At 44.5% G+C, this 144,179-nt stretch overlaps 2 protein-coding genes across 2 annotated transcripts; one reads left to right on the top strand and one right to left on the bottom strand.

Moving 5' to 3' along the window:
• Positions 1 to 42,600: 42,600 nt before the first annotated feature.
• On the bottom strand, positions 42,601 to 46,858 carry EGR1 (early growth response 1). The gene is made up of 2 exons (XM_085618408.1): positions 46,388 to 46,858; positions 42,601 to 44,906 (listed from the first exon to the last, which is right to left on the bottom strand). Exons 1-2 carry the CDS (start codon positions 46,602 to 46,604, stop codon positions 43,606 to 43,608), a joined length of 1,518 nt encoding a protein of 505 aa, XP_085474534.1. The 5' UTR covers positions 46,605 to 46,858; the 3' UTR covers positions 42,601 to 43,605.
• Positions 46,859 to 58,926: 12,068 nt separating this feature from the next.
• Positions 58,927 to 130,464, top strand: LOC146811321 (uncharacterized). The gene is made up of 9 exons (XM_085615058.1): positions 58,927 to 59,039; positions 61,293 to 61,356; positions 62,275 to 62,291; positions 106,097 to 106,196; positions 113,488 to 113,600; positions 117,684 to 117,797; positions 123,229 to 123,569; positions 124,279 to 124,392; positions 129,936 to 130,464. The coding sequence occupies exons 1-7, from the start codon at positions 58,927 to 58,929 to the stop codon at positions 123,263 to 123,265; spliced, it is 558 nt and encodes a 185-aa protein (XP_085471184.1). The 3' UTR covers positions 123,266 to 123,569; positions 124,279 to 124,392; positions 129,936 to 130,464.
• Positions 130,465 to 144,179: the final 13,715 nt, after the last annotated feature.

Raw genomic sequence — 144,179 nt, 5'->3', positions numbered from 1 at the left:
CTTATATGGACGCCAGGAAGGGCCATATCGGGAGCGGCGGCCCCGCCTGACATTTCCGCCCAGCCCTGGCTCTGATCCCTGGCAGCCCCGGGCAGGGAGCGCTGCACGAACACACCTCGGCGCTGGGAGGGCCAGGAGTGCCGCGGAGACACACCTCGACCCGGCGGGGACACACCTTACTCGGCAGGGACACACCTCGCCGTGCACAGGGACCGCACTGTTGCAGGGACGCGCCCCGCCGCGGGGAGGATTGTGAGGTGCAGACGAGAGACCCACATCACTCTGGAGTACGAATTGATCATATTGTAGCGCACCGAGGATGTCACCGTCCTGGTGGGTAATAAAATACAGCACCTATCAGGGCTCAATAGGTCCCTTATAGCTCTGGGCCTCGGTGCCACTGCACCTGCTGCACCAATGATACCTATGCCTCTGATCATGTCTGATGCTCTTCTGTGGAAGGTTGCAACCAAGCAGCATTTTAGTGTCAGGAGACCCTCACTGCAGCTATACCGTGTATCGATGCAATATAAGACACACCCCTAGACACCTCTAGCCTTCGAGGTTCTCAATCAGCCCGTGTCAGGTGTAGTTCACCTTCTCCTGTGCCTTTTCCGTTGCATTATGGAACTTGCAGTTCTGCTTGTCCTAGCACGGGAGGTGCAGCTCACACCTGCCACTAAACGTTTTTTTTTTTTTACACCTGGACGATGCATTGAGTGAGATAAATGAATGCGCTCGCGTGGGGCTGAGAGGGCACATACACCCTCTATTGCTACATAGTGTGTGCATTTATATGTATATACCCAACAGGAGGGGGAGGGGGGCTGTGGGAACGGAGGGCTCCCGCCTAGGAGAGTGAGCCGCCCTGGCCGCGATCCAGCCCTGATGTCAGGGTTTTCCTGTCCCAGCGCAGCCTCGGCTTTAAATTACAAACAGCTGCTGCTCACTGCGGCCAACATGATTCTTTCTCACCGAGCGGCCGATCAGCAGGCACGGATTTACACTCCCCAAAAATCCCCGAGCAGCGAGCCCCATGCGAAGCAGGATGAGCGCCCCCGGCCCCCGCAGACCCCACCACATGGAGCCACTTAGCGCCCCCACCCGGAGCTCCTGCGTTCCCACCGCTTGCAGAGCAGGAAACTGACCATGCTATAAAAATCAGAACTTGTCAGTGCTTTAAATGGTCTGGTAGTGCCAGAACCTGAATACCAGAACTTCTTTAATTTGACAGAGAGAGTCCCGCGACTTTTCAGAAAGGGTGCAGTACCTGTACTGAGAGAGCACTGGGGCCCTTCTCAGCCTCTCTATTTCCATTTCGAGTGCTGAGTATGGCACAGGGTTATTGATACAGGTGTTATGGCAACGTTGAATATAGGGCCGTCTCTATCGGGGTCCGACGGGCATTTTCCCGGTGGGCAGGACCCATTGGAGCTCAGTTTTGGAAGCTCCAGGTGCCTCTGTACCTTTCTCCTCCTCAGCAAGGTGTATTACTGTGGGCATAGGGAGGCTTCAAGAGAGAAAGGGAGGGGGGAGGTAGAAAGAAAGTGATGAGAGAGGAGGAAGAGAGGGGAGAAAAATGGATGGGAGCACGCATGCATGGAAAGAGAGAGATTGCACGAGGAGGCAAAAGGAGGGGCTGGTTTGCGCATTTTTGGCTGGGCTGATTATGGTTCCTCGAGCCGGCCCTGCCTGGAAAGAGCGGTTTGCAGACACCGCTAGACCACAGACCTGCAAAGTTGCCCAACATCCTGTGCGACACATGTTGCAGGCCCAGACTTTATAATCAGCTATACTGCGTTCTGGGGTTTATGGTTTTGCTTTTATCACTGCATATAGGCTAAAAAAATTCAAGCATGCAACTTTCTGTTGAATAAAAAGCCAGAACAGGCTGAAGGTGTCACACATGGGAAAAATAACAAGCATTTGCAATGCAATAGGCCTCGCATTTGCGAGACTTCAAGCTATTGGCACTGCAAATTAAAAAACCATGTGCGAAAACATTAGTGTTCGAAATGTGATTTAAGGACATTTTATCATTGGAAGGACTGTCACAACCCCATTGAGCACTCCCTTTACAGTCCGAGATGAGGTACAAATGTAGAAGATTGTATTATAAATGCAAGTAAATATACGATTTACAGGGTTTATTTTTATGTGTAGATCATATGCAGGGATATCCGAGGTTTATGATAGTTTTGTTTCTGTTGGTGCCTTGAACAGGCCATCTGACTTTTCGAGCGCTGTACAAAAAAATAAGCAGATTCTCTCCCAAATGGAAATGTCTAAGAACAGTTAGATTATTTTACCTATTGTAAGTTACATGCATATTTTCCACTTATTGAGGAGTTGACTGAATGAATCGAAATTACGTTTTAAAACCATGGGTTATATTTGCTTGATGCATTTAAATAGGGCAACTTTGTTCTGCTTTCAATGTTATAATGCTTGGGTGCAGACAGTCTGAGAAATGAGAGACTGCTTGGAACTGCAGTCTTGCCTCTGGCATCCCACCTCTGTGCTAGTGGAAATGCTGATAACTCTTATATACTGTGTCTTAAAAGAAAGCAGGTACCCGGCAATACATGGGCCCCATTATTTCTGGCCAGTAGACAATGTGAAGGGTCCTGGCCCAGTTCTGGGGCACTTTTAAATTGTTGGTGGGACCTGATCCCCACAAGCCCCTTTAAACTGGTGCCCGTGGTTTGGGGGTGGTGGGCGTCTCTGATGTGGTTACAAGGGATTATGGGACATGAGGCGTATTTGAGTTGTCAGGGGTGGTTTGTGAGTTCCCACTGTGCATCTCGAAATAGACTCCAAAATGCAGACTGCCAGAAGAACTTGATCCTTGCATAAATTATTCCCCAGGAAAAATAGAAAAGAGACTTCAAATAAAAGCTGCTAAAGGCCCGAATAATTATTTCCCCAGAAATATAGAAACAGACTTCCAAATACCGATAGCCGGCTGCGATGAGATTGCATAAATTATTCCCATACAAAAACAGAAAACGGGACCCGGAAGTCAGGCAACCTTGCCTGGGACATGGGCGGGGCATGGAGCGCGCGTCCGGAAGTGTCCTGGGCTCCCGCGAGCTGAGGGAGCCCGCATGTTGTAGCCCGCGTGGAGGAGAAGCGAGGTGGGAGCCTACCCCACACTGGCAAGCCGTAGAGGGAAGTCCGGCAGGAGCCCACCCCACCTACGTGAAAGCCGCATGGTGCGGCCGGAGCAGGATTTCAGGTGGGGCTCCTGTGAGCAAGACGGAGCCCTGCGTGTTGCTGCGCCACAAAGAGTGACCGGGTGAAGAGGCGAGTCCCTCCTGCCATCGAGGAGACCAGCCGGGGAGCAGTGCAGAGTCCCCACAAGAGCCGGTGTGTGGGGTTGAGCGGGAGCCTGCAGGTGGTTAAAGAGGCATGCTGTACACGGCCAAAGGCTGATAATGCATGCAGCTGACGTAAGCGCGCCGCTCCTGGACAGGAGATGTGCACATGTATGGTGCGAGCAGGCGTTGTGATAACGCCGCGAGCCGTACGCGTGCACATCCCCTGTCTGTTAAGCTTCGGCACAGACAGTTGATGTGCACGCGTACGGCTTGCGGCGTTATTACAACTCCTGCTCGCACCATACGCGTGCACATCTCTTCTCCAGGCCTTGCCGTATGCGTGCACATGTCCTGTCCCCCTTCCGACCCAAGTCGACAACAATAGATCTCGCATAGCGAGCAGCGCTTTGCGCTGCATCGCTAGGCGAGACCTAAAAACGGGATAGTGGGGTCACTTGGATTAATCTCAAGCACTGGTAATTACAATGGAACTGTATTCCTGGGCACCATTTCTTTCATCACTGTGCCACTCCAGATAGGGGCCAGCCTTATGTAAACAGTTCAGCACTTGCAGCAAGGCTATTCTATCTAAGCACTAGCTGCAAGGCCATATTATCTAGTCTCAGTGGCTGTGAAAAGAATTGGCTCTGGTATCAGTCCAGCCATGTTGGGCCTCTTCGGAGAGGTGCAACTCGAGGCATCTGCGTAGTAGGCACAGAACCATCTGTGGGCAAGCATATCCTCACACATAGGGAACCCTACTGAGAAAACCAAAATATCTATTGTTTCAATGTTTTAATTAATCCCTGCCATTAGTAATTGCTCAGAGCAGCATCCCAGTTTATATTTATTTTCCCTTCCCTACCCTGTTCCAGTCAGGAACCAAACTTGTGCCAAATAGGCCTTGGTAATGCTATAATTGGAACAGTCCAAGCCGAACTGTAAGGCAGCCTCACCTCTTGGCGCGTACGTGTGCAGCACCCTCATTCACAGCACATGGCGAAAAAGTTGTAAAATAGCCTGATATGCTAATAAAGGCAGGGATGTAATGCAGGCCTCTGCAGCCCTTACAGCACAGGGGAGCCCAAACCTTCAAGAGGCCCCATTGAGACCAAGACCACTAAATATCTGTGATATATGGGAGACTCAGTGGCCCCTCATCACATTTTTCAGGGGGCCCATCATTTGAGCTACTGCATAAAGGTCCTTCCACACAGTGGAGATGACCTTTAACCTTGTACTTATCAATTGGCACAGAAACTGAACTAAATTACCCAGTCAAATTAAGACAAAAATGTAGGGGACTGGTCTATAAACTACTCATGTTCAACCCATCTACAAAACTTAGCTTGCCCCCCTTTGATGAAACTTCTATTGTGTTTTAGCACTTAAAATGTGAAATGTCCAGTTTCCTCCATCTTCCAGTCCTCTGCCTTCTATACTCCAGAGGAAGGCCCGCCCCTTAGTCTTAAGGGCATTTTAGGGGTGGCATCATACGTTGCTGAGATTGAGCCGCACAAACGAACACATCACATGATAATGATTTGTAAAGGGAAATGCCAGCACCGGATACATGATATTTGGTGTAGGGGGATCTAGCAACCAGTGGACCACTTGTTATCAACAGTATTGCTGCAAGACTTTCCTTCATTATGAGGAATAACGATAGTGCTTCCTGCAGGACGCGGGCCTATAATTCTGTACACAGCAGTTCAATGCACGACAAACAGTGCTTAATTTGTGTAGGGGTCCAAGATTTTGTTCAGAATCCAGCTGCCAGTGATACCAAAGGTGAGCATGCCGAATATCAAAGCTGCATAGTCTTGCTTCCTTCTTATGTCTTTCTTCCACCACGAGCCACTCCACAACCCTTTATCAGACTCTTGCAGGTTGTTTTTCCCTACTACTGTCTCTGTTTGTCCAGTTCTCAGTCTTTCTTCTCCCCTTTCTTTGTGTTTTTCTCTCTTTTGCTGTGGATCAAAGTTTGTGGAGGAAAAATAAGTGCTTGTCCCCCAAAATGAGTGTTGGTCGGCCCCATCTGCAACCACTGCTCAAATTAAGCACTAACAAAATATTCCTAGAAATGCCCCATGGACCCTTAAAATATTGAACGATGGAACAAGGGTTTTGATTCTCCAAAATGTCAAAAGTAGTCGAAGTGCGATATTATACTTCCTTTGAACCCCCGTTACATTACCAGGGGCAGCTCCTCAGCTAAGGCGGAGGAGCGTTGCCCCACTGTTCTGTGAGCAGGTCAAAAAGAAAAAAAAGAAAATAAATGTTAAAGCATTGTTATTATCATTTTATTTTTACGTCCTTGCTCAGCTGGTATGGGGAGGGGCGGAGCTGTCACAAAGGAGCAGGGGGAGGAGTGTTGAGCACTCTCTTAAGTGTGTATGACTGTTTAGCCAGCCGTCTCAGGCCGGCTAAACAGTCGTGTGCAACTTTGCATGTTCTCCACCAGACTGTATCATACAGCCTGGGTGTAGAACATGCCCAGGCTCCCAGTCCCTGTCTGAGCGCCGAACCACGGCGCTCAGACCAAACACAATGCTGCTCTCAGGAGCATCGTGATTGGCTAGTGGAGTCTGGGAGCCTGGGTGATTCCTGTTCCTGCTTCATGCCCCTCGAGTATTGGAAGCGGGCGAAGAGGACCGAGAGGCAATGGCTGTCTGGCAGGTAAGTGATTTACATATTTTTTTTCCCCTTTTTTTCCTTCCCCCCGCGCCTCCGGCCTCCCACCGCTGATAAGTAGCAGCAGCCGCAGCCTGACATTACAGGGTAGACCCCCTTACCACACCTTCAGTCTCCCAACAGCCTTCTGTTTGCTGCTGGGGCAGGGTTGGCACCAAGACTCCAAACTGAAAGTTCTATGGTTCTTAGAGCCCGTCTTACTTTCTCTTCCAACAACAGCCTTCATACCCCTAATAAACAGTAACAAGGGCAGTTGAGGGCCTTTGTTATCACTTCTGTGAAGTTAACTGGATGACATTAGTATTAATGTTGACAATGCATGTGTTCCTTTGTGGCCAAGAGGCTGGGGACTTGGTATGTGGCAGAAAGCTGGAACTTCAAACCACCTTGACTCCTTGGTCTAGTTTTTCGAGCAGTGAAATCCTTCCTCGTGGGAGGTGGTCAGGAGGCCGAGGCAAGATACAGTTTAACACAGCCACAGGGAAGATGCAATGGCGACCCAGGGTTATCAGTTTGAAAAATGAATAATGCAGTAATAGCACCTTAACATTGGCAAACAATAAACTTTAGGACCAACAATGATAGTTTGGTGAATGTAGCACACACCAATCCAAAGTTATGACTCAGGTCAGTGCAGCTTTGGTTCAGTCCAGTGTTTGCAAATTGGCTAGAGTCAGTGAACACTATAATGGTGAGTGTGGCTGCTGAACTGTGGAAATCCCTCTCCTGGTACTTTCTTACAGGAAACAATGGCTAATGTCAGTTTCAGTACCATGGGTAGCACCGGAAGTGTCCAAACCGTTGAAGGAATTTAACAGGAGAGCCCATGGAGGTGCCTCTAGGACACCTTGAAAGAACATTCGGTTGTCAGCTTTGAGTAGAGAAGCTGGAGGGACCCATGTCGCAGCCCGAATCCGCCAACGACAACGTCAACTCCTTACAGTCTTTTTTCCACGAAACAAGTCCTACTCCAAACCAATGTCTCAAATGGAATGGCGTAGCAAGAGTGCCTTGGGCCCTAATACAAATAAGAAATATGGGCCCCACACAACCTTTTTTGGGAGTAAATGTTATCCATAGCTGGGATTCTGCGGGTGGATCAAACCCCTAGCCCTCCAACCACAGCATCTGCGGCACTAGCAGTAGTCATCCTTCTGCTCGAAGGCGCAATGAAGGTGAAAAAGAAGTTAATAAAAATACTTTTTAAAAGTCTTTGGATCTCTCTTCCCGATGGTTGTGCTTAACTTTTAATGATGATCTTGGGTACCTGACAATCCAGGATCGATGTCACAGAATTTCAGTCATGAAAGTCGGACAGTGTTAGCCTCTGTGTGTGTGTGTGTGTATTTCTAGTCAGTGAATCAGATTTAGTCGGCAAACATTATAAACAGCTATATCTCTAGCCGATGGTTGTGCTCAAGAAAATCCAGTGATGGACTGCTCAGAAAGACCTGGACTGGCTTTGATTTAGAGTTAGGCCCACCCAAATATTTAGAATAATGTTACCACAGGCCCAAGTGATAGCAAAAACTCCATCAGACCCACAGGAAGGCAATTCTTGAAGGCAGCATGATGTGCGGAGATCCTTGGATCACTTATGGTTTTCCTAAGGTATTCAAAAGTCGCACGAGGGCACATCATGGTCCATGTACACGATCCCAGGATCTGACTAGAACTCAGGACCCAAGAATTGCAAGGCAGGTTCAGAGGAGCACTAAATGTGGCCAGGGAACACTTTCTGAGCAACCAGGCCACAAAGCTCACAAGGGGCCCACACTCATACCATTCCTGGTGGTAGCTAGTGAGTGCATGGGCTAGAGCAGGAGCCGGGGTCCACTCAATGAAAAACCCATCAACATTAGTGCAGGGGAAGCATTCAAGAGGTCTGTATAGTTAGTTGTGTGACTCACACATTTTCAATTTTTGTAAACTTGGCATGCTTAGCAAATGCAACCCTTGCAAAGTGTAAAAAAAAAACTGCCAATATACATGGGCGCCAGGGAAGAATTCCAAAGAGAGCTTGCTGTACTTGTATGTTCTACACACTGGTGAGACAGATCCGACATAAAGGAGCGAGACAAGTCGCACTGCAACTTTGAAAATTGCAATTAGAAATACTTCACCACTATCTACAGAGGATTTACAATCCTGCCTGACTCACCAAAGGCCTCATCAAACTCTAAACACATTTAGGAGAAGATATCTCCAAAACTAAGAGAAATGCATAGTCTGGGACTGAGAATAGATGCCACAGAACACATTTTACAGTCCCTATCAGAAGCTAGCCAGGTAGCGACCACCTCCATAATCTCCTCGAAAACCCAGGTCAAAAGCTCTCAGAGAAGTGCGAAGATCTAGAAAACAGATCCAGGAGGGAGGATGTGACAATCACAAACATGAAAGAAGGCGAGGAGGGACGAGAGTTGGAAGAATATGTTTACAGCCTGTTCCAGAAAGTAGTGCAAAAAGAAATCGGTTTCCCATTGAGATAGAGAGAATTCCTTGTGAGTAGAACCTTTGGAGAATCAGGAGGGTGATCGAGAGACATTGTGTAAAAATGATCTTCTTATCAGTTGAAAGAACAGATCATTTAGGCCACTTGCTCTATGAGAGAGATTAAATGCGGAAGCATTGCAATTGGGATCTTCCATGACATAGGCCTGATTTGTACTTGGACCACGTTAGTACAGTTGCCATGGGTAAGTACTTTACTCCAGCCATGGCGAGGGTACTTCACTTGCCAAATTTTGATAAAGCAGACATCTCTTGCATTTACAGGATCTGCTTTCAGGGCTTTATCTATAAATGCATTGAAAGTGTGCAGTGCGGGTCCATCAACATGACGATGCCACACTGCACTCTTTAATTTTGTTTTTTATTTTTAAAAACAATAAATATCATAAAATGGGATTTTGGTTTTGAAAATAAAAGAAGCAACGACCCCCCCCCCCCCCCCCCCCCCCCGCCATTGGAATTTTCTCCCATGTCATGGAGTTAATTGAAAAGTTTTTACTTCTACCTACCACCACGTTTTAGGTGGCAGTTTGTAGAAGTAAAAACTGACCATGTGTTGCCCACTCTAAATCAGGTGGGTGGACACATGGTCAACTCTCTGATGGCCCTTACTCTGTCTGGCCATCAAATTGGTATGTAGGCAGCAGATATGGAGTAGTCTCCAGACCACCATGTCAGTGACTTGTTTTAAATAAAGCAATCATTTTTTTTTATGCATCCCGTTTTACTTAAAGGAAAACAGGATGCATTAAACAAATGAAATGTTTCATTTTTGTTTTTTAAGAGTAGACAGTAGTCTGTGGGGCCACCACCTGCTCTTACATTAAAAAAAAACATTCTCAAAGGGGAAAGTGGCCTAAGGGGACCATTTCCCATTTGTGAAAGAGTTACCACCATCTTTAAGTTGGCGGTAAAGTATGAATGCTTTTTGACCACATTTTAGTCTCAAAACCTTAGTGCAAACCATTCATATTCCTATATGGAAAGGACGCCCTGAACATGCCCCTTTCAAATAGCGATTCTGTGGTCGCAAACCCAAACTGCGATTCAGTAGAATCTCAATTTGGTGTTTGTACATTTGAAAAAGCATTTTTTGCAGTCGCAAACAACTCGATTCTGTGAATTGCGCCATTTGCGAGCGAACAAAAGCTTTGTACGTCTGGCCCAAGCAGTGAGAGCAGAAGCTTTGGGAGGACAAAGAGTGAAACTACAAACCTGTCATACCCCGTGAACTATAATACAAATCCATGTACGACTGGTATCCCACACCGCACCAACTAACAGAAATGTACCCCAACACACAAAGAGAATGGTGGCGATATGGGGATGTGGAGGGCTCCACCTTGCAACTTGGTGGACATGTGAAATTGATGCATTTTTGGAAGGAGGTGCTTTGTAGAATCATTTAACCCACAGACAAAAGGTAAGAGAGTTTGAGCTTAATCTCTATGCAACTCTATACAATCACTATACAACTCACTGCTCGAGAAGGACTTGTAACTAAAGGTAACCTATGGACAAATTATCTATGCATATTACCTGCTAGGACGTGGGACAACCGGTCCCCTCCTGATTCCAAAAAATGTTTTCAAATAAAAATGTAGGAAAACCATTCTTCACCTTCACAAATGAGAGATGTAAAAACTGAAAAATGAATAATGAATGACCCAATCTGGTAATCCCAAAATGGTGTAAATACTGCCCTCACCCACTCAATGAGTGGCATGCTTCATCATAGGGCCGCTGCGACTCCCTGGTGCAGGCCAACATCCAGGGAGGAGCGCTGAGAAAACAGAATACAGGAAAGAAAGCAATCCTACAGTAGGGATCCCTGACGCAGAGAAAAAATATGAAAACTGTCTAAGTGGGTATCCGCTCTCTTTATTATGGATCCCATCTTGCAGGATTCAAATCTCAAAAACAGGGTGTATGGGCAAGCAACGACACCATTACCCTATCTGCCGTATCAACATTTTCTTCCATAGATTGCCACCCTTACGGTTCGATAGCATTCGTCAGGGTACGGATCCCTAAGAAAATTTGTATATACATACCCTCCTAGCTTTTTCACTATGTGGTAGGCAACTCCTAGGGGGCTTTAATTGCCTTTATTGTAGACACACCGTTCGTGTACCCAAGTTTCATCAATGATGATCCAAACTCAGGGACAGAGTGGGAATCCCCTGCTGTAGTCACACCTACTTCAAGGTACAGGAGTCCCCTATTAGGCCACTCTGATTCCTCTGACGGTGTTCCTGCTTTGTAGAATCAAACAAATAATAGGCCTTCACTTTCCCACAAATAATTCACCCAAGGTGGTGATATTGGGGTTGAGAGAGAAGAGGGCAGCATGCATGTCGAGGTCAGCAATGGTAATAGAAAGACCCTTGTTGACCGTGGGTAAAGAATTAATAGCAACAGACCGGAAAAAAAACTGATTCCCCCCCACACTATTGAGATAACATTCCAAATTGTAGATGACATCATCAATGGAGAAAATAATGTATGACAAAAATAGGCAACTTAAGACGTTCAAGCAGATATGGCAACCAGTTAGAGACCACTTGACATGGGTTGAAAGGAGCACAACAAGACCACAGAAACTGCGAGCTTTGGGATAGACTTATTCAAGGGAATGGTCTTCCAGAAATATCAATTGGGGGAGTAAAGGTAATCTAGGCCATCACTAGAACTTGCATGTTGATCTGCATTGAGGGAGGCTGTAGTGTTAAAAGGAGGGGTGGGGCCACTGTCAGTTGTCCATGAGTAGGACGGTTCACATGTATGTGTAAATCATTCCAGACTGTATTGCGAAGTGTAATGTAGGAAATATCTTGATTCAATAAAATCGTTTTCACCCAAAAAGAGGGACATCTTCTGTGGCCCATCGCTGTAGTGTGAAATTGTTCCCTCTGGGGCAACGTGCCATGCAGGGGAGTCAGTGGACTACCACCACTCAGCAGCAGCCCCCTGTCCCCAACTCCAGCCCCCATCTGTGAATGAAGCCCTTTGAGCCCCACCCTGCTACCAATGTCCCTCCAGTCCCACCATCTGATCACCCTCCATTCACGTCTTACCTTCAGTGGCTGCTTCCAGCATTTCTTGCTACACCATGTCCTGGTCAAATCCGTTCTGTGGAAGGGAATCTGGTGCTCCTGGGGGCTGAGCAGGGTTGACCAGGCCTCACCCAGGTTGGAAAATGTTGTGCCCATTATGATAAAGTAAATGTTACCCACTGTTTTCGACTTCACACGGCTTCACAAGCATAGCCAAAACTGGGGACAAAAATGTGTAATTAGGAAAAAAAAACATTACAAAAACAGAAGGGAGGCCTGCTCCATCTACAATCCCCGGACACCAAATAGCATACCCACTAACATCAGAACTGATCCAACCCTTCTGAATTTCAGGGAGAAGCGAAGCTGAAGACTCATGCCCCTTGACGTCTTGGAGTACCCCTATTACCAGGGCTTTAGGCGAAATGAAAAAACTGGGGGGGGGGGGGGAGGGTCTCTCAAAGGGGCGTGGCCAATGTCATTTAGGGCGTTGCTTAAAAACACGGAAGCTAAAAATCTGTGCTTAGCAGTGTGCCGCCCGACTGGTATTTTGCTGCTTGTGTCATTGCATCCAGATATATAATATAAGTAACATTACACCTACAAGAAACCAGGGCTATTGGCTTTGTCAATGGTTGTTAGTTGCATAAAATAAATAAGCAACGACTATGGCTTGTTGTATATAGTATTGAAAATGCTTCCGTTCTGAAATGATGAGGCTATGAAAGAACTAAAACGAGGCTCTTTGAAGTTGCATCAAAGTCTTTGAGCAGTGGTGCTGCTGTAGAGTTCATTTTTTCTTTTCCAACCTGAGGGTGAGGGCAGCAATGGAGAGCCCGATAGGGACCCGCCTCGGCACCTGCTTTTAAGAACTGCCGGTGCTCAACAGCGGAAAGACCCGGCCCACTTAAAACCCTGCCTGCTACAACTTTAATGTTACTTGAGCTCCACCATTGTTCAGCACTCCGTTGCTTCCTAGTTGGGCACAGAAAACCTCACTCATATCCACCTACTTTGTAGTAAAGGTGTGTCACGTGCTCAGCACTGAGAGGACAAATCCTTTTACAGCAGGTGTGAATAGCTGAGGTAAAATACATGAGCCAATGACCTACTTATTAGTGAAAAGGGCCCAGCCCAAAGTCACATGAGGGTCCAAAATGTAATACAAATGTAAAAAAGTTAAGAAAATGCTTCATATACGTATTGGTTGACATGGCGTCAGATGTTTCTCCTTCAAAGCTCCTCCATGGGACACCCCACTCTGGTGGTAGGAGGGTGCTTATGGTGGAAACTGTAGCAAAGCTGGTGCAGTATGGTGGGATTGTATCCTCAAAGTAGGGCTACATTGTTGGTAACGGTATATTTTGTCTACATTACATGAATGGGGTCTGTTCCTGCATAGTAGGGACAACAAAGTCACCATTTGCCGAAGCAGTCTTTCAAGTAGCTCCACCACCACTTTGAGAAAATCTTTGATCCTTGCTGGACTTGATGGCTGAGAAGACGGTGCCTTTGTTACCGGAGGCTCTGAAATGAGTGGCTAGAGAAATGGAAGCGTAGACGGAGGATCCAATGCTAGAAGATTCTCTTTTCCATCCTTTTTCCAAATCAGGCCTTTATGCCCTCATTACAAGTTAAGGGCTAAATTCCGATCCCCAGGCAAACAAGTTTGCTGAGGAATCGGAATTACAAGATGTGAGATAATTACCACATCCTCAGAGTTTTTCTCTGATAGATTCCGGCAGGTAAAACCTGCTAAAATATATGGTTGTACGATGGAACCACGACTGCTTAAACAATGCCATGCCTTTACAATGACGTCTTTACAACAAATGTCTTTACAATGAAAATGTAAGTATTTTAAAGGTAATTATAAACCCTTATTATATTATATTTATATCTACACACATATAAATACAGAGTGCTAGAGGAGTAGGAAAGTGTGTGCAAGGCAGTCCTCATGACGTTGGTTGGTGGTAGTACATTGGTCAGTGGGCCGTTGCTCAGTGGCACCATATACTGTGAGAAAGTGGCTCTGCCCACTTTCTTACATATACCCACTGCCTTACACATCCCTTTGCAAAACTGGGAATGGTTTTCCCACCGCACAATATGGTAGTTGAAGATGCCTTTCTTTTGACTCTTGACATGCTTCGCTTTTCACACAACTGCCTCGGCCTAAAAAACAGAGCAGGTTGTATGACTTTATATCACTACATATCACAACTGCCACACCTTGCCAGTGCCTGCACTGCCTCAAAGCAGCATCCCTTACGTGGGCAGGTTTTTCCAGGCTGTAACTACATACAAACTGTGAAACTAAGTATGTAGAAGGTTTAATGTGTGGATTACCTAAGAGGTGTCCAGGCCAGAAGTCTGCCCGGCATCCCCACAGAAGTAGAAACGGAAGCTACCAGGGGTGTTCCTATGATGCAGCAGGTGCAGTGGCATCAGGGCCCAGTGAACGCTGGGTATTGTTATAATGAAGTAACTGAATGGCCACACGCAGACTTAAGTAATTTATGATTTTTAGTTGAAGAGCATAGAGCCAATTGTGAGGCATCCAGGAACAGAGCTCAGCTCAACTGTCCGCTAAAGTATAATAAGTATGTAACCGAGAACTTACACACATTCTGATTTCTAAGGATAAACAACAAACATTGGTAACAGAAATGTATTTATTCAAGCTAGTCTGGCTGATGAGGGGTGTTACCCCGAAAACGGTCCCAGGATGCTTGTTTCCGGTTAAGGGAAGACCTGGCTTGGCAGTTCAAGCTGGACTGTTCCAATGAGGCACAGGGTCAAGACTGATTTGCATATAGCTGTGTCTGAACTGGGGTGGCAAAGTGAGCTAAAGAATAATGATGGATTCAACCCAGATCTGTGACTGGGAGTGAGTGTTTGAAAAGTTTCAGCGCTCCATCCATCATCTCCTTGTGTTTGAACAGAAATGTAAAAGCAGGAAACAAATGTGATCTTGAATACTACATATCCTCTGCTCTAATAAAATAAAGCAAGGAAATATAGATCACTGTGTACATAAATGACAAATTAATTCCCCAAAACAGTAGTAATAAATAAAAGGCGCATATTATATATCAGATCAAAACAGTTCATAATCATCTAAATGAGATGGAATTCTGGCAATCCTTCCTGATCTGAACATAACCACTTGCTCAAACATCTCTATGCATAGTATCACTTTCTTAATTATGTATGCAACTAGATTGGTATGGTCATTTAATTAAGTATTCTCATAAAAAATGTCATTGTCTACTCTGTGGTGATCACTCTCACCAAAACTGGTATTTTGTCTTTTCACCTCATCATTTTTGCCATCCATCAAATGCACTATTTGTCAAATCTATTCATCCGCTCCCAAATAGATGCATGGAATCAACGCAACTTTCTTGAAATATCTTAGCCTGTGCTTTAGACAGCACAATGATGTCACTGTTCCAGAAAGAACACCCATCCTCAAGTTCCACAGAACCGTTTTTCACACATTTTACTTTGCACGGTTCAGAGATTTGGAAATCCGTGTTTTCTTTTTAATTCTCCCTTCCTCTTAACAATTTAAATGGAGTCTCCCTTGTTGCACTGTATGGTGGCGAAGTGAGCTAAAAAACAATGGATGGATTCAACCCAGATCTGTCACTGGGGCTTTGTGTCTGAAAAGATTCATCCCTCCGTCCATCATCTCCTTGTGTTTGCTTTGTTCGCCCTTAGTTGTCAGGGCATGCCCAGACGTGGGTCCCTTGCTCACTTTGCCACTGGATTCAAGCTAGCCTGGCTGATGAGGGGTGTTACTCCGAAACAGGTCCCAGGATGCTTGTTTTTGGTTCAGGGAAGACCTGGCTTGGCAGTTCGGGCTGGACTGTTCCCATGAGGCATAGGGTCAAGACTGATTTGCATATAGCTGGGTCTGAACTGAGCTGGTGAAGTGAGCTAAAGAACGAGGATGGATTAAACCCAGATCTGTGACTGGGGGTGAGTGTCTGAAAAGATTCAGCACTCCGTCCATCATCTCCTTGTGTTTGCTTTGTTCGCCCTAAGTTAGCAGGGTATGCCCAGACGTGGGTGCCTTGCTCACTTTGCCACTGAATTCAATCTAGCTTGGCTGATGAGGGGTGTTACCCCGAAACCTGTCCCAGGATGCTTGTTTCCTGTTCAGGGAAGACCTGGCTTGGCTGATCGGGCTGGACTGTTCCCATGAGGCACAGGGTCAAGACTGATTTGCATATAGCTGAGTCTGAACTGAGGTGGCGAAGTGAGCTAAAGAACGATGATGGATTTAACCCAGATCTGTTACTGGGGGTGAGTGTCTGAAAAGTTTCAGCACTCCGTCCATCATCTCCTTGTGTTTCCACTGTATGGTGCACCATGATATTGCCACATTTTCCCTCCTACCATGAATTCCACATCTTTGCCAGGGGCAATTGCAAGTTTAACTGCTTCCTTTATAATTCTGCTTGACCTTTCAACTAGACCATTTGATTGTGCACTAAACAATGCCAGAGTATAGTGTTTCATATCACATGTTTTGAAAAATCCACAATTTTCCCACTATAAATTGGACAACAATGTCTGAAATTAGTTCAATAGGTGCTCCTTCAAATCTACCAAGTTCTCAAAAAAACGCATAGCAGTTTCTGCATTCGCATCACGGACAAACTCATAGTAGATTCATTTTGAATAATAATTAGCAACAACTATTTTATATTGTTTCTCTTCAAGCAAATTCATTATTGGTCCAGCAAAATCTATAGCTATCTTTTCCCATGGTCCTTTGGGAAAAGGAACAGGCACCAGAGGTGTCTTGCTTAGATCTCAAACATTCTCCATTAACATTCACAAAACCATCAACTTGACTTTCCTTTCTTGGCCACCAAATATTCTTTCTAAAGGTTTACTTTGTGGTAGTACACTTTAAGTGTCTAGACTGAGAAAGTGAAATCAAATTATAGCGCAGATTTTCAGGTGAAAATTATTTTTCACTCTTTAGTAAAACTGCTGGATTAACTCTCGATTCCACAGAAATTTGATCCAAATCGCCTTGCATGTTTTTAATTTTAGGCCAGCCTATTCACATATCCTCACAGACATTCTGCAAGACAGATTCACCTTACATGTTTAGAATCCAATTTTCTTCTGATACAGTACCTGTACACAACTACAAAATATCAACTTTTGTTATATGACATTCACAAAATTATAATTTTTTACTCAAACTGTACAGTTATCATTTAAAGGCAACCTTGACAGACATTCAGCTCGTACATTCAATTTACCTGCACTGTGTTCTGCACGGAAGTTCTATTCCTAACATTTACAGATTAATTTTACAAGCCTTGCAGATGCTCTTCCAGAGCCATGTTCACCCATCCTGTATATAAGAGAGCTGTGGTCAGAATTTAAGATAAAGTGATTATCTCACAAATATGTCTCAAATATTTCAACTGTCCAACAGAAGGTAACTGTTTCTTTATCTTTCTTGCTGTATTTTTTTTATCTCTGCCTCACTTAATGTTTTAGACTCAAAATCGATTTAGCATTTTCACCATCAGAATTCTGACCCAAAACTGCTCCAATACCCACGTTACTGGCATCTGCTGTAACTGAGTTCTCATGACCTTGTGTAAACGATTTCAATGTAAGAGCACTGGCCATCTGTGTTTTGTCATAATAAATAATTTTCCAATTTCCTTGTTCCATGTGAATTGTACATTCTTACTCAACATTTTCTTTAAAGATTTCATAACATTAGCATAACTTTTGATGAACCATGAATAGTAATCACACAATTCTGTGAAAAGTCTTAATTGATTGTTGTCCATGGGTTTTGCGGTCCATTAGTACTGCATCAGCCAAATGTGGAATCCATATGACCTAATTATTCAACTTCTTCTCTTGCCTCTTAATACTGTCATACCTTCGTGTCTTTAAAAAGACAAAACAGTGTGCTGGATGTAATTGTGTGTAACAATGTCTTCATCATGAATTAAAATGCTGTCGTAAAAATGCCAAGACTCCTTTAACATTCTTAAACAATGAACTCACTAACTTTTTAAAGACACTATCAACAGATGCCAATACAAGAGATATACTCAAATATTTGAATGTCCCAAATGGAGAAATAAATGTTGTTAAACTTGAGATTATCCGACCAAAATATTTTGCCTTACTTCACATTGCCAACATTTAATTAATTTATAGCAAAGGAAAGCATTCCAGAACAATATTTTTATTAAAGTCGTCACTTAAGCTTACTTGCCCTCCTTTTCTTCAAACGATAACAATTGCAGAAATCCATTCCGCTGCATCAACTGTTGTAATAATTCTCTGTTTGCATAATTCATCTAATTCCAATCTCAATTCGTCTCTCACACTCAATGCCACATTTCTAACTTGTCTAAACAACGACACAATTGCCAGTACTGATAGCTATTCAACAAATCACTCTTTTCAATCACACGTGACACTCATAGTGACTGGAAAAATAATTTTTTTTTTTTTTAATTTTTCTTGTTTTATTAAATAAAGATTTGATTTCAAATATAGTCTGTTCATGTAATTATTTCAATGAACGTTTTCAAAAATAATCAAACCACATAAAAAATGTACAAACAACAACACATCACTTTTTGAATGCAAAGAAAACATTACATTACATTTCACATTTAAAGACAATTAAGAGATATAAGAAAGCTCAAGTTCCAAAGAAAGTATAGAATAGAATGAGTGGAAAGTAAAAGGAAACTCAGAAAAAGAAAAAGTGAACCGCGGGTAAGGTTGAAACGTAATGTATGTGTGTACATTTTTTATGTGGTTCGATGTCTCTTGAAAACATTCATTGACATAATACCATGAACTGACTATATTTGAAATCAAATCTTTATTTAATAAAACAAGAAAAATTAAAATGTATTTTTCCAGTCACTATGAGTGTCACGTATGATTGAAAAGAGTGATTTGTTGAATAGCTATCAGTACTGGCAATTGTGTTGTTGTTTAGACTATTGTACAGGCCTACCCTTGCTGATTATGGGCCAGAACCCTTTATTGATCTAAACATTTCTAACTTGTGGCACCTTTTATAAATTATTTTGTGTTTATTTCTTTAACTTTCAAATTTGTTTGAAAAGGCATTTTGGAATTATATTAGAAAACTATTTAATTTATCTTCTAGATCTTCAGCTAACAAAACTGGAGTTTGTGGTCACGTTTAGGGTAATGCTTAGGGCCGTATTACGAGTTTGGCGGTTCTTCTGCAGCACCAACACGGTTGCACTTGCAGGAAGACTGTCTAGCCCATGGTGCGCTCGCCTGCCGGATTCTGAGTTGAATTCAGGGAGGGCCGATGATGGTGCAGCGGTCACAAGGCAGCTGCTGTGTTAGGCTCATAGGAGAGCCGTAACAGCATCCCACTGCCATGCCCATGCCTACAGCATGTTCCTGCACAGTGTGGCATGCACCATGTTGTGCATGCCACACAGTGCTGGAACGGGGGTGCAATTCCAGGGGGGCCCAACATGTGCCTCCTGCATGCACCCACAGGCCCAGATGTGGCAGGGGGCCCTAACAGGGCCCCCATAGTTGCCTCTCTGCCACCCTTTTCATGGCGGGCTCACGGCCATGAAATGGGCGGTAGAAAGGCAACTCGAAATATGCTCAGCAGTGGCACCTCGAGCATATTCCTGCCACTTTCTGCTGCGCGACCACTGCGGGATCCTGGCTCCCAGTGGAGGCGGCAGTCCTGTGGCGGTCCAACCGCCATACTCAGAATATTGCAGGTGGACCCACAGTGGAGGTGGTTGTCGGATCGCCACCACAAGAACGGTGGTATTGAGGACAGCCATACTCGTAATAAGACCCTTAATCTTTTATGATCTACCCATCCCAAAATGTGTCTCTCTTCCTTTGCCGTGTAGATCTCAGTATAAATAGAATATTTTCTAAATTGTAGAATAGCCTCAAATTAACCAATCGTTTGTATGCTATGTCCTCCATACGCTACTGCTTTAATGTCAAAATTGAAATTCTCCCATTACTGTTTAAATGTGTTTTTGTCTAAAATAGTCATGGGAGGACTTGAATCTGTCAAAACATCCACGTTTTGCCCACCAATGCTTATTTTACAATATGGTCATTGTTTCTTTTCTATTTTACCAGAAAAATTTCCCACATTTACCATTAATACCACATTAGACACACGCTATCACTAACTTGGTCAACATTACTTTCCTCAGATTTTACTTTCCAATTTTTTTCAGTACTATTGCAAACATTTGACACTTCTTCCCAATCGCAGGACATTCAGTATTGTTTCTTACACGTGTATGAGAACCACATCTACAAGAAATCATATTACTCCTATCCCTTAGCTTAATAAAATCTTGTTTATTTTCTTTCCTCACACTAATAACTGGAGTATGAACAAATGCTTCACCTTCTGCTGCTAAAGCTTTTGTAGATGCTTGAGACCTTTCAAGACCTTTTGCAATTTTTATTGTTTCCTGCAAGGTCGATTCCTACCACATAGGGAACTCTTCTGCACATTCTTACATAAGAGTATGTAACAATTTGATCTTGTAAGTATTGGTCAACTGTACTTTCAAATTCACAAGAAAGGGCTAGAATTTTTGATTCAGCAGCATATTCATCAATTATTTCATGGGAATATTGCTTCCTGGAATAGATATTGCACTGCTCCACTACGGTATTTGGTTTCTCATAAAACTGTTGGTCTAATGGTTTCACTGCTTCCTTGTGCACATCCCATGTACCAAATTCTTCCAGCATATGTTCAATATCTGGTAGATGATCAAAAATGTTTGCCCCTCTGATCCTAAAGCAGTGAAGAAATGTACAAATGACCTCTCATAATCCACCTGTCAAGCGCTATAGCAACAATATAATTTCCAAACCATTGCTTCCACCTGACAAGTGGTTTCCAAGGATTCTGGAGAAATGCTATAGGGGGTTGAAACGCCATGTGCTGATGCCATGACTCATCCGGCACGCGATAAAATAAAACAATAGCAAATTTCCTGTGAGTGGAGATGCAAATTACTCTGTGGCCATAAATTAATGTAAATCTCCACATTAAAATATTTGGGCTTTTCCACACCTCTTTCTGAGGAGATTCTATGAAGGGACAAAGTATATGAATATTAACCTTCTTCCATATTACAGGTACCTACTTGTTGCTCGACGAGACATCAAACAGATGTTAAATTCTTCCAAAACAGTAATAACAAACTTTCTGAAACAACTCCACTCACTTCCTAAACAAGTTATAGGATGGACCCAAAATGGTCAGGCTGGCCAAGTAGTATAAGGATGTACACATGCATGCATGCACACACTATTGTACTGTCTATCTTGTCCTGTTCCAAGAAGGCTTCCACGTTGCAAAACGAAACCACATACATGGGCCAACAAGGCAAACGACGTCAACTTGCTGCGGCCTAAAGTCAATGCTTGACTAGCAGAACTGGCACTTCCAGCAGTCCTTACGAAGAATGTTGAAATGGACCACGTTGAATGCCGGAGTTTGTCAGCGCCAATTCTCCTCCTCCAAACACCGTCAATGTCTTATGTTTTCGAAGACTTATTCTTTGTAGATTTGCTCCAGCATGGGCTCTTCTCTTTCCGATAACAGTTATCCCATCAACGCATTTCCAATTTCATGTTTTATTGAAATTTATTTATGAATTTTAGTTGCAGAGCACATATCCCATCCAGAAGCATCCAGGAACAGAGCTCAACTGAACAAAGTGTCAGCTAAAGAATAATAAGTATGTAATAAAGAACTTGCATGCATTCTAAATTCTTGGGATAAAAACAAGCATTGGTAACAGAAATGTAATAACATTAAACAAACGTACTCTTGAGTAATACATTGCTGTTGTATAGTACTACCCATCCAGCGGCCAGAGGACCATTTTCCTTTCTAGCATTAGGAACCAAGGCACCTTTGCTATGCCACTGGAAGTGATGAAGAGAAGTGCGGGCTGCTATCCAAACCATCACTGGGTCCCGAGGAGCTTGCGCTCGGTACCGGATTGGTCCTGCAAGTCCAGGTGCATGCACCTGAAGCCCTTGTACCCCTTACAGCCCATTCATCTGTAAGTAGGAGGAGGATAAGGGGACAAGGTTTGAGATCAGTAGTAAGCAAGAAAATATCCTTGTATCGAAACAGGATTATATATATAATGGAAAATGTGTTTTTGGCTTGAGAGTGGTCCTGAAGATACCTGGGCAATGTGGATTCTTGCATAACGATGGTGCCGTCAACGCCGGGCATTGTGTATAGAAATTATGCTTTCTATACCAAAGAATTGTGAAATCTAGCATGACAATGAGACTTTACATGTTCCAGCAATATGGGTTAATGACAGTAGTGCTCTATTTACTTCCACATCCCTCCATGGGCAAGAGGGACATTTCTATAGCAATGCCTGCTTTTCATACTAGGACAATGTGGACTCTGGCCCCATGGCAGTGCCTCTAACATAGCAGATGCCAGTAGTGTTTGAGGTACCAGCATGTTTGATTGGCAACTGGCAGCAGTCCTGGCACTCTTAACAGCTCATTGGCATAGCAGGGTGGCTCCTTTCACAGTGAGCAACTCTGGCCTTTGTCAGTATTACTGATGGCCCCTGACATACTGGCATTTTGATAGGCTGGCACATTTTGTATTATATTAACAGCAGTCCCACAAATCATTGTTGGATGTTTAGTTGACCCAGGAACTGCAGTGAGCCTGACATCCTGGCACACAAATTAAAACTGGTGGCATTCCTTTGTATGGTCACGTACAGAGCAGGGCACACTGCAGCAGAGAAGTGCTGCATCTTACGTGGCACAGATGTTTGCCTGCTTTACAGCGAGTTGTTTTGTATCTGTAGTACCAAAAGCAAGGCGGTGAGGACAAAAAAAGTGTGCACTATAGTCACTGTTCAGTACTTTTCTTCAAAGTTTCCAAAGAAGACACTCAACTCTCCGTAGCCCACCGCTCCTGGCCACGATCCTCAAAATGAAATCACAAAAATGGAAAGGAACGTCTTATAGTAATGTCCATATCAACAATCTATTATTGTATTTCTTCAGCAAACAGTCAGCAGGGCAAGTGCCAATAAAATATTTCAATTTTTATTCCAAAATTGTTGCAGATCTATCAATATGTCACATATTCATGATGTCTTTTCAGCCTACACGTTTCGTCCTATACCAAACATCATCAGGGCTCTTTACAGCTCCTTTTACTTTGTTGGAGATAGAAGCTGATAAATAATTCTGTAAGAGACAAGTTAATGCAGCTGTGGGGTGAGGGGAAATGGGCCAAGAGTGCACAAAAGAAAACAATGGAGGGAGGAAAGGAGGATGGTAGGGATGATGGATGGATGGATGATTGATGGATGGATTTTGAGCAGAATAGAGAGGATGGATGGAGAGATGGATGCAGAGATGAATGGATGAAAGCCAACTGTCTCAAGTGCAACAGTGACAAGGCAGAAGTAGCGACCTTCGGCAAGAACACCTCGCCATGGGACTCCAACGTGTGGTTGGCCGAACTCAGACCGCACCCACACACAGCATCCACATCAGCTCCTGAAGCGTTGAATGACAACCCACTCCACATCAAAGACTTCTCCTCTCTTCTTAAATTCCGAATGAAGCAGAAGACCTGGTTTTACAATGAATCAACTTGCCCTAGGCAGGGGGTTAGGCACCCACACCTGCTCAATGCCAGGATACCCTTGCAGGTGACAGTGCACTTTAAAATACGCATAACATAAATTAACATGGATGGAAGGATAGATGGATTTAGAGAAGAATAGAGTGTGGATGGATGAGGAGATGGATGAATGGAAGGATGGATGGATGTACAGAAGGATGGAGAGAGGACAGACAGGGACATGGATGACTGGAAGCATGGGTGCATGGCTAGAGTAAAGAACAAATGGACAGATGAAAAAAAAGGAAGGAAGAGAAGCTAGATGGAAAAAAGCATGGATGGAGATGATGACCGATGGATGAAGGAAAGAAAAGAGGATGGAGAAATAGAAGGATGGATGAAGACGCAACAGAAAGAAGGATGCAAAGAAGGAAGAAGGGAAAAATGATGGAAAAAAGACTAACAAAGAATGGAAAAAAGAAGGAACTTCAGAGTTCCCTCAGGGAGCACAATCTGCGGAATGACTGTGAGGCTCACTTGCCTCACTGTTCACTCAGCGCCACTTGTGATATGGTTGAAAGTGGGGACTATTTTATTTTTCTGGCTATGCTATTTATTGAGAAAGCCAGTATCGCAAATGGTGACGACCTGGGAGGCAAAGGGATCTCGATGGAATTTTACAAAGAACTCTTTGATGTCCCAGATTCAGGGCTGCTGGACAGATATAAAGGCAGCTGTTACCAAAGGTAGACTACCTCTGTCAATGGTAGAGACCATAATTACTCTACACCTGAAGCCAGGCCCGATCCCTGCCAGTGTCCCTCGTATAGGTCACTTTCGCTATTAAATGTTGATAATATAATTCTTGCTAAAATCCTGGCACAGAGATTACAAACACAGATGAGCAATTGGGTTTATACCCCAAGGTAAACTGCCTTTAATTCACATACATTGATTGACGGGCATCCTACACCGGATAGATCAAAGTTTATCAGCTGAGGCCATCTACTTGACGCTGAAAAAGTGTTTGACTCACTGAAATGGGCATTCATGCAGGAACTTATCACTCTTATGGGCCTGTGTAAGTATTTTGTTAGCCTAATAGAATTGCATTGGCTCACATGAAAGGTAAATATCTCTTTTCATATGCTTTTGCTCTGGCTATCAGGCTTCTTGCATGCTAACTCCATGAGTGTCACTCTCAGCATTACCTCTACATTAGGGGGAGGCCCCTTTTGATATTCGTCTATGCAGATGGCGTTGTATTATATGTCCAAAACCCAGATACTAATGTGACCCAAGTCATCAGGGATGCCTTTAAGTCTGGAGGATATTGGTCTAAAAATTAACAGAGACAAATTGGAATTATTCCCATGTATAGGTAACACTAAGATCATTAATGGAGAGCACATACTTTGATAGAGGGCCTATGGGATTAAATATCTGGTTATACATGTGACCAGGAATGCAGTGGAGCTGCTGAGGCAGAACTTTGGGACTTAAAGTACAAATAGATATTGCTAAAAAAACTTCATGTTTAAACCTTTTTGCAAGAAGTACAAATTGAGCTCTGGATACTACTTCCATTATCTTTGCTAGGGTGGATTTCGCTCGTTAAGATGGTAATATTACTAACATGTCTATATTATTTCACCATCGTCCCCACCCACATATAATAATGATTTGTAGATTTATATAGCACGGCTTATCACCCGGGAGAATATCCATGCGGTGTACACGAGCACGTTGGAGATTAACTGATTTGTTCAGGATTATGAGATGTTGAGCCGACGCTGAGATGCGAACTCGGATCCCCAGCTCCAGACTCAGCAACTCTGGCCACAGTGCCACATCCTCTCGAATGGAACTCGTTCTACTGCCAGCTTAGACAGGTCTTTCTGAGGCTGACATTTTGCGGCAAGCAGCCACATATTAAAAGGCGATGTCCTGATACAACCAATGGCGAGAGGTGGCCTGCCAGTGCCAGCTCCTTTTCTTTATTATTGAACAGCGCAAGCGCATTATGTTAAAAACTCAGGCCTCACTTATGCACGTGAGGATAGAAAGTCACTTTGCTGAACATTGTTCGCTGTTATCAGTATTATGTAAAAAGCCAGCAGCTCGAAGGGACGATGCACATGTTATCGGAGTAACTATTTGGGCCTCGTGGGAAATAGCGGGACAGGTTGAAAACAGTGTGATCTACTCACACTCATTGGATATGACATGCAACACTTTTCTCCCACCCCCAGTTGAAAGTTATGGAAATTGCAGCTTTGGGTGACTTCATCACAAGTAGGGGCTTTAGGGATCTGCAAAAGTACAAGGCCAGGAGTGGTAATACTGGTTTGACGGTTCTACTGTATCATAGAACACGTTTGACTAGGAAGTCTATCTCACCACAATTTCCTCAACCCCTCCAGAGCTCTCTATACTTTAGTAAGATGATTCAGGGAAGTGATGCATGGAAGACAATCTCCTTTATGTTTGCAGCAATAGTGGGCAATGGAAAAAATCCAAGAGTATAAATCCAGGCAGGCCTGGGAGGCTGATTTGGGTCATCCACCATACTGGTTCAAGTTTAAAGTATTTCTGTCTTCAGGTTAAAGAAATTCTTTATACCTATAGACATAAATTAATTCAATTCACCTAACTAGATATAGCCGAAAATAGGAATAGTGATTATGTAATTGTGATTTTTTTTGTGTGAATGTATGAAACTCATTGAGTTTCATTTAGCTATTTTGAGAGGGTCGCAAATAGACTACCTCATGCATATTAATGAGGTAGGTCGCGAACCACTGCGATTCACTGCCATCAAAGGGATGGTGGCCTGCTGGGGTCAGCTGACTAACATGTCTGTGATTGCTTTTAAATAAAGCAACTTTTTTTAAAACACAGCCTGTTTTCGCTGGGACCAATACCTGCTCTTAAAAAATAGTTTTCCAACCATTCTCAGAGGGGAAGAGGTCCCTTGGAGACACCTTCCAAGTTGCAAATGGGTTACCTGCAACTTTGGGTTAGGGGTAAATTGTCAAACTGTCGATGTTTTGCAAACGCATTTTGGCCGCAAAACATTTGTACATATCAATGCGATTCAGTGTTAGGAAGGGACACCTTCAACACACACCCCTTCAACATACCAGATCGCAAAACCCAAATTGTGATTCGGTATCAAAATACTGAATCGCAATGTGTGCTTTGTATATCAGAAAAAGCATTTTTGCTGATGAAAATGGCCCTGCGAATTGGCCCATTTGCGAATGCAAAAATGCTCTGTAGATCTAGTCCCAAATGTCTAATTTTTTTCCTAGGGGCATTGTGAAACATAAAAAATGTAGAGTGAAAAATCTAGCCTTCATTTTGCATGGTCTTGACGCCTGATGCTAGAATTGTGGAAGGAGATATTTGACTACCTAAGTGAATTGTTCAGGATGAAATTGCTCCAGACCTCATGCTGGCCCTCCTGAGATCTACAGAGGTCATACCTAAAAAGGGCACGTATTCATGTCCATGGTACGCCTGCTGGCTAAGAGACGAGTGGGGATGCACTGGGTGAGCACTGAGTCACTCAGACATATAGCCTGGGTTCAAGATTTGGTGTATGCAATGAACTGATGGACAACTGTAACACTATCATGCACCCCAAAGACTTTTGGAAGCTGCTACAGAGCTTGAGCTACTTTGTAAATTTGTTATGTGTTGTATATTTAACTGAGACCTCAGTAAGCGTAAATCCAGATTTTGGAAATGCTGCATTATCCTGCTTATGTAGCTTTGGCCAGTGTGCTGTAGATATATTTCTGAGTTGTGATGTATTACCTTATTAGCTGCACATTGATTAAGAATGAACTATGCTTTCTGGTGTCAAGATTTGATGTTTTATTATATCAACAATTTAAATAAAATGATTTAAAACACATAGCCAATAGCTCAGCATTGTAGAGCGAGACCTATTGGCTTTGGCAATGCTTGTTTGAGGTTGACTTTTTCTGGTGCGTGCTCCACTGTTGACACACTTATTGTATTCTTTACATACTCTAAGGGGATCTGGTTAAGCTGCCTTCTGCCGTTGACTACTTTGTCTCAGGATCCTTTAGACGTTGGCTTGAGGCACTGTCATTATCATCTTGGATCAGTTATAGGAATATTTAGTCTCAGCTTCTTTCTAGTGGATATTTGGGTGTATCCTTTTCACTCCACTGGAAAGCAAGATGGACTATTTTACATATTAAAAGTACACTCTGTCATCACACATTAAATTCTTTATCTCATCCATGTGTTGTACACCCAAAGCAATAATTTTTTTTATTCTTTTGTACTTGAAATGTTTTTTAATTGCTTTTGTCAACGATTGAGTGCGAACAACAAACCTATTAGTTTTGCCACTGCTTGTCATTGTTCATTCTCCATTCCACTGTCACCTAGCCTCCAAACAGTTGTCCTTCTACTGCCCTGGTCTCCCACTCAGACTCCGTCCACTGTTCTCCACCACACACAGGAAACCTCCACCTGTTGTGGCCTCATTCTACTGACACTCTAGTCTTCACCAGGAGGGTGTTCTGTCAGCCGCAGCCCGTGCAGGTAAGAGTGGTGGGGCGGGGTGTGGAATTTCGAGAGACGACCATGAGAGAAAATTACTTATTTATTTAATTTTCCCTTGTGGTCATCTCTCGGAAAAAAACACACGGCTCACCGCTCTTAGCTGCACGGACCGCCGCTGTGTTCTGTATCAGTTCGACAGCACGTTAGATACAAAAGACCCTGATCTATCACTCTCACGAAAGGCCCAGATCCTAGAGTCCGCACATTTTGGTGCTCTTTAGTGACAAGGGAGGCCACTTTCCATCACATCTACAGCAAATGGACACATAGTTGCTGGCATTGTAAGTGACACCTGCTGCTGGTCCACCACTTTGTTGGTGTACCACCACCATTTGTCCAGTGAAATTCCAAGTCCAAGTTGCAGACACAGCAGGCAAGCACCTGAAGCTGTCCACAGAAGTCCAACAAGGCATGGTCCTTCAGCAGGGCACCAGTCTCGAGAAAGGCTCTTTTGAATGGTTGAATGGGAAGAAGTGAAGGTGGAAGAAAGAGATGCAAGGCATTCTACAGGAGGTTTGTGGTTGTTTTCTTTTTTACAGCAAGTGCAAGGTGTCCCACACTCAATTAATACTAAATGGTTTGACCCACTCTGATAAAACACTGTACCATATCTGCGGCCTGCATTAAACACAAATTGCTACAAACATATACACAAAGCATTACCCTATCTTGGACATTTAAAAACTAATGAAGGGACCATGGCCATCTGCAATGCCAGAGTCACTACTTATGCAGTCGGAGGTACAGCCAAAGACATGGAAATAGACATAGTTCACTGCTCTAACTGGGCTCTTAAGGCTGGGCTTGGAGGCACCTTTTCTGTCTCACAGCTGCTCTTGCTCAAGATTCTGGTCATTTGAAACATACGGCCAGATGTTCGTGGCACTGGTCGCAAAATACTGGTCACAATTTTAGACAAGTACTTCTCAACCAGTATGATACTTTGAGAACCAACCTATATGGTGAAAAGTCTGTTTGCAAAATATCAAATAAAGGTGGGTTGCAATTTAACCTAGCTCATGAATATGAACGAGGTAGGTCGCAAATTGCTTCCCACTAGGAATCGCTGTCATCACCGGGTGAGGTCCGCAGACCACCATGTCTGTGATTAATTTTAAACAAAGCATGTTTAATGCAGCCCATGTTCCCTAAAGGAAAACAGGATGCATTTTTTTTTAAATTACAATTTCACTAACATTTTTTAAGAGTAGGCAGCAGTCCCTGGAGCCACTGCCTACTCTTAAAAATAATCCTTCCGACATTCAGAAAGGGGATGCGGTCCCTTGAGAATGTCTTACCACTACCTATCAGTAGTTGGCAAAGTATTGATATTTTGCTACCAACATCCTGTCACATACCAACCTGATTCAGTATTTGGAAGGGAAGCCCTAAACGCATGCCTTTCAAATACCAAATCGGTATTTAGTCGCAAACCCAAATTACAATTTTTCAACATGTTACCAAATCGCAAATTGGGATTTATCCATCAAAGTCTTTTTGCTGTTACAAATGGCCCAGATGCAACAATACTTCAAACACCTGGCCCTTAGCATCTAGGCAGAAAGTTTCACCAATTACAGGCTAACAGGCACATGCATCAAGGTAGGATTTTGCGAGTCCTTAATTGCGATTATTAAGGAATCACAATTAAGGACTCGCAAAAGCCGATGCATGTAGGAATCACTATAAAAATAGCGATTCCTACACATTCCTTATTTGTGACTTGCAAATTGTGAGTCGTAAATAGGGAATGGCTTCCCATTAATTCCTATGGGCCTATAGGCCCATAGGAATGAATGGGAAATTGCATGCGCAATTTGCGAGTACCAATAGGTCCTCGCAAATTGCGCATGCAATTTCAGGGTGCAAGGGTGTCAAAAGGACACCCTGTTGCACCCCTGAAATTGATCTGTGCACATATGTTGCGCACACACATGCCCTAAGGGCATGTGTGTGTGGAACATGAAACGTTGAAAAATGCACTTAAGTGCATTTTTCTAAGTTGTTGCAAATTACCATGAAGTTCAACTTCATGGTAATTTGCGTCCCCAGTAGCGAAATCGCTATTCTCAAGTGGTTTTTGCATTGCATTTAAGGAATCGCAAATTGTGATTCCTTAAATGCAATCACAATTTGAAAAATCACAATTAATTGCGATTTTTTAAAGTGCGAGTGGCAAGTTGTTTCATGCATCGCAAAAGCTAATTTTGCAATCGCAAACGGCTAATTTTTGCGATTCGCACCGTTTGCAATCGCAAAAAGCTTTGATGCATGTGCCTGTAGAAGCCTTGTCTTTGGAATTTGTGTGTTTTGTTTTTGCTGCAAGACGGTTAGGCCCAAATCGTTGGAGTGCTGCTACCAAAACCCCCCACCAGAACTCAAAACATTCTTAGGGTGAGACCCAAATCCACCAGCATCGCGTAGGTTGGTCTCAGCAAGGAGTCACCCTGCCTAGCTCCAAGCAAGGGTGGTAGACAAGCAGCAGTTTCCCTCCTAATGAGTCCAAACTGTTTTGACAAACAATGCCTCTTCCACACTACCAGACAGGATGAAGCATTCACCCCTTGGTTTGGACGGTTCCACTACAGACTGCTTTATAAGAAACACATCCAGCCTTTTAATGCCTATTGGACTAAATGTTAGCATTTCTTATGTATGTTAAAGATAATGTAATCAGCATAGAGCAGGAAAATAATCTTTTCATGTACATTATGTACTAAAAGCAACAGTTCATAACCCTTTGAATTCTGTAGACCCCTACTGAATCATTACTGGAATCCGGGAACCCCCACTGAGATGTTAGTGAAAGCCGGGGACCCCAGGCCCAAGCTATTTCTATGATTTGCACCTCAAAGCAATATATAAAATTTAAAACCAAGTATAAACCCAACAAATGCTCAAATATTTAAATATTTTTTGCAATTCACAAACAAATTAAGAAAAAGTTTTCACATTTTTAAGCTTGCTTCTATGTATATAATTTATTAATGTTAACATACTAAGTTGAATGTTATTTCATTCTGTAAAACACTTGAAGGCCTCCTTAGTAGGTCTTGCGGACCCCCTGGGGGTCCTCAGAACCATTGGTTATGAACCACTGTACTAAAGCATGCAGAATGCTTATGCGGCATCTTTACGCAAGCAGAAATAATGGTATTATTTTTTCTTCCAAACATGTATCACTGTATTCCAGGTACCTTCTGTGAAGTTACCATCACATTCAACGTTGCAGAGTTTTCCGAGAGTTGGATGTGAACCTTCGCTTTTCTCCGTGGTGTTGCTGGTTTATTGTCTGGGTGCGTCATGCGTCTCCTTTTACTTTTTCAAAGGTTGTGTAGTGTTCCTAAGTAGTAAGCTGGAACTGAAAACAACACCACAATGAAAGAGTTCATTCAAACTTTTATTTACATGTCCAGACTTTTTCTTTTCCTCTTTATTAAAGTTAGCTTTGGCAAAAGCAACAGGCCTGGATTTAATGTGCAGATGTACACACATGTCCTATGCATGAGTTAGCACTTTAAAGTCTGAACTGTTGGTTTTGCCAATGCTTGTTATGATGCTCACTTTATGATGTACTTAAGTGCGAGGTATTTTTGGACTCTAGGCGTCTTTAGGATTTGTCCAAAGCTTGCACGCCCTCCTGAAATGACTGCAGCTTGGAGAACCCTGTGATGTACGCATGATACTGTGCAATAGTCAAACAAAACTATTTTGTGTTGAAGGTGGATCAATTTTTCAAAATTATATTAGACTGCTTTAGGTTTGTGTTTCATGCTGCAGGCAAAAAAACACTTCAAAATGAAAACGTTTGGCATCTAAATGCTTGAATACACCAGTTTCCTTCTGCGATGTATCGACTGGTATGCTGCACCCTGCGTGCAACAATTTTAATAACTTTTGATCTGTTTGAGTTAGAAACGTATTTGTCAAAATCTGGGAAATTATTCATAAGAGGATGCACTATATGGATACTGCTGAAAATGTATTATAGCCTGATAGCCCGCCGTAGCTGGCTATACCGGCTATTAAAGGCCTGCTCCAGCGTTAAAGGCTGAGCCGAAGGTGAGGGCCTTTAACAAGGGAGCGGAACTTTAATAGCCGGTATAGCCCAGCTACGAAGTAGAACATTCTTCCACTAGAGGGCAGAACGTTCTAACAAATAAAACAAAGGCTTCAGGGAGCGCTAGGGGATTGAAATCCCCTGAGTATCCCTGAAGCCTTTGTTCACAGCCAGAACAAAGACACATTGGAATGTTGGTGCTCCGGGCTTATACCAGCCATTATAAGCCCGGAGCACTCCATTGTTTTCAATGGAGCTCCCAACATTCCAATGTTCTAATTATGTTTATGCTAATAACAACGGTGGCATCTGAGTCCTGTTTTTAACAGTAGTTTTGATTACTGGCTACTTCCATCTCTGGGCCTATGGTCAGTGAGCCAGCCCCAAGAAACATCAGTAAAACTCAAGCTACCACGCGGTACACTGCTTGCGGTGGTCTAGATGATCAGTGACATATCAAACATCAACAGTTGAAAAGATTTACAGTCACAGGCTTGAGGCCAAGGATGGATTCTCTCAACTCTGGGATCAGAGTCACTGGGAAAGCTGAACAGACAGAGGCCTGTGCAAGACTATAGACTGAAAAGGGCTCCAGCACTTTGCGGCTTAAGCTCAGGGCCACTGGAATTATGCTATTGTGCGGCCGCGGGGATTTTCGCATATTTATAGATGTGCCGATTTTGCCACATATTCCATCTGCTGCATAATCTGCCGATTTTAAACCCCCAAACATTTTATTTCTAACTCAAACAGTTCAAAAGTTACAAAAAATGCGACACCATGTGTTGCAGCACAGTGGAAGGACCTTTGCAAGGCTAGACAGGTCACCTTTCTGTTGCTTATTGATATTTTTGAGTTTTAAATTGGTACTAATGTAATGCAACCAAGGCCCTAAAGTGTTACCAAGTTTAAAAATGATGAAATAATGAAGTAAAATGTGACACATAATTTGCCTTTTCTTGCCTCATAATATACTGAACCCTGCTGCATAATTTAGCCCTCTCCTGCAGCATAATTCCAGCGGCCCTGCTTATACTTATGCATCCCTCTGCTCTTTCTCGCTATTGCATGGCTGCTTTTTTAGAGCTTCCCATGGTCCATTCCTGATAACTTGTCATTTGGGACAACCAATGAAATTCATTGACAGATAGTTCTTCTTTACAAAATATTATTCCTCTATGTGATAATGAAACCTCACTCTTGGAATCTATCTCACAATACACGGAAGCCTGCGGTGTCTGTATGCAAAACTGTAATTAATGCTATTAAGAAAGGCACGTTGTGATATCACTACTCATCTGTAATCAAATTAATTACATCACGAATCTACATCAATAGATTATTTACAGTGCAGTGGGACTAAGAAAAATAGAAATTTAAATTTCCCCCTTAAAGTTTTGAGAAGATTGCAGTCTTTCAACTTCACAAAGGTTGCAAAGTGTAAATATATTTTTATGAAATATCTTGTAAAACACGTTTTTGTATAAGAATTTTTTTTGAACAATTTTTGAAGTCTTCCACTGTAGGCGAACTATTTTTCGCAAAATCTAGTTTTGCAGAACTTTTTTCTCAAAATGTAATCTAGCACACATCACCCAGTTTGTGGAGCATGCAAAACGCCGAAAAAAACACTTCATAACGTTTAGTGGAGAAAAAACATTGCAACGTGACACAGCGTTAGCGGCTGGTTCTAGCAGACAGAACAGAATTAAAAACTGCTGCGAAAACAATACATGGGATAGCTAGCTTTTCAGATCCCTTTCTTCTCATCTTTTACACTTTTTAACAGTATAGATTTCATATTTATTCTGCATCCTGGAGATTTCTTTCATGAGATGGTGCAAGTCACTGAAGATTTAAAAAGCACTCAGTGTAAAAAAATGTTTTTCTCTTTATTGAATCTTGGGATTGCTAACAATCGCCAACAATAAGAATTCCAGAACATTATTTTGTTTGATGACGTATGCTTGGGTTTTGATTCTGATTGTGACATCATTGACCAGAAAGCCCCTTCATCAGAGGCTTAAGGCAAGATTGATGGTGTGACCATGTGTTAGAAGGAATAAAATACTCCCCGGGGTCTGCAAATAGAATAATACAAGTCACCTCGCAGGTCCACAACCTTGTAAAAGAAATTGCCCTTCAACTTCCTTCTTGTATGGTCGCAAAACGCTAGTGACCTGCAACATCACCATAACACAAGGCGGGGGTACTATAACGAGTTTGAGTGCCAACTCTGACTCTGTGGATTCTAGCTCGGTGTTTACTTTTACATGACACATGTCTGTGTGATACCTAAAAGACCACATATGCCCTTTATGTATATTCTAAGCTCTTTCATGCTGCCTTAATTTGACACTATTTTTAGCTGCTGACTTGCACTTTTGATCTCACTGTGGAAAGGACAGCCCCAACTTCCTCTTACTTTACCTAGTTACTGGACATCTCTGACACTAAGGGCCAGATGTACAATGCCTTCTTCTGGCCGCAAACGGCCCGATTTGCAGAATTGGTCAGTTTGCGACTGGAAAAATGCTTTTTCAAATGTACAAAATGTGAATTGGTAACAAGTTGTGATTCGGTATTTGGAAGGGGCGTGTTTAGTGCGTCCCTTCCAAATACAGAATCAGTATGGTATGTATTACTGTTTTGCGACCAAATTCTGGTCGCAAAACAGTAATACTTTACCACCACTTTAAAACTGGTGGTAACCCATTCGCAAAGGGTAAGGGGTCCCAAAGGGTTCCCTTCTCCTTTGAGAATGTAAATAATAGTATTTTTTTAGAGCAGGCAGTGGTTCCACGGACCACTTCCTACTCTTAAAAAATTAAACTTCAAGGTTTCGTTTTTTTATACGCATCCCATTTTCCTTTAAGGAAAACGGGCTGCATTTAAAAAACAAATAAAGATTGTTTTAATAAAAAGCAATCACAGACATGGTGGCCTGCTGGCCTCAGCAGGCCTCCATCCCTGTGATGGCTGTGATTCCTAAAGGGTTACAAACTGTGACCTACCTCATTAGTATTCATAAGTTCAATCGATTTGCAACCCACAAGGCATCCCTTCATGAAACTCAATGAGTCTCATACATTAGGAATACCAATTTCCTAATTGCGATATAGAGAGAATCGCAGTTAGGACATCGGTATTCCTAATGTTTATACATCTGGCCCTCAATGTATGTATGCATAGCACAACTGTATACATGGCATGCGTCACCCCATGTATATTGCCCCTGTATACAGGATATCCATCTGCTTCCCCCTTATATACTATACCGATAGACCAGACACCACCCACACCCCTTTAAATACCATACGTGTATACACAGCACCCACTGTGTTTCTCCCACACCTACATATATGGCATACGCTTACATCACACCTTTTTATTTAACCTGTGTGCAGGACACCATGTCCATCCTCCCATTTGCTAAATTTATATGTCGGAAACTCTCTTCACTGCACTCATCTTGTACGCATCCCACGGCTGTACATATCCACCGGCCCCCGCGACATCCTTGTATACAGCAGACTAGCAGGCACCACCTGAACACAGTATCCATTATGTGACACCTGTATACATAAAATACAACAGACGTGTGCTCCTACCAGAGGCAAGTCAAATACGTACAGTATTGCAAATAACATCTAACATCAATTCATAGTGTATACCACTTTAGAAAGGGACAAACAAAGATAGGGGGTTAAAAAACTTCTATAATTCCTTTCAAATAATAGTATTAAAAAATATTCAAATTCAAGGAAGTAGCTCAGGGCCATTGGAATTTTGAATTTTTTCATAGGTTTTGTCGGTTTCCGCATAATTATAGATTTACTGCATTTGCACATAATCCATCATCTGCTGCATAATCTCCAGATTTTAACAAAAAACAACATTTTGTGTCCAGCTCAAACAGCTCAAAAATTACAAAACAATGTGGTGGCACGTGAGGACGCGCGGTGCAAGGCCGTTTGCAGAGGTTGACTGGTCACCTTTCTGTTGCTTCTTGCTATCTTTGGGTGCCAAACAGGTACTAATGAGGGGAAACCTTTGCCCAGATAGTATTAACACATGCAATAACATTACAAAATAGTGAGGTTATACTATGACAGAATGTGCTGCATTATGCTACATAATTCGCCTTTTTAGACACATAATTTAGACAATCCTGCCGCATAATTTGGTCCTCTCTGCTGCATAATTCCAGTGGCCCTGGCGTAGATGCAAACCTTCTATAGACAAAATATAAACAGTGAGGAAGGAGTTACAACTTGACAAAATCACAACAAAACATTTTTTGATGTGAATAGACACAGATAAAAAAGACTGATCCCATAACAAAAAGCTGTATAACAAAGTGAACACTTCACTTTATGCTTTTTTGTTATAGGATCAGTCTTTGTTATGTATGCCTATTCATATTGAAAATGTTTTGGTGTGATTGCCTGGAAACGGTTTACGACTCCTTCCTCACGTGTTTATACTCTGCATTGTCTGTATGAAATTGAATGCTTTTTTATGCGAATTTTTCTAAGCAATAATGAAAAGTGTATATTTTTTTTTAACCCCTTTCTTTGTTTATGCTTTTCTTATTTCATATACATCACAAATTGATGCCAGATGTTAATTATTATGTTGTATGCATTTGAACTGCCTCTGCTTGGAGCACATGTCTTTGTGTTTATTGTATATTCTTGGGGGTTATAAGATTGTTCTGTTACGTTGAACGACTGCATACATGCCATTGTTGCCTTTCTATCACATATGTGTCGGATAACTATTCACTGGACACGTTAACCTATAGCACCTCCATATCACATTCTTTGGTACCACACCTGTGTTGATGGCACCAGTTCCTTTGTAAATGGCACCCTTAAAACCTTCTTTGATATGACGTCTGTAGCCAGTGTATGCTATGTTTGTACTTCGACTGTCCATTGGGCAGGCTTGCACCTTCCATCCATGCCATGCAGTATCCGCCTGCTATACCGCTTCATAGCACGGCCGCGTATAGGCTAACCCCTGCACTCTCCCTTATCACACCTGTAACTTGCCTTTACACTTGGCACATTCCTACCCCCCCCCCTTCACAGAGGACCTGCACCCGTCCATCATACCACACATGTGTAGAGGGCAGCCCCTGCACTCCCTCTTCAAGCCACGCGTATATACAGGGCACCCCTAAACATACTCTTCATATAACATCTGCACCCCTCCATCAAACAATGACTGTATACAGGGCACCCCTGAATCCGCTCTTTATGTAACACCTGCACCCTTCCATCACTCCACATGTGTAGAGGGTAGCCCCTGCAATCCCTCTTCAAGCCGTGCGTATATACAGGGCACCCCTAAACATACTCTTCATATAACATCTGCACCCCTCCATCAAACAATGACTGTATACAGGGCACCCCTGAATCCGCTCTTTATGTAACACCTGCACCCTTCCATCACTCCACATGTGTAGAGGGTAACCTCTGCACTCCCTCTTCAAGCCGCGCGTATATACAGGGCACCCCTAAACATACTCTTCATATAACACCTGCACCCCTCCATCAAACAAAGACTGTATACAGGGCACCCCTGAACTCACTCTCCATATAACACCTGCACCCTTCCATCATTCCACATGTGTAGAGGGCAGCCCCTGCGCTCCCTCTTCAAGCCACGCCTGTATACAGTGTACCCCTGAACCCACTCTTCCTATAGCACCTACACCCTTCCATCATACAACATGTGTGTACAGGGCAGCCCCTGAACGGTGCCTTCAAACCATGCCTGTATACAGTGTACCCCTGAACCCACTCTTCTTGTAACACCTATACCCTTCCATCATACCACATATGTGTCGAGGGCAGAAACTGCATTCTTTCTTCAAACCACGCCTGTACACAGGGAACCCCTGACCCCACTCTTCATGTAACACCTGCACACTTTCATCATACCACATATGTGTAGAGGGCAGACACTGCATTCTTTCTTCAAACCACGCCTGTACACAGGGCACCCCTGACCCCACTCTTCAAGTAACACCTGCACACTTTCATCATACCACATATGTGTAGAGGGCAGACATTGCATTCTTTCTTCAAACCACGCCTGTACACAGGGCACCCCTGACCCCACTCTTCATATAACACCTGCACCCTTCCATCATTCCACATGTGTAGAGGGCAGACCCTGCGCTCCCTCTTCAAGCCACGCCTGTATACAGTTTACCCCTGAACCCACTCTTCCTATAGCACCTACACCCTTCCATCATACAACATGGGTGTACAGGGCAGCCCCTGAACGGTGCCTTCAAACCATGCCTGTATACAGTGTACCCCTGAACCCACTCTTCTTGTAACACCTGCACCCTTCCATCATACCACATATGTGTAGAGGGCAGCCACTGCATTCTTTCTTCAAACCACGCCTGTACACAGGGCACCCCTGACCCCACTCTTCATGTAACACCTGCACACTTTCATCATACCACATATGTGTAGAGGGCAGCCCCTGCACTCTCTCTTCAAGCCACGCCGTATACAGGGCTCCCCTGAACTCTTCCTTCGTAGTACCATCTGAAACCATTCATTTATACATACACAGAGCCCCCTCCCCCCAGACCCTCCCTTCATAATCCACCCACATACTCTTGTCATACCACATACACCCCTGCAATCTAACTTTATGTAATACCTGCAAGCAGGATACCTCCTTCGCACTTCCTCCAGATCACATCAACATTCTTCATTCAAACCGTGTCTGTACACAGGGCACCCACTGCCCCCTACATTCATGCCACCCTTATATGCTTCTTTCCACCACTGTGTACTCGGCATGCAAGCCCACATCGTATTAGGCTGTGTTCATGCCACCCGTCCATCATCCCATACCTGTATAAAAGACTCCAGTGCACTCTCCCTTCCGATGATTCCTGAACCTTCCCATTTGCGTTCTGGGTACCCCTGCATCCTTCCATCACACCGGCACTCATACCCCATACAACATCTACACATACCACACCACTTCAGTATTCCCTCCATACCATACCAGGAACTACAAGCAACTTTCCTCTCTGCCCCCTATATACAGGGTGCCCGTTGCACCCCTACTTCAAAGCACTCCTACACATTTCCTTCACACCACATACATATACAGAGTACCCCTTTCAACCTCCTTTCATACAGCTCCTGTGTACTCTTTCACACCACACACCTATACAGAGCACCCGTTTCAACCTACCTTCCTATAGCTCCTGTGCGCTCGGAGCACATACTTATACAGAGCACCCCTTGCAAGCCCCCTTCCTATAGCTCCTGTGTGCTCGGAGCACATACTTATACAGAGCACCCCTTGCAACCCCCCTTCCTATAGCTCCTGTGTGCGCCTTCGGAATACATACATATTCAGAGCACCCCTTGCAACCTCCCTTCCTACTGCTCCTGTGTCCTACTTTCATATCCATCCTGTTCAGTATGACATCCCATGAGCTCTTCCCCCATACCACACAGGTGCACATGGCACTCCATGCAACCTGCCTTCATTTCACACAAGCACCTCCCATTCATTTCACGGACACAGCCTTACATCATACCACACACATCCATGGGCCACCTGTCTCTTGCCTTTACAACACACCTGTGCACATGGCACCGTCCCTTCACACCAGGCATGTATGTAGTGCACCCCCTACACCCCTCTACCTGTCTTCAGGTCATCCCAGTACTATTCCTTCTAACCAGACACCCCTTCACCCTCAGGACACGTGCCTGTTGCGCCCTCCCTAACGGATAACACCTGTACACATGAGACTCATCCTTCCTAACACACATGTATGTAGTGCACCCCCTGCGCTTACCTCTACCTGTCTTCAGGTCACCCATGCACTATTCCTTCTTACAAGACACCCCTTCACCCTCAGGACTCGTGCCTGTTGCACCCTCCCTAACGGATAACACATGTATACATGACACCCATCCTTCCTAACACACATGTATGTAGTGCACTCCCTGTGCACGCCTCTACCTGTGTTCAGGTCACCCCTCTACACTTCCTCTTACATGGCACACCTGCACCCTCCCATCAGATCACACCTGCATCCTTCATTACTACAGGGCACACATCTCCTGTACGCTCCCGGCATGCCACACCTGTATACAGTGCACAAAATACTGATGTCACGCCTGCATAAAAACTAACTCCCTGCACCCTTCCTTCCTGCAGGGCACTCACCTCCGGTACCCTTCCCTTTAAACCTGTATACAGTGCATCAGCTAACCTGCCTTGATGCTACAGCTGTTTATAAGGTACCCTCGCGTCCTATTACACCTGCAGCCTGCCTTCACACAGGACACGTACCTCATTTATACCACACCAACCTGGCTTTATACCTCGCACTATATTGGCCACCGTCATTCCTTTCCTTCGTACCACACCTCTAAATACCCCCTGCTTTTTTCCCCACACCTGCACAGTAGGGTGACCAACTGGCATGGGTGCAAATTCAGGACGGTGAGTGTAAAAATTTAGGACAAAGGGGTCAAAATTCAGGACAAAAATTCAGGACAGGAGGTCAAAATTCAGGCCAAAACTTCGGGACAGGAGGTCGCGCAATAGAATATAATTAAGCCCATCCATATTCAATCATTTGCAAACCTATCCCTCATGTATCCTTCCATCCATCATTTGACTCATCCATCCATTATCCATCCATCCACTCTTCCACCCATCCATCCATTCCCTCATCCATCCAGCCTTTTACCCATCCAGCCAGCCTTTCACTTACTCATCCATCCACCCAGTCACTCATTCTTCCACCCATTCACCCTTTCAGTCATCCATCCATCCTCCCTTTCTCTCTCCATCGGCCCTTTCACTTCCTTCCACCCATCCATCTACTCATCCACTCATGAATCTATCCATTGACCCTATCACTCATCCATCCACCCTTTCACTCATCTATCCATCCTTTTGTCCATCTACCCTCCCTTTCACTCACTCACTCATCCATCCTTACAGCCACCCTTTCACTCATCCGTCCATCCATTCACCCTTTCACTTATCAATTCATAAATCCATCCATCATTTCACTCATCCATCCACCCATTCACTTGCCCATCATACACTCTTTCACTTATCCATCAATCCTTTCACTCATCCATCCACCCTTTTACCCATCCATCTACCTTTCCACCCAAACATCCATCTTTTTACCTCATCCATCCTTCCACTCTCATCCATCCATTCTTTCTCTCATTATCCATCCATTCACCCTTTCGCTAATCTATGCAGCCATCCACACATCCCTTCGCTTACTCACTCACCCACCTTTTCATATTAATTATGGGCTGAGCCTTTGACTGCAGAGTTGCAGACAGAAGAGGCTCATCAAGAACTTCACCCTTGCTGTGGGCCCTAAAGCAAGGGGTGGGGTGGGGGTAGGGTTCACTATGCCCTTGCACATAGGCAATCTAGTCATGACTCGTGCATGATGCACAGTGCCAGGCCATGAGGTGCATGTGAAATGGTGTTGTTTTCAGGGATTTAAGTGGGATGAAAAAACAGGGGGGGTCTCTCCAAAGGGGGTGTTCGATGTAATTAAGGTCATGGCTTAAAACACGTAAGCTAAAAATCTGTACTTTGTATAGTATACCGCCTGACTTGTATTTTGCCTCTTCTGTCATTGTATCAAGATATAAAACAACAAATAATGTTACACCTGCAACAGCCAGAACTATTGGCTTGGTCAATGGTTGTCAGTTGCATAAAGTAAAAGAAGTAGCAATCATGGCTTCCTTGAATATAATAATGAAAATGCAGCAGTTCTAAAACGGCGAGACTGTGAAAGAACTCTAGCCCCTTCTTTTTAATTTCTTTCACCAGCTTCTTTTCTTGAACTGGATTCTCATGTAGCACCATTGGCGCTTTTTGCACATTTCTTCTGTCTGACAGAATGCCCTGCCCTAGACAGAGGCTGGGGGAGGCCCACCACATGCTTTGCAGCCCAGACTGGCCCATTGTCATTCTGTATGTGGCGGCAATCAGCCGCATACAGAATGGCAAAGGACGGGTGGGCTACTCTGTGCTCAGAGGAGGAGTGCAAGGAGGCCCCATCAGGGAGTTGAGGCTTCATGCAGGGAACAGTCTCGTTCCCTGCAATGCCCAAAATTACGGACAAAAGGCGTCCGTAAAAAGGATCCTCACGGACAACAAACATGAGTTCCAAATTATGGACAGCCGTTGAAATTTACGTACGGTTGGTCACCCTACTGCACAGAGACCCCCTCTGCGTCTGCCTAATGGACCCATGTATGGGATGATAACAGTGTGGGCCGTACTCTTTGCAAATATCATTTTTGAAGCCTGTAAAACAAAATGAGTGCCAAATAAATGGTGTACTGGCGGCAAGACTCATGGCGGAGTAATTCAGAAGTATGCGTACTCAGGCGGTTTAGTGGGGGGGGGGGGGGTGTGATACTTCAGAGACAGTTTACACGAGTTGCTGTTGTCCTTCTTTGCTTTTCACGGGACAGCAGTCGTCTTCTTCTCTTCATGGGCCAGTGTTTCGAATCAGTCAGGCCTGGAAACATGTATTTGTATCGTGAGGAAGTCACATTATTGGGCAACAAAGAAACTGTGCATACGGAAAAGAAATATAGCCCAGGGCAAAAAAGATGATTTTCAGTTTTTTTAATTTTAGGATATGTTGTACACCAAATATCCTCTTGGCAGAAAAGCGCATTCAATGTGTTCATAAGCCAAACAGTCACTTTGTTTAAACAAAACACAATTACAAAATTAAAATAAACCACAAAATAATAAACTGCATGTTCATAACATACAAAATCCATGCCTACTCAGTAGGTAACTACAACATTCCAACTCCTGAATATATATATATTTATATAATATGTATAAATTTACATTTCAGTTACAAAAATATACTTTGAGAGGTTTTTTTTGCTTACATTCTAAACAAATGAAGCTGTGCTTCAGCTCTCACTGTCCCTTACGCTAGCGTTTTCTTTCGGTTTCAGTACATTCTTTGAGCAGATTCCCTTTGACCTTAAGGCTAGATGCGCGCGCATCTAAATCACACTAATGCATGTGTCAAGACATCAGCAAGGCTTCACGAAAAGGCACCAAGACTTCGAACGGGACTGGTTGTCGCAGGCGAGAGGGCCATTGGTGATATTACAGAGTCAACAGAACACCACTCTTACACATGCTTTTACAAAAGCGCGGCAAAACCTGTCGCGGGCCGCCTTCACAAGAGAGCATATTTACCAAATGTAGCCCTGCCAACTCCAAATAATACAATATGAATATGCCAGGGGGGTTTTCACATCAATACGTTTCAGAAGGGGGAAATAAAAGCATGGCACGTGTACAATATACATATTCTATGTATATATAGAATTAAAGTCCATTAAATTGCAATCAAAACGCTGATTTGCAAAGGGGCCTGTACTGAAATGATATATACGGTCCATGCAAATTAAAGTCCCATGGTGGATGAGCAGGAGGATGGCAGTTTTTTTTCAGGCAGTTGAAAATAAAAGTTATGATGGCCACGCTTGTAGCATGTAGGCCATTGATAGCCGACAGTCACAGACCATTTGCCTTTGGAAGTGGCCTGAAAGTACCAGTAGGGTGAGGTGGCATCCACACGTTCAGTTTTTAGCAGATCTCGATTGTCCTTGGAGAGAAGGTGGATGCCATCTCTGAAAATGTGGTCGTCACCGGGGAGCTGAAGGAATTGGTGACGATGGACGAAGGGAAACTGGTGGCGAGATGGGATTGGAAGCTGGAAGCGATGGAGGTGTATGTTGATGCTATTGAAGGGGAAGGGAACGAGTTGTGCACTGGAGAACTGTATGATGACGACACAGGGGATGAGGAGTAGGTAGTAGGCACTGGAGAGGGGTAGGATGTGTCCATGGGGGAGGAATAAGAGGTTGTCACCGGTGGTGAGAACGTAGAGATAGGAGAAGCAGAAGACACTGGGGCCAACTTTTCAGTTTTTTTGTCCTTTTGTCTGAGATGAATTTTAGTGTGCCTCTTCCTCTCGTCGCTTCTGGCAAACTTCCTACCACAAATGTCACAGGCAAAGGGCTTCTCGCCCGTGTGGGTTCGGATGTGGGTTGTCAAATGGTCGCTCCGGCTGAAATTCCTCATGCAAATCCGGCACTGGAAGGGCTTCTGACCAGTGTGGATGCGGATGTGCCGGGTCAGTTCGTCAGACCGGGAGAACCGCCGGTCACAAGACTCCACAGGGCAAGCGTATGGTCGTTCGTGAGGAGGGGTCTTGCTAGGGCGGTTGGGGTATTTCCTCATTCGGCCTGGTTTCATGAGCTGGGACTGGTAGGAGGTGTTGATGGCCTTCAGATCCTGGGAACCAGTCTGGGTTGCAAAGGCTTTGATGGTTGACAACGGTGTCAGAGAAGGCGGGTGAGCCCTGCCCTCCAGTGACTGAAATGGTTTCTGGTCTGGTGGGGACAAGTTCAGTTCCCCTTGCTGCTGAGGGAACAAATAGTCTGGGATCATTGAAACTTGGAAGTTGGCTTTGGAAGATGGGTAGGCTGGTGGTGGATACTGAATGGAGGTACCAGAAGCAGTTGAGAAAGACTGGGTTTGATGTTCAGGGAAGATTTCAGAGGCAGAACTGGGGAAGGTCGGTGCAGCAGAATAGATCGGGCTGCTATCGCTGGACTGAACTGAGCAGCTCAAAGAAGGGCTCTGCGATGTCGAAGAAGACGGTGATGATGAAGGTGTGGAGGTGGAGGGCAGGTTGGCCATGCCCACCAGACCACTCACAATGCTGAAGAGGGGCTCTGGCCACAAGGTGTTGGTGCTGTTGGAAGCCGGCTCCAGGGAGAAGCGGCCAGTGTAAGCCAACGGTGGCAGTCTGCTGGTCACATTGGAGAAACTGGTTTCCACAAAAGACTTCTCGTTGCTCAAAGACATCTCAGAGAAGTTATCTGGAAGGCAAAGGAATTCCATGGTTAGATCTCAGCATGTATGCACTACATATCACAGTTAAAAACAAGCACAGAAAAGATGCACGTTTCAGTGGGGCTACTTTTTTAGAACAAAAATGAAAAACGGCTCCGACTCTGCCATGATACAATGCAGTCCAGCAGAAGGGATTCCTTAGCTGCTTGGTGTGCAGAGAAGACTGCACCATCATAAGTGACGCACAGAGATTCCCTTCACTGCAAGCAGCTCGAATTAAGACGCGAGGACCGCGAGCATCAAATACGCCCACCCAGTCCAGTGCATGTGTTCAACCAACAGCTGCGCCACAAGCTGCGATCGCCAATACATTCTAACGTGCATTATACACCGCCTGTTTCTAACCGGCTCTAGCATTATAAATCTCATCATGACAACATTAAAATAAATGCAATCTCCCCCTTATGTAGCCTGCAATAGCCGGTTGCTTTCTAAAGGTTATTTGCACAGTAAAAACACCAAACATGCCCATTACCCGAAAAATATCTCTATGCGTGTACATTTTGCGTGTTTAGTGATATTTAGGATGGGTGATCAGCTGAAGGGATCCCCGTGGATTTAGCAGCGCGTGGGCGGTCATTTGTGAAAGCGTGTGTGACACAGACTGGTGCAGTACTGACTGATCACAGACTTGGAAACCGTCTAATCCGGAAAGGTGGTGCAATGTGAGATCATTATAGAGCTGTGAATTCTGTGCACAGGCGGTGGATGGCAGGCAGCATTTGGGCTGTGCAATGCATACGGCAGCGGGTGGGTGAATACATAGCACACACGGGTGCAAACCTTATAGCAATTGGGGTAAATGAAAGACAGCACTGTGGGGGGTGCTCGGCATTCAGCAATATGGGGAATGTTATACAGCATCGGGGTGTGCTAAATATACATCAGTAGGTGTGTGGATTAATGGCGTAGAACAAGATGGGGTGCGTGACATACAGCAAGGTGTGCAGGAATGGGGAGCAACGCGTCCAGCAGTGGGGTGAATGGCTTACAGTAATGAGGTGAATGGCATGCAGCAATTGTTGTGCAGGGCACAGACCAACTAGGGTGGTTGTGTGGCATCGGCAATGTGAAAGGCATGCAGCAGTGGGCGGAAGGGTGCATGGGAAACTGCAATAGCGTATGCATGCGCAGAGTGAAGGGGTTATTGCATAGATAAACCAGAATGCACGTTGCAACGAATGCAATGTGCACACCCGTTTGCAGTTGGTCTTTGGGTGCAGGTCCTACGTGTAGGGCTGACAGGTCTAGGGTGTAGTGCACATGCCACTGGGTGCAGTGTTAGGGCTCCGCGTGCATGCATGCGTCTGAATGCAGGTCCAATGCGAGGTGGGCACTTTTCAAAGTGCAATGTGTATGTGTTAATATGCAACGTGCAGGTGCATGTGGATCCTGTGTATATACCCCGGTTTGCACGCTCTTGACAGCACCAGTCCCTGGTTCTTACCTGTTGGTAGGTTCTGGAAGGGCTCGCCAGCCTCCCCGGCGGAGCTGTAGCCAGACTCCCCGGGGGTCCCCACGCCCAGGAAGGGCTGTGAACCCCCAGACACGGAGAGCAGCATCATCTCCTCCAGCTTTGGGTAGGTGCTATCCATAGTGGGCGAATGCGGGAACGAGCCGAACGGGTCAGACATAGGTGGCAGGAGCATTTCCGCCTTGGCCATAAGGGGCCTTTGGGGTCAAAGCGGGGGGTGCTCTCCCCTGCTGTCACTGTCAGGGTACCTGAGTGGGGTTTCAGGGTTTTGTGAGTGCTCCCAGGGTGCTGAGGGTTTCCCTGCAGCTCTGCTCCCCTGGCTCTCACTGTGGGCTGCAGGGTGATCTTTGGAGGCAGGGTGCCCTGCTTGGTGAATGCGCTGGGCTTCCCTGTCGATCTCCTCCTGCCTTCGCTTCTCTTTCTTTCTCTCTCTCGGAATCTCTCGGTCTCCCTGGATCCGCCTCTATATGAAGGGTCTGCAGGCACTGGACACGCCCCCGCCGTGACGTACATGTCCATTTATGGAGCACAGGAAGCCCTTCTACGGCGGGGAGGCCCTGTGACGCGGTGCGCGCCAGGAGGTTACAGGGAGCCCGAACAAGAAGCCCTTACTCGGACAGGAAGGTCCGAGAGGAAGAATACGGTTCTTCGGTCCCACTGTCCGGTTCCCCGGGGGCTGCGGTCCGATATACGGCCATGCGCACCCACTTCCGGGTGTCCAGCGCGTGCTTGCACACTCCGCGGCGCGCGCTCCCGGAAGCCTGTCGCCGGGAGCCATATAAGGGTATGACCATACACGGGCATGACCATACAAGGATGTCTTCCGGCGGGGATCCTTCCTGTTCCTTGTATGGGGCTTCCGGGGCCGCGCGCCAGCGGTGGAGACAAGCTGCTGACAGGAGCATAGAAAGGGGGAGGAGGAGGACGACGAGCCTGGGAACAGAGGAGAATCCTCCAATACCAGGGGAGGAGGGGAGCCCTGCAATACAGGAGAACCCTGCAACACCAGCGGGGAGGAAAGGGACGCCGGAGGAAAGCTCTGAAGTGGTCGCAAGGCGACTTGTAATGAGCAGCAAATGCCTAAATAAACACACGGGGTTGAAGAGAGACCTGCAGAATAGGGGCGAAGGGTAGGACGGGAATGTGCATTTTACAAGGGGTATATATGTGTGTGTGTTTACATCACCTGCAAGCAGAAAACCTCTCCTATAGCAGAGGTGTGATGGTATTTTGCTCTTACTCCAGGTGTAGACAGTGCAAGCTCCTAACTGTTCAAACAGATGTACCACCTAAATGCCCTTATTAACACTCAATTTTTTTTATTGCTAGTATGCCCATCTAACTCTTCCCATTCCTTCCTTGGTGAGATGCGACACGACAGAACATATCTCTCTATATATTATCTCTCTGCTGTATTCATTTAAATGAAGATTCATGCTAAGCAACTAGCACATTCCTCTTTGCTTATGGATATACCCAAAGCCAACCATCAGTGACATAGCTTCATACACATCCACCTGACGCCCACACATTTGAAATATCACAACATCAATTTATTCAGAACCTCATAACAATCAGTCTAGGGTGGTTATTACCAGGACCTTAGTACCAGCACTTTTCCCAGGAAGTAGACAATCTAATGGTTGTTCTTCAATGGATCTAATCTGGGATACTCCGTAAATTCTTGTGAACAGGGGCATAGGAGTCATTACATTTCTGTGGGGGACAGGTACAGCTTTGGGGACTTTTTTGAGCGGACTAATCGTATTTCTCTCTCCCCTATATCAGGATGGCCACAGTGCAAGCACACTGCCATCGCGCCAACAGCAAGCCCTTCCCGCCCCAAACGGGTCCAGTGTCTAGGGACCATGCCCCCATGCCACAGGGTGTACTCCTTTTGGAGACATGCTAGGGAGCAATGAGAAGCCAGTGTTGCATCCTGGGTTTAACAGCAAGTTTTGTTTCTCTAGCCTCGATGTGCTTTCTCTACCCATACATCACCAGATGCAATGTTTCTTATGGAAACATGGTTCTATGAGGTCTCTATGATGGATGTGATAGCGGTCCTCCCCCAAGTCTACTTCATTGTGAGAGAGGATAGACCCAATAAATTAGGAGAGGGGATGCCATTATGTTTAAAAACATATATAAATGCAAAATTCAAGAACTGCCTGCCCCAGCCTGCAAAGTGGTCTCCTTTTCACTGGAATTAACTTCTAAATTTACTAAATCTGGTGCCTTAATATATCGCCCCACGGGGTATGTGGGAATTGGAGCATGCAGCTGGCTGACACACTGGCCCCCCATTATTCCTAAATCTGCTAACTTTATTGTTTTAGGAGTCCTCAATGCTTACCTAGAAGATAATCTCTATGGTGTATGGCAGACTTTGTTTGTAGACCTTAGCGCCCTGAACCTGACACCTATTAAGTCCACCCCAACTCATACGAACCATACATTTACATTTACATACAGCAGGCCACCTTTTGGACTCAATTTTGTCTAATTTAAATAATCTTGCGACTGCTACTACGGTAGCCCCTATTGTGGCCAGATCATCATGCGCTACAGTTCACTGTCTCGACTGGCTTCATTCCTCGTAGCTAGAGGGATAGACCATTTGTTAGGACTACAGCCTGGTAATCACCAACTGAGGAACACAATGCCTAACTTTACCTATGCGGCCGTGTGTGGTCAGCTTAGAATTGACGCCTGGCTGCAGGACTCATTGGACACAGTCCTGCCTTTTAATTTCACCTGTCCTTCCAGGACTTTTCCTCCGGCTCCTTGGTTTACTGAGGCACTGCTCTCTGAGAAAACCAGATGTAGAGAGAGCCTGGAGACTCAAGTATGAGGAGGAAGCAAAATGTAAATATAAAAGGGCAATGAAAAACTATCATGAGCTTTGCAGAACTCTTCATGCCACCTTTTACTCAGACCAAATTACCTCTGCACAAAACTGCCCCAAAACCAGCCGCGGTCCATGCAGGTAACAACGGTGGAGCCGTGTAAGGGGGGATTTCGAGGGACGATGCTGAGGGAAAAATAAATAAATAATACATTTTTCCTCTGCATTGTCCCTCGAAATCCCCCCTTACATGGCCCCACCGCTGTTACCTGCACGGACCGTGGCTGCCCAAAAGGCTGGTCAGAGTAGTGCAAGAACTTTCTCACCCCTTTAAGGTTGCTCCCTCCCCTATACTCTCCCGACTCAATGAAGTGGCTCTTTTCTGTGTTAAAAAGGTGGAGGGTATTCAACTCTCATTGAAATCGGGAGGAGCGGGCATGGTCTGCCTCAGTCGTTCCTTCATACGATGCCCTTGACTATGGAGGACCCAACCTTTTCAGAAATAACTCACACCTTTGTTCCTCATTCCCTGCTACTCAGACACTTAACGCATGGGACATGCTGGACTGGCTGTCACTTAGTTCACTGATACAGTGTGTAAAAGTGGGACCCTCTTCCTCCAGCTAAGCGTCACACTCTGGAACCTGATATTTTGCGGCTACTGTTGGACCTCCTGAATTCCTCTTTACAGGCAGGGTGCATTCCTCAGCCTTGGAAACATGCCATGGTTTTGCCCCTCCTGAAGAAATCTAACCTGGATCCTTTGAATTGGTCCAATTATAGACCTATTCCCATCATAGCTAAAGTCCTGGAAAAGCATATCAGCAGACAACTTTCTGTTTTTGTGGAGGTTCATAACCGGCTACACCCCTCTCAGTCGAGGTTTAGGGCAGGTCACAGTATGGAATCCACCCTTCTAGGATGCACAGAACATCTTAGACAGCACCTAGATGACGGCGAGGCAGCAGTGCTGATCTTACTAGATCTCAGCTCTGCTTTCGATACTGGGTCAAGCACTTCGCTGTTAGAGAGACTGGTCACCATAGGTTTACAAGGTACAGCTTTATCTTGGATGACATCTTTCCTGAGTGACCCTACCTTTCAGGTCTCTTCAGCAAATGCCTCCTCCACACGCCATGCTGTTACATCAGGGTAGCCTCAAGGTTGAGCCTTCAGTCTGGCCTTATTTAATATCTATGTCCAACCTTTGGCTGACCTAGTTGATGGCTTTGGCCTGACCATATTTTTCTACGTGGATGACTCACAAATTATCTCCTCCCTGTCTTCCGCGCAGCATCATACCTCTGTAGCCCAATTCATGACTGGCCAGGATTGCCTCATGGATGAATTTGAAATCTTTGAAGCTGAATGGGGAAAAGACGGATGTATTGGTATTGGGAAAGAAACCTGCCCTATGGGGCTCACAGCATTTGCCTCAAAATGTGGGCGCACTTCCAGCACCAGCCCAAAAGTTGAAGAACCTTGGGTTCCTGCTGGACGACAAACTGTCCAGGAAGCCTCAGGTTGCAAAGGTGGCTGCCACCTTCTTTGGTGTGTGGAAATGGATGTGGAGAATCCTTTAGATTCTTCCTTTTACAGCCCAAAGGCTAGTCATTCAGGCCCTTATTCTATCTAGTCTGAACTATGGCAACATCCTCTATTTGGGAGCAGATAAAGCATCTCTAAGAAGGCTGCAATTAGTCCAGAACCCCGGCGGCCAGGCTACTCTACCGACCTCCAAAAAGTGCTTCTACTTCCTCTCTCTTGAAGAAGTTGCAGTGGAGAAGCGAATCCAATTTAAAACCCTGTGCTTTGTGCACTGAGCTAAATCAGGAGCTGGCCCTCACTATCTCCATGGCCTAGTGAGACCTCATCTACTGATCGGGCCTTACAGTCCAGTGACCTTATGTTATGTGCGGTTCCAGGAATCAAATAGACACGCATGGGAGGATGGTACTTTGCTTACCAGGGCTCCAAGCTTTGGGACAACCTTCCGCAAACTTTGAGATGCTGTACCTGACTGTCTTCTATTCGGAAACTGTTGAAGACATGGTTGTTCTGCGATAGCGAGTTCTCACTGTACCCTATCTGTCCCTAAGCGCTGGGAAACCCTGTTGTGGGTAGCTGTTGTGCTATATAAGCTTTCTTAGTAATAATATTGATAATAATTGACCCTAAACAAATTGCCCATGGCCTGTGAGTTGCAGATTCTGATAAAGTTATACAACTGCATAGTTCTGAAGTGAAATAGAAAGCAGGCATGTAGCCGTAGTGTGCAACTATGTTTTATTGTTATTTACACTCTTCAAACTAATTGGATCAAATGTGAAAAAACATGTTTAGGTTTACAAGAGTTCTGGGTGTTAATGGTTTTGGAGGGGTTTTAGGGTTCTGGCATGGGCGAACGAAGATGGTAGTAAGAGCAGTAAAGGTGTTTTTAGAGTTCAGATCTGGGTGAGGATACAGGGTAGTAAAGGTTTCAAAGGGGTTTTTAGGGTTCATGGGTGAGCAATGATAAATGGTGGTAAAAGGTTTTTGGGTTTCAGTTGGTAGGTGGAGATAAGAGAAGGTAGGAGGGTGTTGGAAATGTGTCCTTTCTGCAGGGTTACCCCTGAATGTTCTTGGCCATTTTACTGAACCCTATTTTTGTTGGCTATAGAACTCTGTGCACTTTACCCCCAGGGGCGACTGGTGACATTTGAAAGTGGTGGGGCGTAAAATGTGTGGTGGAGCGCAAAATCCCCTAAGTCTGAAACCCTCTAGTCCAGGTCAGTCAGTGTCCATCCAAAAACACCGTACTTTTTAATTTCAGCCATTCCGTGCCTCACCCCAGTCTCCAAATTCTTACTCTAATATGTGCCCCGCAGTTATTGCTACCACCTCGCACTACCCGCCCTATAATCCATGCCCTCGCCCTCCCCTCCTCCCGCTGCTGGAGATGCTCAGCATCTGCAGAAGAGAACTTGGGCATGCAGACTGCAACCTGGGGAGCCCACCAATCACCCCAGCGTGAGCAGCCTTCAGCGTGCGGCCTTGCATCAGCAGCAGGGACGGAAGCACCCAGGGGAGCGAGCCACGCACCGTGCATGCATCCGTCACTGTATACACTCTGTGCACTGACGGGAAACCAAGCCACCTCAGGGAAAGCCGCTGCACTCTGCATGCACCCGTCACTGTACACAAACAGGGCCCGGACCGGAAACCACGCGACCCGGGGAAACGACCCCTGAAATGTGCATGCAGCTGTCCGTCATGAATCCGTTAATGTACACACACGCACTGTGCACTGAGAGGAAACCAAGCCACCTCGGGGAATGCCCCTGCACTCTGCATACACCTGTCCGTCATGAATGCGTTAATGTACACCCCCACTGCGTACTGCCACTGACACCCTACACTTAACACGCACCCGTCTGAAGTGCAGAGAGCTTCTTATCTCTATCTCAGCCTTCAGTTACAGCTCTTTAAACAGACGATCCTCCCTTCTGCGGCGAGGCCGCTGTCTCTCCAGCTCGCTCCCTGTGACCAGCTACCGGTGTTACAGGGGAATCTCCGTTAGTACGAATGAATTAATGACATGGTTCAAACAAAAGCAAAACAAAGACGCTCTGGCCTATCATGGAAAATGACCCACATACAAAAGCATTGAAATGGGAACGGCTCCGAGATATAACTGCAGTGTCCACTGTCTAGGTCTGTGGAATTGGGTGGGGGTAGGCCCTCAAATCGGGTCGCCAGCGCTGCCTCTTTCTGTCCTCTCTAGTTGGATAATGTAAGGTCGGAGACTCGGAGTCAGCTCTCTTCCTAGGTATCCACACTAACTTTTATCGCCCTCTCTCTCTAGCAGTCGCGGCTCGCAGGGGGGGGGGGGGGGGAAGTCGCGGGGGGTGGGGAGTGTTAAAATATTTTTTTTTTAAATCCTACCTTAGGTCCTCAGCACGTCCGCGCCACCTCGGCTCCGTCCGTTGGCGCCTACAGCCCCTCTTACCTGCCGCCTCTGCTCCTGGTCCGCATTGGCGCCTCTTCAAACTGGATGGAAGTTGAACAGCACGTCGTCACGTCAGCACTGCAGTGGCAACCCCTCAGCCAATCCTGGCGCTGCTGAAGCGTCAGGATTGGCTGAGGGCACAGCCTACTCCTCGCCCGCCGCCTGCCCATTAGGAGACCGAGGGGCTCCTAATGGGCATGCGCAAATCCGTGAAAACACAAGTGCGCATGACTGGGCACGGGCTAAAAACTAGCTCACCATGCCCACTCATGCGCACTTGTGCTGCAGTGCTGCCTGGTCTGACAATGCTTGTCAGTCAACATGACGCCGGACCGCCCACGGTCCGACGTCATGCTGACTGACATGCATTGTCAGTTGAGTTCTCCCCACCCACGGCGTCGCGAGAGAGCTACGTGCAGGTGCGTGGGCGGGCGGGCGGGGGGGCTACGCCCCCACGCCCCAATGGACGCACCGCGCCTGTTTACCCCTGCTAACACTGCTAATTAATTTCAACATATTAAAATTGGAATAATCCTGATTAGCTCATTTAACTTACCCATAAATCCCTAATATACGACACAAAGTATTTCCACGATCTGTAAGTTAAATGTCACCAGTGGGGTGAAGCACTCAGCATGCAAACCACTACAGTGACAGAGTAAAGCATGTTTCCAGGCCTGAAACTGTAGCCTGGTTTGTAGTTTTAAACTGCCAATTTAATCTGTCAAAATAAATCCTTTTGTGGTTTAAAGGGGCAGCTAGAGGTAAGAGGAGGTAGAAGGTGTTGGAAATTAGCCCTTTCATCAGGTCCACCGCAGATATTTTTTTTGGGGGGGGGGATTTGCTGAATCCTCTTTTTGCGTTCTATAGAACTCTGTGCACTTTACCTCTACTAACCTTTTTCAACATGGTAAAATTGGTATACTCCAGATTGACTCAAATATATGGCACAAAATTTGCTGAGGGTCTGCAAGTTAAATGACCCCATTGGGCTTGCACACTCATTGTGCTAACCACTACAGTGACAGAGTAAAGCATGTCTCCAGGCCTACCACTGTAGCCTACCGGTGTCATTTTAAACTGCCAATTGAGCCTGTCAAAATAAACCATTTATCAGACCTAAACTTTACTTTTAAATATTAATAAGTCACCCCTAATAAAAGCCCTATTGCCCATAGGGTAGGGAGCATGGTATTTAAAAGTAGGTCATGTAGAATTGTAATATTCCATATGTTTTTACAGTGAAAAAGAACCATAAAATCTATTTTGACTGTAATTAGACTTGCTGCTTCTATAGGGAAAATCAGATTACATTGTAACACATTATAATGCTGATTGCTAATAGCTCGAGAAATAATTCTTATTAATAGTTAAAGAAGATCTAATGTAATAGAAAAAGTCTAATTTTGCTTAACAATTACATAAAAGGTATTTTAGAAAAGTTGCATTTTGCCTGCTTAGAGTCTTTTGAAGGCCTTTCTGTAAGTATTCAACTGTCACCTTGATGGCTTCCCAGTGGTGAGATGTGAAGTGCAGCCAGGACAGGGACAGTGAGGCTTGGGTGTGTGGAGGTGTTCTCCTCCCCTTAAAAGGATGGCCTGGGGGCTGTGCCCAGACCCTTGGTGCACTCCAAAGGGGCTTTCCTTGTTATAGGAAACTTAAGTTCACACCTGGGCCTGCCTCCCCTTTTGTCCTTCTAGACAGTCAGGCATCAGTGGGAGGGAGATCTGTCCCAGAACCTGTCTAGAGTGACTACCGGGGTGGGGCTGTGAGTGAGAATTCTCTTTTGACATTAGAGTGTCACATCCAGCTTAACAGAGTTGCTGGGGATTTGCTTATAACATTTGGGGTGCACTTCGCAGGAGGGAAACAGAAAGTTAAAACACTTTATGTATATCCACTGTCTGATCACTTAAAGCTCAGCTATGATTTTACCAGACTTCTGTCTTAGTTAGTTGGGGGCCCAGGGACTGCCTAAAACTGGATTTTGATGTTAGATGTGGAAGGACACTGGGATTACCATAGTACACTCCTCAAGCACAGCCCCAGGTCTGTGTCCCAAGTTCAGTGTGGCTGAAGTCTTCAGCCATCTTGTAAATGCCCCACAAACCTTACCCCATTGGTTAGGGTGTACCCAGGAGATCATCCTCACCCACAAGATTGTGCTGTTCTCCTGGTCAAGCTACAGGGATAACAAGTTTCAACAGGCCATTTATTCTACTGTCCAGCTGATCAGTAGCTGCTGGACCTGGTATGGACTCTGCCTGCCACCCTGTGAGTCTCTACTTTCCTGCCCTGAGGTTCTGCGGGGCTTTGGAAGTGTACTCCTGTGGTGGATTGTTACTTGAAGGGCAAAAGTTCTAATGTAAAGTTTTTGAGTAGGATGAAGCTGGTTGGTGTATCTAACTCTCGCTCCATCACCATTAAATCGCACCTTTGTCCCAGGAGACCACAACCATTGACTATCATTTGCTGTCTGTGCTATTTCTACTTAAAACGTTTAAAATTCATATCTCCTTGTTGGATTGTTGTCATTTTGGTGTTGTTTTGTTTATTACAATCTACTCTATATGTCTAATTCATTTTCGGATATTTATTTTTTGCATTCCAACTTTATTACTGTTTTAGTTCTGATTAAATACTTGACAAATTGTATCTACGATAAGCTCATCTGTTCTGTGCCATAGCTCCAAGGGGGTTGAGCTCAGGTTTAATTTGTGACTTTTGTGGTTACCCCATACAAGGATTGTCATTATAACTTGAGGTGGGTACTTAATCCCCTCAACTAATTACCCAATTTCATACAGGGAATGTTTAGTGTTTAGGGGTGGAAGTGGTAAAGGGACGTATGGGGTTTTTCAGGATTTTGGGGCAGGTAGAGGTAAAAAGGGGTAAGGGACAGGAAGGTGAGTGGAGGTAAGGAGTTGTTTGGCTTCTGGGCCGGGTAGACATAATGGTTTGTTAGGATTCAGGGGTGGGTCGAGGTAAAGGGAGGGAAGGGGTTTTCAGGGTTCAAGGCTGGAAATAAAGTGAGGTAAGGGGTTTTTAGGGTTCAAATGCTGGAAGTATTAAGGTGGTAAGGGTTTTTTTAGGGTTCTAAGGCAGGTTGGCGCAATGGGGGTTGAGGGATTTCTGGGGTTCAGAGGTGGGTATAGGTAAAGGCAGTTAAGAGGTTTCTAGGGTTCAGGGGCAGGTAGAAGTAAGAGGAGGAAGGGGGTTTAGGGATCAGAGGCAGGTAATGGGAAAAGGATTTTAAGGTTCAAGAGTGGGTAGAGGTAAAGGGAGGTAAAACATTTTTACGGTTTAGGTGAGGGAAGAGATACAGGTTGCCAAGGGGTGTTTAGGGTTCAGGGCTTACTAGAGATAATAGGAGGTAAAGGGTTTTTAGGGTTCTTGGGCGTTTGGTGTAAAGAGAGGTAGGAGGTTTCTCAGGTTCAGGTGCAGGGAGATGTAAAGGAAGGTAGGGGTTTTTAGGACTCAGGGGTGGGTAGAGGTAAAGAGAGTTTAGGGTTTTTGGGGTTTATGGGTGGGTAGGGGTAAAAGGAGGTAAGGGGTTTTTAGGATTCAGGGGAGGGAAGAGGTAAAGGGGAGGAAGGGTTTTAACTAAAAAGATTGGACTTGTGGGGCTACTCCCCAAACCAAAGAAAAAAACAAAAAAAACAACAACTGAGTTTGTTGTGCTAGGATGATAACCAACCATGCCTAGATATTAGCAGGGAGTGCCTAACTAGCTGTGCCGCCTTATCAGAGACAGGTACTTTGGTCTTTGCACTGTGGGTGATTAATGCCTGATTCCCTGGTACAATCAGCCTGACGCCCCTCACCCCCTTTTTGCATGCCTCCTTTTCAATAAACTGAGGCTCGAGTTATAGTAAAGTTCCCCATTACATCACCCGTTGTTTTTGACTTATGGACCCTATCTTCTCCTGTGGACAAGCACCACCAGGGCTGATGCTTCCTCGTTACTATGTAGGCTTGACTTAAAGTCTCAAGCAGGGGAGTGTGAGAAGGGGATTGGGAGGGGGTAGGTAATCCTGGGCAAGACAGGCAGCGGGTGGTGCATGAAGTTCCCAGTTATCAATAGCCATGAGCTGGATGCAGACAGAAAATTCTGGTTTCTTCTCCCCTGCCTTTATCCTCACAGGTGTAGGCTGCATTCAGCGGTGTCAGGACCTTTGACGGTGCTCTGAGAGTGGTGGTAGGGCAGCAGGTCAAGAACAAGGCTTTATCAGTGCAGCTTTCATGTGCTAATGACCCTGTAAACCATGGAGATGAGTTGGAAGATTCTCATGTCCCCTGGTACCTCCACCCATGTCCCCCAGGCCCCCCTCACTCCCAAATCTGGGGGGGGGGGATAAATCCCATGTGTGTCCCAAACTTCCTACACCAATGCTTGTGAATAAGCAGTAGCAAACACCATTTCCACCTGTCAGATAATGAAGACAACAGAGTGGCAGAGATTTCTTCTGGCAGCGCTGAGCTTGACAAATGTGAATATTGCAGTGGCAAAACTCCTCTGACAAATTCAAGTAAATGTTAATTGACGCCAAACATCCAGGGTATTGAGACACACGTTTGTGGAATTTTGAAAGAGGGAACATAGAGCAATTTCTTCATGAAGATGTGAATGGAAACAGTCTTTTGCACAAAGATATGACCTAACTGCAGAGTCAATGAAAAAAAGAAATGTTGAGGAGCACTACCCTTTTTAATGTGGGTCCTTGTCAAATCTGCTGAATAAAAGTGGTTTCCCTTGTGGAAACCAAAGAGCTCGGTTCCATTCGATGCAGGTGTTTCTTATGATGATAGAGAGTATAGGATTCCACCAGAGTTAGACTCATCCACTGCTTTAATGGCTTACCCCAAACAATCTAAGAATGAAGACAGCAAATACCCTATGGAAAACGTAATCCAGAAACTGGAGAAACAGATCATTCTCCCTATGCCAAAGTCTCAGATCCCTTAGAAACATGCCCAGTGATAAGCCTAAGGTCAACAAAAACCTAGTGCTTTGTAATCCCAACACTACGTCACTGGAGAACCCGAAACCCTACAAACCTAGATATTAAAGAGCCAGTTCCCTAATGAGAACAGATGGAATCACTGGTGGCCCTCAACATTTTGAACAGGTGCAGCACCAATCCTGGGATTGCACAGCACCTGGTGCATGTGTATTCAAGACCTTGTCAAAGATAGAGGCACCTGTCTGCTTGTTTAGATCATAGTTTCAGTGGGGACAGGCTGCTCCAAATAACAATGACCTACATGGTGACGGCTACTTCTCAATTCATGGAACACCATAGAATCAATACAAACAGCAGATCAACAAGTGGCAGTAGCAGGATTTTCCAAATGCTGACTTGAAATATCACTCAAGTGAGAATGTTGTAAGAATTTTCATATTCCCCAAGTCATAAGTCATCCACCTATACATTCCTTTCAGTGACTTAAGCACCCATTCCAGAGCTCTGTCTGTAACCCACATGTCACTCATGCAGTAACTGTATATAGTACTGGTCAGATCTGTTCCATGGGAAATGGAAAATTGCACATGTTGCCTTCTGTGAGAAAGGTAGCATTGGTTTGCTACTGCCATACTGTCCTATTTCGGTGATGAAGTAAAGCACTGCTGCGGCACAATTTTTACCTGTCTTGTGATGGGAAAATATTTAGCAGATGCTACCTTCGGTGTATCTGCCCTCTGAACTTGAGAAGCTTGCACTGTTTCTACCCAAGGAGTACCTGTTCTATGAAGAGGGCTTTAAAATGCACTTGCACAATATGCCGAGGTAAGTCAGAAACGTTTATTGAACCCAGGGCAAAAACTAGTTGCGAGGCCATGACCCAGAGAGTCTGGCTTTGGTTACAGCTTCACAGCTTCACCAAACAGTGTGACCCTGGGCAATTACTTTTCTTCCCTATACCTCTTTTTCTGTGATCATCTCATTTGAGAGCACCTTGAAATATTTCAGTTCAAGATCTGCGCTGTAAAAAAAACCTCTCTTGTATATGGTTTAATGGATCACAATGTTAGTCTGTCTATAACATCAATAAAGGCTTTGTATAGGCAACACGAGACAACTGGTTTGCGTCTTGGGTCACTAAGAAAATAGTCATCATGGCAAAAGGGGGAAAGAATGACATACCCCTCCAGGATCTGAATTGCACAAAGTCTAATCAGGAAACCTGGATTGAGTCTTGCTTCTAAGCATGACCTCCTTTTCCATGACCATCACATCTGAGAGCACATTTAAATAATTGAGTTGAGGATACACACTATACAACAATCTCTCCTATGTATGGTGTGATATACCATAGTGTTGCTTAATCGAAAAAAAAAAGAAAGGCTTATATAGGAGAAACAAAACTACCTACTTGCCTCTTGAGCTGGAGCGACCTGTGCAGGTAAGAGCGATGGGGCGGTGGGGCGGTGAGGACTGGTGGGGGGGGGGGGGATTTCGACAGACAACAACTTGGAAAATTATTTATTTCATTTTTCCTCGTGGTCGTCTGTCATATCCCCCCCAACCCGGCCGCACCGCTCTTACCTGCATGGGCCGCTCCTGCTCTTGAGTCATTAATAAAAGACGGAAAGGTTTGGTTCACTAATTCTAATAAAAGCCACTCGATTCAGTGATATCACTTTAGCTCATCCACATACAATTTTAATATAGGTCTGACAGTTTAACAAAGGAAAAACCTAAAACTAGAGACTGTACACCAGTTAACAGTAGTACCCTTAAATGTCTTCCAACACAAGCTATGGTACGCAGTATGAAGCATACCACATTATGGATATGAGTGTTCATCATCCTATATGAGTACATGAATGTATGGTAGTATCATATGACGTTTTGTAGTTCTTGTATGTTTATTAACCCTGGGCGTGACACTACGCTTCGCCCACGTAGTGTACGTAGCGCTGCCTGCTTCGCAGTTTTCGAAGTAGGCGAAGCAGGCAGCGCTACGCACACGCCAGGGCGAAGCGTAGCTGCCTGCCGCCCACCACCCACCTCCCGCCCGCCCTCCTTTTAAAACATACCCTGAATGTAAAATAAATAAAAGTAAAGACACTTACCTGAAGCGCGGCGTCTCCTGGGCTCCCTCTTCCTGGTTTCCAACTTCTTCTGACAAATGCGCATGCGCGGACGTCCGCGCATCCGCATTTCTCGCAAGAAGTTGGAAACCAGGAAGAGGGAGCCCCGGAGACGCCGCGCTTCAGGAAGTGTCTTTACTTTTATTTATTATAAATTCAGGGTATGTTTTAAAAGGAGGTCGGGCGGGAGGCGGGAGGCGCGTAGTGGGGCTACGCGGAGCGCGTAGTGTGCGTAGATTTGGGCACACTACGCGCTGCTTCATGTAGCCCCACTATGCCCACTACGCCCACCCTTAATGTTTATGTCTGCTTATGATAATTATACAACGGTCCTTTAATGCCTGTCACTTGCTCTTTAGTGTGTTTGTTACCTGTGTTGTACCTGTCCTGTATGTGTGAAACGTGCAACTTCCTTCTGGTACTGCCACCTGTCCTTAACTTAATATTTGTGCTAGGGAAGGTTGTGCTGCATGGGTCCATGTTACACCTTTATCGTGGTGTGAAACCAGATATGAAACATTCCACTATACATAAGAAAAAACAATTCACATTGCCAATGCTTGCTTTAATGCATGATGAGAGTAAGAGAGTGAACCCTCACAAAATGTGTGAGCAGAATTTACTTTTGGTTTTATGCATGAAACAAGTCCTTTTTTTAAATGGACTAGATGACTTTGCAAAAACATAGCTGACAAGTGGATCCATGTCATGTATAAAACCTCCAGCCAATTTGGGCAGTCTAGCCAACAACACTTTGTATGCCGGGGTTTTGAGCCTGTGATGAAACTGTTAAAAGCAAGACTACAAGCCCCACAATGCAACACGCTGTTAATGAAAAACAACACCAAACAGATGATTGCATCCTATGTCATAATGCCAAAACTCCAGTTGTGATAAAATGCAAAATAAAATGTATTTCCTTGCTTTATGCTTTTTTTTCTTGTAGGCAATCACGAGTTAACGGCCTAAAGGGTGAGAAGGAAGCAGTAGCCATTCAGATGCAAATGCCGGTATCTCTCTGCTAATGACTTCATGGAAAACAAAAGTACCTTATTTATCAGAACAATGGGAAAATCATCATTTAGAGTGTCTAGAGACACAGAGAAAGGAAAAATAATGAGGGAAAGGAAAAATAATAAGGGAAAGGAAAAATAATGACCTGCCACAGCCTCTATTCAAGCACATCCTCGACCTAGAAGTTGGCGCAATTTAGGTGTTGCAAGCAAGTGCAGCACTTTGCTGCAGGTGCTGCCTCGTGAGGACCGCCAGTGGATTAAATATTCATACTCACAGCCCCTTTTAGACCTCAGAGAGCTGGCCACCGAGCTGCTTTGCCCCCTCAGTTGGCCGTGCTGCATCCAGCCCATCGTATAGAGCTTACTGTTGAGTCAGCAGGTTTCCTTTTTTTTCGGACGTGGCCTTTGAGCTTGGTTTTTTCTCTCAGTAAAAAACACAGTGTCCCTGATACATTGGGAATCGTATCCCAGCATATGGGGGACATTTCAGAATTTTTTCTGTCCGTTACCGCGATGATTCGCACAGCGGTTCGAGACGGGAATAAAGCTGCCAGAAATGGTGGTGTAATTCCACAATCAATGATTTGGGTTTTTGAGTCCATGCCTACAGGGAATTTCTCTTCTGTGAAGGGTTTCCTAACAGCATAGCCAACTAGGGTTCTATCATTTGAAAAACTGCATCTCCCGGCCTCTAAATAAAACAGGTATGTTTGAGATCATCCAACAGGTCCTCTGCCCATTTTTACTGTCCCCTATAGCAACCACCTCTAATTCAGATCCTTGCGGCCTGTACACCATACTGAGCCCCACAGACAGCATCCTATGGGACTTCTCTCCAATTCATGGTGAACTCATGCACCTCATGGAGGCTGCTGACTCTGTTCATCTAATTTCTTGTTTACTTTTTTGAAGGAGCATGAAGTAGCGAGGTATATCAGGTTTGAAGGTTTTATCCTGCTTGCTAGGGATGCCAAGTCAAGCAGTTTTGTTGCTTGAATAATTAAAATCATTGCAATATAACACAAGCATTGGCACAGCTAATAGTGTTTGCCTATGCGTAGGCTTTGTCAGTGTTTTTTTAAATGTTGAACAGCACTGCTAGCCAGGGGCGTAACACAGGCCCCCGCAGCCTCTGCGGTGCAGGGGGCCCCTGAGCTGAAGGGGGCCCCCTCAGGACAGTACCAAGGAATGAGTGCTCCGGAATAAATCCGGAGAGGGGGCCTCTCTGTGCACCTTGCAGGGGGGCCCCCTGAACTTTCGTTACGCCACTGGTGCTAGCTGATATGCAACATAGCTTAAAGTAAAAAACAAGCATTTACAATGCAATGGTCTCGGCATTGGTAAAGTTAGAGCTATTGGCATTGTTCATGACATTTTTTTTGTTTATGTTTTTGTTTTTAAAACATTTAGAGAAACGGCATTGTTATTTACAATGTCAATAGCTTAATCTCTCTCATACAAAACATTTGCAATGTAGGATATTTTGCCATTCATGTTTGAACTGCTGTTGTGGAAAAAGGGAGAAGTGCTGATGACAGAAACTCCATGACTCAGAGACAATTGGCTTGTGCTTCCACATTGTATCGTATTTTGAACATTCTGTGATTAGAAACATATCCCACTTTGTGAGTATATTTTAATGTCAATAACTCATTATAACCTTAAATAATCATGTGTATCCATTGGTTGATTAAACTGGGCAGTGAAATGTCAAACAAATACAAACAATTGGGATGTTTGCGCATTCCGGCCACACCTCTTGCTCCGCCCACTGATCCGATCCTTGGGTTATTCCCGCCCTCTGATTCTCCGCCTACAGTTCCCCTACTTTTTTCCCCCCACTTCGACCATTGGGTTAAGTTAACACCTTGACATCTAAGCCACGTCCTATAAGCACAAGTAAAGAAGGCTGCCTGAGATACCAAAAATGGAGTGTAGTTGCTGCCACTAAAGATGCACCCTATTTTGCGGATTTCTGTTTCACTGGCTGCCTGAGTTGTGAAGGAAGCCACACAAAATGTTTTGCCTGGTCGGTGTGCACATGTGGCTGTGGTGTGAGAGACAAACCTGTTTTCTGCACTCGTCTAGACAAAGTCTGCATGAAACACGAAGCATGACCAAAGGAGTCTGTCCCAGGTTTGAAATCACCCCACCACCACCCCCTCCTAGAAGCGCATCTGGCCCTTTTCCCATTTACAATGCAATGGTCTCGGCAATATTATAGGTAGAGCTATTGGTATTGCTCATTATTTTTTTATCATTTTTGTATCCCTAAATAAATGGCATTGTCATTTCTATTGGCATTAGCTTTTTTGTTGCATATGTGATACCTATTGCATTAGCAGAGAGAGAGTGAGGTAGTGAGATAGAGAGAGAGAGAGTGAGGTATTGAAATAGAGAGTGAGGTAGTGAGAGAGAGTGAGGTATTGAAATAGAGTGAGGTAGTGAGAGAGAGTGAGGCAGATAGAGAGTGAGGTAGTGAGATAGAGAGTGAGGTAGATAGAGAGTGAGGTAGTGAGATAGAGAGAGTGAGGTAGTGAAAGAGTGAGGTAGTGAGGGAGAGGGATGTTGTGAGGTAGTTATATATAAACATAGAGTGATGTTGTGATGTAGTGAGATAGAGAGAGAGGTGGTGAAAGAGAGAGTGAAAGTGAGTTAGTGAGATAGAAAGAGTGAGGTAGTGAGATAGAGAGAGAGTGTGTGGCTCATCGATTACAATATAATATACTTTAATGAACTCGAGTGCAACTCGCCCCACCCCCGACGCCATAACCACACTCTTAAACCATCTACCTTACCGAAGCACATGTATCACATTGAAATGCCTTTTACAAATGCCTCAGCCTTTCTGCTCCAAGCTCGACAGACGATCCCCTGCCCCAGCATATTTTATAGCGTATGTACGTGCATTAAGTCACGGTGTGCAGTTCGCGGTGTACCTTCAGTTTTGATAGAAACTCTTCACACAACAAAAGTGGGAGCGAGACGGGGCACACACACACCCTTCCCCCCCCCACACACACACACACGCACGCGCCCCCACACTCGGCGCTTTATCCTTGCTGCTTCTTGTCACAGTGCCTTATGCAGCCCCTCCGGGACAATAGGCGGTGACCAGACATTTCGCCTTTGAGACAATGGTGCCCTTTGCTGGCTGACAGGCCTCTCAAGACGGCCTTTCTGTTCGAGAGATAAACCGTTGCGTTATCTGCGCGGGACAATGCTGCGTGAAGTGGTAGCGTCCCTAGCGCCGATATCAAGCAGTCCAGTGTGGTCAGCGCAGAGTCAATGTTGTTCTTTGTAATTTCATGGCACACTCGAGAGCATTCCTGTTGTGTTGAACGGGTCATTCGTATTGTCCCCCCTCCCGCCCCACCTTGGTTTCACCCTGGCTGTAAAGCAGGGGATGGCCTCGAGGGTCCGCGGGGTGGGAGCTGCAGACCCCACTAGAGGGGCGGCAGCTGGATAAAGAGTCGCTGGAGCCCTTCCCTATACTTAATATTCAGTTTATATTCTTGAACACATGCCCATTGCAGTTACTAGCGTGTCATAAATGTAGCTGTCTGGAACACTGAGTTTGGAGAGGTTGTGGCATTACGGCCAGATCTGCTGACTTTGGAGATGTGGAACCAGGTTCGACTTTGGGATGGGGAAACAGGTTCAAGTCTCACCGCTGGTTCAACATACTGTGATTCTGGGCAATTCACTTAATCTCCCCATGCCTGTAAAAATGAATGTGTCCTTGTGTAATATGACTGAAGCTCATGTTAAGTGCTCCAAGTCCTTCCAGTGGACTAAGCGCAATAAAAATACAACCCATGATTGAGGTAGGAGGAAGGCAACTAGGGAAGGGGCACGGTGGTGGTAGGGACAGGAAAGAAGTGAACGGGGCATGAAGCGATGAAGGGGAGGTGGTGGTAGGGACGGACAAGCAACAAACAGAATGCGGATGCTGGAATGTAAAACAAAAAAGACATGTTACAAGTGCGCAGCCAGTGGAAGGACACTGGCTGCCGGAAGCAGTGCTTGGTGTGAGCCCCACCACAAGGATGAAGACGTGAAGCTGAGAAGAAAGCTGGAGGCAGGAGGAGGTGCTGACCAAAAGAAAGAAAGGGATCGAGAGTGATGTGGGAGCCAAACAATAGTAAGTAAAGGTAAGTAATGGGCGTGCTCTAAACCCCTATTAAGATTGTTTGGTTTTCGTTAAAGGAGATTTCGCCAGCAGGCAAACTTAAAAAGAACACAGTCAAAATAAACTGATCCTAACATAAAAGAAAAATTTAAATCTAGTCACTGTGTGTTGAAACCACGCATTCTCACTATACAAGTTCAAATACAGATAAAAACCTTCGATAATTTATTAAATGGTTAAATCAACTTTTCAGATAAATTCTTCAACAAGTCCTGTGGGCACTCGTACTAGTCGTTTTAGCACATTAGCTATAAAATTCAAAACTACTTGTTATATGGATACCGCTCCCCCTTAAGCAACTTACGATTGCCTTCTTCTATGTATTTCAAGATGCACCAATACTTTCTAATGAGTTCTTTCTGCTAGGTTTCCAGTGCATACGGATTTTATTTTACCGGTTACACACCCTGCAGATCTGATCTTTTCCCTCTCATGGTTGAATCCCAAGATCATCCTATATCAGTTAAGGATACCACAGCATTCAAGCAAATCATTGGAGTTGATTCAAGGACGAAGCGCATTGTAGTATACTGGAATTAGTGGGCTTGTATCCAAAACTAGAGATGTTTCTGTTCCCTCTGGCAGCTTGTGATGTACTCTTAATCTCAAGAGAACTCTAACAAGGACAATCAATTGCCTGGAAGGATCATTTGTAGGACTTTCTGCAATGAACGCCCATTCACACACTTTCTATCTCACCGGGTGTATCATTTCCCTATTAAAAGCCACAGATGAAAAAAGAGAAAGTCCATTCATTCACATTTGTGTACTCACCAAATTCTTCTTCATCCTTTTATTCACTGTCCAACAAGCTACATGGCCCTATCTTTTAATTCAGTATCTACATAATGACAGACTTTTGGCCAACACATGTTCCGTTCTATGGGAAGGGCATTCTGGGAACGTCATCAGGGCTTAGGTGTTATTTGTAGCATCCATAAAAGGGGGTAGTTACAACACAGTAATCTGCATTCTATCCTAAGGCTAAACCAGAAACTATATTCGGAACATTCAAGGTAGTGAATCCTGCTGCTGTCTGGTATGTAGAAGAGAAGTCAAAGCAAACAAGGCTAAGAGGGAGGAGTGAAGAGCACAAAGCAGCCAGGGAGAGTGTCCTTCTCTTGGGTCTGCAGGCAGGCACACCACCAGCTCTACTACTACACACTTTTATAGATGCTACAAGTATTGCCCAAGACCGATAAAGTTCTGAGGCCATGTTATTTTCTATACTGCTGGTCATTTTTCTAGTGCCACACTCTACCTCAAGGCCGTCTCAGAGGGGTGTGTGGGATGAAGAAATGCAAGGTCGGTGGAAAAGAAGCATCGCAAGAGAGAGGCAGGTAGGCTACAATGGAATGTTTCCTCCGAAAGGCTGGTATTTAACCGACAGAGCAAGAGTGCCTTGTGGGTACAGTCCAGACGTGGACTATTTTGTGGGCCAGTCAATCAAGAAGGCAAGAGTTGTTAATGATGGAAGGCCTGTGCAGCTCAACACCCGAAATAAACAGAAAATAAACTGGTTTTCCACACTGTGCATAAACGGGTAGGATGCTTCTTGTATAATGTCAGCTTGCAGCTGTATGTCACCTACGGTACTATCCAGTGAGAGCCGCAGATCGCTTTAGATTTACTTGGTTCTCTGTAATGGATGAAAGAGCTCCAGCCTAACTGAAATGCTCCCCAAGTGTCTGCTTCGCCCAGCAGACTGCATGGCTCTGTAGGTCTGGGGTGCACCTAAAGGATGCCCCTCCTAGGCGAGGCTGCATTCATCTCACCAGGCTATGGAAAGACTGCAGGTGGGTGATAGCGATTTCATTGCAATTAGGCAGAGGTCTTTCTTCCAGTTCCCTTGAAATAAGCTTCAATTTAACCCCTTTTAAAAATAATGTATGCTGCATGATTATGTGGATATGTAGTTGGTGGTAGTCTGTGCTGTGGGAATGCTGTCCAATGGCACAGCAAGGTGATTGCAGCACTAAACAAGGGATCCCCTTCAGGTTGTAGTCATTCTGGTGCACAAGAACACCTGTATATGGCTGCCCCTGGGAACCGTGTAGCCTTCTGGGATTGTTGAGGAATCCACATTCACATGCTACCTGGCATGGAGGCTAATTCTGAAACAATGTAATGGCTCAAACTGGTCTGGCAGCCAGGGACGCCCTGTTGTGGATCCTCTGAACAACATCCTGACCTCATTTGGCATGTTTGACCTGTCGCATCCCAATGCATATCCCGCTGGCCCCTACATGTCCCTCCCCCACTTCATTGGACAAAGCAGAGGAAAAGTCCACAAAGATGTCCCCTACTCTGGTTGGCTGGGGTATGGATTTGAAACATGCAGACCTTTTCTGTGGTTCATGCTTCTCTCCAGTTCCCAGAATTTACCATAAGTACAAGTGTTCAGCACCAGAACCTTATATTTATCCTGACTTCAGAAGGAGACGTGCCACACTATCGTACCCAAACCAGGATTTCAAGTTAGTATTTATTCCTGAGTCTCAAAAGAAGCCTAGATCCAGAGGAGCAGGCCCTGTTCTGGGCTCCAATTGAAAGAAAGGGACTGTACTGCCTAAGATGGAATTTAGCCGTGGTCCTGAGGCTTATTAGCTATTATTGCTTTAATGTCTCTTGCCTTCTTAGCTTTCCACTTTTAAAAAACTCGTTTTTTGTACAGTGCAACTTTATTGGTGTAAAAGACCAATACTAAATACTAAGCCTCCTTGGTGTGGTAGCACGCACTGAAATACTGGGAGTAAAAGCATGTACAATTGAGCATTGTGGCCTGCTGCTAAGGGTTGTTACAGGTGTTAAAGGCCCTCTTCACGAGTTACAGGCCCAAGCTGCAGATGGGGGCCTATACCAAGGAAAAGGGCATATCACAACTTTTATAGCCAGAGGCAGATAGGATATAATGCTATTAGTACATTCCACCCTCTGAGGGTAAAATGTTCACTCAGTCGATGACACGCTTGCTGCAGTTTTCTGTGTGCCTTAGGAGTTGAAAGTGTCGCGTTATCTGTACAGCGCAGCTTTAATGGTATAAAAGTCAAGTCCTAAATTCTAAGCCTCTTTGTTGTGGTAGCACGCACTGAACTATTGGATGTCAATAAATGCATAGTGTAGTATTGTAGCTTGCTGCCAAGGGCTGTAACAGCTGTTAAATGACCTCTTCTAGAGTTATAGGTTCAACCTGCAGATGGGGGCCTGTCACAAGCAAGGGTGCTGCTATTGACAACTTTTATAGCCAGAGGCAGAATGGCTATTGTGCTATTAAAACATGGTGTGGGAGTGTCCCGTGCTTCGAGGGAGGTTGCAGAGCTTGCGGAGGCCAGCTCCACATTGGTTGAATGCGTAGTTTTGGCCACTCCAGATTCCTGTTTGTTGGACATTAGGCCGAGGGCTAAGGAGGATAAATACCTGCATAGATTCATTGACTTAGCATTTATACTGTTCAAGCGGCAGATTGCAATCTTCTGGAAATCCCACGCTGCCCCTGACATGCAATGTTGGTGTTACATCTTGTTAAAGTGGGTAAAGGCTGAACCAGATGTCCTTGCAGAGACCCACAGATGTAGTGGAGCTGGAGCCGGGGCAATGACTTGGGACCTCTACATTAGGGACCTGGAAGCAAAGGACATGTGACCACCTTGCCCATCCCCATGAATTCCTCCCACTATGTCATCTGCGATTGTTCTCTTATGGGTCTACTGAAAATGGGACAGTAAGAACTGGATTGCGTCCCATTATGGGCCCTAAAGTCAGTCGCAATGCAATTGACAACCTGAAAAACATCCACAATATCTGTGAATACACAATCTAGGATACGGTTCTCCAACGCACAATGCATGCCCAGTTCAGGGCCGGACTGGAATCCGAAACCAGCCCTGGCAAAATGCTGAGCCGACCCCCGAGGGATGGGGGGGAGCTTGCTGCCGAGCAGTTTGCTAGGGCCAATTTCGACCGATTTTGATACTGGGGGCCGATATTGCTGGCGCCTTGTAACATAAAAGGCCCCTCAGGGTCCCAAAACCGGCCCCCACCCTGGCGGCCCACCGGGGAAACGCCTGTTGCCCGCTATGGCCAGTCCGGCCCTGGCCCAGTTCCTTGCCATAGTGGCTTCCATTATGTGCCCAGCCACACGCTACAACGGCCCTTCAATGGTCGAGTTGGACACAGTAAGCTAGCAGCTGTTGAGTGGCTGTCCCCCCGCTTCGGAAACCCTCTATACCTCTATAGGACCGTCCGACTACATCTATGGTTTCTTATGTTTGTGCAATGGTACTCTGTAATCTAAATATATTGTTGAGTACAGGGCTGAAGATGCGAGACATGCACTACTGTGGCTCTACGGTGTATGTTCCTAGCGACAGGCTGGGCCCTGGATAGGCTGATGTCTTTGTTATATGCAGTGGCGTAGCTAGGGGGTCCGACCCAGGCTGCATTTTTAGGGGGGCGGCGGCGAGCACAAGGTAAGTTTTCTTGCTTTTTATTTTCCCCTGTTGTCATATGTCGACTCCCATCCCCCCTCCCTGCTATTACTGTCCCTGACCCACTTCATTGTCTCCAACGGAGCTCTGAAAATTCCTCTGCTGTAATGAGGTTAAATGATTGCTAATGTAGTAAAGCAGACGATTTTGCGCATTTCAAACTGCAAATGGCATTTCAAACGGCTTCTCTGGATATATATAATCCTCCGCGGCATAAGGATGCACCGCCTTTCCATCCACACCAGTTTGTCACGCAGCTATTTATATCCGATCGCCATAATGCCGTTGAAGAGGCTGCCCAGCTGCCGATACTTAGAGCGCTTTTCCCTGGTCTGAAATGACCCGAGCAGGCTTCCGTACTCCCGTTCCGGGCTTTCCCTTTGCTGCGGGCTCCTTTCCCCGCGCTTTAATGACTTCAAAGAACAGCAGGCGCTCTTCTGTGAGATCTGGAGAGCAGGGCAAAATCACGGCGCCAGGGAAAGTAGGCCCCGAACAGGGATTTCATACATCATTAAAGCTTCCCGCACACGAAAAGGAATACATGATATTTTGCTTTGATGTAGTAAGTAATCTATTCATCATTAGAAGATCGAGTAATGTAAAGGAGCGGTATTCTGTGTGGTGTTTAGCTAGATAAATAGGCTCAAATGAGCAGTGCCATAAATTATATCTAATTGGCAGATAGTTGCAAGGAGGAGAGTGACTGAGAATGCAGGCACCAGTGGGCACCATACATTATATTACATACATGCCAACATTTTAGAACAGGAGAGTAGGAAATTCAGAGGAAAAAAATCAGTGGAATAGAATGCATTTTCTCCATGGACATATATTAAAGCAGAGGCAATTGTATTCGTGATTCAGCTAAAATAAAGCAATTTTTTAAGTAAAAAATATGCAGTCTACCGCCTGAATCGGTCTCTTGACGTGAAATGTATTTATATGACATAATCAGGGCCGGACTGGGAGCCACAACCGGCCCTAGCAAAGTGCTCGGCTGCCCAATCCCCCCCCCCCCCCCCCCCCCACACACCCCAGGGTAGTTGGGGGTGCCGCCGAACTCTTTACCAGGGCCGGTTTTCGGCCGGTTTTGTTACAGGGACGATTTGGCCCTGTAACAAAGAGAAGCCCAAAACCGGCCCCCACCCGTGCGGCGCACCGGGGGATTGCCCGGTGCCCGCTATGGCCAGTCCGGCCCTGGACATAACAGAGCATGCATAGTAACATCAGGGAACGCCTGGTAGAGAGATTTGGAGGAAACAAATGAAGGAAGTTAATTTAATCATTAACTTGCATTGCACTGAAGGAAGTTTTAGGCAGGAGAAAGCTGAAAACAGAGAGCCTCCTAGCTACAGAGGGACTGTTGGTGGAGTGCATGGTGGAGTGATTGACCTCCCATGGCCCCTGGAGGCAAGGGTGCCGGAAAAAGGGGTGCGAGAGGTGCTGCAGCTCCCACACAAAGTAACAATACCAGCCCTCAGAAGGAGACTGGGCAATAAAAAGGCCTTTACTCTTCGTTTTTACCTTTTAACATTTGTGGAGGTTCAAAGAATGAGGTCCAATATCAGGCAATGGCCTCTGAAAAACTGCTGCTTATGGGGCATGTTATCAAGCCCCAGCGATAATTATCGCTGAGCGCGCTTTTAATTATAGCCGGCTATCTCTGGAATATATCACCAAGCTAGCGCTGTATTATCAACGCTTAGCGCTATGTTGATAAATATTCCAGCGATAGCGGGGTTTGCCATGGAAAACGGCGATAAGCTTTATGATAGGCCCTGTGGCCTTAGCCCCACAATCCACCTCCCATGTTAGGTATGCCTTAGTCAGGAATTTAACAGACGTTAAATTCCTGAGTTAAGGCAGAGGCAGCGCGATTTAAATTATCGCTGCGCCTCGTTGTTAATATTGCGAAGCTGCCTTCGCGATATTTCCCCATTTTTTTTCACAGCCACGCCTACTTTGCATCTCATTATCGATGCGAGGCGAGGCGTGTGAAAAACGGGAGCTAAGTCAAGGAAACATGCACTAGCGTGTCCTTGTAAATAATGCAATATGATTATCGCCGTTATGCGCCCGAAAAACGGACGCTAAAGCGGCGATAATTGTATCGCCGGCACTTGGTAATATGCCCCTATATTTTTAAACAGGGAGATTGGTGTTTACCTTCCCTTTGACTGCAATGTTAGGAACATTTGTAACGCAAACCAGGCCACAATCTTGCTGGGGTACAGGGTGAGTGAAAGGAAAGGCTGTAGGATGTCAGCTGCTTTCTAATCCACAGCAAAATGGAAGTGCTTGTAAATTAACTATATACATATTTCAAAGTGCATCCGTATTAAGGATAGAACAAATGAGGCACAGTTTTTTTTTTAAATCGCGCAGTGTGATGGAAACAAAGATTTCAATACTGTGGAAAAGTGGATTTCCCTGGTCAGTTATGTCCCCTATCTTGGACCCCAACGGTTCTATATGCATGTTACAAGTACATGTATGTTCCCTCCAGTTCCAGTTTCTAAGACGCAAACATATGTGTGTCTACTGTCAACATGTTCTCTGTCAGATCCGCCATCAATGGGCTGGATATTCGATTCCTTAGTATGAAAGGCCACCGACTTTATATGGCTAAGTTACTCCATTTTTACAGTTCAGGCGAGTAGGCCCGATTCTGTCCTCAAAGCCTTTCCCTGCTCTCTGTCTCTGACAGCTTCTGCTTGAGCTCGCATCTGTATCCATGAACTTTGTCCTACTCCCTGTGCAGCTAACGGTGCCTGCCTCGGCCAGTTTTCGCCTGTCTGCCAAGAAGTTGTATTTCACCTTCGAATTATCTATTTTGCTCTCCAGTCGATGCATTCTTGCCTAGTAGTTTAAGTAAACATTCCTCCAGTTACCAAGCAAAAGGCCAGGCTTCTCTGTCTTCCTGCAAGTGATTCATAGCCCTGTTGCCATGGAAAGTTTTCTGCCCCTCGCATCTCATATAGACACTTAGACGCTTGTACACGCACACAGTCAGTATAGAATAGATTCTGTCCGAGAGTCTCTTCCTTGTGGATAACATAGTTCTTTAAACATAGGATGTTAGATATGATTTGGGATTAGGATGACTTGACCCCAGACTTCTCGTCTCCACATGTAGAGCTAAATGTCAAGTCCCCTTCACCCCCTAGTTGCACGTCAATTACACGTCATGCTGCCGCGCGCGCATCTATGCCAAGTATTATCTTATAGATCCACCTATGCCTGATAATTCTAACCAATCATGTTTCTTTTATTCCTTATTACGCCTAGTTTCGATTATGTCACTGCTACGTCATTTTTCTTATCAAATGTTACGCCTTCTACATTCGTTTCATTGTAATGTACTTATTATAAAAATACATGTCTGTTAATAAATTATTGTACTTCACTTCCTGAACCTTCGTGGTGACGGAACCTGAGGGCCGCGACTCGAGTCGGCCATTTTGAATGGAATAAAGCCCATTAGACAACCTCTTATACCACGGATTCTGCCTCTTGTTATTTTGAGCTATTTACTTTAATTTAAGATTCCGCATGAAATTCAGTCAGGTAATATTTATTTTATTTACCACATAATGGCGCCCGAATAGGGACACTTTCTCATCTCACGCGCCGGCGGTGCGTTGCAGGCCCGGTCTCCTGCCACAGCTGGACGGACCATAAACGCGTACCAGCAGGATTTCCTGTAAGCTCCCTCCGGTCAAGCGGGGGCGACTGAGGCTGCGATCAACCCAGACGAGGCGGTGAGAAGTGCGAAGTATCCCGACCAGAGCCTAGCTGAGAGAGCAAGATCCGAGGTATACAGAGGCCCACCAGGTTTTCCGAAATTCCGACGTCCAGAGGGTCCGATGTCCGCAGTTATCGAGTCCTGTCCATTCTCTGAGGCCTTCCGTTTCAAGGAGCTACTCGGTGAGTACCATCGCCGAGGAGGCGTGTTGACGCGCACATAGGTTGTGCCGGTCAAGACGGATTTGGGTACACAAATCCGGTCTGCACTGTTTAGCAGTGTATATGTACTGTTTAGCAGTATATCAAGTATTCCGAAGTATTCAGTTATTGTCAAGAATTCAGCGTGGTGATTAGTTAGGCAGACTGTCATCATTGTCGATCATTGTTATAATGTTTAATGTTTAATGTTTAAAGTATTCAGAAAATGTCTTGCATATTGTGGTATGAATGACTGTTCATTGTTCACTGTTCATTATTGTGTTTCTCGTATTAAGTAAGTTCAAGAGTAAGTATCAGGTCAGTTGTCAATATGCCGCTTTTCTCGAAGTTAAGACAGATTACTACCAGAAAAGGGGTGCTTGAAGAAGCAGTTCCTATTCCTCCTAGAGACACTCCAGGACATTTCATGTACCATAAACATGGCTTAGATGCCATATTGTTTCTTGATCTATGGGTAGATTATACCAAAGGATTACCGGAAAGTCAAAGGTGGCCCATAGCGGGAACCTGGGATGCAGAGTGCATCATGAAAGTGGAGGAAGAGTTATGGAAAAGAAAGGTCAGACAGTCACAGAAAGACGCTGTCGAGTTATGGCGTAAAGAATCTCATAGACGAACAGAAAAAGCACGTAGACAAGAAGAGAGGAGTAAAGAAAGTTCAAATAAAGTTCAAGAAAATCTATTAATTGAGGAAGGTATCCGAGTGAAATCAGAACAAGTAAATAGACAAAGAAATGCTCTTATGAATGGTATGTATCCCCTTCTAGCCGAAGGACTACCTAAGGCTGTTACGGAGGTGCCAAAGGACTTGCCACCCCCATTATTTCCAATTAAGGTACATCCAAAGGGGCATCCCAGAACCGCAGAAGATGTTTTCCTTTCCTCATATCTAGACGATGCAGCCCCCGAGTATGCTAACGCCACACCACATAGACCGTCTGGCGGAGGGATTCAACGTCAGGATCAGGTATCTGTCCCCGTGCAACAGCAAGTCCCGATGCAAGCTCCGGCAAGCACATCTGTTTCCGCATCTGTCTCCGCAGTCGACTCTACAGGGGTATCGACACCCATAGTTGCTGTATCACGTTCGACGAACCCTTTCACACCCGACGCCCCAGATGGGGCCACGGGAGGTGCTAGCAGTACTTTCACGCCACCTAGAATAAATAAACTTGTTTTTCAAGAGTCAGCACATTCACGTACACCTAAGTTCGTAAATGAACGTACGCTTAAGGAACTTCTTGTAAATTGTAGATATGACCCCGTGGTTGGTAAAGAGGACGAAATGGTCCTGGCATCATTACGTATCAGACGAGCCGCAGAGTATTTAGCAAGGTTACCAGGGATGGCTACGCATCTAGATAACATATATCATTTTGTTCAAACAGGACGAGATCCAGGATGTATTAACAGAGCTATGGAATTCCAGAAAGTAGAGATACAAGGGGAACTGTTACGTTTCCTCATAAACTGTGTGATCAGAAATCAAGATCGTCCGGGGGTAGACCGGAATGCAATGCTTATTCTTACAAGATGGAGTCAGAATATATCAGAAGGGAGACACGATAAGCAAAATTGTATAATAGCCATGTGCCGAAAAATACGTAAAGAAATAGAGCGTATTCATGAAGAGAGATTGGGAACAGACGAGTTTGAGCAAGATGAAGTGTCCGAATCAGGGGACTCTGCAAGACAGTCAGAGACCATAGCCTATGTAGGCAGAGGAAGATCTTGTGAAAATACTAGATGTTTTTCTGATCCAATACATTCTGTATGTCCAAATAATAGCAAAACGTATCCGACGCCTGTAATAAATCTGAAGTCTCCTGAACATTCGTTTCAAGCCGCAGATAAAATACTACGAGAACGAAGAGGTTACCACCTCCTCGATTCCATGGATGAGCAAGAATTAGCCAGGTCAGCCGTTCACTGGATTGTTAGTCCTGAAAAATATGGTGATGAGACCGTAGCACACACGTTTCTCAACCTCAGTACAGATGAACAACGTTTAGCTGGAATCTATATGATTCAGCAACTCCTCATATTATATAAGAGCCAACATGCTGATCCTGGTCCTTTACCTGATATATTAACGGAACTACTCACGTATAGATGGAGAGGTTCTAGTAACAAGCTAATTAAAGAGATATTAGTGTCACGTAAACAGTATGTCCTTTTTGTAAGTCCAGATTCTCTCTCCCTGGCCCCCAGAGAAAGAGCACCGTACTACATGGATAGACAAAATCCTCTACGAGAAGTGCACCCAATAAAAGGCGAAGACAATGAGTTTCACCGTGTATTTGTTTACACACCTATATCAAAAATGGAATTATTAGAAATGAAGAAAGTAGTACCTAGCCATGATAAAGACCCAGCGGGTTTCCACCGAGAAATTAAAGACATGTTACTGATGGGAGAGTACACCTTTCCTGATATTATGACGATATTAAAGGTGCTTTTGCCTGCTGGCATATATGAAAAACTGAAAGAAAAAGAGTGGGAAGTGGGAGACCAAAAGATAGACTGGACAGCATTAGCAGAGGAAGAAAGGGGCCGAGCCGCAGGTTCGGGGCTCGGGGATAAAGTTAAACTATTACCAGGTTTACTAGTACAGGTACTGCCACGTTTATTAACTACAAAAAAGGAAGATTGGGGTGCAATCACGGCCTGTAAACAAAAGCAAGATGAAGACACAAGTGATTATTATGCTCGATTTGAAAAATGTTTTGGTATAAATAGTGGTATAAAAGCAAGTAGTGACTCATATCCACATTTATTTGTGACAAAATTAGTGGAAAATGCATTACCTCCAGTAAAGAATAGAATATTGAAATTCGAGAGTACCTGGCAAAGTAACACTCCGTCGCAAATGCTACAAATGTTACAGTATCATCACAATAGAATTAGGGATGAACAAGAACACGAGCATAAACGCATGAAGGATACAAAAATGAAAATGCTAGTTTCTCAGACAGTACCAGCAGATGGTCACAAAAAGGGTGTGACACATTCTGGTGATTCTGCAGTTCCTGTAAAAGGAACCTGCAATTACTGTAAACAACTAGGCCATTATGTACATGATTGTCAAGTCCTGAAACGAAATATAGCTACAGGTATTGCAAAAGAGAGACCACGATTAGTTAGACAAGATCAGAATGAAAAAGGAGCTATGCAGCATGGACAGTCCGTGCCAGTTCAGCAACAGTCTATGCCAGCCTCACAGCAACCCATACAGTTTGTGCCAGCTGCACCACCGTTGCCTGCTACTGCCACACAAACCACAACACAACAAATGTATCAGACTGCACAGTATGAATACCCTGAGTATCAGCGTTACGCATGAACCAGCCTAGAGAGGGAAGTTGACTTACCCCTTATCGAGATTCCAGTAGATCAAGAAGGACCTTATGTCCATAGTGAATTATTAGGTCATGACAGAAAATTTTTACTCGATACAGGGGCAAGTCGAACAACCATAAAACGTAGTGAAGTTCCAGGGGCACCCCTCTCAGGCTCTCAAAATGTTTCCCTTGGTTTTTCAGGAAAACCTATTGTTAATGAAGTATCACAGCCTCTACCACTTACAATAGGACCTTTGACACGAACTACAGATTTATTGCTTACTAAATCATGCCCAGAAAATTTATTAGGAATTAAAACTCTGAAAGCACTAGGAGCCATAATATGTTGTTCTCCGGAAGGAGTAAGGTTGTTTTTGCGTGACTTTAAAGGTCACTATGTGTCTAGAGACATGGATCCCCGACTACAGATTTTACCAGTACATCTATGGGCACAAGGCCCTACGGATGTTGGCTGCATGAACATTACACCCTATCGAGTTACATTGAAAGCAGGAGTGGTATTACCACGAATGCGACAATACAAGTTACCGCATGATGCTGTAGTGGCTTTGTTGAAAATCATTGATGAGTTAATTGCCCAGGGAGTAGTTGTAGAAACAGACTCCAATGTATGTAATTCACCGATAATTCCGATTCTTAAACGAACTGATCCTACTGCTCCCCCAGTGTACCGATTGGTTATTGATTTGCGTGAACTAAACAAGTGTATTGTACCACAATTCCCTGTGGTCCCTGATATATCATCATTATTGACAGCAATTGATTCCGAAGCAACATTCTTTACTGTAATTGATCTCAAGAATGCCTTTTTCAGCGTCCCAATAGATCCGGAAAGCCAATACTTGTTCGGATTCAGTTTAAATGGGCGCAGCTTTAAATTCTCACGCGCTCCCCAAGGATTTACAGAAAGCCCCAGCATCTACAGCCAAGCACTGAAACGAGAACTTGACAGTATCCACATGCCAGTCAATACTGCACTGCTTCAATATGTCGATGATCTGCTGATCACCGCGAGAAGCGAGCCAGAATGTGAAAAAGCTTCTCTGACAGTTTTACATTTCCTAGCCGACAAGGGGCACAAGGTGTCCCCTTCTAAGCTGCAATTCTGTGTTCAGCGAGTTATTTATCTTGGTCACTCGCTGTCCAAGGAGGGAAGGCAGCTTACACCTGATCGCATTCAGTTAATTGCAAACATGCCAATACCGCAGACGCAAAAGGAAGTGCGGGCTTTCATAGGCCTCACTTCATATTGTAGGCAGTGGATCCCTCAGTACGCATTTCTAGCAAAACCACTCATTCAGTTAACCACACAGGAGGCAGCCACATCGACTGTTCTCCCTTGGACTCAGGAACATACACAAGCTTTTGAAAGCTTAAAGAAAGCTCTATGTCAAGCACCTGTTTTAGCAACACCATGTTATAGCAAACCTTTTACACTCTTTGTTACAGAACGCGAAGGTACTGCCTTGTCAGTACTCACTCAGGATCAAGCAGGATCACGCAAGCCATGTGCTTATTTTTCCAGTACATTAGATCCCGTAGCTCAGGCTTTGCCTGCATGCCTGAAATCAGTGGCAGCGACAGCTTTAGCAATCAGACAAAGCGATGCCATAGTATTAGGACACCCATTGACAGTACAAGTACCACATGCAGTAGAGGTTCTTGTGAACCGAACGCAAACACAACACTTGACCATAGCAAGACTTACCGGTTACGAACTGACATTGTTTCAGCCACACATAGAAATCAGACGTTGTAATACACTGAATCCTGCTACACTCTTACCAGTAATTGGAACCGACCCACTAGCTCATGATTGTGTTGAAATCATTGAAATAAAGACGAAACCTAGACAAGACTTGACAGACGTTCCATTGTTAGATCCAGACCTGACGTTGTATGTAGACGGATCATGCATGAGAACAAGTAAAGGAGATTTAGTTGCCGCATATGCAGTCACAACAGACACTGAAGTTATTGAAACAAACTGTATAGATACTTTGTCAGCCCAAGCAGCAGAACTTGTTGCTCTAACACAAGCCTGTATTCAAGCCACGGACAAGAAAGTCAACATATATACTGATTCACGTTATGCATTTGGAGTTGTACACGACTTCGGCGTGCTATGGCGAGAGAGGGGTTATTTAACTTCTCATGGAACACATATTCAGCACGGACCCCTCATTCATGCCTTGTTAGACGCAATACATCTACCCACTGCTATATCAATTATGAAATGCAAAGCACACACGAAGGTTACTGATACCATTTCTCAAGGCAATGATTTAGCTGACAGAACAGCTAAACAGACTGCTCAGAATCGCACATTAGACATGACAAAGCCAATAGTTCAGACACCAACACAGTGTATGACAATTAAGGATCCCACACTTGACGTAATTGACATACAGACACATGCCACAGCAGAAGAAATAAAGAAGTGGACTGAACTAGGAGGGATCCAGACAGATCAAGGATGGATGACGAAGGAGAAATCTGTATGGTTTCTCCCTGATTCCATGGTTCAAGCCATTATAGCTACAGTTCACAGTCCAGCACATTTAGGAGAGAAGGCTATGCTAGACAGCATTCAGCACATTTGGTTCAACAAACATTTACGAGCAGCTGCTAAACAAAAAGTTCGTACCTGTATGATATGTTGTCAGTTTAATCCAGGAAAGAGTGTTCCCGTAGAGCAGGGTGGATTTCAGCCTCCTGACCATCCTTTTGAAGTCCTCCAGATGGATTATATTCAGATGGAACGTTGTCGAGGATTCAAATATGTCCTTGTAGTTGTCTGCGCTCTCTCCCGTTGGACAGAGGCGTATCCCGTATCAGATTACACTGCCTCGACTACTGCCAAGCAGCTAGTTCGAGAATTCTTCCCACGGTACGGTTTACCACGTGTTGTATATTCAGATAACGGTCAGCCTTTCTCATCCGAATTAATGAAACATGTCTCACTCTTGTTGGGATATCAGTGGAAATTCCACTGTGTCCGACACCCCGAAGCAGCAGGTCTCGTAGAAAGACATAACCAGACACTGAAAATCAGACTGTCCAAAATATGTAGAGAGAAAGGTGTCGACTGGATAGTAGCATTACCAGTTGCACTCTTTTACATGAGAATGGTAGCACACTCTAGAACAGGGCTATCCCCGTATGAGGTGATCTTTGGTAGACCGCCGAATATGTGGGGGACGCCTATACCACGTAAAATAACTGATGTTGACTGTAATATGCTGACAGATTACCTGGCTTCCTTGATGTCTGCACTACAATCTTCTCGTTCACAGGTAGCTGCAGCCTTTCCCGACAACACTGAGGCGAAACCCCATGACGTGGTCCCCGGGGACTTTGTCCTGGTTCGGAATTTTGATAGGAAAAGCCAATTGGATCCTAGGTGGAAGTTGCCTAAGCAGGTCCTGCTGACGACCAGAACAGCTGTGAAGATCGAAGGACGGAAAGGATGGGTGCATTCCACCCATATAAAAAAATTTCATGGACTACCTTCAGATATAGACACTGTGCCCTGCACTCCCTCACAGACTGATTCAAAACTTCCTTTTGTTGAACTGAATGACTCTCAGTGCTATAAACAGAAACTCAGGTCCAGATCTAAACTGTCGGACGATTTGATTGTTTAAGTCCTCTCCAAGGTGAAGCGGTTGAATCTGTCCCGACATGTATCCCTTAGGTCTGAATCATGTAGAGTCCAGAATCATAATGAAACGACATGCTTATTGTAAATTACTGCGTAACCACTGTATTGTGACATTATTAATTTTGTTTTTATTGAGTATTTTAGTAATTATTACGAGTATGATTTTGCACGTATATCATCCTGTTTCTAAACGTGTTCTCAATATAACTGATGAACATTCTTTTAGTGACCTACCGCCACATGAATTATCTTATAGACTTGCGCTGCGCAATAACACATTCATTAGTATGTTACATCATTCCCATCAGACTAGTAATGCGACCAATTGTTGGGTGTGTGGCCGACTCCCTCCCTATCAGAATAACAAAGGAGTTCTGCCTTTCTTTCCACATCCATTTACACACAATGGCTCCTGTGGAGCATGGTTTAGTTTATTAAATTCCATAGACCCAGACACAGCAGTTTATCAACAACATTGGATATGGGGAAATCTGAATCTAGTTTTATTCAAAGTCTGTCACCCTAATAAGGAGGGTCACCTCAGTAGAACAGGAACTGATCTAGAAAATGAAGTGTATAAATTAGGTAATTTTACACCTAATCTTATGATTTTGAATGTCAAATCCGAAGTTGAACTAATTTTGCCCACTATGTCAGTATTTCCAGTTAAGGGTGAATTATGTGTAAGAAAAGTTGGTTCCATACATATGGGCCATAGCCAATGCGTTACTACAGTAGAATATAGTGATCAAGGCAAATCTTCATTTAGAGCTTCTCGCCATTCCTACTTCATATGTGGTCAGACTGCATATATGCGTCTGCCTCTAGATTGGGATGGTACCTGTTACATAGCATTCCTTTTGCCACCTGTTTTCCTAGCTCCCCCTGATTATTATCGAAATGTTCATTTAGTACACAATAGAGAGCAAAGAGATCTCCCAGTTGTCGATTATACTGAGACAGCATGGGACAAGTATGTAGATTTCAATAAAGGTATCTTTCCCTATATAGGTACTATATCAAATAGTAAGCTGATACGCAGACTCACCAAGACTCTTGAAGCTGTAGTAAACGAGACTATAGCCGCCCTAGGCAATCTGACAGAGGAACAATCAGTGATGAGAATTGTTGTTCTCCAGAATCGTCTTGTCCTTGACGTCATCCTGGCCGATAGGGGCGGAGCTTGTAGGGTCATCGGATCCAGCTGCTGCATTTTCATACCAGAAAATTCGCCATCTGTATATAAAGCTATAACACGCCTTCATAAGATTGTAAGCCAGATACACGAGAATCCAGGCACTTGGACGTGGTCCGGGTGGTTTTGGAGTGTGATATCAGCCTGGGGATGGAGAGTTCTATCCTTCCTAGGTATTGGCCTTCTTATGCTCTTCAGTTGTTGTCTATGCCTGCAATGTGGACCAGCGATTTGTGGTCTGTGTGCCACATCGTGTATTCCACATCAAGGTTTTCGCTCAAGATCCCGGAAGAAGAAAGAAGAAGAAATGATGCTCCATGAGCAAATCAATGGAATGATGAAGATTAATGTTTCTTGATGGGCAAGTAAGGGGACAAGGAGGGAATGTGGAAAAGTGGATTTCCCTGGTCAGTTATGTCCCCTATCTTGGACCCCAACGGTTCTATATGCATGTTACAAGTACATGTATGTTCCCTCCAGTTCCAGTTTCTAAGACGCAAACATATGTGTGTCTACTGTCAACATGTTCTCTGTCAGATCCGCCATCAATGGGCTGGATATTCGATTCCTTAGTATGAAAGGCCACCGACTTTATATGGCTAAGTTACTCCATTTTTACAGTTCAGGCGAGTAGGCCCGATTCTGTCCTCAAAGCCTTTCCCTGCTCTCTGTCTCTGACAGCTTCTGCTTGAGCTCGCATCTGTATCCATGAACTTTGTCCTACTCCCTGTGCAGCTAACGGTGCCTGCCTCGGCCAGTTTTCGCCTGTCTGCCAAGAAGTTGTATTTCACCTTCGAATTATCTATTTTGCTCTCCAGTCGATGCATTCTTGCCTAGTAGTTTAAGTAAACATTCCTCCAGTTACCAAGCAAAAGGCCAGGCTTCTCTGTCTTCCTGCAAGTGATTCATAGCCCTGTTGCCATGGAAAGTTTTCTGCCCCTCGCATCTCATATAGACACTTAGACGCTTGTACACGCACACAGTCAGTATAGAATAGATTCTGTCCGAGAGTCTCTTCCTTGTGGATAACATAGTTCTTTAAACATAGGATGTTAGATATGATTTGGGATTAGGATGACTTGACCCCAGACTTCTCGTCTCCACATGTAGAGCTAAATGTCAAGTCCCCTTCACCCCCTAGTTGCACGTCAATTACACGTCATGCTGCCGCGCGCGCATCTATGCCAAGTATTATCTTATAGATCCACCTATGCCTGATAATTCTAACCAATCATGTTTCTTTTATTCCTTATTACGCCTAGTTTCGATTATGTCACTGCTACGTCATTTTTCTTATCAAATGTTACGCCTTCTACATTCGTTTCATTGTAATGTACTTATTATAAAAATACATGTCTGTTAATAAATTATTGTACTTCACTTCCTGAACCTTCGTGGTGACGGAACCTGAGGGCCGCGACTCGAGTCGGCCATTTTGAATGGAATAAAGCCCATTAGACAACCTCTTATACCACGGATTCTGCCTCTTGTTATTTTGAGCTATTTACTTTAATTTAAGATTCCGCATGAAATTCAGTCAGGTAATATTTATTTTATTTACCACAATACGATCAAAACAAACTAAGACACTTTACTTGTATGATGTGCAAATGATAAATATACACAGAAACCTGATTGGCACACTTTATTGTTTGTGCCCCAAATAGGTTTAGTAGTAAAATTACATGTCTAATGCAGATTTAGTGGCTATTTTCCAGAGTCTATTTAAATGCTTAATGCACTCTTTGTTAATGGCAGTACCCTACCACATCATGAAGCTCCGATGTGTGGCAAAGTTATAATTGCGCAAAATCAATTGTGTGGTACATAGAACAGGTAACAAAAATGCTCTTGGGAACAGAAGGGAAGCAGCCACCGTTGTCCCCGTAATCCTCTGTAGCAAGGCACACAGAAGATAAATGTAAAAACAAACAGACGTTTCCGAGCAAATAGCAAGTCAAGTATTAATCAAAGATATCAGTATATCAAGAAAAGCAATTTCATGGAACATGGAAGATCATGATGAAGATCATGATGACAGCAAGAAGGAACTATTTGCAAATAGTTCCTTCTTGCTGTCATCATGATCTTCCATGTTACATCCACAAGGGGAGATCCTGAGAACTAAAATTCAAAAGAAGATTCTCCTTTGATTTACATGGACTGGAAATTGCTTTTCTTGATATACTGATATCTTTGATTAATACTTGACTTGCTATTTGCTCGGGAACGTCTGTTTGTTCCTACCACATCATGCTTTGGTCATATATTTGGGACGCTGTGCTCGAAAAACGAATCACTTTCTTACCACTGTCCTGCTGAAGAGGCATGGCTTGTTTGATACATTTGTTCTTTGTCTGATGGATTTGATTTATCACACTCCTTATAACTTCTGTGACATAACAATGATGGCAGCACCCCCACCAAAAATTGTTCCATCACCATTGCAGGGAGTTGAAGCCACAAACAAACCAAGATGTCCCCGACCCGACTGCTTTAACAACCAACGGAAGCATTCTAGGTTGTAGGTCCATAGCAGGTGACCTGGAGCTCTTGGTCATGTTTAGGACAATGCATTTAAAGAACTTTCTTTTAAAACCTTTGGCCTCTCACTATTGAGGTTGTCGAGTTTGATTTAGTCGTTTTGGTATTTTTTATGTCATTTTTTGTGCAAGAGTTTCCCAAATGTTTACGACTGTATTATTTGTGGTTTTAAGTTGTCGATTATGAAGGATCCAGTGCAGCGATTGTTATTGGTTTAGGGTGCTGCGGATTATAAGTAAGAAATGAGTGGCAACGGAGGAAGTATTTACTATTTCTTTGTGATATACCAGTTTTAGGCATTAAGCAACAAATGTCTTAAAACAGTGCTGTATTTGAGTTCTAATTCCTCCTTATTTGGTATTCTTATTTCAGTCAGTCAGTCAAAACACTTTATTCGATTAATTAAAATCATAAAAGTACACATTTCATACAAAAATCAAGAAAACGATCCAAAACATAAGATAAACCAATATGATTACAGCAAATCCGCACAGTTAAAAATGCCATACATAAAAGCCAAACATTAAAAAAAGTTGCTCACTAATTACACAGGTTGGGAAAAGTTTTCGCCTTACAGCGCATAGCAGCCAGCAGGAAATTTGCCACACTGAATATAATACGAGTACTACTCTGCTGCTGGAGAAATAACAATGCAGGTCTAACTTGTAAAAAGCCGTCTTCCTTCAAAATTGGGAGCAGATATTTTTTGCGGCTTACAGAGTAGAACTCGCAGAACATAATAAAATGCATAGTGTCTTGGGATGAAAAATCATCACAGTGGCATGGTTTACTACATTCGGGCCTGCCCCAGGACGGATAGAAACCAAGTGAGTGGTGGATCAGACCAAATCTAAATCTCAACAATATAAATCTATGGTATGGATTGGAGACAATACTTAAATAGGGTTCCAACGAGGGAGATAAAAGGAGCATGAAATGCGCTCTAACACAGGGTTTTAGAAGTTCACACTCGTCACGATCCAATTTTACCCTGTCTTGAAAAGACTGCTTAATCCAAGCAATGTCCGCCTTGACAATATGTGATGGAGACGAAAAAAGCTCAGGACGCCCAAGGCGAGAGAACGCCGCTCTGACGTACTCCAGCCAGGGTATTCTTTTAACATTATCCAGGGCTAGAATGTCGTTAAGGATCAGATGGTTAAGAGTGATTTCCTGGTTTAACCAGGTTTTCACCCAACACAGCAATGGGGCCATCTTAAGCTGCCCCATTACAAAATAAAGATCTAGATTTAGTCTTTTTGCTCTGTTTCCCTACCACCATAAAATGGGATTTCTTTATATTTACCCTAAGGTCTAAAGCGCCCATAAAGGCACCAAAGACATCCAACAATCTCTGGAGCCCCACAGCAGTGCGGGCCAACAGGACAGCGTCATCCGCGTATAGAAGAACTGGTACAACCAGTTCCCCCACACGCAGCGCGTCCGCTCTCGGGACCCCCATGGACCTTTCCAGGCCGTTAATATAAATAGTAAAGAGGAGTGGGGCAAGGATACACCCCTGCCTCACCCCTCTCTCTGACCTAAAGTGCCTAGTGCATTTCCCATCCTGAGTGACCCTCACTGAGGCGGAGAGATCCTGATGTAGTGCTGCTAAAAAAACGTACTAAAGAAGGATCAATACCTAATTCCGTCATGATGGCCCATAACTTACACCGATTAACCAAATCGAAAGCAGAGGACAGGTCCATAAAAGCCATGAAAAGGGACCCGTCCTTCGCCACCGTGTATTTACTAATCAAAAGCTGTAGGTTTAGACATTGATCCAGTGTCCCCCTATTAGCTCTAAACCCATATTGCAAATTAGACAAAATGCCCTGACTGTCTAAGGCATCCCTGAGTTTATGGAGTAAGACCCTGCCCAAGATCTTAACCGCAGAGTCTAACAGGGAAATGGGTCTATAGCAGGAAGGATCACCACGTTGGCCCTTTTTAAAAATTGGAATAATTAGTGCCGTAGCCCACGAAGCAGGGAACCTATAGCTTGAAACAGCATTAAAAACATTGACTAAAATCTTTGCCCATAGACTAGGCGAGTAGCCATATAGATCTGCTGGCACTCCGTCAGGGCCCGGCGCCTTATTACTGGCAGAATCTTTTATGGCTCTCTCCACGTCCATCAGATCAAAAAATAAACAGGGCAGGGAATGGGGTACTAAAGAGGTGGTACCACCAGCGGGACTTAAACCACCTGCCCCGTAAATTTTGCTAAAATGGTCATACCATTGCTCATCCGGGATTATACAGTCCTGGGCAGTGCCCACGGAGCCCAAAAAAAAAGGGTGGTTAATTGTAGCCCAAAACTTCCCACTGTCCCAAAGGACATCAATGGATAAAAGATTGTCCCAGGCTTCTAGTTTTATTGACTTTTTCCTTTTGGCAATGGCCCCTTTATAAGCCCTTCTCGCTGCTGCAATTGCCCCCTTATCCCTAGGGCTGCTTTTTAACGCCTCAAACAAAATTCTGTGGGCCCTAGAGCAGCTCCCGTCAAACCATCTAGGGGGGTTACTACCTCGGCGAGTATTGGTGGAAGTCAAGGTCAGATCCCTGGAGATCTGTGCACAAATAGCCTCAAAGGCCTTTACCACCTCCTCTGCAGTCGAGTTATCATTCAGGCAAATGGCCCATGGCCCAACAATTTTAGCACAGAGCTCCTCCTGAAAGGTTGCGGGGACCACCTTAGCCCATTTGACCCTGCGACCCTGATCTTTCACAATCAGGGGAAGATCTCTTTGACAATCCTGGCGCAAACCACCCGGACTCTCCGGCAAAACCAGCTCCAGAAATACCGGGTTATGATCACTGTGGGCAGACGGGACAACTTTGTGAGCTATAGCCCTAGCTAAGGCACCAGAAGACATAAAAATGTAATCTATGACTGATCCCAAGGTAGAACCTTTAAACGTAATAGCCCTGCCCCCAGCCTCTATAAGATTAGACTCAAATATGTTGGTGGTGGCAAGGAAAACCTCAAGGGCCGCCCCCTGCTTAGTATGCTCAAAATGGGGCACCACAGCACCTGAGGGCCCCTCAGGAGCTTCATGGGACCTCAGATAACACTCACCAATACAAGAATGAACATTAAAATCGCCCATAAGGACGATCTCGAAACCAGTGTTTTGTTTTTGACTGTATTCTAACATAAAAATTTGCAAGGCGATCACATGTTGATTAAAATCAACACAGTCCCTTGAGTTATAAAAATTAATTAATAAAACTTTCAAAGAGTGGGAAACGAACCATTCAACACAAAGAAAGTTATTGGAACCAGACACCAAGCGGGTGAATGTGCCCACCAAATGGAGTGCAAAAAGGAATATTAGGCCCCCTTTCGCTCGTCCTGCACCACCCCTAACAGCCGGTACCACAAAACTAGAATAACCATCCAGAAAAAAATTACCTAAGGGGTCCCAAGTTTCCTGCATGGCAATAATGTCATATTTGCCTGGGAAATCGAGCCAGGACGCATCCTCTCTTTTGGCTCTGGTCCCGGCCACGTTCCAGCTAATTAATTTACAACTGGCCCCTCCAACCGGTTTTTCAATACAAAAATCAGGTAGCTGAGCCGAGTTTGTTAGTCAATCATTATCTTCCAGATCTGACAGTGGGGTATAATAGTTGTTCAAAATAAAATTAGAAGGACGGGGCAACAAAACATTATTAGGAAGCTGACAATCTCCAGGCATTAACGAAACCCCAGAACTTTGACACCCCGCCTGATAGGGCAGTCTAGACGGAGGATGTTGCCTCAGAGGTGTGGGAGGAGTGTTTTTAACAATACGGGCTTCAGCCCGGTGACTGTGTAGACCGGATAAGAGTTTAGATGGGGGTGGGTAAAAAAACCCTAGGGGGACTGCTCTAATTCCCCCATGCCCTACCTCAGACCCATCCCAAAACAATCTATCTGCAATATTCGGTCTGTTAAAGTTAACGATTACACAATCACCCACAAGCAGCTTCGGCCGCCTCCCAACCCATCCCACCCTTCTTGCCATAATAATGTTAGGGGAGATATCCAGGCCGCCACAACTGGAGGCTGAGCACCAAGATCTAGTGTTCCTCAATAAGTCATACATAGATTCCAACGCACCCTCACGGAGTGGAGGTACTGAAGTGTATCCTCCTTGGGAAAGTTGTGCAGGAATTCAAGTAGACAAGGAATCTTCACTCTTTGATAGGAGTTTATTCCAGCCAACAGGATATACAAGTATACAGGTGTAGAGGGCTCAAGGTGGCTGCTCCAACTGCTAGAGAAGCAATTCCATCCTCTAACCCAAACATTCCAAACATGTAATACATGGAATACTTAGACAAGTACAAAGTAACGTTCTAACATTTATATGTAAAAGAAGTGCACTAAGAATGAATGCATAGACACCACATATCTCCCTCCTTTTTACAAAAAGAGAAAATTACACATTTGACAAAAATTGTGAACAAAGATCCTTATTTAACATACCTACTGGGAATTCTCCTAAATCTTGAACTCCTTCTGACCTCAGGAGAACTTTCACCAATATTTACAACTGGATTATAAACAGGATTGGATCTGGCCAAACGACCAAAATTCCACCATTGACCATTCTCTAATTTTGCAGAGTTACCTCTAATAATGACTACACGTGCAGGATCCCTAAACTTTGATTTCCCTTTTTGCAGTAGCAAAGGATCCTTGACACGAACAAGATCACCAACAACAAATTTGACTTCTTTCTTGGAGACAGGCACGAAAAGTTTATCACATCTCCTAACACTTGCTTCATCACTGCGATTTTTGGCAATGAGTGAATTCTCTGCAACATCACATTTATTATCCAAGCAATTCAACTTCCAAAACGGATTGAGCGTAGATACCACTTTCCTCCCTCTCATCAATTCAAAAGGAACACAACCAGATACAGAGTGAGGAGTAGTCCTATATGCCCACACTACATCTCTAACAGCAGACTCACAGTCTACTCTAGCTTTGATGGCACTCTGAATGCATTCAACTAGCACCCTATTGAATCTTTCAACTTTGCCATTTGCTTGAGGAAAGTATAAAAGGAGTGCGCAAATGTTTGATGCCCATCTTTGTCAGAAATTCTTGCATGAGTTGTGAAGTAAACTGAACCCCATTATCTGTAAGTAATTCCTCCGGTGTGCCCTCTCTGCTGAACACATCCTGAAGAAATGTAATGACAGATTTTGTGTTTGGTTCAGAAACACCTCTGACCTCTACCCACCTGGATAAATGATCAATTAAGACTATTAAATATCTCATACAATTGGGTAGTACATGAAATGGTCCAAGAAAATCTACTGCGACCTTTTGCCATACTCTATTGGGAGAAATTGAAGGTTTGGGAGATGGAGAACTTGTGACCAAATGTTTGTCACTGTACAAACACTGTGTACAATTAACAACAAGTGCTTCCACATCTCGATCAACCGATGGCCACCAAAAATCATTGCGAACTCTGCGCTTGGTGGCAGTCATACCCAAATGACCTGAATGTGCCGTTTCTAGGATTCTTTGTCGAAGGCAATTTGGGGGAATCAATTTACCTTCTCTGACTAAGAGATCACCTTCCAGAGATAACTCATTTGCAACCTTACAAAATGGTTGTAACTCAGGTTCAACAGATCTTTCCTTAGGCCAACCTTTCACTACAAATTCCATAACTTGTTTGAGTACTGCATCACTTTCTAATGCTTTATGCCACTCTACCATGTCAGAACAGATTACAGTGTCATCAATGCTGGCAATTATACATTCTTCAATGTCATCTTCTGAAACATTAGACTTGTCCACCTGCACAAAAAAAATTATTCATCCCATCCTCGTCGCCAATTTTGAAGTGTATCCTCCTTGGGAAAGTTGTGCAGGAATTCAAGTAGACAAGGAATCTTCACTCTTTGATAGGAGTTTATTCCAGCCAACAGGATATACAAGTATACAGGTGTAGAGGGCTCAAGGTGGCTGCTCCAACTGCTAGAGAAGCAATTCCATCCTCTAACCCAAACATTCCAAACATGTAATACATGGAATACTTAGACAAGTACAAAGTAACGTTCTAACATTTATATGTAAAAGAAGTGCACTAAGAATGAATGCATAGACACCACAGGTACCCTGACAAAAACAGCCACCAAGGGGGCCGATTCCGGGGGAAGGTCAAGGGTAACCAAACCGTCCCTAGCGTGCTTCACACTGCTTCCGAAGGACTGGGGTGCGGCATTACTAGCCGCCAGCGACATATTACCATTGGTATGATTAGCTAATAACGGCTGCGCAGTGGGAGGGAGTGGGTCCATGCTCTTTCCCCTACCAGAGGTATTACCCGACCCTTGAGAACATGATTGAATCATTGGCCCAGAAGAAACACCCGTGCCCCTCTCTGACCTAGTTTGACTATGCATAGCCTCACTAGCCCCCACTTGGTGTAAACTAAACTCTTTAATGGAGGCTACCAAACTGGTAAATTTTTTAAGCAGATCGGCCACGCAGGCATTCAGAGTCTCAACAATGTCTTTAGCGATGCCCACCAGTAAAGGTTCTATTCATGAGGTAATTATGTCTTCTAATAGGTCCACCGTTAGGGTCTCTAATTGCCCTTCGGTAGACAGGGCAGCTTTTAGGGGTTTAGGTCGTTTCTTGATCTTCTTCTTGCAGTTCCTCGCAGGTCCTGCATTGCCATGGGCCTATTGCTCCCGTTGATCAGCCAAACCCTGGGAAAATAAAACAGACTCCCTTCCTATAGATGGACTGGACACAACCACCACAGGTTCCAGAGGTATGCTGGGTACTGCCACACAGTCACTGGTTTCACAGGGCAGGATGGGAGGTACCAAACCAAGTTCCTGTTCAGCATTAGCAATTTCCTTGGATAGCACCCCAACAGCAGAAGACAAATAAGAAATTATGCAATCAGATTTTCTGGGGACCTTCGCTTTCTTCCCATTCCCTTCCATAGACTCTGCTTGTTTGCGCTTACCCATTATGGAGATTTTAGGGGGGTGGCCCGACCCGACCTCCTTCGGCCTCTGATGGGCACAGACGGGCCCGCCCTTGGCCCGGGCAGCGCCTGTGCGCGTCCCGCGCTGCGTCTGCCCCCGCAATGTTTTGAGGGCTCCTGACGCCCTCTGATGACGCTGGTACTCAGGTACGGCCTTCTGGGGGATGTAGTTTGCAAGGTAAGGGCTGTTCCCCTCACGGCAGCGATGGATGCAGTGACGCCGTTCCCCTCACGGCTCCGCTGATGGACAAAGTTAAGCCGTTCCCCTCACGGCACCTGTGGCGAAGGTAAGCGCGTCCCCTTATTTCAATTTCCTCCAGATTCGGTTTTTGAATTTCTGCATACATGCACATGAGCAGAAGGACTAGAAATGTGAAAAGCTATTCTGCCAATATCAAAACTTAGAGTGCCTGATAAAAAAAAAAAGTTTATGGTAGGGAGCAAGAGAAAAGGGGGACAGAAAAGTGCAATAGAAGACGAGCAGAGAAAAGATAACATTGAAGAATTAGAAGTGATGGAGAAAAGAGAAAGGAGGTAATGGGAGAAGGAGAAATTAGGAGGCTGTAAAGGCTGGTGGCCTAGCAGCAGGCATATTAATAAAACAATAATTCCTATTTGTAAAGCGCGAACATATCACCCCGTTAAGAGTTTCAATGCGCTGTGGGCCGTCAGGGAGATTAAGTGAGCTATTGCCCAGAGTCACATGAAACTGAGCTGCCGCCGGGGATCGAACTGTAAAGCCTGCGCTCCTGAGTCAGCCGCTCTGGCCGCTTCGCCACACCTCTCCCTTTGTAAGCGTTGTAAGCACTGTTGTAGAGTAGATGTCCGATGAAAGTAAAGTGATGACCAGAGTCAAAAAGGTTTGGTTGCAAACAAAAAAAGTAGATTAAATAGAAGCTATACAGGCACCATCAACACCATTTTTTTCAGCAACACATTATTTTACTCTTGTCGGATAACAGCGCTGCTGCTGGAAAAGGGGGGTGTATCCTCACCCTCAGAGTGGAGTAGTTAACCGGTGTGCTGCATTGGGCATGTCCAAAGAAGACGCTATTGAAAAAAGAAAGTACAATTTTAAGAACAGGCTTTGGAATGATTGTGGACTGAGTGATGCACAGTTGAATGTCTATTTTGGTGTTCATTACTATGACACATCTCTGCGGCTATTAAATGTTACAAGGGTGAGAGCACGGCAGAAGCTGAATGCTGCGTCCAACATCTATTGATCTCTAAAGGTTATTATGAAACCGTGGTATGGCGTTGCTAAAAGAAACTGCAACGTGTGGTGAAGCCAAGGAGCACATGAATGACACCAGTGTGACTGATGGTGATGGACATTACTATTGTGGAATTCCAAGCTTTGGAAACAATGAACACTCCGGGTCTGGAGGTACTCCACAAGCCAGGGGCGGATACCTTCAATTCAATTTCTGATAGCACCAGCTGGGGGGGGGGGGGGTTAACAACTTTCACGTCTTAATATGAAGTGTGCCCTGTATTGTACAGGTAGTTGATAGTGGTCCTTTTCGGAATTTCAATTTGTACTTTCATTAGTCATCATTTGGAAGAAAGACCATATGGAAGCACAAACTGACATGCAATGGCATGTGGGTCAAGGCACGTTTTAGATGGAACTAAGCAGATGGGGAAAACATCAAGCAGCAATAAGCATGTAGGGCATTGGAAAACAAGAGACGAATGTTGATGCACACTGTGGAGGAATGACAACATGCAGTTTGTAAGTATAAGTATGAGCTAGAGCTGGAAGCCATATATTAAGCAGGAAAATAGCTAGTAATATGTGGGACACAGTGGAGTTAGGAACGTGAAACTGAGATTTGGCGGACCAAAAACTGCAGAATATGAGATGAAGAGATTAAGAGGATGCAGATAAATAGTGGAATGAGCAGTGTAGTTGTATGTGTAGGTGTTGGAATTGGTGCGGTAGGGTCAGATAGGAAATGGAATGAGCTTACTGAATATCATTGAGAAAATGTTTAGTAGCTCAATCGATGAATGGTTTCGTTCAGCGGCACAACATAAAGGTAAGGAGAGACTTCATGACATCAGAAATCAATATATTATCTTACCATGGGAACTAACAAAAATATGACCATCATCAACAGTTTGACAGAATGTATGCAAATGTGCGTCAACAGTAATCTAACAGTTCCAAAAGAGTTGGCCATAAATTATACACTGAAAGATTTTATGGTGAACAATTCTACCTGTTTGCAAGCTCTAGTTTACATTATAATTTAAAAATATATCATCTGTTGATCCCTGCATTTCAGGGCAAGGAGTAGCTTCTTCCCAACCTGCACAGTTCCATCTCATTGAAGGGGATCCAGCACCTTCCTCCTGTTTCCCCCACACGGGTTGTACTTCAGTGGCTCAATGCCCGAAGAGGTGGTCGCCCTCCGCTCAAGAAGACCTCACAATTCAACTAAAGTTGTGATATGTTCGTTCTTTGTGTTCCTACAATGATACATAACATACATTTGCATTGAAAAAACAGTACCTAAGTGCTTTTAAACAGGACTATTTCGTTCCGTGTTTGGGCTTTCAAGATCTTTTACAGATATTGGTTAATACAGTTTTCAGTACAATAGTAATTGTGTAATCCATATTGCACATCATTGCATATTGTATATGCTTATAACTCTGTTTTAAAATTGTACAAAAATGTATGTTTAGGATATGCCCTCTCTTGCATACAAAAAGCTGTCTTCCGATGTTTAATGGTTGAAGAAGTATTTCTTCATACCATGTAATGATTCTATAAATTAGATGCATTTATGCAGAAAAACTGGCAATCCATAGTGCACCTCATAATAGAATATCACCACATGGTGTTCTGTATGTTTTTTAATTATGTAACTTGACTATGCTGTGGTTTAAGAGTTTCTACCTATGTATGTGTACTTCTCTTGTTGTAAGTACTACTTTCACACTTACTTCTTCACCTAGCCTTGAAAGATTCTTTAAAAACTTAAAAGCTTATAACATGCATGACAATTGGGCCTTAACTTAGAAACGACTTCCACCTCCCCATTAGCATAAACAATGGATTTTGAAAGAAACAAACTGTATGACTACTAGGGTAATCATCATCAACATTGTTTATTTCGAGCTAAAATCAACTCATAGAAATTGCAACAAGTAAAAACCAATATACACAAATAAAACTGCATAGTCATTCGAAATCAATGTATAGTATTCAGTATTATATAATACAATTCAAATAGTTATAGCAAATGTTTCTGATAAGATACAATACAATGTAACTACTATTGAGCTTTGTGATATGTTTTGTACCAAGTAAAACAATGATGCACAGGGTCACGCCCTTCCCAGTTCCTCTATTGTGATCAAATTGTTGACATTAGCAACTTTGTGGTCTACTGGTATTTCAGGAAGTTCGAGTATGAGAGTGTTTTCCTGGTTCCTGGCAAGATACAGAAAGGCATCACAAAGTGACTCTCCCAAGCACAAAGAAGATCTCCACCCAAACTGCTAAGAAATCTGAATCTAGTAGCCCAAATGTATGTTTAATCACATTTCTTGTACAGAGACGTGAAGTGTTGCATCAGGATTCAAGTGCTTTACCAGGGTATGAAGTTAGTTATCATCTATGGATTCCAAGTATATGCATCCTCGCTGATAAGAAGCAAAACATACTACTGATGAGAGCCTAACTGGAGTACTGGTCAAGTATCATCCATTCATTCAATCATAATTCTTACCTCAACAAAATAACTGTTGAAACCTCTAAGAGTTCAAGAATGTAAACTTTTATTTCAAATCTCGTCCGAGTGTGCATACACATCGTACATATACACATGGCTTTTTTGTTAAATATTATTATGCTTTAAAAGAATGTGAAATGTACATGTTGAAGAATAAAAGAGCCCTTACGAAGTAATCAATGTTTTCATGAGGCAAAGAAGACATCACCTCTTGGATACCAGAGTCGTTCTGAGCCCTGGAAGTTGGTGCGGCAATGCGGTATAAGGAAAGCCCTGAGTACGTGTATTCTGCATAGGTGATGTGTGAACGTTTGATGACACATGCAAATTAAGAACTTCTGGCATACAGATAGGAGGCAGACCTTTAAAAAATTTCTACATCCATGTAATGGTTAGTTAAAAACAGCCCACCCAGCAGTTGAGCAGGCTTGTTCCTTCACTGGTAGGTGTCACGGAGGGCAGCATGGACATTGTGGGGTAGGTGCAATAAAGTGTGCTGGCAGTGATGATGGTCTGAGTGTGGGTAGGCTGGGTTATCAATACTTGGTGCAGGAGGACTAATCTAGCTGGGTATTTCTGGATGCCCCTCATTTGCAGGTCTGGGTTTGGCAGTGCAGCTGTCAAAACAGATCTGTTGTTTCCAATGTACATATTATGGGCTTTGGATCCTCTCATTCGATGGCTGGATATTTTACCCAACCTCTTTCAGCCACTGACTTAAGAGTTAGTCAATCATGTCTTGTATTAGCCCAGGTGAGTATTTCTCTCTCTCACTTAACGCTATTGGCTGGTTGTGTCCTTCCACCTTTCTCCAACAGAGTGCATGCATTGCAATGCACAAGAGACTGTTTTATATCTCTTTGACTCTCTCTTTGTCTGCTCCTCATTGCTAGCACATGCACGCATGTGCACTTGTACACGCTTGCCTTGTACGCATTAGCCCATTAAACACATACGTATTGGCTTTGCCAATTCTTGTTTTAAAACTACAGGTAGCTATGCAAATTATACAAAATTGCGAGCTATCAGGCTTCGCACACCCTCAATATGCACATTGACCGTGTGATATAGTTTACAGTTTCTGCACATCAGTTCACAGCCATGTGATGATAGCACTGAAGAAGCAGGGAGGGTGCTAGAACTCTTGGTGAAGCTAATGAATTGCTTCCGGTGTTTCAGAATTCCAGTTTACCTTACCTGCTGTGCTTCAAAGAAAGAAGGCAGAGAAACACCAGGTTCCTTGCGCAGAAACGTACGACTGCCAAAAACTAGATCAGTGGCAGTCTTAACGAGGTTATGGGTAAAGAAAATAATATGTCCATCAGGACTTTAAATATTCAAGATTTATTCTTCAAGCATAGTATTCTCTTGCATTATAGATACACTTACTATTTGTGCACAATTCAAAACCATGTTACACTCCTTCCTGCTTTGTACTCGCTTATAACATCCAGGTTCAAATGAGCAATCTTTCAATTAATTTATGCAGTCTACCCTTGATAAGAAGGATACAAGCGGAGAAAAACACCTTCAAAATAACACAAGAAGCTTGTCGCTACATGTGTTCTAATTAGGCTGTATAATTCCACAACATTAAAAAACGAAAGGATGCATTCTTCGGATTTCTGAACATACGCTATCTCTGTTAGGAGGTAAATGCCTCCAACAAATATCTAGCAAGTCAGTATGGGAACTAGGTGATTAACACACCCCACCCCCTCTTTCCCTGACAGACCCTGTAGATGGAAAATATCCAGCTACCTCCTTTAGCCCTGTTGAGTGAGAATGAACTGCCCACCTTTACCCCATCCTACGCTCCTAACTCCCTCTCTACCCCATTATCACATCCCACTCTTCAATACTCTTGACTTTTCTCTCACTACTTCACTTTTCCCTCCACCTTCAATCTCCCTTGCTATCCTACCCTTTTCCTTTGTCCGGTGCCTTTATCATCCTCTTCTTCCCCTGTCTTTCTCATTCTCCGCCCTCTCTGTCTTCCATTTCCATCTCACTTTCTTATGAAAACTACCTCTACTTTTCGCCCATCCAAAGTCTCACCTTCTTCTGATCCACTTCCTCTTTCCCACTTGCTCACTACCTGATACCTTAGGGACCTAATTACTTGGATACCAGTTGTATATACATATATTGCAATCACATAAGAAAAAAAGGCCCTGCCTTTTTCTGCATTTTTTCCTAGTAAGAAAGGGATTTCTTAATTTGGGTGGATGGTAGTCCTCCACAAATAAGCCACTCACCTGTTAGGTCCAGGCAAATTTTTCAATAATTTAAACCTGAGCTCAACCCTGAGCAGCTATGGGAAATGTGTCAAGCTTCTTGAAGTTCCAAAACAGTTAAAAGTCAAAAACAAAACACAATAAAAATATCACTGCAATGAAAAACAATAGAGAAGGATGCAATTATCAAAATTAAACCAAAATGATAAAAATCCAATAAGGGGAACCAGAGATATTAATCTTTAAAGATTTTGGAGAAAAACACAAAGGAAAAGTAAAAAAACAATTAGTAATCACTGTTCATGGGTGACTGGGACCTAAGCACAATTTCAGGCCGACTGCAATAAAGTGTGGATCATTTATGCAAAGCAGGCCCAACCCGGGCAAAAGATTCTACTTTCATACATAGGCTCCGAAATGGAAGTCAATATCCTTCTGGGTAGCATGGGTGCAAACTATATCCAAGGAAGTTGTTTCGAAGCCAGAAAACCATTAGACAAGGTCCCTCTGAAACTGTTGGTTTTGGCGGGCAAAGTGCAGAGGGGTAAAAGTTCACATTTCACAGATAGGGAAGCCCACTTGTCGTCAGATACTTTTTGTGCCCCCACACGTTCATGATTTCTTCATTTGGACTTACTCTCTTTTTTGGAGCTCAGAATCCTCCAGCAAGACAAGGATGCAGGCTGTATCCGGGAAGGTTGCACTGAAGTCAGATAGGCTTGCCATGAGGGTCTGCTGAACAGGTTTTCAGAGCAGAAAAAAGTTCCAAGTAGGACGAACTTGCACAATGAGGTAATGCCTTTTGCGGATTGACTTCAAAGGTCTGGAAGTCCCAAATCTTTCAAAGTCCAGATGTTTCAGAGATTTAAGAATAGGTCATTTTGGACACCACTAAGGCTCCCAGGACCTCAAGGGCAGCACTTAGGGTCAAGACTTACTCCAGCAGAGGCCACCAGCAGGGTCCAGTCCTTTTCAAGTTGCAACTGGTCACTTCAGGAAAATACCTCTTACAGAATGTTGTGTGCCTGTAGCCACACATAAGGTTTTCAAACTGATCTGTGGAGTCCACTTCTTTGCCCTGGATAAACGTACCAGCTTGCCCAGCCCTTTAGATCTCCTCACAGATCTCAAACAGCAGGCGCAGTCCTTCTTCTGTTCTTTCACAAGTCCAAAAAGTGTTCTAAGGAGCTGTGGGTGAGGTGTCAGCTTTGTAGGTTTCACAAGCCAGTGGGTGGGGATGGCTTCTGGACAATCCCTAATCAATGGGGAAAAAGATCCCATAGGCAACCCTGTTCACATTTGCTTCAAACCCTGTTTGCTTTACTGCAAACTGGCCCAGAATGCACTATTCTATGGGGAATCAAATGGCACATTCCCCTGCCCTTGTACGGAGCTTGTGTGCCTCACAGGGGTATATTTAGGGAAATGTGTAGTCACCTCACCCAAGCTACCCCAAACTGGTTCTGGAATCAGCTCCCCCTCCCATTAGGATGGTGCCCAATTGGCTGCCCTGTGTCTAAAGAACAAAGACTTCCCATTAATCAGGTCTCCCCTTACACTAAACTAAGAATCTGTCCCTTTCTAAGTAATGATGTTCCTGGAAACTCCCCATCTGTCCTTCCAGAGCTGATATGGATCTCCTGCCCCACATCTAGTTCACCCGGTCACCAGGTTTAAGCCACTGTCCTGCTGTTGGGGCAGATTTCACACCTCATTAAGGTCAAACACTGACAGGGTGCTGCAGGCAGGCTAGTGCAAATTAGCCTCCAGGAGCTCAGGCAGGCGAACAGACAACATAAAATATATAAACTTGTCCCAAAGCCGAGATTTAGGGGTCAGTGCACGTACACTGGGCACTGGACAGCAGTGCCCCAGTGTGCAGAGGCTAAAAACCAATAATAAACGTCAGCAAAAAAATGAGTCTGGCCATGTAAAAAGGAGCATTTTCTCACATTCTCCTGCATTTGACCCCACTGCTTTCTCTCAATAACCAGAGACTTTGTGATCATTGTTTTTTTAAGAATATCCATGCATCCGTCTCTCTTGATTTTGCTTATCACTTATTTAATGATTAGTGGAATGTAGTCGAGGAGAAGTTTGCTATTGAACCCCCTTAACCAATGATGTTTGTGTATTTTGATACAGTAGATATAGTACTTTTTGTGGAAATACCAAACTCCCAGTTATTAATCAAATGCAAAAGTAAAAAGCAGCATGCCTATCTCTGATTTTGGAGGCCCCCGTTACGTACCTAGGCTTGCCCTGACCACTCATTTCCTATCCTTTTCTTACCCACAAACCCCACCCAATGTAGACCCCACCCCATCCACACTGATGGCATGATGCCCCACTCCCAATAGACACATGGCTAAATTCTCCCCCTCGCAAACACTTTGGGGCCGATTCCGATCCTGGAGAAACCGGGTACGAACCGTCGGACGGAGCATTTTCTCCGTCCGACTCGTACCCGGTGATAACACATTACAAAGATGCAAGTACGATTCGTATGGAAACACTATTTCCGTACCAATCGTACAAAACACCGACCGACGAAAATACACATACAAATGTGATCCGGGAAAGCGCCGACGTGACGTCGGGCCGCATTCAGGCTGCGTTTCACGAACCAGGAAGTACGATCCGTACCGACGTCACCCCACACGGACAATATTTTCCGGCTGCCAAAAACTGCCGGGAAATCAGGACGGTGCGCACAAGGAGCACCTGTACGCGACGGACAGCCATGGACCCGAACCTACGTGTCATCCCGGCCCTCAAAGCAGTCCACCTGCTCCACAGGAACCCACGCAGACGCCGCAGAAGGTCAGACCAACACCCAGGGGCAAAGGGGGGGGCAGGGGCATGACACATAACCCCCACCCAGGTCACAAATCATACATGCCCTGGACATACCTGACCTTCAGGGCCTGGTCACTTCGAGGGGGTGGGGGCGTGTCCAGCAACGCCTGCGTCCGCCACAACGGAAGTGGATGTTGACGCGAACCGGCAACACAACAATTCTGGTACGTACTGTACCCACGCCATAAGAGCGTGGGTACGGGTCGTACCACGCCCACCCCTACGTCACCCCAACAATGGCGGTACGGCCCGTACCCACGTTCTAAAGGCCTGGGTACGGCCCGTACCAGCATTGTTGGGGTGATGTAGGGGTACGCGTGGTACGACCCGTACCCACGCTCTCAAGGCATGGGTACGGTGCGTAACCCTACGGCCCCCCATTGGGGGTCCGCACCGTACCCAGGCCTTAAGAGCGTGGGTACGGGTCGCACCACGCGTGACCCTACGTCACTCCAACAATGGCAGGACGGCCCGTACCCAGGCCTTTAGAACGTGGGTACGGGCCGTACCGCCATTGTTGGGGTGATGTAGGGGTACGCGTGGTACGACCCATACCCACGCTCTGAAGGCATGGGTACGGTGCGGACCCCTACGGCCCCCCATTGGGGGTCCGCACCATACCCAGGCCTTAAGAGCGTGGGTACGGGTCGCACCACGCGTGACCCTACGTCACTCCAACAATGGCAGGACGGCCCGTACCCAGGCCTTCAGAGCGTGGGTACGGGTACGTACGGAGCGGACCCCCACCCGTGTATGTATGGAGCGTACCCACACCCCACCAGTATATGTTCGGAGCATACCCCCACCCGTGTATGAATGGAGCGTACCCACACCCCACCAGTGTATGTTCGGCGCGTACATACGAGGGCTGGGGGGGTGTTCTGCGCGTACATACGGGGTCTGGGGTGGGGTGTTCGGCGCGTATGTGGGCACATGTCTCCATGGTTGCTATGTGAGTTCGGTCCGTACGGTGTTTTTTCCATACGGTTGTACAATCGGAGGGACGGGACGGATCGTACTTGCGCGGTCGGACTTCATTTTTCCGACTCGTACGGTAAATCGTCCGGGGATGTGTCGGACACATTTTCCGACCCGAGGACGTGTGGGGAAATTTTCCCAATGCGATTCGTATGGACTTTTTCCCATACGAATCGTACTTGGCAGTTTGTACGCTACTTGTACGATTCGTACGGTAAAAAATCCGGATACGATTCGTATGGGGAAAATTTTTCCAGGATCGGAATCGGCACCTTTGTTGTTTCAACAAGTATCTAGAAAAAGAACCATTAGTTGCAGGGCACAGTATCTTTTGGCTTCATGTTAATAAGGTCTCAGGTCTAACCCACAGTGTAGCTTCATTGTTGGGAAAAGACTGAACACATGCCTCGCTGACCACACTAACAGGGGTTTTCGGAAAGGTGGCATCATCTGCCCCGATTCTACTATACTCAGTTGTAAGGGCTTTCATGATAACCCGGGCATGATCTTGTTGGGGAACGGTTGCGAGAGCCCCCAGGAAGTTTCCCACTGTAGGGGAACCTGCAAACATTATGCGACACTCTACATTTGGGGACACCCATAAACAACGTTGGCTGCGTAAATGCCAAATACTGCAGTTTATACAGCTATTAGGTACTAATGAATTACTAACACAGCCTTCACGTTTGCCTCTTCTACCAATCAAAGCCTGTGAAGTGTTTATGCAAGTGTGACTGTTTAATGACTTAACTAGTGCCTCTTAAATGTGTTTATTAATATGAAGCGTCTTAAAAATAAATGTATGCTGTCTTTAACTGTTACTAGGACATGCTTTGAACATTTGTGACTCATCATGGAGAACACTGGAACATTGAAGACTGCCTTATTGCTGACATTGATGATTTTATTAATTCCAGCACAAGCTTTCTCAGTGGAAAAATTTACTGCCGTACCTAGGAATATATTGCTATAAAAGCCAAGTGCTGATTTGTCATTGAAAATGTGCACAAACTATATATAAATGCGCGCACTCGCTGGAGTGTGATGGGGGTTCAAATGCAGGTTTTCAACACTATGTGAAAAGATATATCTAGCACAAAGTGGCTTGACTTATAAGAGAGTTCTGTAGATTCAGAAGTTTTCTATAAACTTTAACGGGCATGGTGTCAGTTGTTCCTTGTGCTCTCTCGAAGCAGCAAGAACTTAGATGTTCAACAAACTCCTCTTCCTTGAATGCCCAAGGATTACTCATCTTATACAATACAGGAAATGCTCCCTCAGGATCAGGGCAGGACTGGCCGTAGCGGCCACCAGGCGTTTCCCCGGTGGGACACCAGGGTGGGGCCGTTTTTGTTGCCGGGGGCCGGTTTTGCAGATTAGCTGTGCAATATCAGCCCCTTGTAGCAAAAGCCGCTGCAGTGTTTTCCACATGCACCCCCCCTCCCACCACCACCCTCTGGCGGCCGGCCCGACTGAATTGCCAGGGCTGGATTGCGTTCCCAGTCTGGCCTCACTCAGGAAAAGAATGGATGTGGGGAGAACATAGAACATACTGAACTCCAAGATGACCGTTAGACTCTGCTCTCCCCAGTATCCACGTGTGAGATCATGTGCCTTTGGTCTCTATGAATTCGCTGCCTCAACAGATTTCTTTCTATTCTTATTATCTTATTTTTCTTAAATGTTGTTGTCTGATTTGCAATAATTTCCTCTTTCAATGAATAGTGGTGACTACTCAGACTTTCACTCTTGTAAATTTGCCATCAACAATCATCCCCTCCCCCAACATCTTTCATCGCGCGTCAGCGCTCCTCCATAACCTCTGACGCCTCTAGAAGCCCCCTCACTTCTCAGAGCTATAAGTTTGAGTTCTTATCTGAAAATACCCAAAAGTACAAAAAGCCTGACTTGACAAAGGGCACAACCACCCTCATTCAGTAATGTTCCTTAACTCCTGAACTAAGAGTTTCCTTGTCTTTCACTGAATGTCAGCCGAATCCTGCTGTAGCTAACTGGAAACACCTCTCTAAAACTGCTACCAAAGTCTTCTTTCGCCTCCAAAGACCGTGTTGGAAAGTGCATGCTGGTTCCCGGGTTGTACCTAGTAGGTCAAACAAGATGGTCTGTTCTTCTCCTGGGACTTGCTTATGTGCTGCGACTTTGTGGCTGAACCTGAAACACCACAGTATTGTGGGTAAGCATGGGAATTGTATTTCTTCTTATCCTACTATGTCATTGATTTGTCCGGAGTACCTACAGATTTTTAGCTATAGTCCCTTGCACTGCACACAATTGTTAGTTGGGTTCCTTCTCCTGTGCATTACTTACTCGCTTATCTCTTTAGTCTCTTTCATGCAAATTTTTGATTCGGCCGGAAACAGGTTTACCAGCTCTATAGGAAATTACCTCACCTCACTCAGCAATCTCAATGGAAAGCTTTGGATCGAGCAGCACAATATTGTCTTCTGGGAGACCTGTTACAGAAATGCTTTTCACGTTTTGTAAGTTGTTTTGCTTGTATTAAAATGATTGTACAAGACTAAGGCAGCCAGTAACATCATCATGGAACATAAACCAAGATCAGTGCCAGCTTTAGGGTGGTGTGACCGGTGAAGCCACACCTGGTGCTGACTTTGGTGGGGGGGTGCCTTGTTTAAAAAGAACTATTGGTTTTGAAGGATGTGAACTTCCTTCTGCCTCCAGCAGTTTTCAGGCAACAATACAAATGTCAAGATAACTTTAGTGATTAATGTTCCCACTGGTGAGGGATCGGAATTTTGTCGAGTGGCAGTTTTGACTCATCCTAAAGTAGCACTGAGGGTTAATGTGCCTGCTGCAAAGAATGTATACCATGCAGATCACAGAATTGAGTGTGGGTGAACTATAAGTTGTGCTATAAAAAAATTCAATGTATGTCAGAGAGAGGCTATGCCTAGTTATAACAAGTACTAAGACTTGATTTTGCTGCGCACTATTCACTTGCGCACACAGAGAGAGGCTATGGACACTGCTAGAGTGTGGTAGTGAGGAAATTCTTGGAGAAGGTGGTTAATGGGGGGTGCAAACCACAACTGTTATACTGGGCGCCACCAGCGTTAAAGCCAGCCCTGACTGAGATCACATCTCAGGGGTTGCAAATACCTTCCTACCTGAGTGAGGTTAACACACAATTTTCAGTAAAAGATTCCAGAAAGAACTAATTGATTAATTACCACAAGGAACTCATTATGCTACACCATAAGATCTAATAGGAGAGTTAAAGAATGGGCAAAGAGCACAAGTCTTAGAAATGGAAACCACTAATGCTCAGATTTACTATAATTATGTATTGGGGTTGTGTCACTTTTCTGGCACAGCCCTGACAGAAAATCCTTTTTCATATTTACTAACTACACAAAGTTGGATGTGTTGCTTTGCGTGATTTAGTAAATGCAAAGTAACACAACACAGTACACAGGCTGCCTTGCGGTAATTTGCATCTGAGAGACGCTAAATTGGTGGAACATGGGTGTTCCAATGCATCCACCCATGTATTTTGATGCAAACCCAGATTTACAACGATGTGTGAATATGGGTTTGCACCAAAATGGTGCGCCTACCCGACAGACTTGTAACAAAGAGAAATATGTTTTTTTTTCCGTTACTTCCTTTTCCAATGTGTGCTCCATTCTGCACTACACATAGAAAGACGAATATAACTCTAAGGATTGTTTTTGTCCAGGAAGATATTCCCTTCAGCACAAAAAATCCTGAAAAGTGCTTAATTTGAGTCAATGCCGGTGCAGGTGGCACCCATCAGTGCTCATTTCTCGGGATCAACACTTATTTTTTCCTCAGGGGACTTTGAGCCAGACGACAGAAAAACGAGAAAAGGGGAAAGAAGGAGAAGGAGAAAGATGGAAACAGGCACAAACAAAGATTGAAAGCACTAAAAAAAAAATATGTCAAGAGTGAGATGAAAAGGCATAGCATGTCTGGTGGTGTATAAAGGAGGTGTGAGATGGAGTCAAGATTATGCAGCCTTGGTATTCGAAAGCACTGGCTGCAGGCTTCTGAGAAAAATTTGGGCACCAGCACCTATCCTTTGACAAATTAAACACTGATCATGCCCATACCGCAGCAACATTGCACCATGGTGCTAGGGTACATGCGTTGGCACTAGGCAGCATTAAGTGCACCCAGCAGGGACAGAGCTGAAGAGGATCATATCTTAGAAGATAAGGCACTCTTCAGTGCTTTCCCGTTCAGGCCGCACAGCAACTTTGCTTGCTACCCTGCGTTGCATGAACTTTGACTAAATGTGCCCTCCATCACCTGTTCAGCGTTATGACGTAGGCAGTGATTTAATAATCCTGATCTATGAAAGCCCAGCCATTAATGTCGGTAGGTGTTTTGCTCTGTCTATACCTATATGTGATCTGTGTGAAAGTTTTCATGGATGTTTGTGTGCCTCTGTGTGCACGCACACTACAATAGCACCTAAAGGTATATTTATCAAGAAGACACTGCTTTGTTAGTCGCGTCTCAAGCTCTCCAGTTGCCGTGGTGTTCCTTCCTTGTGGCGCACTTATCCTGCAAAGCGACTGTAAGTACCACCTGCTCTCTAATTATTTCAAACCTGCCCGCCGCTCCCTGTCATGGCGCCGCTGGCCCTCTAGTGAAGTGTTCCTGCCTTGCCTGGGGCAGCTGTCTCTCTCTCTCTCTCAGTCTCGCTCTCTCTAATTGTGGCAGCGCGCGCTTTCCAGGGCTCTGGTGAGTGATTGTTCTAGAAGGCTGGCTCGTGCCGTGCTACTCTCTCTGTTCTCTTCCCGAGCGCGCTCAAGGCTTTCTGCTGGATGCTTGCCAGAGATTTTAACGTATCCAAAACCACCAGCCCAGCGACATTTCAAAGGCTGCAAGTTGTGAGCGCACTGTCCCTTGTAAAACCTTGCCATATCACAGCTCTTGGCGCTGTTCCAGTGGCTCAACTTCCTGAGAACTTACAATCGTGTTTATTTTTGTTCAAGGCACGCCCTCACGGCGCTGAGAGCATTAGGCCAGGGAGAGGATTGGGTAAAGGTCAGAACTGTGTTTTATGAGTCAGACGAGTCACGAGGTCCTGGTCGAGCGACTGCTGCTAGAGCCTGCCTGGAACAAGGCAGGCACAGGATTCTTGTCAGCATGTGGCTGAAAACCACTCAGTCAGTCTGCCATGCCTACCTACCTCCGTCCTGTCACACTCACCACTCACGCTCTCTGCTTGGCCAAAAGATCTCCCCAGTATCCATTGTAATCGGGCTGCGTTCCATCCTTCACCCTACACCTACTACAGGGGCATGCTTTTGTGGCACTTACACTCATTGAACCACCTGCAACCAATCACCAAAGGTTATATTCTCTCTGCATCTCTGACACCTACTTTCTAAGGCCTGTATTAGTTCCAGCCCTTCACCACCTGTAACCAGGAATTCTAATGGGATACTGGCAACAGTGTCCTGCTGGTGGACCTCCGTGGAGTTACATCACTGCTGTGGTGTGGCAGGACATGTCCTCCTTGTCCCTCCTGCCTCCCAGCCCTATGGAGGGCATGGGCTGTCTTTTCCTCACTCCTGACTCCTGTAATTGGCACCTCTCCTCTAACCCTCTCAACTCTATACCATTAATTCACATTCTCTACCCTATCCAGACCCCTAACCTACAACATTCAATCCTGACCTCCCGGAAAAAGGTTGTGTGTAGAGGCCATAGGTGTTCTCCTATGTTACCTTCACTGTTTGGATCTATTATGGCCAAGTAGGATATATCAGAGCCCTGCCTTTACACCATGATTTCTACTCTTTTAACCCCTCGCTCTGCCCCTCGCTCTCCTTCCTGCAATCTATCCACATCTCTTCCATAGGATTGCTGATTGACGCACACCCTCCCACAGCCCGCGCCCCTGTTCACGGTCCTAATCTTACCCACCCCTCTGGATTGCAACTTTGACGATCTCTGGGTGAACCCAAAGAACTTTTGCTGAAGTATGTGCAGGTTTCATTGGGTTATCCCTTTCACCACCGCTGAGTGGACCCCAGATAGGGATATACGTGGCATTTTAACTTACTACCAGGGGTCCTCCAATCACTATAATGAGGAGGGGATAGCATCCCCAGCTTGATAATGTTCTTCACTCCGGTATAGAGAATAAATGCTGCATGAAACACACACAATTCATCATGGATTCATCTAACAACATTTGTACATATATTCGCTGAGTCAAGTTTCTGCAACACAACCTGACCAAGTTTCAAGACCTCACTCACCGCACTAAACTCTATCCACATAGGGCATACAACAACTACACTCCCAAGCATACAAGACCCCTTTGGAATCATTTGGAACAATAAGTGTGCTACGATTCCACACCAGTGGTAGTGCATGCTATACAGGCGCTAGAAAACGTACCACTCCAAAGCACCCATGTTCCTCCTACAAACATTCAACCTCTCTGTCAAGCACAAATACAAGCTAATGTGCCTACCAACATCTCCTCTACCATAAGCATACCAATCTACCTTGTGTGTATACGCCAGCTCAGGCTCCACTCTCCCATTGATGAATCCACACTGCCAAACCAACGTCGTTCTTTCCATGCCAGACCTGCATTCTCTGTGCCAGGTCTGTTTTTGTCCTTCCCCATACCGCCATTAATGAATTCACTTTTCTAGCCTGCTGTTTTCGAGCAATGCCATGTTGGCATCCTCTCTGCCATGTCTGTATACCAGGCTTATGTCCTACTGGTAGCAAACTCTTTATATCAGAAACGGAAAAATAAGGGTCCTGAAGAAGCTGACACAAACGAAATGTAGTAATGGCATCATAATTTATTTTTACATAGCTTCTCTTTACATCTTACGTAAGCCAACCCTAACCAGTCTTGTGATGTGTTGTGTACATGTTGAGAGAATGTAGAACCCCACCCTGGTCCAGATGACCTGGATCAGAATTTTATCGTCTTTCTTTCACAAATATTTGATTTTCCTCTTACTAAAAATAAGAAAATCAATCATATATTTTTTTAAAGTATGCTTTAAACAAGACCTAAAGAAAGAAAGAAAGACTGAAGGCATAACAGGGGGTGGGGGGTAGTTTTGGCGCCTTTCATACTCTGAGGATTCCCACTGGCCTTCCAATAGCTGTTAAGACAATACAAGCAATGTCTTATGAATACTAAAATATTCTTTGGCACTTACATCACCAAGGTGGCTAACTTGTCAAAAGCCTTATTCCAATTAGTATCCAAACTTGACAACTCGTACAGTACTAAAATGATTACTACCTCTTCCCAATTATAATTTCCTAGCCTTGTTTTGAGTTTTTTTCACAAACGAATCAAGACCAGTCAGCAGCCGCGCCCGTGGAGGGAGTTCCATGGGGCGGTAAGGCAGGGGAGGGGCAGGGTGGGGGGTTCTAAAAACTGGAATATGGATAATTGCAGGTAAGTAAACAATTAAATAAATCAAACGAATTTCGTAGCGCGCGCTGCATCGCAAAATGCGAGGCAGCGCGCGCTACGTAATTCGTTTTATTTATTTAATTGTTTACTTACCTGCAATTATCCATATTCCGGTTTTTAGAACCCCCCACCCTGCCCCTCCCCCGCCCCGCCTTACCACCCCACGGAACTCCCTCCACGGGCCGTGGCTGCCAGTCAGAACTGTATTTTGCAGGACCTAAATGCTTCCATAGCGGGTCCTCAGGAAGAGATAAGCTACTTCTCAATCTCCGTTTCCCTTTTGGAACTTCTTTCATTGATTTCTGAAGAAGAGGTGTTTTCACTACTTTCCTTTTCGAAATCGGTTCTCTAGAGCATATTTGTCTGGTTAGGGTCCTACAATCTTTAGCCCATGTGTTATCTCCCATCTGACAGCCGTTCTTAATTCCTCTTCTGCATCGTGTTGGAAGAAAGCTGTAGTTAAATACTTGCTCTAAAAACTCAACCTGCCTCTGTTAATTAAATCTAACAATCTACTAATATTTCATCTCCCTGTGGTATCCAAAATTGGTGAAAACAACATTCTTGTGCCTCCGTTGGCTAGATACTTAGAAAATCACTTTTTGCTACATGTAATCCCGACTGGCATTAGACCTAGGCTAGGTATAGATACTTCTCTAATTGCATTGTTGAATGAACTAAATTGGACATAGACATGGGCGTACCCTTCTGCATCATTATGTTAGATCTATCCCCTGGGTTTGGTACAGAAGATTATTCCATCTTGTTCAATCAAATTGGGGAGATTGACTTGCAGGAAAGTGCTAGACAAAGGTTTGCCTCATTTTATTATCAGATAGAACCCACTCTTTAGTACTTCTTCCTAAAGAAGAACCTCTTTCAATTTAATGTGATGTCCCTCAAGGTTCACTACTCTCCCCCACTTTGTTAGTTATATATCTACTTTCCCTTGGTAACATCATTTTCCTTTTGGCTTTAGATACATCTAATATGCAGGTGACACCCTGGTCATCTTAAGACTTGAAATGTCCATCTCTGAACTTTAAAACACAACTAAAGAGTGTCTGTCAGCAATCTTACTCTGGATAAACAGATACTTCCCATGATTCAATACCCCTAAAACAGAAGTATTACTGCTGGGCCATTGTTCTCTTTTTCCCCCTGCTGTCTGGCGAATGCGTGTGTTTTTTTTTTTACCTCGGGTGCAGAGCATGAAAAGCCTTCTTTGGTTTCTGGACTAGCAAGGATCTTAGCATGTCTTCTCAGATACAACAGTTGTGTCATCTTCCTATTATTAAATGAGGATCCTGAAAAAAATTCTGCCCTTCCTCCATCAACATCTTAGAGCAGCTGTGGTCAATGCTATTGTCATCTTGCTATCATCCCCAGACCATGCTGACTCTTGTTGTTTTCTGATGACCTCTATCCAAACAGTGGCAAAATACATCTGTGCGACTTGTCTATAAGGTTTGACAGAGCTTCATAGGCTCTTCGGAAAATGCACAGGCTCCTAGTTTCTAAGAGAATTCAGATTAAGGCCCTGTGTTTCTGTCATAAAGCACTTTTGGTGTGGTGCCCTGTTCCTACAGATATTACTGCCCGATACATCTCTTCACTGAAGAGTCGAAAGAAGTAATATGACCGAAAACTGCATAACGATTAGAAATACAAGGCGATCAGAAAATGGCTTTAATGTCAAATAAATACAGCAGAGGGTAGTTTATGTTATACAGCTGGGGTATGCATTGCACTGTTCCTGCTCACAATTGCCCCATCTGTGTATGGCTGTCTTTGTTGGGGATGTGCCTTACTCCTGCTCTGATCTTCTCCATTTTCACAGAAAAAGCTTTGACTATGATTATACTGCTAAATAATTCTGCTTTTTTCTTTCAAGGATAGTTCATCTTTCATGCACAATTTAGCACATCTTCCTTGATTCAAAAAATGAATCCATGTTAATCCATCTGCAGTCAAATGCTCTTCAGTTGAAATGCAGAGAATGCTTGGTGGGTTCTATCCTGCACTTTTTCAGATTCGTCCTAGAGTTGTAATAGATGACACAATAGTCTCGGTGCATGGTTCTTCAGGTCTGCTGTAGGAATGTCCTTGTAGCCACCACAAATGCATAGGTGTTTGCACCTTGGTTGATTTTCATCATGTTTGATTTTGTCTAGTAGCGTGTGATATTGCTGTTGAAGTTTGATGACTGACTTCCAAATCATCTCGTTGATATACTTGCTAGTCCAAGTTTATTTCAACATGTTCTATTCCGGTTTCAGTATCAACACAAGTTCCTAAAGCAACGAAACATGTTGGCCAACCATACCAATTGGTCAATATGTGTGATCTGGTTTTTAATCATGTACCAGGGACTGGAATTTTAAAAGGGTTTAACAGTCCCCAGTATGCATTTTTACTGCGTGGTCGAGCGACATGCGAGCGTGGGTTGATATCCCTCTTGTCTCCTTTGAGGGCCTGGCACAATAATCAGCATGGGGTCATATGTTATCCTATTTTGCATCTTCCCCCCCCCCATGTGTGAAAGACTTTTTGTATGGGGTTTGATCTCTCCTTTTTGGAAATAAATAGATAGATAGAGATACGTACATGATGAAAGCATAGCGATTGAGATAAGCAATTCGATCAGGCTGACAGTGGTGCTTAAATGAGGCACCTCCTGTTCCATGCAATAGAGCAGCACCCTACTGGAGTTTCCAAATTTTAAGAATTATACACCCCATAGGAACTAGATTTTGGTAACTGGTTCTTTTCTCCTTTCGTAAAATCTTTGGAGGATGTTAATATGTGATGTGCATTTGGGATACAGGAAGAAGGGTTTTGTGCTGATACTGAGTTTTGACTGAAGGGTTCACTCCTCCTTTTTCCCTCTAAGCTCCTTTTTTGAAAGCACTGTTCTGGCTTCAGCCTTTTGAAATGAGTTTTCTAGATAAGCCAATGGCTTCACAAAATCCTATTGCAGATCTGGGAGTTACTTATAGAATTCAGGGATCAAATAGTCACATTGGCAGAGGGGACTGCAAGATTGATGGAGTCATTTCTTTGTCCCCTCGGGTTTGAGATGACTAGCTTGGCTTCTTTGCACTCCCTCCCTCAAGGTCGGCTGTTTGTAGCATGTCTCTTATTGATACCACCTTCTGTCCCTTATTTTTGTTGGAAGCCATTATCGTGTTAGGCAACTAATGAGTAGAGCGGAGGATGGCAGGGTTATCACAATGGAGTCTCATAAACCAGCCAACATAGTTGGGAATAGTTTGCAGCTGCCTGTTTTGAGGGAGTTGGATCCCAGGGCTCCCGAGTCCCTGCTCATTACAGCGGGCTGTGTTCGCTATTGGCCTTGGACCTTTACGCTGGGCTTTTTTTATTGGCTTACTGTTATGTTTATTGTATGTATCATATTGTATAGGTATGTTAAGCTATGGTATTGTGTAGTGTTTACCTTTGTATGTTCGCTATGTCCTCGCTCAGACCAGTTGCTTGCTACTCAGCTTCCAGAGTCTTTTTACTGGAACTGGGAGAGTAGTTGCTGGAATGAAGAGTCCAGCCAGGACATTTCCTCGCTAGCTGTAATTGGTGGTCTAACTTGCAATAAAATTATCTTGGTTCACGAAGACCCCGACTCTACACTTATAGTCAGTGGAAACTGCTTGGACCCCCAAGATTGATGTGGTACACTGTGCTCTCTGATCACTGCTCCCTCTTTTCTTTCACATCAGACGCCGTTTGTCAAATCTCCCAGTAGCCGCCATCTTCAATCACTGAAATGCTTGTCACACAGGCCACTCGGGTAAGGCACAACTTCGCAATGCTTTTTCTTCATGAGTTCTCGAGACTTTTTGTTAATTTTTTCTAGGGGTGATGAATTATACTGGTCGCTGATTCAAATGTCATGGAGGATTTTTCAACACAGTGGGTCGTCTCCTGGAGCTTAGCAGAGGCACATCATATTGAGCCATCGCCTTGACCATGACCCCATTTTTTGTTTTGCGGTTTCAAGGAAAATAGCTGTTCATTTGAGGTTTATTGGCCAAGGGGGAAGACGTTGCTTTAATATCCATAAATCATGCACAAATTGTTCATTGGTTTAAATGTTAGCTAGAATTCGGATTTTAGAAATTAAGATGTATTTTGACGCTACTTGAAAGTTTAGAATTTTCTTTGTGTTGCTGGGATTTGAACTGGTGTTTTCCAGGAAATGCACTTTTGAAACAGAATGTTTGGATCAAAGTATATTTTAAACATTTCTTTTTTTGTATGTTTAATTTATAAGGAACCTGAAGACAACTCCTCTGCCATTCTGTTTCATTGAAAGGGATATTCTAGACATCAGGGAATTTTCCTAATTTCGTTTTTTAATTGGAATGTGTCCATTTTTTTATTCCAGGTGGTGTTTACACAGAAAATCTACAAGGCTGAAGACCTTGTTCTGGCTTTCTGCCATTGTTTTAAATTAAAAGAAAAGGCCTGCTCGCCCTTTGAACGGAATCAGACAACATGGTAATTTAATTTAAAACAAAACTTACTTCCCATAAAACAATTTGTGGGGGTACAGTGTCTCACAAAAAATACATTTGACAGATCTTGTTGCTTTACACACCCTCAGCTGGTGGTTTCTCAGATGCTTAATTACAGGTTTTTAGATTCAAGGACGCATTTCTTCCCAGGTACAAAACATCTGGGCTGTTCAGTCAGTCAGTCAGAAAACACTTTATTCGATTAATTAAAATCATAAAAAGTACAAATTTCATGCAATAAATAATACAATCGGAAACATGATTAATAGCAACATTGTTTACAACATAACCACAGAGTTAAGAATACCATACCTAGAAATAATCAATAAAAGGTCAGTCAGGATTACACAAGCTGGGAAAATTTTTTGGTTTACAACACACGGCTGCCCCCAAGAAATTTACCACGCTAGATACAGTGCGGATACTGCTCAACTGCTGAAGAAATAACAAAGCAGGTCTAACTTGTAAAAAGCCGGCTTCCTTCAAAATTGGGAGCAAATATTTTTTCCGGCTAGAAGAATAAAACTCACAAAACATGATAAAGTGCAATGTATCTTGGTGTGAGAAATTATCACATTGGCACGGCCTACTGCGTTCAGGTTTGCCCCAGGACGAATAAAAACCTAGTGAGTAATGAATCAGGTTAAATCTAAATCTCAGCAATAGAAATCTATGGTGTGGATTGGAGACAATGCTTAGGTAGGGTTCCAGTGAGGGAGATAAGAGAAGCATATAATGCACTCTAACACATGGTTTTGTTTTGCTCCCTCTCTTCACGATCCAATTTTGCTCTATCTATAAAAGACTGCCTAATCCAGGCTACATCTGCCTTAACAATATGTAATGGGGATGAAAAAAGCTCAGGACGCCCAAGACGGGAGAACGCCACTCTGACGTACTCCAGCCAGAATATTCTTTTGACATTGTACATAGCTAGAATATCGTTAAGAATCATATGATTGAGAGTGATTTCCTGATTTAACCAGGTTTTCACCCAACACAGTAATGGGGCCATCTTCAGTTTGTCCGTAACATAGCCCAAGCCCACCTCCGAGTGAATATAAAAAGTGGGAGTAGATTGGGGAACTGAGAGCAGGTGTCTCAGAAATCTAATTTTCAACCACTTGAATCAGGTCCTGAGCTGCATAGCCCCACAGTGCAGCGCCATATGTGGCAATGGCCAAGCATTTCGAGTTATAGACTTTCAGCAGGGCCTCCATCGGCCTTGCCCCCAGTCTTTTGGCAAAGCTCAACAGCGCTGAGGTGGACCTGGCTACCGAGTTGCTTTTAAGCTTAATTTGCGGGCCCCAAGTGCCTCTCTCGTCAAAGAGAACCCCCAGATAACAGAAAACCTTTACTCTCGAAATCTCTTCCCCATTACAGAAAAAAGACCTAGATTTAAGCTTTTTGCCCTGATTCCCCACTACCATAAAATGAGATTTCTTTATATTCACCTTAAGATCTAAGGCAGCCAGTTATTGTAAGAAACTAATAACAACCGCTGTCACTGAGAAACGTGGGCTAGGCAGAGTTCTTTCTGCATTGATGTCCCTGTTGGTTATTTTGTTCAGAATGCAAACTGTTCTTTATTTGGTTAGCCTTTTCATTTAGTTCTTTATGTTACTGCTCTCTCTCTCTTCCCCCTTCATTTATTTCCATGTATAATTGCTTACTTTGGGAAGAATTTGGAAGGTACATGTTGGAACCTACAGGGCAAAATTCTAGAAGAAGCTATTCTGCAACTTTCTGGAGTGCAGGAATGTACTGGGCAGAGCCCTTGTATACATACCACCAGGACTGTGCACCAATTTTGCCAGTGTCATCACAGACTTCGTTGTATACTCCATCATGAACATCAGCACGTTCATCCTCCTCGGAGACCTTAACTTTCACCTACAAGACTACAGCAACCTAAACTCTACGGTGCTTCTAGAAAACCCCGACAACTGTTGCATCACCCAGCATGTTACCGAACCAACCCACATTTATTAGACCTGGATTTCTCCTCTATCACCATCATCACAGTCAGCAAGCCAGCAACCAGGACCTGGACAGACCACACCCTCATCAGTCTCAGCATACCCATCCCACACCACAACAGAGCCACCACCTCTGGAACCGTCAGCAGCAGCTGGAAGTGAAGAAGAAAAGTGAGGTTCCGCCCTCTCCGCACACCACTCAAGCACACCAACAAGTTACTAAATGCCATCAAGAACCTCAACAGCTGGATCATTGCATGCATCGACACCCTAGCTTCTTTCAAGCGCAACTCAATGGCAGGAACCTGACTACAGGCCAGTTGGTACACAAAGGATCTTAAGCTGACGAAATGCCACTGCAAGCAACAAGAGCACATATGGAGAACAAATCAAGACACCACACATAAAGACATCTCAGGTTCAGCTACAGAATACCAAGTACACTGCTCTTGTAGATCGCATCAACATTGGCACTAATAGCAGTGAGGAAATCTTCACCATCATCAAAGATGTCACTGCGCCTCTTGCCGTCTCAAGCAGCATTACCCCATCACAAGACCTTTGCAACAAGCTCTCAGAATTCTTCTGTAAAAAAATCACCAACATCTTCAATAACTTCGACCCTCAACTGGACTCCGTCACATTCACAACTCAAGTTCCCATCATGTCCAAAGAATGACCCCTGACCTTGTGGCCCTTTGACACCGCCATTGAAATCGCTGCTACCATAAAGACTATCCACTCGGGGCCCCAGCTAACCCTTGCCTCCCCCGTGGTTTAACCAGAGAACTCCTTCCGATCCATGAAGCCTTACCTCAATGCCTCCATTGACTCAGCCCCATTCCCTGATACCTGGAAACATGCCACCATCATACCCATGCTCATCCCTGACCCAGCCACACTTTCCAACTACAGACCCATCTCCATTTTACCATACCCAGCAATGGTCTTAGAGACATTAATCAACCAATGCTTATTTGACCACCTCAGCAACCACCAGCTCCTTGATGCCACATATTCCGAATTCAGGCTCAACCACAGGACACAAACAATACTCATCGCTGCCTCAGATGACAGCCACAATATCCTTGAGAGATGAGAAATCTCAGCCCTTATTCTCAGGGACCTCTCTGCAGTATTTGACACTGTCTCACATCCCATCCTCATCAGGCTGCGCAACATTGGCCTCCAAGCACTTGCTCTCTGCTGGGTCTGCTCCTTCTTAACAGATAGAACAAAAGTGGTCAGCCTGGCACCTTACTCCTTGGAACCCTGCAAACTCATCTGCACCTCAGTGTTCATTGCTCAGCCCCATGGTATAGATCCATGTTCCCAGATTTCTTTGACCATCTGTAAAACAAACGGTGCTATCACAGAGGTTAGTATTTGATATATTTCATATGGTATTGTGTCGGTGCCTGAAGCTTTACCTAATGGGGTTGCGTTGATAGTTTTGACTAGCTCTTGCAAGTTAAAAGGACTAATTAATGTGGCCTCATCCTGCAAAGAAAGAGTAGGTAAATTCAGGGAATATAAAAATGTCTTAATATGTGCCTGGTGAATCGTGGAGGTGGTGTGTTCCGAAGTATTCAATTGTTTATAGCATTCCTGGGATTTTTCCAATATTCCCAGTGGCTCTACAATAATGCCCCCTTTGGCTTTGTAATTTCCATAACTCTCTGGGCTGTAGTTTGTGCTTGAATTTTCCAGACCAACAGGGTAGTTATGTTATTCCTGTGCTTTAGTTGGAAATGTCTGAACTTCTTAAGCTGGTGGCCATGGGTTTGTTTGATAGCATTTTAATTAGAGGCCATATTTTTCATATCTCCTGCCATGCTGCTGATTGCTGATTGTCTGAACCTGACACTAACTGAACAGGTATCTCCTCCATATTAGCAAATCCAACTGTGAGGTGATTCCTAGCAGCTTGACTTGTCTGTGTGCATGTTAACATTCCTGGGTAAATCCGAGGATAATTGCTTTGAAAGTGACCCACACTAACCTAGTAATTGTTGTCCTTGATTATCTTCAATATAGTCTGCAGCTTGAGGCTTCAACTCAATGATGTCTTTTTTCTCCTGTAATAGGTACTCGGGAAAGGTCCACATCCCAATTGTGAGTATTCCTGTAAGGACTTCTAGATCTAAAGATACGAGCTGTGGTCCAAAACCCAGATGGGACGAAAGAAACGTTGGACCCAGGTAGTAGCCCTTTGCTCATTAAAAAAGATTCAATCCTTGAATATTGTGGATGAACAGGAAAATTAAAAGAAAATGCCTGGGCGGAAGGGTTGGTGCATTTCCATGGATCAGGCAAGTCTAAATGGCCTGTCAATAATGAGGTGGTTTTTCTAGTTTTAGTCATACAAGTGCAGGCACTTAAGTTTGTGGTATTGAGGGTTAGACATGGTGAACAGTCAAAATCCCCTAAACTTATGTGGTCCCCTAATTTATTCAGAAGAACTGCATGTATTTCAGTAAAAATAGTGGGATCATTTTGATTAGATCCATATACGGAGCATAGATTTAAGATGATTCCAGTGCTTTTGAACGCAACTATTACCCACCCTCCCCCAGTCTGCCTTATTGTGAATAATGGGAAAATGGGTTTTAAAAAATAAAATGGCAGTGCCTTTGATAGATGCATTAACTGTGTTATGAGTAAATTTGGCCTCAACTCCCTTATGTAGAAGCTTATCTTTTGTAGGTAGTTGGCTTTCTTCGAGACAGGCAATGTCTGGGTTTAGCCTGCTCAATTCGTGGTTACTTGTTTTTGTTTCATCTTGGAGTTTAGCCCCATAACATTTAAGGTGACTATCCTAATGCATAGTAAACCCATATGTAACAATCTATATTTCCTTTATGTCCTGTTCTTGATACCAATTATTACAATACTGCCTGATTTGAAGCATTATTATCTCTCCACCCTCACCCAACATGCCCAACAGTGGTTGCTCCCCAGACGGGAGTCTCCCCTGATTTCACTCACCTCCTCACCCTCGTTCCCAAGAGGCCCATCTGGTCAATTAATTAGCCCTCCCATTCTTATTTCTATTGAATGCAAAGGTATGCACTCGGAAAACATGGAACCACCCCTCCATTGTCACTCATCTGTTTGTGTATCCCTTAAATCGTGCTAAGTTCAGCTAGTTACAAAAATGTAGTGATCAAATTAAGTTATATAGATATCCATTATGATGTTGGTCCTGCTGCAGTGATGTGGCAAAGAGAGATAAACTGTTGAACATCGCTTGGATCTGAAAAGTCTTAAAATGTCCCCTGTCCAATTGATTCTGAGTTTGGATCGCTTGATCAGTAAGGGAAGGAACCTAACCATAAGTTCAGGGATCACGGCCCGGAGGTCACACTGTCTCTTGGCTGTCTCCTATATTAAATCCAGAGACCATACGTCTCCTTTGTCGAGCAATGAAATGTATTAGCTCTTTGACAGTGAAGTCCTGAAAGTATGCAATGATTGCTTTAGGTTTGGTGCTGGTTTTGGGTGTGATTGTGAGAACTCATTGAGACCTGGCAATTGACAAACATGAGGTTCGCTAGGATCTTTTAATTTGTCACTCATGGTGTCCATCAATAGTTCTGCAACCCATTTGATCATGTCAGATTGTCTGATTTCAGATAATTCAGGGATCCCTATCATTTGTAAGTTGAAGCACCGAGGCTGGTTTGGACAATATTTTCACATGCTGATTGTGTTGACTGCTATTGATCTTTGCTTGCTCCTCAAGCCGGAGAATCTGAGAATTCATGTCTAGCTGCCTTTTGATAAAACTCATGAGTCACTCGTCAAGGGCATCCACTTTCTTCGTTAAGGCTTCAATTTTTGCCACCTGTTCCACTTGGATTTTTTTCATGCCCTTGATGTCCTTTAAAATACTTTTAAATATTTGTTTTGTAGAGTATAGATGCATGGGAAGAATGAAAGCTGCCAGATTCTGCAAAGTTTTCCCAATTCTCAGGCTAATCTACTTATGGGGACTGGGGAGAAGGACATGTGGCTTGGGTATAGGTGGTTGTTGATCTCAGCCTTCTTGTAGATAGTTAACCGTCCCCTAGTCAGCTGAGTAAATCTTTTGGAATATGGGATTTATACCCTGTTAATGCTATTATCACCTATCATATGAAGCATGTATTTGGCACACTCTGGCTTGTTTTGAGGGTTGTCCTCAATACTGCACTTGTCTATAGATGGGTGGGATAATACTATTATGGACCGCTGCTTATGGTTCACCTTGGTATCACCCAGTAATGATCATTTATGGTCGAACAGTTAAACTGTCCCTGAGCTGGCTATACTCCTTCTCCCCTTGAGGTCCCAATATGTCTCTATAGAGCCCCCCGCCCCCACTAAACAGCTGTCTTCATGTCTTAGATATGGACTATGATAGTGAGTGACTTGGTTGAGACATAGGCATAGGAGGCTCATGAATACCCGTACAACCTAGGTGGCTATTTATAAGTCTACCAAGGGGGTATTGATAAGTTCTGTATGACCTCTGACCCTCCCTTTGCTCAAATTAGCCTCACTAAAAATAAATTAGATCAATTAGGCCCTTTTACCAAAGGTCGATTCACTGTATCTTCCTTTGTTTTGGCCACCATTGTTGCAGCCCCTGGGCCCTCTTGCCTTTGCTACCCACAGCAACCTCGGGCTAGAGCAGGTTGAGATGGCATGAAATAGCTCTGGGCGCCAAATGAAGAAATTTACTGTAGGTGGCCATTATTATGCGGCCTCTTAGAGCTGTGGGGCACAGATACAGCAGAACAATAAAAAGAAAATTAGGCGGGGCAAGGGAAGCAGGCAGACATATCATCTAAAGTAAGTGGCCAATTATTTAGCATCAGAAAATACTGTTGCCAGTCTCAATCATGATGTAAACAATGGTAACGCTACTAGACAAACTCACCAAATATTCAGCACGTTCCCCAACACCTAAGGTTTGAGTTACTGGCACTTGAGCACTCTGAGAGGGACAAATTTGTGTGTAAGGTAACAATGTAACCTGCACGTGTGACAGCAGAAGTGCAACAATGTATCCAGGCACGTCAGTCCTGGTCTGCCGTCCTCCCCATGTCTGTGGCTGTCAGTAGCTTGGTTGCTGCAACGCATCGTCTCTGCGATGATGGCTGCTCCATTCCACAGAGCATATATGATCTGTGAGACCGAATGGTCCTGGTGCGGGTCTGGTGCTCATCTAACCGCTTCTTCCCCACCCCTGTCTCCCACCGCGTCATCTCCTGCCATGGAATCACTACCTGAGAGCTTGGGACACTAATTCTCGATATTGCTAGTCACACTTCAGGTTGCAGCACCAAAGGTTGCAGGAGCCCGAAAGGTAAGGAGCATAATCGTAGGTTAACTGATGGTTGTCGATGATAGGTGGGCGCTCAAAGGGAGCTACGCAGCATCCTGCCTCTGAGCGCTGAGCCCAGCCGCTATGTTTTCTTTTCCCCTGACTTATACTCTTAAAAAGGTTTCAAGGTGGCGCTACCTAGCTCTGTGATCTAAGGGTTGACTCTGCTACAGGGTCTACTTAACTCCTCATTGAAGGGGGTACAGAACGGAGCCAGGACTGGCTGATACACAAAGTGGTAGCACTTTATAGGTAGGAGTGGGAAAAAATTCCGGTACGTCAGAAAGTTCGCAGGGTTTTGCCCACTCCACGCTCCGCTTGGAGAGTGGAGTTACAGCAAAACTCTGCAAACCGCCACATGGCAGAGTTTTTTCTCATGCGCAGCTCACCAACATTAAGTTGGCAAAAGTGAGTGAGAATTTGCGTCCCTGGCGCAACTCCCAAGCGCTAGAATGCCTCCCTGCGAGATTTCTTAATGCAGTGGTCACAGCCGGTTGCAACTGCTCGCAGTGAAAAAGCTGCCGCTCAAGTAGAAAATCTACTCGAGCTGCAGAAAGAAGCAGCGCCCTATGGCGCACCACGTGGTGCCGTTCACGCTTATTTTATGGCATGGAACAGGCTACAGGTGCTAAAAATCAGCGCAACATGCCAAAATTCTGCCCCTCACGGAACTCCACAGAGTTTTTACATAACTACACCGAGTGAAGCTCAGTGAGTTCCACCCATCCCTAATTATAAGGAATCTACGGTTGTCATTGGATTTGAAATACAGAAGCATGCTCACCACCTCTTCAGCTGAAAGGCAATATCACCGGTAAGAAGGTTACCATATCTTGCAGATATGTTCTCTGTGCCTGGGATTTACAGTGGCCAGACTCAATACTAGCCTAGACACATAGGTGGAGATTTACAAAAAAGGCATGCAACGCAGCACAGCGCATCCCCTCACGAAGCTGCACCGCGTCGCGTGACAGGGAGGGAGCATGAGAGCGCTAGGGTGTGTGCATGAGTCTAGCATAGGTTTTGTACAGGAAGAGTACCCTGCCTGTACATAATACTATGCCTAGGAACGATGGAATGCTGTTCCCACTTTGTATGCATGCTGCACAGTGCAGCACACATGCAAAGTCGGAAAAGCACGGAGAAATGTAAGCATTTCTCTTGTTAGCGCCTCCTTTGAAGAGGCCTTAACTTTGGTGCAAACCCATGTCTACAAATCTTTGTAAATATGGTTTTGCGTCAAAAGGCATAGGTGGTTACATAGGAACGCCCATGTTCCACCCATATTACGCCCCCTCGGGCTAAGTAACGCAAAGCAGTGCTTCGCGCTGCTTTGCGCTTTTGCGCTGGAAAGTAAATAGCAAAAAAAAAATGTATCTCCCCTTATGTGTTTAAATCATCGATAGATCAGCCCACAAGCAAAGATCCCTCGGTAGGACTTATTTTGGGTCAATATTTTAAATCTCATAAAGTTGCTTACTACACAGAAAAGAATGACATTAAATCTACTATGATTATTGATTATGACTGGCAGCTTCACTTAAAACCTACATTTTATATTAGTCTATTGCTCGCCATTTGCTAATTAGTGACATTTTCGTGTAAAGCTAGCTTGCTGTGCTACTCAAGTAACAAAACAGGATTACTACCCAGCAACGCTGCCTTCAAGAGGGCCTCCTAATATTTTTGGATCACACTTATTGTGTTGTATTCCTGCAGTGGTAACAGATTTTACTGCACCATCTGAGTGGGTGGGGGCAGCAGAATTAGGAAACTAGATGGGTAAAGCCAGGTCCTATTCAGAGAAGAAACATAAACAAAGTTAAGGAGTTGTGAGTAAATTAGAGATCTAACTTTCTGACATTGTGTAGAGGAGAATCAATAAATGCAGCAACATCAGCAGGTGTGAGGCTGTCACAAAAATTGCACATGACCCAAAGTCAAGTGCGAAAGGAGAAACGCGGCCTGACTTTATGGAAGAAGAAAAGCAAAAAAGTGATAGAGAGACCGCTTGAATAATTTTAGCCAATGAAAGTTAACTGGGCTTGCTTTCCAGTTCATACATTCCAGCTCACAGAGCTACTCCAGAGACCAGCCATATGTAAACATTTCGTGGTAAAGTGCTGGTTGAGTGCCTTAACTTGCTCACTCACTTAGCCACACATGATTTTGCAAGTGCTGAGATGTCAAAAGATGACTTTTTTACATTAATGTCTGTAAATATTATTTTTCTATTCATTTTAATGTTTACTTTCTTATAGAATCAAAAACAGGAAATGGGAGATGTCACATGGCTGAAAATCGTGTGGCGAAAGAGATTGCATTAAGGACACGCAGAACCCTCTGGCTTCCATATATGGACAGTGCAAGTGTATGTCCAAGCCACAGAAAAAAGCTTTAACATCGTGAATTGCAAAACCCAAGAGACGGGCTGGAAAACTCAGAACTGTCAATGTATTTTGGAAACGTTGTTTTTCGATTTCGACGCTTGACAGAAAAAGCCATTTCCATGACCTCAGTGTTCATTGCTCAGCCCCATGGTATAGATCCATGTTCCCAGATTTCTTTGACCATCTGTAAAAAACGTGGTGCTATCACAGAGGTTAGTATTTGATATATTTCATATGGTATTGTGTCGGTGCCTGAAGCTTTACCTAATGGGGTTGCGTTGATAGTTTTGACTAGCTCTTGCAAGTTAAAAGGACTAATTAATGTGGCCTCATCCTGCAAAGAAAGAGTAGGTAAATTCAGGGAATATAAAAATGTCTTAATATGTGCCTGGTGAATCGTGGAGGTGGTGTGTTCCGAAGTATTCAATTGTTTATAGCATTCCTGGGATTTTTCCAATATTCCCAGTGGCTCTACAATAATGCCCCCTTTGGCTTTGTAATTTCCATAACTCTCTGGGCTGTAGTTTGTGCTTGAATTTTCCAGACCAACAGGGTAGTTATGTTAGTCCTGTGATTTAATTGGAAATGTCTGAACTTCTTAAGCTGGTGGCCATGGGTTTGTTTGATAGCATTTTAATTAGAGGCCATATTTTTCATATCTCCTGCCATGCTGCTGATTGCTGATTGTCTGAACCTGACACTAACTGAACAGGTATCTCCTCCATATTAGCAAATCCAACTGTGAGGTGATTCCTAGCAGCTTGACTTGTCTGTGTGCATGTTAACATTCCTGGGTAAATCCGAGGATAATTGCTTTCAAAGTGACCCACACTAACCTAGTAATTGTTGTCCTTGATTATCTTCAATATAGTCTGCAGCTTGAGGCTTCAACTCAATGATGTCTTTTTTCTCCTGTAATAGGTACTCGGGAAAGGTCCACATCCCAATTGTGAGTATTCCTGTAAGGACTTCTAGATCTAAAGATACGAGCTGTGGTCCAAAACCCAGATGGGACGAAAGAAACGTTGGACCCAGGTAGTAGCCCTTTGCTCATTAAAAAAGATTCAATCCTTGAATATTGTGGATGAACAGGAAAATTAAAAGAAAATGCCTGGGCGGAAGGGTTGGTGCATTTCCATGGATCAGGCAAGTCTAAATGGCCTGTCAATAATGAGGTGGTTTTTCTAGTTTTAGTCATACAAGTGCAGGCACTTAAGTTTGTGGTATTGAGGGTTAGAGACGGTGAACAGTCAAAATCCCCTAAACTTATGTGGTCCCCTAATTTATTCAGAAGAACTGCATGTATTTCAGTAAAAATAGTGGGATCATTTTGATTAGATCTATATACGGAGCATAGATTTAAGATGATTCCAGTGCTTTTGAACGCAACTATTACCCACCCTCCCCCAGTCTGCCTTATTGTGAATAATGGGAAAATGGGTTTTAAAAAATAAAATGGCAGTGCCTTTGATAGATGCATTAACGGTGTTATGAGTAAATTTGGCCTCAACTCCCTTATGTAGAAGCTTATCTTTTTTAGGTAGTTGGCTTTCTTCGAGACAGGCAATGTCTGGGTTTAGCCTGCTCAATTCGTGGTTACTTGTTTTTGTTTCATCTTGGAGTTTAGCCCCATAACATTTAAGGTGACTATCCTAATGCATAGTAAACCCATATGTAACAATCTATATTTCCTTTATGTCCTGTTCTTGATACCAATTATTACAATACTGCCTGATTTGAAGCATTATTATCTCTCCACCCTCACCCAACATGCCCAACAGTGGTTGCTCCCCAGACGGGAGTCTCCCCTGATTTCACTCACCTCCTCACCCTCGTTCCCAAGAGGCCCATCTGGTCAATTAATTAGCCCTCCCATTCTTATTTCTATTGAATGCAAAGGTATGCACTCGGAAAACATGGAACCACCCCTCCATTGTCACTCATCTGTTTGTGTATCCCTTAAATCGTGCTAAGTTCAGCTAGTTACAAAAATGTAGTGATCAAATTAAGTTATATAGATATCAATTATGATGTTGGTCCTGCTGCAGTGATGTGGCAAAGAGAGATAAACTGTTGAACATCGCTTGGATCTGAAAAGTCTTAAAATGTCCCCTGTCCAATTGATTCTGAGTTTGGATCGCTTGATCAGTAAGGGAAGGAACCTAACCATAAGTTCAGGGATCACGGCCCGGAGGTCACACTGTCTCTTGGCTGTCTCCTATATTAAATCCAGAGACCATACGTCTCCTTTGTCGAGCAATGAAATGTATTAGCTCTTTGACAGTGAAGTCCTGAAAGTATGCAATGATTGCTTTAGGTTTGGTGCTGGTTTTGGGTGTGATTGTGAGAACTCATTGAGACCTGGCAATTGACAAACATGAGGTTCGCTAGGATCTTTTAATTTGTCACTCATGGTGTCCATCAATAGTTCTGCAACCCATTTGATCATGTCAGATTGTCTGATTTCAGATAATTCAGGGATCCCTATCATTTGTAAGTTGAAGCACCGAGGCTGGTTTGGACAATATTTTCACATGCTGATTGTGTTGACTGCTATTGATCTTTGCTTGCTCCTCAAGCCGGAGAATCTGAGAATTCATGTCTAGCTGCCTTTTGATAAAACTCATGAGTCACTCGTCAAGGGCATCCACTTTCTTCGTTAAGGCTTCAATTTTTGCCACCTGTTCCACTTGGATTTTTTTCATGCCCTTGATGTCCTTTAAAATACTTTTAACTATTTGTTTTGTAGAGTATAGATGCATGGGAAGAATGAAAGCTGCCAGATTCTGCAAAGTTTTCCCAATTCTCAGGCTAATGTACTTATGGGGACTGGGGAGAAGGACATGTGGCTTGGGTATAGGTGGTTGTTAATCTCAGCCTTCTTGTAGATAGTTAACCTTCCCCTAGTCAGCTGAGTAAATCTATTGGAACATGGGATTTATACCCTGTTCATGCTATTATCACCTATCATATGAAGAATGTATTTGGCACACTCTGGCTTGTTTTGAGGGTTGTCCTCAATACTGCACTTGTCTATAGATGGGTGGGATAATACTATTATGGACCGCTGCTTATGGTTCACCTTGGTATCACCCAGTAATGATCATTTATGGTCGAACAGTTAAACTGTCCCTGAGCTGGCTATACTCCTTCTCCCCTTGAGGTCCCAATATGTCTCTATAGAGCCCCCCGCCCCCACTAAACAGCTGTCTTCATGTCTTAGATATGGACTATGATAGTGAGTGACTTGGTTGAGACATAGGCATAGGAGGCTCATGAATACCCGTACAACCTAGGTGGCTATTTATAAGTCTACCAAGGGGGTATTGATAAGTTCTGTATGACCTCTGACCCTCCCTTTGCTCAAATTAGCCTCACTAAAAATAAATTAGATCAATTAGGCCCTTTTACCAAAGGTCGATTCACTGTATCTTCCTTTGTTTTGGCCACCATTGTTGCAGCCCCTGGGCCCTCTTGCCTTTGCTACCCACAGCAACCTCGGGCTAGAGCAGGTTGAGATGGCATGAAATAGCTCTGGGCGCCAAATGAAGAAATTTACTGTAGGTGGCCATTATTATGCGGCCTCTTAGAGCTGTGGGGCACAGATACAGCAGAACAATAAAAAGAAAATTAGGCGGGGCAAGGGAAGCAGGCAGACATATCATCTAAAGTAAGTGGCCAATTGTTTAGCATCAGAAAATACTGTTGCCAGTCTCAATCATGATGTAAACAATGGTAACGCTACTAGACAAACTCACCAAATATTCAGCACGTTCCCCAACACCTAAGGTTTGAGTTACTGGCACTTGAGCACTCTGAGAGGGACAAATTTGTGTGTAAGGTAACAATGTAACCTGCACGTGTGACAGCAGAAGTGCAACAATGTATCCAGGCACGTCAGTCCTGGTCTGCCGTCCTCCCCATGTCTGTGGCTGTCAGTAGCTTGTTTGCTGCAACGCATCGTCTCTGCGATGATGGCTGCTCCATTCCACAGAGCATATATGATCTGTGAGACCGAATGGTCCTGGTGCGGGTCTGGTGCTCATCTAACCGCTTCTTCCCCACCCCTGTCTCCCACCGCGTCATCTCCTGCCATGGAATCACTACCTGAGAGCTTGGGACACTAAATCTCGATATTGCTAGTCACACTTCAGGTTGCAGCACCTAAGGTTGCAGGAGCCCGAAAGGTGAGGAGCATAATCGTAGGTTAACTGATGGTTGTCGATGATAGGTGGGCGCTCAAAGGGAGCTACGCAGCATCCTGCCTCTGAGCGCTGAGCCCAGCCGCCATGTTTTCTTCTCCCCTGACTTATACTCTTAAAAAGGTTTCAAGGTGGCGCTACCTAGCTCTGTGATCTAAGGGTTGACTCTGCTACAGGGTCTACTTAACTCCTCATTGAAGGGGGTACAGAACGGAGCCAGGACTGGCTGATACACAAAGTGGTAGCACTTTATAGGTAGGAGTGGGAAAAAATTCCGGTACGTCAGAAAGTTCGCAGGGTTTTGCCCACTCCACGCTCCGCTTGGAGAGTGAAGTTACAGCAAAACTCTGCAAACCGCCACATGGCAGAGATTTTTCTCATGCGCAGCTCGCCAACATTAAGTTGGCAAAAGTGAGTGAGAATTTCCGTCCCTGGCTCAACTTTCAAGCGCTAGAATGCCTCCCTGCGAGATTTCTTAATGCAGTGGTCACAACCGGTTGCAACTGCTCGCAGTGAAAAAGCTGCCGCTGAAGTAGAAAATCTACTCGAGCTGCAGAAAGAAGCAGCGCCCTATGGCGCACCACGTGGTGTTGTTCACGCTTATTTTATGGCATGGAACAAGCTACAGGTGCTAAAAATCAGCGCAACGTGCCAAAATTCTGCCCCTCACGGAACTCCACAGAGTTTTTACATAACTACACCGAGTGAAGCTCAGTGAGTTCCGCCCATCCCTAATTACAAGGAATACACGGTTGTCATTGGATCTGAAATACAGAAGCATACTCGCCACCTCTTCCTCTTTTTGTTTTTCAGGCAGCTGAAAGGCAATATCACCGGTAAGAAGGTTACCATCTCTAGCAGATATGTTCTCTGTGCCTGAAATTTACAGTGGCCAGACTCAATACTAGCCTAGGCACATAGGTGGAGATTTACAAAAAAAGCATGCAACGCAGCGCAGCGCATCCCCTCACGAGGCTGCACCGCGTCGCGCGACAGGGAGGGAGCATGAGAGCGCCATTTCTTCAGAGATATGGCTCTCTCCTCCCCTCTTCCTTGCACCGGCGCTGATTTCAGCGGCCATGTGCCATGCACATACCATAGCACTAGGGTGTGTGCATGAGTCTAGCATAGGTTTTGTACAAGAAGAGTACCCTGCTTGTACAAAATACTATGCCTAGGAATGATGGAAAGCTTTTCCCACTTTGTATGCATGCTGCACAGTGCAGCACACATGCAAAGTCGGAAAAGCACGGAGAAATGAAAGCATTTCTCCTGTTAGCGCCTCCTTTGAAGGGGCGTTAACTTTTGGTGCAAACCCATGTCTACAAATCTTTGTAAATATGGTTTTGCATCAAAAGGCAAAGGTGTTTACATGGGAACGCCCATGTTCCACCCATATTATGCACCCTCAGGCTAAGTAACGCAAAGCAGTGCTTCGCGCTGCTTTGCGCTTTTGCGCTGGAAAGTAAATAGCAAAAAAAAAATGTATCTCCCCTTATGTGTTTAAATCACCCACAGATCAGCCCACAAGCAAAGATCCCTCGGTAGGGCTTATTTTGGGTCAATATTTTAAATCTCATAAAGTTGCTTACTACACAGAAAAGAATGAAATTAAATCTACTATGATTATTGATTATGACTGGCAGCTTCACTTAAAACCTACATTTTATATTAGTCTATTGCTCGCCATTTGCTAATTAGTAACATATTCGTGTAAAGCTAACTTGCTGTGCTACTCAAGTAACAAAACAGGATTACTACCCAGCAACGCTGCCTTCAAGAGGGCCTCCTAATATTTTTTGATCACACTTATTGTGTTGTATTCCTGCAGTGGTAACAGATTTTACTGCACCATCTGAGTGGGTGGAGGCAGCAGAATTAGGAAACTAGATGGGTAAAGCCAGGTCCTATTCACAGAAGAAACATAAACAAAGTTAAGGAGTTGTGAGTTAATTAGAGATCTAACATTCTGACATTATGTAGAGTAGAATCAATAAATGCAGCAACATCAGCAGGTGTGAGGCTGTCACAAAAATGGCACAGGAACCAAAGTCAAGTGCGAAAGGAGAAACCCGGCCTGACTTTATGGAAGAAGAAAAGCAAACACGTGATAGAGAGACCGCTTGAATAATTTTAGCCAATGAAAGTTAACTGGGGTTGGTTTCCAGTTCATATATTCCAGCTCACAGAGCTACTCCAGAGACCAGCCATATGTAAACAGTTCGTGGTAAAGTGCTGGTTGAGTGCCTTAACTTGCTCACTCACTTAGCCACACATGATTTTGCAAGTGCTGAGATGTCAAAAGATGACTTTTTTTTACACATTAATGGCTGTAAATATTATTTTTCTATTCATTTAATGTTTACTTTCTTATAGAATCAAAAACAGGAAATGGGAGATGTCACATGGCTGAAAATCGTGTGGCGAAAGAGATTGCATTAAGGACATGCAGAACCCTCTGGCTTCCATATATGGACAGTGCAAGTGTATGTCCAAGCCATAGAAAAAAACTTTAACATCGTGAATTGCAAAACCCAAGAGACGGGCTGGAAAACTCAGAACTGTCAATGTATTTTGGAAACGTTGTTTTTCGATTTCGACGCTTGACAGAAAAAGCCATTTCCATGACAGGCTTGTTCCAGATGCCGCGTCACTGGCAGCGACAGCAAGTGTTGCGGTTTGGGGGTGACCGCAGCGGCGGCTGGTGACACAGGAAGTGTTCTTCTCTGTCACAGTTTCCACGGGCCTCGCAGTGCAAAGGTTCAAAAATATCTGACAGGCAGATAAAAACAGGAAGGCGCAACCGAAAATAGGAGCTTTAAAATAGACGTGAACCGTAACCTGCTAATACATGTGATGGGCGCGTCTGATTTTTAAAAAGAACCGAAACCAACAGTTCACTGTCCCTCTTTCGTTTCTGTTTTTTTTCTTCAGATTATTGCAAACTGCTGTGATGTATGTGGATGAGTGGACGAGCATACATCATCATCATACAGTATGAAGGTAATCTGGCAGGGTGCAAGGCGCGGATGCGGTGACTATTAAGGCCACATTAAAGGAGCCAATCAGTACAGCAAAGACAAATAGTTCTCTGTATCAGGCCTGTGTCGCTAACAATCATTGGCAATAGGCATTCCAGAATGTTGCTTGGTCTGATGACGTCTGGTTAGGTTTTGAGGTATGTTCTGTCATCATTCACCGAATGGCCCCTTTAAGGTAACAGTTTAAGCTCACTAACTTTGCTGCGCCTGCTCATCACTTTACAAAGCACCTTCACTGATAGGCTAATGCTTGAAAAATTGTAGCCCCAGTCATATTATCATACGCCCAATCTCTTGCGCCTCATGCGCTTCAAACACCTCTTCTGCCCAAAGGGTCCACCTAACTGTGACCTACCAGTCTTTCTCCATCCTCCATTTTAGTTCTGCAAACCCTGTATTCCAAAGCCTCACCCCTGGGCACACTTACTGCACTAGAAACAGACCAAACGTCCTACACCTATCCTTCCCTAAACAACCCAAGCTAACGATACACTTCAGGAACACCCCTTGAGGATACAGTCCAGCACCCAGAAAAGGCCCCCACCTTGACATTTCCCTGCCCCCACCACCTATATTGCTAACTTCCATACACCCCATCACAACCACAGTTACCCCTTCAGCACAATGTTATTCCAATTGATTTATACATGTGCCCTATCCCGTTTATAAAGGCATTCACTGCATACTTGCTGTTCCTTGAATTAATGCTCCACGTGTAACTCACTGCAAACACCCCCGTCCTTCATCCATGTACTATCCATGGCCAAGCAAGGCTTTGTAACTCCAGATCCCCACTCGAGCCGTCATCTTCTTAATATTTTTCTCCCTCTGCCTCTATTTTGCTGTATGGTCTATCGACATTTCCGCTGCCCCTATCATCTGCTGTGGTCTATCGACGTTTCCATCCACCTTTTCATTAAGAGGGTTTTTGTGAATGGTTCCCTTGGATCTAGAAGTAGCACCACAGGAGCTTAACAATGCAGGGCTTAGAATTTGGTTGTTTTATTCCCATCCCTTTTGCAGCCTGCAGGGCACCACCTGACACTGAGTGACAGTGAGTCTCACTGTTGCCTCGTGCCAATATATGTCATGTGTTTCTATTGGTAAGTAACATTGAACGTCAGACTTCCCAGGGCTTCATGAACTCCACAAATATTCACAAAGATGACTGGGATTTCTCTGGGCAGTTTGGGGCTAGTCTACCTATATCTTTGCTCGCTTTTAATGTACCCATGGAGTCATGCTTTAGGGCAGGAGAGAGATGAAGCAGAAAAATGTTGATGGGGCACAGAATGGTTCAGGCAAAAATGTTGACAAAAACACGATGGATGCAGTCTGCAGTGATACCCCGTGAACACAAGACATGCCCACAGCCCCAATTCTCTACGATCTTCCCTTTCTTTGCAGAAACAGCCCTCAACCACATTTGCTGCTTCTCGTTGGCTCTCACTTGCACACTCATTTATCTGTTCTTTTACTGAATGAGTGCAACGAAATCGCTTTTTTTTGTGTGATCTTCCTCAGATTTTTGCACTGATGCTGCTGGTTTTTTGAGTCTGAAGATACACTGAGTCCTGCCAAACAGGTCTAAGTGCCAGTGCTCTGACACTCAAAAGGATATATGTCTAATTGGCTCACCTACAATGAGCATACGTTCACTTAGGTATAACCTGACTAGACCTGATATGGTTTAAGAGTTTATTACATGCTGATGAAGCACAACCGCACCATACAATGAACCACTTTCTTCACAATGAGAATATGCCACTTCCTTCATTCTGCCTCTTCTTCTCCCCAGTCAGTTTTTGCCCAAAATTGCTCACCGCTATAATAAAGGCCTAATCCACTGCAATATAAAAGAATGAACACTAGTAGGATGGACACAAAACAGTTTATATCACAAAAGAACCTTCTGGTCCATCACAGGAACAGGGGTCATGAGAATGAAACGTTACAGAATACACTGCCAACACAGGGCCACCTCTGTTAGACGTCTGTCTCCGCTGCATGAGTCTTGGTCACACACCACTCAGCAGCTGCCATTCAGGTCGTTCTGGCATCTCATATATCATTAGCATCACCAACAAGCACATGGCATGGCTACAGCACTGCAAGTAAGACTGCAGAGACACCAGGCAGTGGCCTTTAAATGCCTGCAGTATGCTATGGTGTGACGGAAGCTGTATAAGAAACATGGCTGGTAACCTGTTGCAGTTCGGCATTTTCACAGAACTGGGTATACTAAACCTGGTAGGTTGGATCCCTGGGTATCACAGATGAGAACAGTGAGCGACACTTGATACTGGAGACAGACTGCTGGCACCATAACCTGGACTGGTGACAGGTTTTTACGTGAACTTGAACTGGAGGCATCACCAGACGGTTAGCATGACTCGATCTTTGTGGATGGTGGAAAGTCTTCTGGCATGACTCTGAGATTCAACGAGAGAGGAGCAGGAAGGCAGTCATGAACTCACACCAGCACTAGCGAGAGTACACCAATGAAAAGCCAACCAGTTTGTGGAAGCACTGGTTCATTGTTCAGTGCAGAGGTACGTAGGCTGGAGTTTGAAAACAGGAGGTAGGGATCTACCTGTAGAAATGTAAATTTAAATGTAAATTTGATACTTGTATAGCGCACTACTCACCCGCAAAGGTCTCAAGGCGCTTGTACGAATACCGCTGTGGAACTCATCCTGGCTTTCCCTGTGAGGCGTCCACTCCTGGGCACCCCCAAGGAGGAGGCCAGGCATCCTTAGCGTTGTGGGGGCCGTTGTGGAGATTAAGCAAGCTATTGCCCAGAGTTGCAGAGTGGGACTCCATGATTGGAATAGGCACCGAGGCGAGAATTATCAGGTCCGTGGAATTTTTTTTGAGCCCAAGACCCGCCGAGGCGGGGAATTTTACCCTGGTCCCGGGCTAGACCTCTGCATCAGGGTCTGCCGCTCTAATCATTGAGCCACACTTCTCCACAGGTGCAATGTGTGGGTGCACCCACCTGCAAGGAAATGCTTTGAGGTCCCTTGCACCCCTGTGCCCCTTCCGTAGGGACACATCAAGTGACACATCTACTTGTACTTGTACATGTCTGAACTGGGGTGGCGGAGTGCGCTCAAGAATGATGATGGATTAAACCCAGATCAGTTGACTGGGGGTGAGTGCTTGCATTGTTCAACACTCCATCCATCATCCCCTTTGGCTTTGCTTTGTTCGCCCTAAGTTGGCAGTGTATGCCCAGACGTGTGTCCCTTGCTCACTTTGCTACTGGATTCAAGATAGCCTGGCTGATGACGGCTGATTAGCCAGAAACCGGTCCCAGGATGCTTGTTTCCGGTCCAGGGAAGACATGGCTTGACAGTTCGGGCTGGACTGTTCCCATGAGGCACAGCGTCAGACTGATTTGCATATGGCCATGTCTGACTGGGGCGGCGGAGTGAGCTAAAGAATGATGATGGATTAAACCCAGATCAGTTGACTGGGGGTGAGTGCTTGCATTGTTCAACACTCCATCCATCATCCCCTTTGGTTTTGCTTTGTTCGCCCTAAGTTGGCAGGGTATGCCCAGACGTGGGTCCCTTGCTCACTTTGCTACTAGATTCAAGCTAGCCTGGCTGATGACGGCTGATTAGCCAGAAACCTGTCCCAGGATGCTTGTTTCCGGTCCAGGGAAGACATGGCTTGGCAGTTCGGGCTGGACTGTTCCCGTGAGGCACAGGGTCAGACTGATTTGCCTATGGCCATGTCTGAACTGGGGTGGCGGAGGGAGCTAAAGATTGATGATGGATTAAACCCAGATCAGTTGACTGGGGGTGAGTGCTTGCATTGTTCAACACTCCGTCCATCATCCCCTTTGGTTTTGCTTTGTTCGCCCTACTTGTATTACTTCATATGCATAGGGCAGTCAGTGTATGCCCTTGACTGACCCTTCGCCCTGCACTGTAATATGGTATGAGCATCGCGACAAAATGGCTTTCCCTCATTTGCAAAGAAACAGAGCCCATGCACATGAGAGAACGCCCTGTTGGGACTATAATGTACACTGGCGCAATCCATGTTACAAATGCTCATTGCACCCCCGGGCACATTCTGTGTTAACACTTTGTTGATCCAACTGGGAGAGGGAGACAGGCCCATAACTGAACTATAAAAGTGTGCCTACCAGGTGCAACTGATGATTATGTTAAAGAGTAAATGACATACCAATAGGATTATGAACTGACAGATGCACAATGGCTGCAGATTCCGAAAATATGCAAAGTGGTACATAGAAATGCTAGGTTCAGGCTCATTCATTATAAATGTGTGCATGATACTTATATAACCCTTCAGATATTGCATAGGATTAGTACTAAAATAGGCGAAAACTTCCCAAATGTGAGGATAAGGCAAGCTCCTTTCTACACATGTGGTGTATCTGTACGTGGTGAGGAATTTTTAGGCGGGTTTGTGAAAGCCTGCGGCGACACGTCAGGACTAGGGACAGTTACTCCATTGATTAAACTATGTGCCCTAGGTCGGTTCCCTATGAGAACAGGAGACCAACTTACTACCACTAAGATCATTTCCCTCGGTCTAGTACTTTAGTCAAGGACTCAGTCCACCTGTTGCTCTGATAAAATGGCATTTGACTCACAGACCGAGACCTCAGATAGCAAAAAGCAAGGAAAACAGGCATGGATGGTGGCCTGAAATATGGGACGTGACCCTCAGCTCTCCAAACTACACATCAGACAGACTACCAGATTTATTAGTTACACCAATTGTATCGATGAAACATAAAATATGAAACTGATGTTTACGAAGTCATGATTGTATTGAGGAGGGTACGATACTGGAATATTGTGTACTAAATATTGTGCTATAAGAATACCATAGCAAAAGCACAATATTTTGGTTGTCGTTATTTCTGTTATGACATTCTTGTAGCATGCTATTTAGTGCACAATATTGTGACATCGAGCCCTTGCAGAAAAAAACTACAATGTCAATAATGAATATTAAGCTTATTGCTATTAATGGTGAATGGTGTTTCACTGCGTGTGTGTGCCCAGGAAGGTTTGTTTCTATCTTTACTGCTGTTTTTATAGTTAATGGAAAAAAAGAAAAAGATTTATTTAAAAAAAAAAAAAAAAAACATAAATTAGACCAGGATGGTGATTAGACAACAGTGACTAGCCAGAAACCGAAAAAACAGGAACAGCATTGAGCAAAAGTTTGTCAACACACTGTTCCACATTACGCATGCTAGGTCACTGCCAGCTCACCGATGGATCCAGAGTTATCCGAAATAAAGAGTGACTAAAGGGGTGTTATGCAGCTTGATAGTTCCTGGATTTTTGTCTATTGAAGTTTTCCTTCAAGCTTTTCAGGTGCTACTCCTTGGCCCTGTGAGTCCTTACCTGCCGAGAGTCAGACTCCCAACGCTCCTCACTTTTAAGAAACTCTCAAACACGAGGCCACATGTACGACCATTTCCTTTTGCAACTTGCAATTGCGAATTTTAGCGACTCGCAATTTGCAACTCGCAAAAGTAAATGTACTAATGCGTCTTGAACACATTTGGCGATTCCCAATGGGGTCGCAAATTGCCTGTCTCATCAATATTCACGAGGCAGCTCGCAATTTGCGACCCATTGGGAATGAGCAATAACACAGGGATGGTGGCCTGCTGGGGACAGCAGACCTCCATGTCTGTGTTTGCTTTTTAAATAAAGCAACTTTTTTAAAATATAGCCCGTTTTCCTTAAAGGAAAATGAGATGAGTTTCAAAAACAAAACTGAAACGTTTCTGTTTCATTTTTATTAAGTGTAGGTAGTGGTCCATGGGATTACTGCCTGCTTTTAAAAAACGTTTCCACTGCCAATCACTAAGGGGGAAGAGGACCCCTGTGGACCCCTTTCCGTTTGCGAGTGGCTTACCAACTACTTGAAGTAGGCAGTAAACTGTGATGATTTTGCAACCGGTAAATAATAGTACCACCCCCATGCAACTCGCTATTAGGAAGGGACGCCCTTAGCATGCCCCTTCCTAATAGCGAATCTCAAGCCCAATTTTGCGAGTCGTAACAGGTTACCGATTCGCAAAATTTGGATGATACTTGCTACAACCCTTTTTAGCGGATGCAAACATCCTGAGTCTCCGTTTGTGACTGCTAAAACATGGTCGTACATGTGACCTTTGGTTCTATACATTGGAATTTTTTGGTATCTTTTTCCTAAATATACATCATTCTCTGGTTTTCGACGCTGTTACCGTGGCTATTTCCTCTGCTTTCGTATTTGTTGATTTATATTTGGAAATTACAGATGTATCATAACACAATGAGCCACCTAAAAGATTTTTTCTATTTATTCCTTTGTCCTTCGCCTTTTTAGGTCTCGCCTGATCCAGCGCATGCGCTGATCTGGCCGAGACATTTTGTATGCGGGTTTTCCAAGTGCTGCCTGTAGCCTAAAGCCTGCGTGCACGTGAGCATGCACGTACGCAGTCACCATGAGTACCTCCGCCATGCTTGATCGCGTCCGCGATCACTTTTACTTTCGCGGGCCGCGCGGCCGTGTCATTTTCACGGCCGCACAGCCAATGCTTGTTTAACTTTGCGCGCGAGGCCAATGCTTGTTTAAAGAGCGCGTTGGCTTTGCTTGTTTAACTTTGCATGCGAGGCGCGCGCGGCCAATGCTTGTTTAAAGAGCACGTTGGCTTTGCAGGCCCCGTACTTTTGTAAAATAGGACCCCCCCCCCCAAGCAGCTAGTCACTGACTTTGTCCTTCATTGTGCTACAGGGCTCGGCTTCTCTGAGCACAGCAGTGTACAATCCAGGCTGTGTATTAATATAGTGCCTTCACCCAATTATTTTATGGTCATTAGGAAAGAGCCAATGCAGACAAAAAGGCAAAAAACGTGGACTAGCCACCGCTAGAGTTTTCGTTAACGTTTTTGGATATGCACTCTTCAAATATATTCCTATTAGGGATGCCAGTTAAATTGTATTTAAAAAAAAGTCTAAGTGCTTCCATGTAAAACATTTTGGGTGAGTGCTTTTGACTTTTTCTGTATTTAAAACGCCTAACTGGAGCATTGTTCCCCCAATCAACAGACGTGCTCTTTGATTCTAAGTTTGACAGTAGTTCAGACACAAGTAATGTCACCTTGAACCTGTCCTGCAGCTGTGGTCCTCAAATTCACATCGCAGGTGTGTGGTTGCACCGAATTTATTTTCACAACTTATTTTCTACATAGTTATTCAGGATGTAATCTGTGACCTTTCTGGGAGGAAATGTTAGCTTGATAGGTGTTGTCCCGTTCAGATAATTCGGGTCTATCCCAAGTCTCGTTAGCAAACAAGGGTGAACGCCGCTTTAACCACTGGCAGCTGCCCTGGGCCTCTCCCCATCACCAACATTTTCCCGCTTTAATGACAGCGAGGCTCTCCATCCATAGCTGCTATTACTGTTATGTAAATACGGGTACTCGGTTTACCCACCGCGGAAGCCTGGAAGGCCGAGTCAGCCTTGAGGGGGATGTGAACTTGAGACCCGCAGATCACCACATGTCTCAGCGGCAAGCGTTTAACTCACAAAACTAGTATTTGCGGTGTAGTACGGGTCGCGCGCAACCCTCCTAGCGGTGCCCTGAAGTCCAGAAGCAGCAGGTTGGCACCAGCTGGGTGTGCTCTTAACCCTTTCTGTATCCTTGGGTCTCAGCAGGAGGGGCCAGCTGTCTGTACCTGTGCCCATCCTCAGGCTGGCGCTTAAGACTTACCCTTCAGGGCGCTTTGCGCCCCTTTGAAATGTGCATGGCGCATGTTATCCAGCAACAGGGACACCATGATATTCACCTTGCAGGAAACGCACGCTGTCTTTCTTGCCAGTCAAAATCTGCTGATTTATTTCATTAATGATAATGTGCAGTTTTTATGTAACTTTTCATACCACACTCTAGCTGACTCTGAGCTCTGTAGAGATTATTAGTATTACTCATTATTGTTTTTGAAAGGCTGGGAATTAGATTCAAACTTGTGATCTGCAGAGCACACGGAGGTCAGTTGGAAGCTGGTAGTTTTGCAATATACAGGGTGCCCGCCTTGTGCCACCATGCATGCTCTTTGGCATAGATCAAAGTCCCTGCTTTTGAGACACAGCTCCTGGCATGCACCACCTCCCCAGCACTAGCTTCCCCTGGGCCCTGCACTCCCTGTGAGATTGGTTCCATGTGTAAGAGCAGGGTCGAGGCACAAGAGGCCTGAATAATGCAAAGCCTCGTGCACAAGGCTGGGCTTGTGATCTCTCCTGTATCTCATTCATTCCTCCTCATTTCACCGCCCTGAGATCACTACTTTGCAGACAAAGAGGCAATCACTACACACCACATACACTCGTTAACACACCCCTGGCACCCTTCATTTTTGCGTACTTCCTACCTCTGGGTCATGAGACCCTACGCCATTTCCTGGACCCGTACACACACGTGCTTCCTCCACCCTCTCTCTCTTCCTCCACCCTCTCTCTACCTCTCTCTCCCTACCTCTCTCTCTTTCTGCCGCTCTTCCTCCACCCTCTCTCTCTACCTCTCTCTCTCTACCTGTCTCTACCTCTCTCTCTACCTCTCTCTCTCTCTACCTCACTCTACCTCTCTCCTCTCTCTCTACCTCTCTCTACCTCTCTCTCCCTACCTCTACCTCTCTCTCTACCTCTCTCTCTACCTCTCTCTCTACCTCTCTCTACCTCTCTACCTCGCTCTCTACCTCTTCCTCTACCTCTCCCTCTCTACCGCTCTACCCTTCTCTACCTCTCTCTCTACCTCTCTCTCTACCTCTTTACACCCCTCTCTCTACACCCCTCTCTACACACACCTTTCTCTACACACCTCCCTCTCTCTCTCTACACACACTTCTCTCTCTCTGTACCTCTAAGTGGCAGCCAGAGCCCGATAGTACTGCTTGTCCTTTTAAATAAAAAAAAACAAGCATTGGCATAGCCAATAGGTCTCGCCTTTAGGGCCTTATAAGTGTTTAACCATGCAACAGTTAATGTTGTTGCACCAAAGATATTGTGCTGCATAACTAAATACTTATAAGGTCCCAAAAGCGAGACCTATTGGCTATGCCAATGCTTGTTTTCTTGGCTAGCATGACTTCAGAGCATGTGTTTTAAAACATGTAATTTATTAAGGTTAGAAAATGTTATGGGCATATATATGTTTCATTCTTGTTAAATGCTTATAAACAAAACCAAAAATGGTTGTAATCAAAACCAAAAAGAATTAAAAAAATGTTCAAAGTCTAGCTGCTAGTTTGTGCGAGCATGAGTGTTTTTAATATCTCGCAGACATATTTGTAAAACAGGAGGAACTGGCTCCCACGTGGTGATGCGGGAAGAGTTACCATCGTCGGGCTGAATACGAGAGGCAGTTCTGCATTGCTACAGCCATAACTAGCCGCTGCAGTGCTTTGACACATTTTTTATACAGCTGAATTAGGCTCAGTTTGTTCCATTATAAGCAAAGGAGCCATTGTGCATCTTTTTCTTTCTTTTTTTTTTTTTTAAATTTGCGCTTGGAACGATATAAACACAAATTCATGAGTTGACGTCCGAACTTTTGGAAGCGGGGGGCGAACATGCGTAATTCAGCGTGGCATTAGTTCTGTTTCAAAGCGCCCATTGTTGGGAGTTGTCCTGAGCAGGCCCGAAAGTATGCAGCAGTTTTGCTGAGCACAAAATCCAAGTTCAGAACGACAAGGCTCAATCTTGTGCTGGAAAATATTAACACAAGCGTAGACCACTGGATGACCTTACCGTAAGCTGCCTCTGACGTCAGACGCATCGATCGCGTCTGAAGGTCACGCTGAGCGAGTGGAGTGCCATTCTGTCGCTTTGGGAACAACATGGCAAGTCCCATGCCAAACCTGCATCAAGGCAAACTCTGTTTACTTTCTGTTGCTTCACCAGACCTGGGACCTTTAAATTCGTTGGAGTTTGTATCCCACTTCACAATGCTTTTATTTTGCAAATGACGAACATTATGAAGTGTGTGCAATGAACATTCCAATGAATGAAAATGTGCCTTTTTTTCAGGACTCCTACAATAGCCCCACTTTATTTCATGGGTGCCAACAGCAGAGTTCCTTCTACTATGTCTGCAGCGGCTGAACTTTGCACGTGCCTTTTCAGGTCTTCTCCCTCCAGAAGAGAAGAAAAGCTCAACAAAACCTGGGGGTCACCGGGCAGGTTATGCCTGCATAACATCTTACGGCTCTGGCCATGGTCTTCCTGTTTGATAAGCGTTGAGAGCTTGAAATAACAATTGTGCCATTCATTTTAGACTGAATACACTGCATGCTGTGTGTGGGCACTGGGTTATATGTTTGGTGAGCATTTTGCGCTGTCTTGCCATGTGGGCATGTACACAGGCATGTGGAGATGCATTGTGCTACACACCTTTAGTATCAAGGTCGCACTCCTGGCATATAATGGTTGCAATGAGGGCATATTATGGCACTACCTCAATTAATATATATGTTGTATACAACAATAGATTTGTATCTGATTTAGCAACCTGCAGTGTTATTTTTATTAATCTTATACTTAATGTTTAAACTTTAATTTATTGTTACTTTTTTACTTCAGTGATGTGACTAAATGCTTCAAGGTCTTAATTAACATGACAACACCTTTTCTAACATCATCAGGGTCAAAACCGCTTGTGGTGGCACTTCCTATGATGCCATCAGGGGCTGAAACTTAAATGATGTCACTTCTACTACGCCTGGCATTTTGGTGAATCAACTTCCATGCTCACTGCCTAATGGCTGCCATTATTTTCCAGCTTCTTTCTGTTCGTGGTGCAAAGTCTGTGCTTTGTAGAACTTGCTGCTTCTTTGACCCTGCCTGTACAGTGGTAGCGCGGAGCTTGTGCTGTGTTTTTTTAGTAATTGGAAAGAACAACGTTCCCATAGGATTTGTTATGAAATCCCCCCAAAATGTTCACAACTATTTTTATTGTTTTTAATCTGTACATCAAGGCCTGATCGGCCTGCACATATATATTGCATCGAGAGCATCACAGTACTTGATGATACTAAAAATAAGTACCAAACCACCCCCCAAGAACAAGGCACAGTCACAACCCACACCTGCCCCATTTCCCACTGTGCAGCGACAAATACATTAGAAAGAGATAAGGTGTATCCTTATGATTCTGTGCCATATGCCTGTACTTCACTGTTCAACCAAGCCTGGATAGGCTGCTCCGGCGTCAACACTGTGCCTCTGTATTCTGCCCATCTCTGCCATATCTTGGTATGCTTTTGGGGGCATCCCCTGGCCCGAAATACTGCCACCTCTACATCCATGCAATGATCCAACGCTTTCTCCCAGACACCCACTAACAGCGGCATTGCCGCCTTCCAGTTTTGGGCGATGTCCCGCTTAGCCAACGTGAGTCCCAAGAACAATAAGTGATGTTTGTACCTGTTCCCCACAGTCGCTGCCGTACTGTGGTAGAGGGTCAATTTGGGATCTAGGGGAATCTCCAAGATAGAACCTGTGCTAGACAGGACGTCAGCCCCGCCAAAAACGCTGCAGAGCAGCACAACGCCATATAGTATGAAGGAAGGTTCACGCATCTGTTTTGCAGCGTAAGCACTTGGGATCAGTTATTAACCCCATCCACCATAGACAATGTCTAGTATAATAAGCCCTACATAGGTAATTGAATTGAATCAGGCAAAGGCGGGAAGAGACAGCAGCCCTGCGGGTGGCCGCCAGAGCCTCCGCTTATTATCCTCATCTAAATCTTCAATGTCACCTTGCCATTTCGCTCAGAGGGCCGATAATGTGATGAAACTGTGTGTAATCAGGGTTTGATATATTTGGGTGATTTTGTGTCTGCCAAGTTCCCCCTGAACTCCGGCAGATAGACTCGGGTACAAAAGACGAGTTTATGAAAGGAACGGAGGGTCCAGAATAAGATGCTGTAGGCGGGCGAATAAATAATCCCAGCCAAGTGAATCAAAGGCCTAATTACTATCAAAGAACAATATAGCGGCAGGTCCACCCAGGCAATGTGCATGTGCTAAGGCATTGTGAAACCATCTAATATTATGCCGTGTGGGTCTGTGTGGCATAAAGCCGACCTCGTCTGGGTGAACCAATTCCGAGATATATTTAAGAAGCCCATTAGCCAAGACCTTAGCAAGCAGCTTCACCTCTACATTGAGTAGTTAGATTGGCCGATATGTGGAAGGGTCATCCGATGGATGACCAGGCTTGTGAAAAACCATGATCTCTGTGTGACACCTATCTGGAGGAAGTATCGCCGCCTCTTAGGCTGATTGGATTACCCCAAGCAAATGTTTACCCAGCTACGGTATATATGCCTTAAATAACTCACACAGGAATCCATTAGGTCCCGCGGCTCTCCCAGAGCGAAGTCCCACCAATACCCCACACAGTTCCTCCGTTGTAATCGGTTCTTCCTGTTGTCTGCGGGCTGCATCTGACAGAGGATGGGGAGAAGTACAGCAAATGAATTCTACAATCTGATCATGGTAGATAGCGTCTCTCTGAGTATAGACTTTGGAGTAGTACTTTGCGAAAACCTGGGCCAAATCCCGCGGGCCGGATACCAAAACGCAGCTGGCCTCCCAAATCACTGGTACTGGTGCAACCAACTGAGCAGCCTGATAAAGCCATTGCAACATCTTCCTCGACTTGTCCGCCAACTGATAGATACGGCTCTGTGCCGCTTGTCACGCCAATTTTGCCTCATCTAAAAGCAACTGTTGCAGCTGCCCTATTCCCGCCACAGGCACCCTTATTCAATGTCTGTATCTGGGACTCAAGCTTGTTTTTCTGATGTATCTTGCGACAACGCTCACCTGGACAGAAACAAATATCTACTCCACGTATGGTGGGCTTAAGGGACTCCCAAAGGATGACTTGAGAGGGGGCCGTGAGTGCATTAGGAGTCAGATATTCAGTTACCAAGCAACATAAGAGTGACCTAGACAATAAGTTCTGCAAGTGCCAAGGCGACATCCGCCAACGGAATGGGGATCGCTGTGGGATGATAAGTAATGATAATGTCACAGGTGAGTGATCTGACAATACCCTTGGCAAGATCTCCACTGCTGATATTTTATGTAAGTAAGGATTAGGGATGTGAAAGTAATCAAACCTGGAAAAGGATCTGTGCACCGCTGAAAAGAAAGTGTAGCCAGCTTTGGCGGGGTGGAATGTCCACCACACTTCAGCCCAGCCCAGAGAGGAAGTCAATACCTTCAATTTGGACTCACCAGTGGCATGGCAGCGATCAATCTCTGGAGTCATCCCTTCACTCCAGTTCCCTTGCACCATGGACAAACCTCTCGACAACTCGCCCCCACAGGAGAAGAAACCTATCAATAAACATCGGGCCCAAGGGGGGGGGGGCGGCATATATATTCTGCCCAATGTGACTGTCTTGCAATGGAGCGTTCCTGTCACTAACGTGTATCAACCACCAGCATCTGTATAAACTTTGGTGAGTTTAAAGGGAAGCTTATGGTAGACCAAGATGCCAATGCCCCTGGAACCCATG

Source organism: Triturus cristatus, chromosome 7 (genome assembly GCF_964204655.1).
Source record: "Triturus cristatus chromosome 7, aTriCri1.1, whole genome shotgun sequence".
NCBI classification, from domain to species: domain Eukaryota; kingdom Metazoa; phylum Chordata; class Amphibia; order Caudata; family Salamandridae; genus Triturus; species Triturus cristatus.
This window is presented reverse-complemented; position numbering and strand designations above follow the sequence as displayed.

Excerpts from the sequence above, each read along its gene's own strand:
- EGR1 (XM_085618408.1), bottom strand. The coding sequence starts at position 46,604 with ATGGCCAAGGCGGAAATGCTCCTGCCACCTATGTCTGACCCGTTCGGC. Across the intron at positions 44,907-46,387 it reads CTTCCAGAACCTACCAACAG|ATAACTTCTCTGAGATGTCT; the intron begins GTAAGAACCAGG and ends TTTGCCTTCCAG.
- LOC146811321 (XM_085615058.1), top strand. The coding sequence starts at position 58,927 with ATGCTACCTTCGGTGTATCTGCCCTCTGAACTTGAGAAGCTTGCACTG. Across the intron at positions 59,040-61,292 it reads CACTTGCACAATATGCCGAG|GCAATCACGAGTTAACGGCC; the intron begins GTAAGTCAGAAA and ends TTTTTCTTGTAG. Across the intron at positions 113,601-117,683 it reads GAACGGAATCAGACAACATG|GTACTCGGGAAAGGTCCACA; the intron begins GTAATTTAATTT and ends CTCCTGTAATAG.